Genomic DNA, 144,179 nt, shown 5'->3' on the forward strand with positions numbered 1-144,179 from the left:
TTATATAAGTTTAGCTAGTTCACAAAATAAAAAGTAATAGGAATGTAGCCAAATTTAACACACACACATATATATATATATATATATAATCTAAATATTTAATTTTTCTGTGAGCATTACTAATTTAACACTTGTTGAGGTTGTTTTTCTACATAAAAAAAAAACAAAAACAAAAAACGGCGCAAAACAAAGTGTCAACAAATGAAATTAAAACGTCGAGTAATCGAGCGTATTTATGTGTGCGTTTCTTGAAGAGGAGGCAGCTCGTGGAAATCTAGTTCATGTCAACTTATTCAGAGGACAGAATCAGGTGCCGATTTAGAAATAAATCAATTTTTAAAAACTAAATTGCAGAATAATCTTTATGATTATATATATATATATATATATATATATATATATATATATATATATATATATTCACACACCACTCATGAAGATATTCCAAAAATCATGTAAATTGATCAAGTATTATTTTTTTTATAGAAAAATCATTTTTACAATTTTTAGAGCTTTTAATAGTACATTATATCAATTACAAGCCTGATTTTGATCTCAATAGTTTGAATAAAGTTATCTCTCCCTTATTTATAAAACATGGCAAATCAAAACACTATGGTCTGCTTAGTCAAAAACTTTGATTTTCTTAGTAAAAAAAAAAAAAAAAAGAAAAAGAAATCTACTAGATTAATTCATATGATTTTTGGAATATGACATCTTTCTTCCCTGATGGGTACATATATCAAAGGTTTAAAAAAGATTTTTTCTATATTTTGTTTTGAAAATGTTTAATTCTAAATAAACACCAAGAATCATTTTTTGTCAACACAGATTTTGCATGTTTGTTTCTGTTCTTCTGGCGGAATAGTTACACAAGGTTATTTTTATTTTTTTTTTTTATAAGGCTAATGTCATAGTTGATGTAGTCCTAACTCATGAAGAAGGTCAAAAAAAAAAAAAAAAAAAAAAAAAAAAAAATCCTTTTCTTTTTTTTGTAAACGATGAGAAAGAATTGAAATTAACATCAGTCAAGACATTCAATATTAAACACACGCGATATAGGAAACCTGATTTGCATTATTTGTGATAAGGGTGACGTTTTTAGTTTTGGGCTTAAGGGGACGGATAAAAATACGAGGAGCTGAAGGAGACCAGAGATAATGGAAGAAAGGAAGTGAGAGTTGATGACAGGATTTTTTTTTTCAATAGAATCATATAGAAAAAAAAAAAAAAAAAAAAGGTTGAAATAATAAACACGATTTTTAGAGTGCAGGTAAAATAAGCGCTGAACATAATGGGCTATAAATAATGACAATATGGATAGTTAAAAAAGTATAAAAATGATATCAGCAATAAAAATTGAAATCTTTGCTAAAAAAAAAAAAAAAAGAGGGGGGGATGGTGGTGATCAATGACTTTGAGCAATTTTGCATGTATTTGTTAGTCAGAATTCAGCTCCCACAGAATTTTCATACGGGGAATTTTAATAAAGGGGAAATAAAAAGTAAATCTAGTAGGAATGTTAACACATATTAGTCAGAATATACCCAAATATTACCCTTAATAATACGGAAATAGTAATAGATTATATTTAAGTATTAATACTTTAGCCATAAACTAGCTAGGTTGACTGACTAAAAAAAAAAAAGTTTTAAAAATCTAGTGGGTATAAAATTAAGTCTGAATCTCATTCAAAACTCAAAAAGATAATACACTATTTTAAACAGAAATTCTTTCTCAAATGCTATTAAATGATGAGTGAATTACTAGGTAAAGTATTTAAATTTTGCTTAAGATAGAACTTAACACATTCTCCTCCCCAACAATTCCCGACGACATGACTTATTTGTGTGAAATATTGAAGAAAAAACAAAAAAAAAAAAAAACAAAAAAAAAAAAAAAAAAAAAAAAAAGAAAAAAAAAAAGAAAAGAAGAAAAAAAAATGTTATTTATGAAAATCCATAGCATATTTTTGCCTCTGTTCGCGAATACTTTTTTTCTGAATGTCTATTAGTTGTTGTAGTTGCAATTGCAACTCGTCAAACTGTTCCCGTCCACCGCTGGCAGCAGACGCTGCAGCGGCGGCGGATGCGGACATCCCAGTGGGAAGTGAATTTGTAATTGTCTGAGATGGCCCGCTACCATTGGACTCAAAGTTTGGAGTTAGTATTTTGTCACCGTCCAACCTAAGGTCTGACGAAGGCTGCTGATGGTATGCATTGTACCGCATGGATTGGGAGCTATTCTGGGGAGGGTGTTGTTGTTTGGGGGCGACCTTGTATGGATGTACAGACGGACATGCTCGTTGTCTCTTAATTTTGTATGTAGAGTCATATTGTAAGTCGTTTGTAGAAACAGGATAAGTATTATTTGGATATAAGGAGGACTTACTGGACGTTGACTGGCTCTGGATCGTATGATCTATAGGAGTTGGTATTCGGCGATTCCCTTGTTTTGTTAAATAGTCAGAATGACTTTTCAGATTGGGCATGTGATTGGAGTCTTTTAGCCGATCTGACTGTGTATATTCTTTTATATTGTGTCCTTGTTTAACAGTTAAATTAGTTGAACCTGTATGATTCTCGAGTCTCATGCGATTGGAGCTTTGATGGCTCCATTTTGTAGACATCTGGCCCAAGCCAGACGTCTTAGTATCCACATCAGAAGGAGCCGTTGGAGCTTTTATAGTCAATTTGAGGGGTGCGTTTTGGTGGTGTTGCACCATGTGCGAATGTTTATCTGTGGCTTTTGAAGTTGAAGCCATTTTCACATTGGGGGGTAGAGTTTCCACGCGTGGAACAGAAGAGCTCTTGTGCACTTTCTTGCGTTGATCAGTCTTCTGATAAGGATGTGAACTAGCTGACGACGACGACTGCACGTTGGCAACATCTGCGGCAAAGTTGGTTTTATCAGACACAACTTTCACAGAGTTGTCCAGTTTGAACCTAACTTTTCTGTCAGCCTCAGACATGCTGACACTGGTGCGGTCCTTAGAGGCATCGGTCTTGGTTGTTACAGCAGGACTGGTGATGGCAGGGGTGGAATTAGATGGTGCGCGTACATCGGTCCGGATCTTTTTATCAGGAGGAGGAGCAGGAGCTTCTTTGTCTTTCTCTTCATCCTTATCACGACCAGACTAAAAAAAAGAAAGAAAAATATTAGAAATGCATTCACTTTTTTTTTTTTTTCACCTTTCATAAAAAATCTACATAGGTTTAAATTAATTTTAGATCCTTCAACATCCATAGTATTATGCTATCAAATAAGTTATTTACTATAAAAATTGGGAAAATATCTTACGTTTATATACATACTAGCAGTTCAGTCTGGCTTTACTTGGGCCCTATGTTCATATATATATATATATATATTAAAAAGTTTGACTCATGTCTAGGTAACCTACATCTAAAATTTCAAGTGGCGGAGGAGGTTGATAGTCTGCAAAGGTCAACTCTTTCAACTTTGACCTCTTGGCACCCAAATTGTCGCCCAAAAACTGATTAAAAATCTTGCTGCATGTCTGAATACCCTTTATGTAAAAATTTCAAATGTTCACACTGAAAATTGGCTAAATAGTTTGCTAGAGACTGCAAAGGCCAAATCTTTTGAACTTTGACCTCTTGGCAGGAAAATTTTCGGTCAAAAACCGATTAAAAAACTTGCCCTATGTTTGAATACACTTTATGTAAAATTTCAGATGTTTAAATCAAAAATTAGCTGAGTAATTTGAGAAAGACTGCAGAGGTAAAATTTTTTAAAACTTTGACTCCCTTAACATTTATTGTTTTGGGCTCAAATCAAATTAAAAAGTTTGCTCCATGTCCAAGTAACCTACATCTAAAATTTTAAGTGTTTAGACCCAAAATTGACAGAAGAGTTTAGTAGAGCTTCAAAGGTCAAATCTTTGAACTTTGACCCCCTTTACAGCCAAATTTCTGGTCGAAAACTGGATAAAGATTTTCTCATATCTTGAGTCTGTAGACTGAAAATTGACAGAGTAGTTTGATAGGGAAATGTACACACACAATTTCACTTTGACGACATACAAAACGTGTAAAAAAGATGGTGGAAATCATGCAAGAAAATTAGATATTTAAAAATTTTTTTTGATATTTTAATAGATAATTTAATAATAATAATTCTAATTTAATAATAATTTTAATCGATAATTTAATAATTTTAATAGATAATTAGAAATCAAATAATTTCTCGATTTCAGATAACTAAGAGGCATAATATAGGCACATGCTCCATTCAAAAATTGAAATATACAAGGCTCTACAGACCAATTTATTTTTAGTTGACCTTTGACAACTAAAGATTTTTGTTTACTAGCCAAACCTACATGATTTTTGGAATATATCTTTGTTCCATGACAAGTACGTACAGCAAAGATTCTTCTGTATTTTTTTTTTTTTTTTTTTTAAATAAGTGTAATTCTAAATATGCACCAGATTTTATGTTTGAAAGTATAAACTTTGGAATTTCACGGATTAAAAAAAATTTTTTTTTTTACACAACCCTTATTAAAAAAAAGAAAAGAAAGAAAGATATATATATATTGTTTTAATAAAATTTTATTGTTTAAATAATTTGACTTGGCTCATTTTATTAAAAAAGGTTGAGAAGACATTTTTCAATCAGTAATATGTAAAAAAAAAAAAAAAAAAAATTGCCAAAATTGTTTTATTATTTTTAGTCGCCACTTTGAAAAATCCCTCGCAAATGCAAGCGTTTCATTTGCAACTTAAAGCCCTGATATATCAGATGTGCATTATATACTTATTTTGACTGTTACTCTATAAATTTAAAATAGTACATACCCTCTAATACATTATATATACATATTTAATTTAGAGAAATATATGGTGTTTGTCCAGAATAATGGATTTTGAAGAAAATGCATTCCAGGTGGAAATACAATTAAATTCCAAAAAATGATCCCGAAGAAAAATAAAATTTGTTGATTTGTCGTACATTTTAATGTGGAAGAGTTTTCAAAATCTAGGGAAAGTAACTGCAATTAATCATTTTGACAAAACTGAATTATCTCCCTTGCTTTGAATTAAAACCTGCTATTTCAAAATACAAAATGTTGGACCGTAACTGCAGATGAACTTTATAAAACCAAATGTTTCTTCGGGATCATTTTTTGTAATTTTTTGAATTTATACTAATTCCGACAGGACACATAAGTATGTGATATTGTATTCACCTGAAATGCGTTTGCACATACCAAAGATGTTAACTGTATGAGAAGCCATGAAATAAAAATAACTGCTTTTATCCAATTCCAAAGCTATAAAATTTATATCCCATTTGTTTTGTTAGCAAGTTTTGCAAACGAAAATTGCTTGCTTACCCTCCATGTCATGATCCTTTTCTTTAATTTGGTTGGGCAACCATCAAGAACTTCCAAAAATTCAATTGTAAGTTCTGAAAACAAGGATTATAAAGCTTGAAAAGAAAAATCAAGAGAGCACAATTAAAATACATCAAATAATTTTGTACTTCCTGGAAAACATATTTATCGATTTTGAACGATGTCATGCGTTTCTTTCTGTAGAGTTTTGTGAATAGCGAATTGAAAATGGAGTAACTTTTTATATAAGCACAAAGAATATGATAGATTTTTTTTTGTCTTCTTGCATTTCTAGAAGTTATGAAATTATGTTAGTAGATTTGGAATAAGTTTCTTTAGGTTAGAAGGCTTAAAACAATAGCTGTTTCTTTGGCCTGAAACAATAGCAAAATGTTGAATTGCAGCTCCATAGTCATGAACACCAGAAACGAGTTATAGATTACTAGCGGGGGTGCCCTGCGTTGAACTCATGATGCGAAGGCGGAAAAGAAAGTGAAAGGAAATGTGACATCTTACCGCTACGTTATGAAGTCATAAGAAGGGAAAAGCGTTCAAATTTAACAATGTCAATCAAAAAGTTGACTTGAAGTGAATAAGTTAGGAATCACGCATCCACAGAAATGAAGGTTGGCTACAGGACAGTTTCTGCCGTATTTTGCTTTCCCACGATGTTGGGAAAAACCAGATCCCCTGAAAAAGGGAGAGCTCTCCAAATGAATAGCAATTGTTTTATATGAAGGGTTTCCAACATTGATCAAAGCTAATTGCGTTTCTGGAGGCCCTAGCTGGAAAGCCAGGCAGCCTACTTAGCTCCGATTAGTTTCGCTTTTATACGAAAAAGACGAACAAACACACGAAAGGACAGAATAGAGGGAATTTTATAAATGTAGAGACGACATGCGTTCACAAATCATACATATTATAATCTAGGGAGTATATAAAAGTTATAAAAAATAGTAATGTGCTCAAAAAAGCTTTTCTTGGACATAAAAAAACGCGCGCAACCGTTTTGCATTTTATATACATAGATAACACAAGCCAAATTTTCAAGTAGTAGAAATAGAAGTTGGAGAAAGGCAAGAACGGGCATGATTTTAAACACATACAAATTATCTCAAAACAAATACTCATATTCTACTCATTTTCATACAACTGATAAAAACAAAATAGTATTCATGTGCAAAAAGTATTGCAAAAATAAACATGGCCATAACAAATATTGGTTCTTGTTTAAAATTCAGCTAAAAAACAAAAACAAAAAAAAAAAAAAATCTTTGTGATGTAAATACTCATCACAGAACAAATATGTAATAAAAAAAAAAAATCATGTAAATTGATCACTTTTATTTTAACTAAGAAAAAAAAAAAGGTGGGGAGATAATTTCACAATAATGAAAACTTTTGAGATCAGCCTTATAATGCTACCAATTTCACATTAATCGTTTAAAACTGATTTGCTTTATAAAAATGAAATTGATCAATTTACATAGTTTTTAGGATATGACACTTCCATTCTGTAACATATACATAGATCATAAAGATTTTTTTGTAGTGTTGATTCTTTTAATCAAATTGAATTCTAAAGGACCCAAATATTTTAAAATATTAATTATGTTTGGATATATCTTGTTTTAATCAATAATTTCATATCAACTAAATTTTTTTTTTAAATTAGCGGTGTGTGTATATATATATATATATATATGTGGGCTGCGACGTTTGGCTGTGGAATTTATTATATATATATGAACATACCAATCATTTTCACACACACACACATATATATATATATATATATATATATATATATATATATATATATATATATATAATAGACTACCTGTGACCTGTTTGGGTCAGTATGTTATATTAGCTATGGAATTAATGTATAAGCGTGACACTTGTGACCTAAAGAAAATAGTTTTTTTTTTTACATAACAGAAACATTTCTATGAAAGTATATTAAAATGAAAAAAGAATATAGATAGATTTCTATGAGTGGTTCTGTGTATTATATTTTTTTTTCTCAAAAATAAACAAAGAAACTTACAGCCATTGAATTATAAGTGGTTTGTCATACTTATAGGTAAATGTGCACTGAACAGATACCATAATACTTAAAGTTAAATTCAAATTTTGATATATCTTTTTTAAATGAAATTGTTAGTTGAAAGTACAGAATAGTTAAAAAAAACAACAAAAAAAAACACTCAAACACCCCCATGTTAAGAATGGCTTTTTAAGTAGAAAATGAAAATAAAATGTAACTTTTTTCATTTATTTTAAACAAACATTCATGAACCACTGGGTCAAATATTTCATTTATATGTTAATAATAAGGTCAATAAAACTAATTAAGACAATACGGAAATGAACGATATAAAAAAAAAAAAAGCAGAAAGTATTAACAATTGTTAATTTGGATAATTTAAATGGAAGCTGAAAACGTACACAGTAAAACAATGTTTTACTGTCGCGTTGACTATTTATTTGTAACGCAAATTAAAAAAAACATTTTGGGGTTATTTATGTTAGTAGTGCGGAAGAAAATGTATGAATGTTTTTAAGAAAGGTGGATTAAAAAATGAATAATAAATTAAAAAAAAAAAAAAAAGGCAGCCGGGAAATCGCCGTTGTAAATTGTTCTTAGGGTTGTCAATGGGTCAAAGTTGATTTATTTGTAAGAAAATTGCGATAGAATAGTTGCAAAACATCCCCACCCTTTCCATGTTAAATAATAATTTCTAAATAATAATGTGAATATTTCAGTGTGCAGGTCAAATTCTGCAAAAGTAGCAATTTGTGTTTATTTGTTTACGCTGTTATAAGTTTATGCTTGTGTACGCATGCGCAACCGGAAGTTGTAAACCAGATGTGGGGCTACAGCACCCGTTACAAGGTCATTTGAGTTTTATAATTATATAGAAGATATATATATATATTAGTAGACAGGATTCCCTAAAATGTCCTTATAATTTTAAAAAATATTTTTAAGAGCTATTTTTCACCCAATTAGTGAATTTATTCCAAAAAACATTACCCTTTTAGAATAAAATCTAATTGAGATTTTTGTTCAGAAATCTTGCTAATACAAGGAGAAAAAAAAAACAAAAAAAAACATCAATATTTAGAATTTTTAATTTTGACTTATTCACCACACCCTCCATTCTTCTTTCTAGTAAAATAAGAGTACAATATTTTATAAGCCTGACAGTAATTACTTAGCCAGTAATAAAATATCTGATGATCCAACCTACATTTCTTTTTGTCTTTGATAAATAAAAAAAAAATTTAAATATTGCTTTCAAACCATTAATTAATAACCAGTACATCAATATAGATTTTTAAGCTTAAATTCTAAAAATTAAAAACATTTTGTCCATTGTTGAATTATATATTTACTAGCAGGACCCGTGGAAATTCCACGGTAGTTAAAATCTTTTAAAACACATCAGTAAGAAATTCCTTATAAAAATGAACTTTAGTTTAAACTTTTATTGAAGGTCAATGCGATCGTAACTGATGCTGTTGATATTGTCAGTAAGTGCTGGTGATGATTGAGGCGGTGACAGGGACGTCGATCAGCTGCTTGGAGTGAGAATAGTAGTCAGTCAGCAGGTTCTTGGGAGTCAGATTGTGAATTTAAAAAACTGTGTGACATTGTTGACATCGATTTTGTGAAAGTTCTGATGACCCCAAGTTGTTTAATATTTCAGGACATTTTGGATTACATGTGTAAGTAATGAATAGGTCACAGAAAACTGCCATTGCATTTTGATAAAGCTGTTGTATTCCTAGGACTTCCTGTAAGTGTAGATGGTAGAATAACTGGTACACCAGAATCGCCATCTTCATTCCTTGCTAAATGATCCATTAAGTCAGAATATTGAGCAGCTCTTAGTTGACTTTGATAGCTTTTAATGAAGTTAAATAAGCAACTGTCAACTTTTACATATGCGATAGACTTTTCTATTTATTTTGAATTTTATTCAATGAAGATTTGGAAATTCACAAATATTTTTTAAGTCGAATTATTGATATAGATTTCAATTAATGCATCACAACTTCCTGATAATATAAATAGAACACTTTGAATTTTCTGTACAAAAGTTTTTTCCATAAAAACATTGTAATCTGTTATAATATTCAGATTCTTGTGTATTACATGCATTGAAAATGAAGTGTTTCTGTAAATCTTACGAAGTACAGTTAACTTTTGATTTTTCGATAATCAAAATGATGTGAGGGAGGTTATACCTATCAAATTTATTGTCAATGTTATATAGTTAAGTAAGCTGGCTAATTGGCTATAAAGTAAGTTATTCCGAACTTTGATTGAACATTTTAATTTAAAAAAAAAAAAAAAAAAGCTTAACATTTTCTTGTATCTTTTTTTTTTATATTAAGAAAAATGTAAGCATAATGCTGAAATAATAAAATGCCATTCTTAATAAGGGGAGAGGGTTTGACTATTCTAAACCTTCACCTAAATAACGATTTAACGAAAAAAATGTTTAAAATGTTCTTGTATCTTTTTTATAATTTTTGTTAAATAAGAAAAATCAATAAACTTTGATAACACTATTGTAAGAATCATGCTGAAAGCCATTCTTAATATGAGGAGGGGGGTTAACTATTCTGAAACTTCACCTAACAATGTAAAAAAAAAAATAAGGGAAAAATATATGTATGAACAATAAATATTTCTCCAGTTAAATAAAATATACTGTAAATCTTTAAATAAGGAATAAATATTTATTTAAACCATAATTATTGAAACAAAGTATTTTACTGCATAAAAAACGGTTATGGGGAGAAGGGTTAACTATTTTGAACCTTCACCTAAATAGCGATTTAATGAAAAAAAATTTAATGGTCTTGTATCGTTTTTTTATAATTTGTTTTAAAATAAGAAAAAAAAAAAAAAAAAACGGGTAAATATCCAGTTACGCTACTACAGAACACCGACCACTCTAATTTGTTTTTTTTTATAGGTAATTGAGGTCGCTGACAACGAATCTGATAGTCAAACTTGGGGCAAATTTACCGTTTGCATGGTATTTACCCCTGAACCCACGAACTACTTTCCACCATTTTGCAGCTTCCGTTTATGCTACGCGCATGCACGTTGTAGCATAAATGACGGCTTCACCAAGCAAACTACGTTGGGGTAGGGGATTTTTTTTTCCAGGACATAGAATTTTCTAATTTTCAAAAATACATTATAGCACTTTTTGGGTGGAAAATTTAAAATTAACTGAAAAAGAAATAAAACAAGAAAAGGAAAGCACTCCAAGTTGGAGTAGGAGGGGGGGGGGGCAATTTATCTGTTTTTTTTTTTTTTTTTACCTGGAACATAGAATTTTCAAATTTTCAAAAAGTAACGCACAGACATTTACCAATTAGAACACCATTTAACATTTTCCGAAGATTTTACTGTGTACATTGGCACGCGCGCCCCAACATCACATCCGCTCGCGCCCCCAATGTACACAGTAAAATCTTCGGAAAATATTAAATGGTGTTCTAATTGGTAAATGTCGGTGCGTTACTTACGGAAAAACGTTTAACTAAACTGCAAAAGAACCTATTAAGCCACATAAGTTCTATAATTGAATCCCCCCCCCCCGCAAAAAAAGAATGAAAAACATCAAGATGTTTAGTGCTTATGTTTTTGTAAACCACATTAAAAACTACGCGAGACAAAAAAAAAAAGTCCCTCAATTTGTTGTACTTTTCTATAACTATGTCAGTCCGTAATTTTTTGATTGGTACGCCATGTGAGAAGGCGGTTTGCTAGGTGAAGCAAGCCGTCGTTCATGCTGCAGCGCACGCGCGTAGTGTAAATGGAAGCTGCAAAATGGTGGAAAGTTAATCGTGGGTTCGGGGGTTAATATCATGCAAACAGTAAATTTGCCCCAAGTTTGACTATCAGATTCGTTGTCAGCGACCTCAATTACCTATAAAAAAACAAATTAGAGTGGTCGGTGTTCTGTAGTAGCGTATCTGGATATTCACCAAAAAAAACTTTGATACCGCTATTGTAAGAATCATGCTGAAAGCCATTCTTAATATAGGGAGGGGGGTTAACTATTCTGAAACTTCACCTAACAATGTAATAAAAATAATGGAAAAATTCTTCAGTTAAATAAAATATACTGAAAATCTTTAAATAGGAAATAAATATTTCTTTAAATAAATTAAATCGTAAGTAATGAAACACTGTTTTATTTCATATTAAAAAAAATTGTTGTGCCGGTGGGCATTAGAAGATGAATGCCTGTAAAAGAAGCAAAATAAAATGAACAAAACATAAGTAATAACTATGTAAACAACGTGAAGCTGTATAAATGTTACAAAATTACTCGATTCGGCATCAAATAACACGAAAAAGGATTGATATGCCGTAAAACAAAAACAAAACAGAACAAGACGTAAAATATGTTTTGACTGTGTATTTGCGAATGGTGACTGGTGATTTATTTAATAAAGTCATTCTTGACTTTTGTAACATGTATTTCTAAACATATTTTTTGTTGTGTAAATAAAAAAAACATAAAGTGGCACAGTAAAAAAAAAAAAACGTACTCGTAGCGTTAAATGTAAAAAATATATTTATTACTGAATAAAATAGAATAAGCGTTCCTACAATAATAAACAGAAGACATTGTTAAAAAATGTAAGTAAAATACTATACTATTTAAACTATGGAACGATACCTTCTATGCATAATTGCCTTTAAAATAATCCGGAACCATAAATAGACAGTTATTATTATCTATTTTTTTTGTTCGGGAACTTTTGGGAAATAAAAGGGGTTACTGATTTTTAACTGATAAAGATTGAACAATAAAGGGAGATAATTCACATTAATTAATGTTTGCGATGATGATGACGCGTTTCATTAATTAATGTTTGCGATGATGATGACGTGATACCGTACGTACAAGCAAATTAATATATAGATATCTATAAAATTCTGTCAGTAAGTATGTGTTTTTGTGTTCACTATAGGATAAAATATTAGAAAATGTATAAGAAATCTAAGCGTGGAATTAGTAAGCTGTCCGATATTGCCTGGTCGTAAAATATGCTTAAATATATTTTACTTTATACAGATTTCGTATTTTTTATTATTAAAGAGCCAATTCTCTATTGATTATTATAGTGTACCCAATATATAGCAATGATTTCAAAAGCTTATTACACATCACGTTGAACTATGCCCGCAAAGTCTGAATTCTTAAATTTTGATCCTTTAGCAGCTATTTTTACTGGCTAAAAACCAAATCAATATTGTTCCAAAGGTCTGAATACTTCATATATCAAGTTTCAAGTCTGTAGACCAAACACTGATAGAGTAGTTTAGTAGAGACGGTTCTGCAAATAGACAGGGTCACTTTTATAATATATAGATTTATAGGCAAAGATAATAGAAGTGTTTCTGAATCTCTAAGTGGATTCCCAAGAGGGCTATAAGGTTATAACCCCTGTAAAACTTATTTTTATGAAATTTATATCATATGTATAAATTCAGAGAAAATAATGGAGTGGCCTCGAATATGTTATCCTCTGTGTGCCAAATATGTACATAACCCAAGTGCGTTAGAACCTCCATAGAAGTTCAAATGTGTATTGAATTTTAATGAAACTGAAACCACAAAACACTAATTCAGAGTTTTCCAACCTTTCAGCTTCTGACTATATTTAGGATAGTCAGAAACGGAAGAGAAGAGAGGGTGGCAGTGAAAAGTACATAGTAGTGATCCTAATTCAATCCCAAGCACCACTGAGTCTTCCTGTTAGTGTAACCAACGTATTAATGTTTCTACCTTTGTTCTGCGTCACTAGTGTGTATTATAACGGATTTGTATTAACAACAGTTTTTTTTTTTTTTTACAATCGTTGCTAATCAGGATAGGCAAATTTTGGAAAGCAAATACAGCTTAGCTCATTTTAGATGGGTTAGTAATTCAAAAATCTCAAATGGATTTGGTTAAAATGATCTTGATGATCATTTATTTATTTTTTTTTTAATATAAAGGATTTTAATGGAAAATATTAACTTACCAGTACATGAGGAGTCTTAATTTCTTTCCTTAGAAAAATGCCATTTTCTTTTCTAAACATTCTTAAAAACCTACTGAATTAAGCCTATTAAAATTGTGAAGAAAACACTCCCTCCCTCTTCAATTTCATTTTAATTTAAAGATCTTCAATTTTTCTTATTTTGTTTTAGCTGGGGATGACAAACATCCATCTGCTATCTCATCCATCTCACACGTTTCAAGCAAGGCCATATTAAGAAGAAAAAACACGACAAAGATTTTACTTGAAAATCAACACAAAGTGATTTCAGAAAGTCCTGAAGACTAGGTCTTTAATTAAAAACAAAAAGCTCAGTGATGCTTGAAAGGAATGAACTGATTAGCCTCACACCCACTAAATTTTGAATGTATACTAAACTGAACTGACAATAAGAGAGGAGGGGCTATTTAAGTTTGTAGACAAAAAAGGCCTGATAAAGTTTTTGGATGGTTCTTTAGTAAATTTCAAAATCTAGTTTGAATTTGTCAGCTATCATAAAAAATAATAGGCACTCCAATACATGACCAAATTACAAAACGCACTAACTTATAACTTAAGAAATCAATTCAGTATACTGAATGCCAATTAGTTTCAGCTGTGCATGTACATATCCATAATGTATGGGAGTGCAATAACAGTTAGGGAACTTTACAATATCACTTTGAGCAGCATAATGAGGAGTGGGAGAATATTTCATTCATAGAATATTCTGATATCATCCAAAATGGTTATTATGATATATATATATAAAAAAAAAAAAAGATTGCTAAAGCATGTGAATACATGTCTAAGATGAATTTCATCCCAAATGCTTTCAAAGCAAAAGCGAAATAAAGATGAAAACCATTGTAAAGATGTAAGACTTTAGCAGATTCCAGTGGTAAAAATGGATTTGATTAAATATATATATATATATATATATATTTTTTAAAAAGATCAATATAAGAAAATATCAAATAATAGAACAAAGTAAATTAATAAAGAAAGAGAAATGCAGGCATTTGATAATTTCAGCAGATTTTGGCACAGACGTAAGGAAAGATTGATTCCATGGCGAATAAGTTTACCTTCTAAAAGTTGAGGGTTAACTAATTTATCTACATAGGAATACCAGGGCTTTCCTTCGGCAGAAGATTGGAGCTGAAAAGAAAAAGACAAATCGTTAGAATTTAAATTAATAAGCATTTATTTTTAGTACTGCACAATAACACAATATTGTTTACATTGGTGATTTTTGAAACCAACGTATTTCAAGTGAAAACATTACATATTTACATGCCATGAAAAAAATTAGTATAAATTATTTTTCGAGTTAGCAAGTTTTATTGTATGTTTTAATATGGAAGAGCTGTGTGACTAATTCAGTATGAAAAACAAGGGAGACAATCCTAGACTGAAAATTTATGGATGATTTTTATTAAAAATACATCTAGCCTCTCTTTTCTAATGGATCATTTTTCATAAGTTTTGGAATTTATATTAATTTTGCCATGACATGCAAGCACATAATATTTTCACCTGAAATGTGTTGGTCAAAAAAAAAAAATCACCAATGTAAACAAGCACCTTATGTTTAGATCAAATGGATTTGATCTAAACTTCAGAATGAACAACAACTAAAAGGAGTTTGTTTCTTTTATTTTGACTTACAGTTTTATCACTTGTAAGAAAGAATTTCATAGAAAAATCCAATATTTAGAATAAATTTTGTTGTGGTCCAGAATTACCTTCATTGTTAAAAAAAAGATCTTTATGGTGTACATACCCATGATGAAACAAAACGTTTTTTTAAAAAAAAAATTATGTAAATTGTTTAAGTAGTTTTATTGTTAAATAGGAAAATCAAATCAGTAACCGAAGAACATGCCTTGCACCATATTTTGGAGAGAGAAAAAAATTTGTATACAAATTCCCAATTATCGCTGCAAATGATTTTCTTTATAAAAATAAAACTACTTAATCTTGATCAATTTATGATTTTTGGAATATGTACTTTTTATTTTCGTTTCATCAATATGTGCATCATACAGACGGGGAATACTGGGCAGGAATCATTTTTTAAATACAATCCAATATTTTAAACTTTAAAAAATATTTTTTTTTAAAACATTAAATTTAATTATACACTAATATTTTTCAAACCATTAATTTTAGAATTTGTAAACATCATTTTGATCCCTATCTGACGGAATTCCTGTCGTATGAAAGACAAACAGAAAATAGCTTTTAATTGTAAAATCGTTTGCTTAAATAAAAATTCATATAAATGGCCAAAGTTTGAAAAACAAAATAATTCAACTTTTTTGCAAAATTGCCACAAACTCAATAAAAATGAATTTACACTTTCAGAGCATATATATTGGAAGTAAACAATTTAAAACAAAGATGCATTTACATAACTCATTTTATTGTTTACTTCTGATATATATAATTATTTCAGATTAATATTATTCAAAGATGAACACACCCAATGAGTTTAACGAGGTTTATACAAAAGTGCTCAATACCAAAGTAGAGCAAGATATACTTCATTTTTTACAAAAAACATTTAGGAATTGCTAAGTCATGAATATGTTTCAATCAACTAGGCAATGTTGCTTTTACAAAAATCAAATTCCCAACCTTGAGAATTTATCTTTTGTAAAAGCAACATTACCCGATAATGTATCTAGTTATTTATAACGAGTTAACTGAAACATGACTGTAGCGATAGCTAAATGTTTACGCAAAAAATTAAGTATACATGTTATATAGAAAAATGTAGATAAAAAAAAAAAAATCACTTACTTCCCAGTTGCCCCATTTACTAGCCAAATGAATGCAGACACAAGCAACAACAGTCGGTCGATATTTCAAACACATTGTTGTTAAATGCAAGCTGTAAAAAAACATGAACATTTATAAACAAACAGGTATAAAAAGTAAAAAAATTGACATTCTGCAAAGTATTAATATTGTTTTAAAATAATAGTCTTAATCGAATGATAAAAATCTAGTTAATAGAAAGTGAGGTAAATGAAAAATTACCTCACTTTCATTTATTTGATTAAAAAACCCAAACATTTCTTAATAATTAACCTTCTTTCCTTTGTGATTGTTAATGATATGCACTATTCAATGTTATTGATTTTCAGGCATAGAAGAACCCATTTGGTACAGACCCAAATTAAGGATGTTGACATTTAGCAGATTCTATTTTTTTTTTATTTTGCAAAATTGGCCAAACTAGATATCATTTTAACTCCCTTTGTGTAATAATTATAAGAACTGGACAACCAGTTTTAGGCAAAACAAACAAAAGCGAGGGGCGGGGGGGTACTGGTCCTTCTCCAGAGAAAATAGCACAAAAACTTCATGTACCAACTTTTTAGGTCAAACAAGCCGAGCATGCAAGGTCCCTTTCCATGAGCGAAAAATTTACTTTCACCATGACTAACGTTTGTGCAAATTGTTTTTAAAATCCAAGGCATGATTATTGAGAGTGCAAACAAATAAATGGATGAATGATTTGGGGACAATTTTACCCCTATAAATGACCCCTAGGGAGGCAATCAGATTTATCCCGGAAAATCCATACTGGTAAAAATTTACTTTCACCATGACTAATGTTTGTGCAAATTTTTTTTTAAATTCCAAAGCGTGGTTATTAAAAAAAGTATGAACAAACAAACAGGAGTGAATTACTAGGTCCAATCCCTTCTTTTGCCAGTGGGATCAAAAATGACTATATACCAAAATTTACACACTTTATTATGCAATTTATTTTTTTTTTTTATATTAATTTCATGCAAATTTAAACAGCCATTCTTAACATGGGGAGGGATGGTGGCTTTAACTTTTTCCTTGCTTGAATTAAAGTTTGAGTTGTGTTCCTTGTTCATAATAAGACTGAAAATAGCTGCCAACAGCTTATTTTATCTTATTTTTAAAAACAAAAATACTGGATAATTTGTGTAATTTTTTTTTTTTTTAAAAAGGAAAGTTAAGTCCATGGTACATAATAAAATTCTTGTGCTATTTTCTTTTTACAAGCAATTTTACATATACAGGTTAATCTGGTAAATCACCAGAAAACTTTAGAAGTCCTAAAAATGAGATTTAGAAAATTTTTTTTAAAAAATCTTGCATGATTTAGCATTGAAAAGCTAGAATCTTAATGTTTCTCAGAAAAATAGCCAAGTACAATGTAAACAATTCTCAAATTGTTTGTTGGTTATAATAGTAAAACTTAAAAAAAAGAAAAAAAAAAAAAAAAAAGTATGAGATCGAACCCGAACCCTTGAGGCAAAGTTGTAAATTAAAGTGTGAAAAAAAAAGTGCGACGTTAACCATTGCCCCACCGCGAGATGCTAACGGAAACACGTTTGAATTTATTTAATTACTTAGATTTTGCAGGTGCCCGTTTTAATGAGTTAATGAGGTCAAGTTTGACTGCGGGGTAGTATTTCATTTTATTTTTATTTTCCCAAGATGTTATAGGAAAAACATGCGGCGAGCGACAAATATTGAATATTTATCTTCCCAAATCGGGCAAATTAAATAGACAGGCGAGCTTCGTTGTTAACTGTGAGATATTATGATTTATATGTGATATAAAAAGTGTTAAAAAATTGTGAACCGACCGACCACTTCTCTGAAAAAAGCCTTTTGTAGACATACAGAAAAAGCGAACACACATACATACATTTTCGCTTTTATATATATATAGATAATAAAAAAAACAACAGATATAACAATTTCTTTTTAATTATTATTTTAACCATTATTTATAAAGGTCACAAACTCAATCAAATCTATGGGCTAACAGGCGAAAAAGAATTCAAAATGAAATGGATTATTTAGTTTCTTATAGCTAATTTATGCTTTCTAAGAAAAATGATAATCAACTTCTTACAAAATTTCAAAAATTCCAGAGGGTGTATCATCAAAATTAAAACATCAATGAAGATTTATAAAATAGCTCACATATAAAAAATATTTAAGAAAAATATTTTGCTTACCTATTTGTTGCTAGAAAATAAGATGTCTGTGCAAGATCCTTGCTAGCTAAAATGAAAAATTGATATAAAATTAGATAAAAAGCAACAAAAACAAGAAAGACACCAAGAAGTTTTGACAGATCAATAACAAATGATTTATAATGAACGGATAGGCCCAGTATTTTCCTGGGAATGAATGAGAACTCCGTATCCCATATCATTTTGTTTTCTAATTGTTAATTTCCAAGTTCATACGTGCCCAACAGAAATGTAGATTCCATACTAGTTTTATGCTATTTGAAATTGTGGAATGCTTTTTTTTTTTTACACAGTGATCACCACTTATCAAGGCCCGGAAGTCACTCAGGGATAAGGGTTATTGCAAGTATATTACGTTAGTGTGGAGATTTGATGAAGTGTTTACTTAAGGGGGCGGTTCATTAGGAATTTGTTAACGTTGGACTTGTTTACGATTAAACTAATCTTTTTTTTTTTAATGTCTTTTCAAGTAAAAACAGTATTACTTAATCTTGAAAATGGTAATATATCTCAAAATTATGAAATTTGATCGACGAGAACATCCACTCTTAAAAAAAGAAACAAATGCACAGATAGAATCAAGTTGCTATTAATGTTGGGGACTCCATAAAAACAAGGGAGATAATTCACACTTCCCTTTTTGGCCATATTTCAACTATCAGTATGAAGTTAACAGCAAAATATACAACTTTCGGTAAAAATTACTTTTATGTATAAAAAATTATCTACTTGTTCAAATTTCGTGATTTTTGAATATGCTATTTTTAAGATGACCAGTAATATTGCTTTTGCTTATAAAAGGACACATTTCAAAAAATACCATAAACAAGCACTAATTGATACCTCTCTCTATGCAAGAAGATCTTTGGAGAAGTGAAAAAGTCAGAATGAATGAAATAATTTTATGTATTAAATAAAAATGCACATTTTTCCTTAAACATGCTTTTCAAAGTGGTGACAGTGTCGAACGGAAAATATGCATTTCTGAATTTTGAGATATGGATGGATTGATTTTTGGTATCATTTGGATTCTTTGAACTACTGTTCTCATTGTAGGTGTTCTGTTCATGTTTTGGTCAATATAACACCTGACCTTCAGGTGTATCTTGTCAAACTCATGGCATAGTGGATAAAGTACTTGGTAAAATTCAGCTGTAAAATTACACTCTTCTGGAGGCTGATGGTCTGATTCTCAGTGCAGGTGACACTCAAAAAATACAAATGTGAATTACTTAAGTCTTCTACTCTGTCATGGCTGACGGAATGGAAGCCTGCTACCACCATGGATTAAATAAAAGGTTTCATTAAAATTCTGTGTATATTCCCCAGAGTTCAACAAGATACACATGAAGAAGGTTGGAGATTACATTGGCAGAAACATGAAAATAATATTAAAGATGCGGACAGTAGTCTGAAGAATGTAATACAAGAAAAGATGTACATCTGAAGATTTTAGTTATCTCTCTATAATTGAGAATATAGAGGGAGGAAAAAGCAAAATCATTTTATTTCATATGACCAGTTCCAGATACACTGGCCTGTCAGCTAGAGAACACATTGACTGCATCTCTGCAGAGGGGCAAGATCCATTAATGGGGCCCACTTGTTGGTTGTGGCATGGTGACCTATGATGACTGAGGATTAGATCCTGGTGACTGAGCAGCTGATAACTACAAAACTAAAAGGCCATCAGCTGCAACAGTTCACTCCATCTCTTACTGATACTATACTGGAGGTTGGAGTAGTCAAATCCGATTCGCTGAACACATCAAGCCACAATTTGGAAGACAGCAACCCAACATGGCAAAGTCCAGATATACTTCAATAGCAGAAAGGATGGATTCCATGTGGCTCTGTCAATGGCAGGTGACAGAGTTTCTCCTTTAGCATCCAATTTTGAACTGAGGTCGGAGTTAATCCACCCTCTACATTATTGATACCACTAACACATTCCCAAATATATGATAGAAAGCGGTGAGTAAGGGGCAATCAATTTGAAAGATAGGAACTCGACATGGCTACGTCGAGACAAACTGATATACTTGGATAGTAGAAACGACGGAGCGCGGGTGCAAGAATCTCTACCAATGAGTAATGAACCAAAAAGATCATCATTGTAGTGGAACAACACCCTATTCACCTGGTCTTGCTCCATGTGAGTCTTTTCCTTTTCCTCCAAGTTCAAAGGGATCTGTTTTGATGGCATGGATCTGATGGACATCTCGGAAGACTCCTTCCAACAGTGCATAGTAACATGTCAGAGAAAAAATGGGAAAGTGCATTAGATTTGAGGGAAAAACCATCTAATTTTTTTGTTGTTTAAAAGTGAAATAAAGTGTAACACCAGTCACATTATTATGTTTTTTTGTTTTAGGCACCTCACCCATATTCTTTTTAAATTAGAACACGTTCTAGATAAAAATATTTTTGAAAAACCACTAACCTTTAATCATTTGGCAGGTTTTAACCACATGAGTATGTGGATGATCAACCATCAGGTCAAATCCTGTAAAAGGAAGGTGGAAAAAAAAAAGAAAAAGATGTAACATTCAAATGTATAAAATTGGACCAAATTTTTATACGAATAAATACTTTACTTTTTGACTCTTTATCTAAAATTATACTTGAAACCAGAAACTTTTAAGGAAATATCTAATACTAGACCTTTTGCCCATTAAAAGCAGACAAAAATTAGTCTGTTGACTTAAAATGGCTGCTTTATGCCAAATTGATGGTAAAAAGTGGAATGGACAGAAACATATCAGGGCTCTATGGACAAATTTATCTTTAGTTGACCTTTGACAACTAAATATTTTCGTTTACTCGCCAAATTGAAAAGTTACTAGCCAAACCCACGTGATTTTTGGAATATGATATCTTCGTTCTGTGATGATTATGTACATCAAAGTTTTTTCTGTATTTTTTTAATAAATGTAATTCTAAATATACAACAAATTTTATGTTGATACTTGAAGGTATAAACATTATATTTCTTCAGATGTTTTTTTTAACAGCCTTCATTAAAAAAAAAAAAAAAAAAAAAAAAAAAAAAAAAAAAAAAGAGTATATTGTTCTATTAAACTTTTATTGTTTAAATAATTTAACTATGTTCATTGTTTTAAACAAAAAAAAGTTGAAAAGATATTTTTCACTCAGTAGTGAGCTTTGGAAAATTGTCAGAAAAAAAAAAAAAAAAAAAAAAAAAAAAAAAAATCGCCAAAAGATCACTCGCAATATAGAGCCCTAGATATTGATTAATAAATAAGAATTTACATTATGTTTAGGAATTAAAAAAACATTTTACTCTATCAATTCAAAAAAAAAAAAAAAAAAAAAAAAAAAAAAAAAAAAAGAACATGTATATTTTTTTTATTCTTATATTTTCTTAAATTTAATTTTATGAAGAATTCCACAATAAAACATCCTAGCCCAATGCAACTGATTTTCCATTCCTCCTAAAACAGCTGATTAATCTAATTTTTTATTGTTTGGTGCATTGTTTATGTATATTTCTGCCACGAATTCAATAGATGGCCAGCACGAACAAAGAATCTGTAATAGCATTATACCATCTTTGTTCAAACTGAAACATACTTATATAAGCACATTGATTAGTATAGTTTTAGAATATATCTAACGATGAGAGCCTAATTCCAAAACCCTTGTAGGATTTTGTGACATTTCCATTTTTTTTTTTTTTAACATCTGGCACGGACACATATCCCTACAATATTATTGTACCATCTTAGAGCAGAACATATACTACACTTTAATTTGATCCCAGCCCGAAAGCAAAGAAAGTATATTGTAGTTTTATATTCGCAACAACAACAACATCAGATAAAATTTTAATTACTTATTTGCACTGCATCTTCAGCAATCAGATTTTACGAATAATAAAAGGCGGAGAGTGATAACATATGAAGTTGAAATTGCAGTGCTTCTATATTATAATAACAAAACAATATTGAATTTCAAGTGAAACAAGTGGTACCTACGTAATTATCAGATTTCAAATAGCAACATATCCAAAAATTATGAAAAACAATGTGGTAGAAAAATCATTATTAATGAAAAAATTTGAACTAAAGCAAATTAAAAAAAAAAAAAAAAAAAAAAAAAAAAAAAAAAGTTGACAAGGGAGATAATTTCTTTTGCTTACACCACATAATGATCATAAATTCAAAATGTCGGGACAAATTTTATTCTTTATTTAAACTTCATAGAGAACTTTTTCATTAATAATTATTTTTCTACCTTATCGTTTTTCATAATTTTTGGATATGTTACTATTTGCGACATGACAATTACGTAGGTATCATTTGTGTTACTTGAAATTCAATATTTTTTCGTTATCATATTATAGAAGCATCAAAATTACAGTAGCATGTCATATGCAAAAATTTATTGAATCTTATTTTCAAAATAAAATATGTCAACAAAAGAAAAAAAAAAGAAAAAAAAAGCAATATTTTATACTAATTTAATCAGAAAAGAGAGAAAAAACAAAAATACATACCCAACGTTGGCAGTAGAATATTTTCATTTTTAATTAATTCACTGCTCAAAAATAAATATGTCTGGAAGATAGAAAAGAAATAATACATTAAATTGATAATGAATAATATAAATAAACTATACACCAATAATGGATACATGATAAAAAAAATTTGATGGTAAAACCACGCATAGGGAATGGACATAAATTTGTGTAACATTCAATTATATTTTTATCATTCACTGACACCTAGCCACAATCTGTTAAGAAAATAGTTTTGGAACGACAATTCAATGAGGGAATATATCATATATATATTACACACACACACTGAAATTAGAAATCTCATCTCATTAATGAAAATATTTACAAAAATGAAAACATGCTCTAATAACTATTTATTGTAGGACACCTAAGTTTTATAACTTCTGCTTTAAGAATTTTTGATTGGCTAATGAACCTAATTAAATTTTAGGCTACTTTAATATATTTTAGAAATAGTATCTTTTGAGGTTTTATTTAGCTAATTTGAAATCTAGAACCTAAATACAAAATCTTGGAAATATGTCTAATCTTTTTCAAATCAAATATGGTGGAGTAAGATGGTTTCTTGTGTTTTGAATTCAATTATTTCTTGGAGGGGAGGGTGCCTATAAACACTACAACAAGTGTTTAGTTTTTATTTATTTATGTTTTTGCAGACTTTAAATATCTCCAGTTTTTTCTTCTACAAATCTTTTTTCATTTCATAAAAAAAAAAAAAAAAAAAAAAAAAATCCAAAAGCTTTTTTTTTTTTTTTTTTTTTTTTTTTTGAGGAACATCCATTGAAGTTGTTTAATGGTCTTCTGCTATTTAACAAAACATGTTTAAAACATAATTCACTCTTTTTTTGTTATGAAGTAAGTCCATCTGGTTTTGGAATGGTAAATAATAAATAATAACTAATGCTACATCTGTATAGATAAGAGATTTTCCAAAATCAATATATCTCAAACACACTTTCTTTGTTTTTGTTTTTTTTTGCTATAATTTTTTGAACAGCTCTTGCATATGAGTTATATTAAACTTCCAGATCACAATAGCATACATAAGCTGTTTGAAAGAAAACTATCAGAAATTTGATATTAAAAAAGACAAACTTCACATTTCACACATGCAGAATGCAAGATAAATATTGAAAGCAATTATATATATATATATATTATACACACACACACACACACATATGTATATACCCCCCCCCATAACAGGTAAAATTTCTCAAACAGAAGTTTCACACCATTTTTACATCCCTTTACAAAAATTAAAATCAAGTAATAGTAACATCTAGAATCCCTATTCTAATCAAAATCCATTAAAATTCCGGGAATCTTGTTTATTTAAATGCCTAATAACTATGGATCAAATTGAAGGCAAATTTTAAAATGATCCCTAAAAACCATTTAATAAATACATGAATAAAATACATACACCTTAAGTCCCAAAAACTGAAATTCAGAGAATATTTGTTGTTATAAAAATTTAACAAAAATCAAAGAAATCTGAATTTATAAGACTTTCACCCCTTCCTTTTTTTTTTTTAAAGATAAAAATACATTAAACTGAATGGTTTGTTCAAATTAACGAAAATCAAAAAATTAAATTTCAACGAAAAGCAATGTTATCTACTTAACGGTTACATTGAAAGTAGTAACATATCTAAAAATTATAGAAAGTGATTAAGTAGAAATTTAATTTATTAATGAAAATTGCTTTTGAAAGAATTTAAGTTTTACTTAAATAATAATCCTAAGAGTTTTTATGATAACAAGGGAGGTACCTGCATGAAGTCAGAAGATTTCAAAATTATAATGGATCTGGAAAGTAAATTTGTTTCATGTAATAACTTGGGTGCCCGGCGTTGCCCGGGTATTTGGAAGTGTGTGTTGAGCAAAAAAAGAAAAAGTGGTAGTAGTGATGCGAAAGCGGAAAAGAAAGTGAAAGAAAATCTGACGTTGAACCCATGACACTGACTGGAAGTTCGGATCAGGCAAAGTCAATCCAACCGATACGATGACTTGCAAAAAAGCTGCCCAGTTCAGGGTGAAGGAATTTATGTTTTTGGCCAATCAATATTTTGAGATTTATCGTCCGAAGGGTTGAGCTTCAAAATGATACCGATCTCATGAAAATCCATTGCCTCTGTTGAAAGTTTTAGGCAGACATACAAACATTTAAACAGATAGGTGAAATTTACATTATAGATGTAATTAATGTTACTAATTCTGATAATTCTTGATTATTAAGCAGATAAGATTGCTTTTAATTGAAATTTTGTTATTATTTCAAACACCAATAGAATATTACTCTTATACCAAAAAGTCATATCCCAAAATTTATATTTAGATAATTAGTTTAGATAAACATATATACATTTATATCATTACATTAGTTTCAGTCATTTTTATCAATTTGATTTAATTAAGAGTTGTGATGAATAACTATTTAGAAGCATTTCAATTTTAAAACTATTTTTCATGAACATTCTCAACACCATATAAAAAATAATTAAAATCTTAACTATTTAAAACAAAAGTTAGACGTGTATAAAGATAAAGTGTTAATTAGATCGAGAGGTACATTGATGATCAGTAATGGCGGAACTTGGGTAAGGTTTTCTTATTTAATGAGACTGCTCAACAGGAACTTATTCACATTAGATTTGAAAACCATGTTATAGTCAACTGGGAAGCAGTCCCATGGTATAGTGTTCCACATCCTGGTAGTTTTAAAAAAGAAACTTTGGAATTTTCGTTCAGTTTTATACACTGAAGAGTAAGGGAAATTACTGACAGTTGTTAGATGAATATTTGCTGCGAATGTTTGTATAGATTGAAGCTCAGTTGAGCACTTGTCACAAAAAATAAGGATAGAGCAGAGATAGATTTGCAACGTCTCTTCTGCGAGAAAAATGAAATAGGGAGGTGAAAGGTCTTCCTTCACTGTGGAGTAAACTCCAAATAATGATCATTATGAATTTTGGAATATAATATATACTCGCCTGGGTGCCCAGTGTTGCCCGGGTGTTTGGATGTGTGTGTTGAGTGCAAGAAAAAAAAAATGAAAAAAGTGATAGTCAGCAGGCAGGCTCAAACCCATACCGTGAAGGAGGAAAAAAACATATGAAAAAAAAAACAAACCAACAAAAACAAGTGACGTCTTTGTTGTTGCGCCCATCACCAAACTGGAAGTGGCAAAGGTTTAAATTAAGCCTGGTCAATCGAAAAGAGGGGATGACTTTCGAAAATCTTGGCAAAAAAGCGGCCCCTCCCTGTAGAAAAGCACCCGGTTGAGGGTAAAAGAGTTAATGTTTTTAGCCAATTTTTTTATATTTGTCGTCTGAAGGGTTGAGCTTCAAAACAATACCAATCTCATGAAAATATGTCGCTTCTGTTAAAAGTTTTAGGCAGACATATATTCATTTAAACAGACAGGCGAGATTTATATTATAGATGGATGACAAAGTTATTGAGAAGTTTTGTTATCTTAGTGATTAAAGTGGAGAACTTGAATACCTACAAGACACTCATCGATTGGCTAAGGATTCTCTGTACAGGATAACCTGGCATGAGCATACTACAAGTAAACACTGACTAAACATTCAAAATCAAATAGTATCGTGTCGCTATGGCTAGCCCATATTGGCTTTTACGAGGAATGGTGCACCTTCTGAAAGTGAAGTTACCTTAAGTAATGGAATGGGCCCCCTGATTTCTGAGAACTTCAACTAGAGTAAAATGAACAGGTGCTAGTGCAAAAGTTAACGTGTATGGAGTAAGTTTAGGGAACTTGTCTTAGAGCATTACCACTGTCGACCAGGGGAAGAGTTTCTTAGGTATGTGTAGAGTGTGATGATGTATGGAAGTTAAATGTAGCTGGTGAGAGTTCAGGATGTGTGTTACATGGAGAGAAATATGAAAATGATGTGATGGATGCACATCATATGAGATCTTGATATTATGACAACGTTGAAAGAATGGATGAGAGTTCTGGGTTATTAGATGTAGAACATTTTAAGTTAACAGAGGCCTAGTTTCATTAAAACATGTGAAAAAATGATAAAAATGGAGTAAAGAGAAACAGGAACAAATAAAGATCTGTCCAGTGTTTCCAAGACTAACCAGCATATGAAACGGGTGTTAAATTGAATTTAATGATTAAATGGAATTTGAAACCTCTACTTGAAAATTCCAATTTTGATGAATTTTTAACAGGTATTAAGCATCAATTAATAAATTCCTCTTGGGTTTCTTTGAAATATTTTAAAGAGATTTTAGTTTGGTTGTTTTATAGCACATAAATCCTTTTTGGGTGATTTAATGCTGAATCCAGTTATTTGGAAATAGTATTCATGTTGCATCCAGTTATTTTGTAGAAGTTTTTATTCTTCGAGCTCTTTGTATCTTCAATTGCTAGTTTCTAGTGTTTGGTTTGGTTATTTTATAGTGGATTTTATCGTTTTTGAACCTTGCAGAACATGAATGAGTTTTGCAATGGGAGAGGGAAAAGGATTCCAGTATTAATGTTTGAGACATTTTAAGTTAGGAAACCAGTCCAGAAGGGGGGGGGGAGATAGAAAGGGAAAGGGGAAGAAGGAAAAGAGGGAAAATGTGGGTTGTTGTTTATGTTTTTGGTTTTGCAGAACATAATAAAGTTTTGCAAAAGGAAGTAGAAAAACAAAAAAAGCATCAAGGTTAGGTGCATTTCGTCTCAGGAAGCCAATATCTTCAGACAGCCTGATCTGGTAGCACTAAAGAGATTTTAGAGTGTTGAACAGATGCACACCTTCCTATTTGGAAAGTCAAATATTTCAGATTTACATGATATTTGATTCAGTTATTAGACATTGTTTAAGATTTTTCTTTAAAATCAGATTTTGATATCAAAATAAAATATTAGGTTTAATAGCATATCTTAACTTTAATCTTTATAAAGGGAGAAAAACCATTGTTTGGTGATTTAATTTCATCATCAAATAAAATACCCACTCTCAAATGAATTTGTGTGTATATATATATATATATATATATATATATATATATATATATATATATATATATGTATGTGTGTCTATAAAAAATATAAAAAAAGCAATAAACTTACTTCTCCTTTTGTATCTAGTGTACCATCTCGATGTTGCAACATATAGGCCACTTTTGTTACATGTTCCAATTTTCGAGGCTGTTCTTCAATTTTGGCGGCGAGGTATAAGCAACCAGCACCTATATGCTGTTTGGAGGAAAGATGAAAAGAAATATGCACACATATATAAAATATATACATGGCTATAACATCAGATTTAATAAATGAAAGGATGCAGATGTGAAATGCATAAAAAACAAACTTTTGCAAAGATTAAAAGAGACATGCATAAACACGTCTGTGGAGTTATACAATTAAGAGAGATAAACAGTCATTGCATATGCCATCTGAATCAAAGCCCTGGTCTCAAAGGCAGAAGGTGATGCTGTCCATCAAAGAATGCAAATAGAAAAATAAGATTTTGAAAACTTGATCAAAATCAGGTTTAAATTGCCAATATTGTTGCACACAACTTCATGCTGTGAAAACCTTCAATTAGTGTGGCCTCTCTTAGTAGGATATGCTGCTGTACTGCACATGCAAATTATATGAAAACCCACTTCTCAATTTGAAATTTATTTTAATAGCGAGATGGAATGTAAAACAAAGTTCTAAGCCTAAAAATGTCTCAGAATTTTTGAGATGAGGATATAATTTGTATTGTTCGGAATATAACTCATCTTGATTGTTAAAATGTTTTTATTCAGTGTAATTTCTTTATGTGAAAGCATTTCATTCTTTTATGTATGTGTTTATGTGAAAGCATTTCATTTGTTTATGTATGTGTTTATGTGAAAGCATTTCATTTGTTTATGTATGTGTTTATGTGAAAGCATTTCATTTGTTTATGTATGTGTTTATGTGAAAGCATTTCATTTGTTTATGTATGTGTTTATGTGAAAGCATTTCATTTGTTTATGTATGTGTTTATGTGAAAGCATTTCATTTGTTTATGTATGTGTTTATGTGAAAGCATTTCATTTGTTTATGTATGTGTTTATGTGAAAAGAATTTCATCTTTATGTATGTGTTTATGTGAAAGCATTTCATCTTTATGTATGTGTTTATGTGAAAGCATTTCATCTTTATGTATGTGTTTATGTGAAAGCATTTCATCTTTATGTATGTGTTTATGTGAAAGCATTTCATTTCTTTACGTATGTGTTTATGTGAAAGCATTTCATTTCTTTATGTATGTGTTTATGTGAAACCATTTCATTTTTTTATGTATGTGTTTATGTGAAAGCATTTCATTTTTTTATGTATGTGTTTATGTGAAAGCATTTCATTTTTTTATGTATGTGTTTATGTGAAAGCATTTCATTTTTTATGTATGTGTTTATGTGAAAGCATTTCATTTTTTTATGTATGTGTTTATGTGAAAGCATTTCATTTTTTATGTATGTGTTTATGTGAATCCATTTGATTTTTTAATGTATGTGTTTATGTGAAAGCATTTCATTTTTTATGTATGTGTTTATGTGAAAGCATTTCATTTTTATGTATGTGTTTATGTGAAAGCATTTCATTTTTCTATGTATGTGTTTATGTGAAAGCATTTCATTTTTGTATGTATGTGTTTATGTGAAAGCATTTCGTTTTTTATGTATGTCTTTATGTGAAAGGAATTCAATTTTTTATGTATGTGTTTATGTGAAAGCATGTCATTTTTTTATGTATGTGTTTATGTGAAAGCATTTCATTTTTTTTATGTATGTGTTTATGTGAAAGCATGTCATTTTTTCATGTATGTGTTTATGTGAAAGCATTTCATTTTTTCATGTATGTGTTTATGTGAAAGCATTTCATTTTTTCATATATGTGTTTATGTGAAGCATTTCATTTTTTTATGTATGTGTTTATGTGAAAGCATTTCGTTTTTTATGTATGCCTTTATGTGAAAGAAATTCAATTTTTTATGTATGTGTTTATGTGAAAGCATTTCATTTTTTTTATGTATGTGTTTATGTGAAAGCATTTCATTTTCATGTATGTGTTTATGTGAAAGCATTTCATTTTCATGTATGTGTTTATGTGAAAGCATTTCATTTTTTCATGTATGTGTTTATGTGAAAGCATTTCATTTTTTTATGTATGTGTTTATGTGAAAGCATTTCATTTTTTTATGTATGTGTTTATGTGAAAGCATTTCATTTTTTATGTATGTGCTTATGTGAAAGCATTTCATTTTTATGTATGTGTTTATGTGAAAGCATTTCATTTTTATGTATGTGTTTATGTGAAAGCATTTCATTTTTGTATGTATGTGTTTATGTGAAAGCATTTCATTTTTGTATGTATGTGTTTATGTGAAAGCATTTCGTTTTTTATGTATGTCTTTATGTGAAAGAAATTCAATTTTTTATGTATGTCTTTATGTGAAAGCATTTCATTTGTTTATGTATGTGTTTATGTGAAAGCATTTCATTTTTTTATGTATGTGTTTATGTGAAAGCATTTCATTTGTTTATGTATGTGTTTATGTGAAAGCATTTCATTTCTTTATGTATGTGTTTATGTGAAAGCATTTCATTTCTTTATGTATGTCTTTATGTGAAAGAAATTCAATTTTTTATGTATGTGTTTATGTGAAAGCATTTCATTTCTTTATGTATGTGTTTATGTGAAAGCATTTCATTTTTTTATGTATGTGTTTATGTGAAACCATTTCATTTGTTTATGTATGTGTTTATGTGAAAGCATTTCATTTGTTTATGTATGTGTTTATGTGAAAGCATTTCATTTTTTTATGTATGTGTTTATGTGAAAGCATTTCATTTTTTTATGTATGTGTTTATGTGAAAGCATTTCATTTGTTTATGTATGTGTTTATGTGAAAGGATTTCATCTTTATGTATGTGTTTATGTGAAAGCATTTCATCTTTATGTATGTGTTTATGTGAAAGCATTTCATCTTTATGTATGTGTTTATGTGAAAGCATTTCATTTCTTTATGTATGTGTTTATGTGAAAGCATTTCATTTCTTTATGTATGTGTTTATGTGAAAGCATTTCATCTTTATGTATGTGTTTATGTGAAAGCATTTCATTTCTTTATGTATGTGTTTATGTGAAAGCATTTCATTTTTTTATGTATGTGTTTATGTGAAACCATTTCATTTGTTTATGTATGTGTTTATGTGAAAGGATTTCATCTTTATGTATGTGTTTATGTGAAAGCATTTCATCTTTATGTATGTGTTTATGTGAAAGCATTTCATCTTTATGTATGTGTTTATGTGAAAGCATTTCATCTTTATGTATGTGTTTATGTGAAAGCATTTCATTTTTTATGTGAAAGAAATTCAATTTTTTTATGTATGTGTTTATGTGAAAGAAATTCAATTTTTTTATGTATGTGTTTATGTGAAAGCATTTCATTTTTTTATGTATGTGTTTATGTGAAAGAAATTCAATTTTTTTATGTATGTGTTTATGTGAAAGAAATTCAATTTTTTTATGTATGTGTTTATGTGAAAGAAATTCAATTTTTTTATGTATGTGTTTATGTGAAAGAAATTCAATTTTTTTATGTATGTGTTTATGTGAAAGAAATTCAATTTTTTTATGTATGTGTTTATGTGAAAGCATTTCATTTTTTTATGTATGTGTTTATGTGAAAGCATTTCATTTTTTTATGTATGTGTTTATGTGAAAGCATTTCATTTTTTTATGTATGTGTTTATGTGAAAGCATTTCATTTTTTTATGTATGTGTTTATGTGAAAGCATTTCATTTTTTTATGTATGTGTTTATGTGAAAGCATTTCATTTTTTTATGTATGTGTTTATGTGAAAGCATTTCATTTTTATGTATGTGTTTATGTGAAAGCATTTCATTTTTATGTATGTGTTTATGTGAAAGCATTTCATTTTTATGTATGTGTTTATGTGAAACCATTTCATTTTTCTATGTATGTGTTTATGTGAAAGCATTTCATTTTTGTATGTATGTGTTTATGTGAAAGCATTTCGTTTTTTATGTATGTCTTTATGTGAAAGGAATTCAATTTTTTATGTATGTGTTTATGTGAAAGCATGTCATTTTTTTATGTATGTGTTTATGTGAAAGCATTTCATTTTTTTTATGTATGTGTTTATGTGAAAGCATTTCATTTTTTCATGTATGTGTTTATGTGAAAGCATTTCATTTTTTCATATATGTGTTTATGTGAAGCATTTCATTTTTTTATGTATGTGTTTATGTGAAAGCATTTCGTTTTTTATGTATGCCTTTATGTGAAAGAAATTCAATTTTTTATGTATGTGTTTATGTGAAAGCATTTCATTTTTTTTATGTATGTGTTTATGTGAAAGCATTTCATTTTTATGTATGTGTTTATGTGAAAGCATTTCATTTTTCTATGTATGTGTTTATGTGAAAGCATTTCATTTTTTCATGTATGTGTTTATGTGAAAGCATTTCATTTTTTTATGTATGTGTTTATGTGAAAGCATTTCATTTTTTTATGTATGTGTTTATGTGAAAGCATTTCATTTTTTATGTATGTGCTTATGTGAAAGCATTTCATTTTTATGTATGTGTTTATGTGAAAGCATTTCATTTTTGTATGTATGTGTTTATGTGAAAGCATTTCATTTTTGTATGTATGTGTTTATGTGAAAGCATTTCGTTTTTTATGTATGTCTTTATGTGAAAGAAATTCAATTTTTTATGTATGTGTTTATGTGAAAGCATTTCATTTTTTTATGTATGTGTTTATGTGAAAGCATTTCATTTTTTCATGTATGTGTTTATGTGAAAGCATTTCATTTTTTCATGTATGTGTTTATGTGAAAGCATTTCATTTTTTTATGTATGTGTTTATGTGAAAGCATTTCATTTTTATGTATGTGTTTATGTGAAAGCATTTCATTTGTTTATGTATGTGTTTATGTGAAAGCATTTCATTTGTTTATGTATGTGTTTATGTGAAAGCATTTCATTTGTTTATGTATGTGTTTATGTGAAAGCATTTCATTTGTTTATGTATGTGTTTATGTGAAAGGATTTCATCTTTATGTATGTGTTTATGTGAAAGCATTTCATCTTTATGTATGTGTTTATGTGAAAGCATTTCATCTTTATGTATGTGTTTATGTGAAAGCATTTCATTTCTTTATGTATGTGTTTATGTGAAAGCATTTCATTTCTTTATGTATGTGTTTATGTGAAAGCATTTCATTTTTTTATGTATGTGTTTATGTGAAAGCATTTCATTTTTTTATGTATGTGTTTATGTGAAAGCATTTCATTTTTTTATGTATGTGTTTATGTGAAACCATTTCATTTTTTTATGTATGTGTTTATGTGAAACCATTTCATTTTTTTATGTATGTGTTTATGTGAAAGCATTTCATTTTTTATGTATGTGTTTATGTGAAAGCATTTCATTTTTTTATGTATGTGTTTATGTGAAAGCATGTCATTTTTTATGTATGTGTTTATGTGAAAGACATTTCGTTTTTTATGTATGTGTTTATGTGAATCCATTTCATTTTTTAATGTATGTGTTTATGTGAAAGCATTTCGTTTTTTATGTATGTGTTTATGTGAAAGCATTTCATTTTTTATGTGAAAGAAATTCAATTTTTTTATGTATGTGTTTATGTGAAAGCATTTCATTTTTGTATGTATGTGTTTATGTGAAAGCATTTCGTTTTTTATGTATGTCTTTATGTGAAAGGAATTCAATTTTTTTATGTATGTGTTTATGTGAAAGCATTTCATTTTTTTTATGTATGTGTTTATGTGAAAGCATTTCATTTTTTTATGTATGTGTTTATGTGAAAGCATTTCATTTTTTTATGTATGTGTTTATGTGAAAGCATTTCATTTTTTTATGTATGTGTTTATGTGAAAGCATTTCATTTTTTTATGTATGTGTTTATGTGAAAGCATTTCATTTTTTTATGTATGTGTTTATGTGAAAGCATTTCATTTTTATGTATGTGTTTATGTGAAAGCATTTCATTTTTATGTATGTGTTTATGTGAAAGCATTTCATTTTTTATGTATGTGTTTATGTGAAAGCATGTCATTTTTTATGTATGTGTTTATGTGAAAGCATTTCATTTTTATGTATGTGTTTATGTGAAAGCATTTCATTTTTGTATGTATGTGTTTATGTGAAAGCATTTCGTTTTTTATGTATGTCTTTATGTGAAAGAAATTCAATTTTTTATGTATGTGTTTATGTGAAAGCATTTCATTTTTTTATGTATGTGTTTATGTGAAAGCATTTCATTTTTTTATGTATGTGTTTATGTGAAAGCATTTCGTTTTTTTATGTATGTGTTTATGTGAAAGCATTTCATTTTTGCATGTATGTGTTTATGTGAAAGCATTTCATTTTTTTATGTATGTGTTTATGTGAAAGCATTTCATTTTTTTATGTATGTGTTTATGTGAAAGCATTTCATTTTTTTATGTATGTGTTTATGTGAAAGCATTTCATTTTTTTATGTATGTGTTTATGTGAAAGCATTTCATTTTTTTATGTATGTGTTTATGTGAAAGCATTTCATTTTTATGTATGTGTTTATGTGAAAGCATTTCATTTTTTATGTATGTGTTTATGTGAAAGCATGTCATTTTTTATGTATGTGTTTATGTGAAAGCATTTAATTTTTATGTATGTGTTTATGTGAAAGCATTTCATTTTTGTATGTATGTGTTTATGTGAAAGCATTTCGTTTTTTATGTATGTCTTTATGTGAAAGAAATTCAATTTTTTATGTATGTGTTTATGTGAAAGCATTTCATTTTTTTTATGTATGTGTTTATGTGAAAGCATTTCATTTTTATGTATGTATTTATGTGAAAGCATGTCATTTTTTCATGTATGTGTTTATGTGAAAGCATTTCATTTTTTAATGTATGTGTTTATGTGAAAGCATTTCATTTTTTCATGTATGTGTTTATGTGAAAGCATTTCGTTTTTTTATGTATGTGTTTATGTGAAAGCATTTCATTTTTGCATGTATGTGTTTATGTGAAAGCATTTCATTTTTTTATGTATGTGTTTATGTGAAAGCATTTCATTTTTTTATGTATGTGTTTATGTGAAAGCATTTCATTTTTTTATGTATGTGTTTATGTGAAAGCATTTCATTTTTTTATGTATGTGTTTATGTGAAAGCATTTCATTTTTTTATGTATGTGTTTATGTGAAAGCATTTACATTTTTTCATGTATGTGTTTATGTGAAAGCATTTCATTTTTTCATGTATGTGTTTATGTGAAAGCGTTTCATTTTTTCATGTATGTGTTTATGTGAAAGCATTTCATTTTTTCATGTATGTGTTTATGTGAAAGCATTTCATTTTTTCATGTATGTGTTTATGTGAAAGCATTTCGTTTTTTTATGTATGTGTTTATGTGAAAGCATTTCGTTTTTTCATGTATGTGTTTATGTGAAAGCATTTCATTTGTTTATGTATGTGTTTATGTGAAAGCATTTCGTTTTTTATGTATGTGTTTATGTGAAAGCATGTCATTTTTTCATGTATGTGTTTATGTGAAAGCATTTCATTTTTTTGTGTATGTGTTTATGTGAAAGCATGTCATTTTTTCATGTATGTGTTTGTGAAAGCATTTCATTTTTTCATGTATGTGTTTATGTGAAAGCATTTCATTTTTTTATGTATGTGTTTATGTGAAAGCATTTCATTTTTTTATGTATGTGTTTATGTGAAAGCATTTCATTTTTTTATGTATGTGTTTATGTGAAAGCATTTCGTTTTTTATGTATGTGTTTATGTGAAAGCATTTCGTTTTTTATGTATGTGTTTATGTGAAAGCATTTACATTTTTTTAATGTCGGTTTATTTGAAAGTATTTTTTTCATGTATGTACTTATGTGAAAGCATTTTATTTTATTTTATGCCTATGTTTATGTGAAAACATTTCATTTTTTGATGTCGATGTAAGAGCATTTTTTTTTATTTTATGATAAATATCTTATTTTTATGCATGTGGATAGATGATAAATTTGTTATTTTTATGCATGTGGATAGATGATAAATATTTAGTTTTATGCATGTGGATGGATGATTAATATTTTAGTTTTGTGCATGTGGATAGATGATAAATATTTTAGTTTCGTGCATGTGGATAGATGATAAATATGTTATTTTTATGCATGTGGATAGATGATTAATGTTATTTTTATGCATGTGGATAGATGATAAATATGTTATTTTTATGCATGTGGATAGATGATAAATATGTTATTTTTATGCATGTGGATAGCGTATAAATTTGTTATTTTTATGCATGTGGATAGATGATAAATATGTTATTTTTATGCATGTGGATAGATGATAAATATTTTATTTTTATGCATGTGGATAGATGATAAATATTTTATTTTTATGCATGTGGATAGATGATAAATATTTTATTTTTATGCATGTGGATAGATGATAAATATTTTATTTTTATGCATGTGGATAGATGATAAATATTTTATTTTTATGCATGTGGATAGATGATAAATATGTTATTTTTATGCATGTGGATAGCGTATAAATTTGTTATTTTTATGCATGTGGATAGATGATAAATATGTTATTTTTATGCATGTGGATAGATGATAAATATTTTATTTTTATGCATGTGGATAGATGATAAATATTTTATTTTTATGCATGTGGATAGATGATAAATATTTTATTTTTATGCATGTGGATAGATGATAAATATTTTATTTTTATGCATGTGGATAGATGATAAATATTTTATTTTTATGCATGTGGATAGATGATAAATATTTTATTTTTATGCATGTGGATAGATGATAAATATTTTATTTTTATGCATGTGGATAGATGATAAATATTTTATTTTTATGCATGTGGATAGATGATAAATATTTTATTTTTATGCATGTGGATAGATGATAAATATTTTTATGCATGTGGATTGATGATAAATATTTAGTTTTATGCATGTGGATAGATGATAAATATTTTAGTTTTGTGCATGTGGATAGATGATAAATATTTTAGTTTTGTGCATGTGGATAGATGATAAATATGTTATTTTTATGCATGTGGATAGCGTATAAATTTGTTATTTTTATGCATGTGGATAGATGATAAATATGCTATTTTTATGCATGTGGATAGATGATAAATATTTTATTTTTATGCATGTGGATAGATGATAAATATGCTATTTTTATGCATGTGGATAGATGATAAATATGCTATTTTTATGCATGTGGATAGATGATAAATATGCTATTTTTATGCATGTGGATAGCGTATAAATTTGTTATTTTTATCCATGTGGATAGATGATAAATATGTTATTTTTATGCATGTGGATAGATGATAAATATTTTATTTTTATGCATGTGGATAGATGATAAATATTTTATTTTTATGCATGTGGATAGATGATAAATATTTTATTTTTATGCATGTGGACAGATGATAAATATTTTATTTTTATGCATGTGGATAGATGATAAATATTTTATTTTTATGCATGTGGATAGATGATAAATATTTTATTTTTATGCATGTGGATAGATGATAAATATTTTAGTTTTGTGCATGTGGATAGATGATAAATATTTTAGTTTTGTGCATGTGGATAGATGATAAATATGTTATTTTTATGCATGTGGATAGCGTATAAATTTGTTATTTTTATGCATGTGGTTAGATGAAAAATATTTTATTTTTATGCATGTGGTTAGATGAAAAATATGCTATTTTTATGCATGTGGATAGATGATAAATATGCTATTTTTATGCATGTGGATAGATGATAAATATGCTATTTTTATGCATGTAGATAGATGATAAATATGCTATTTTTATGCATGTTGATAGATGATAAATATGTATTTTTATGTATGTGGATAGATGATACATATGTATTTTTATGCATGTGGATAGATGATAAATATGTTATTTTTATGCATGTGGATAGAGGATTAATATGTTATTTTTATGCATGTGGATAGATGATAAATATTTTATTTTTATGCATGTGGATAGATGATAAATATGTATTTTTATGAATGTGGACAGATGATAAATATTTTATTTTTATGCATGTGGATAGATGATAAATATTTTATTTTTATACATGTGGATAGCGTATGAATATGTTATTTTTATGCATGTGGATAGATGATAAATATGTTATTTTTATGTATGTGGATAGACGATAAATGTTATTTTTATGCATGTTGATAGATGATAAATATGTATTTTTATGTATGTGGATAGATAAAAAATATGTATTTTTATGTATGTGGATAGATGATAAATATTTTAGTTTTATTATTGTGGATAGATGATAAAAATGTTATTTTTATGAATGTGGATAGATGATAAATTTTATTTTTATGCATGTGGATTGATGATAAATATTTTATTTTTATGCATGTGAATAGATGATGAATGTTATTTTTATGCATGTGGATAGATGATAAATATGTATTTTTATGTATGTGGATAGATGATAAATATGTTATTTTTATGCATGTGGATAGATGATAAATATGTTATTTTTATGCATGTGGATAGATGATAAATATGTTATTTTTATGCATGTGGATAGATGATAAATATGTTATTTTTATGCATGTGGATAGATGATAAATATGTTATTTTTATGCATGTGGATAGATGATTAAATGTTCTTTTTATGCATGTGGATAGATGATTAAATGTTCTTTTTATGCATGTGGATAGATGATAAATATGTTATTTTTATGTATGTGGATAGATGATAAATATTTGAGTTTTATTCATGTGGATGGATGATAAATATTTTATTTTTATGCATGTGAATAGATAATAAAAATTTTAGTTTTATTCACGTGGATAGATGATAAATATTTTATTTTTATGCATGTGGATAGATGATAAATATTTTAGTTTCATTCATGTGGAAAGATGATAAATATTTTAGTTTCATTCATGTGGATAGATTGTAAATATTTTATTTTTATGCATGTGGATAGATTGTAAATATTTTATTTTTATGCATGTGGATAAATGAAAAATATTTTATTTTTATGCATGTGGATAGATGATAAATATGTAATTTTTATGCATATGGATAGATGATAAAAATGTTATTTTTATGCACATGGATAGATGATAAAAATGTTATTTTTATGCATGTGGATAGATGAAAATTTTTTATTTTTATGACTGTGGATAGATGAAAAATTTTTATTTTTATGACTGTGGAGAGATGATAAATTTTAATTTTTATGGATGTGGATTGATGATAAATATTTTATTTTTATGTATGTGGATGGATAATAAATATTTTGTTTTTATGCATGTGGATAGATGATAAATATTTTAGTTTTTATGCATGTGGATAGATGATAAATATGTATTTTTATGCATGTGGATAGATGATAAATATGTATTTTTATGCATGTGGATAGATGATAAATATGTATTTTTATGCATGTGGATAGATGATAAATATGTATTTTTATGCATGTGGATAGATGATAAATATTCTATTTTTATGCATGTGGATAGATGATAAATATTCTATTTTTATGCATGTGGATGGACGATACATATTTTATTTTTATGCATGTGGATAGATGATTAATTTTTATTTTTATGCATGTGGATAGATGATAAATTTGTTATTTTTATGCATGTGGATAGATGATAAATTTGTTATTTTTATGCATGTGGATAGATGATAAATTTGTTATTTTTATGCATGTGGATAGATGATAAATTTGTTATTTTTATGCATGTGGATAGATGATAAATATGTTATTTTTATGCATGTGGATAGATGATAAATTTGTTATTTTTATGCATGTAGATAGATGATTAATTTTTATTTTTATGCATGTGGATAGATGATAAATTTTTATTTTTATGCATGTGGATACATGATAAATTTTTATTTTTATGCATATGGAAAGATGATAAATTTTATTTTTATGCATGTGGATAGATGATAAATTTGAATTTTTATGCATATGGATAGATGATAAATTTGAATTTTTATGCATATGGATAGATGATAAATTTGAATTTTTATGCATATGGATAGATGATAAATTTTTATTTTTATGCATATGGATAGATGATAAATTTTTATTTTTATGCATGTGGATAGATGATAAAAATTTTAGTTTTATTCACGTGGATAGATGATAAATATTTTATTTTTATGCATGTGCGTAGATGATAAATATTTTATTTTTATGCATGTGGATAGATGATAAATATTTTAGTTTCATTCATGTGGATAGATTGTAAATATGTTATTTTTATGCATGTGGATAGATTGTAAATATTTTATTTTTATGCATGTGGATAAATGAAAAATATTTTATTTTTATGCATGTGGATAGATGATAAATATGTAATTTTTATGCATATGGATAGATGATAAAAATGTTATTTTTATGCACATGGATAGATGATAAAAATGTTATTTTTATGCATGTGGATAGATGAAAATTTTTTATTTTTATGACTGTGGATAGATGAAAAATTTTTATTTTTATGACTGTGGATAGATGAAAAATTTATATTTTTATGACTGTGGAGAGATGAAAAATTTTTATTTTTATGACTGTGGAGAGATGAAAAATTTTTATTTTTATGACTGTGGAGAGATGATAAATTTTAATTTTTATGGATGTGGATTGATGATAAATATTTTATTTTTATGTATGTGGATGGATAATAAATATTTTGTTTTTATGCATGTGGATAGATGATAAATATTTTAGTTTTTATGCATGTGGATAGATGATAAATATGTATTTTTATGCATGTGGATAGATGATAAATATGTATTTTTATGCATGTGGATAGATGATAAATATGTATTTTTATGCATGTGGATAGATGATAAATATTCTATTTTTATGCATGTGGATAGATGATAAATATTCTATTTTTATGCATGTGGATGGACGATACATATTTTATTTTTATGCATGTGGATAGATGATTAATTTTTATTTTTATGCATGTGGATAGATGATAAATTTGTTATTTTTATGCATGTGGATAGATGATAAATTTGTTATTTTTATGCATGTGGATAGATGATAAATTTGTTATTTTTATGCATGTGGATAGATGATAAATTTGTTATTTTTATGCATGTGGATAGATGATAAATTTGTTATTTTTATGCATGTGGATAGATGATAAATATGTTATTTTTATGCATGTGGATAGATGATAAATTTGTTATTTTTATGCATGTGGATAGATGATTAATTTTTATTTTTATGCATGTGGATAGATGATAAATTTTTATTTTTATGCATGTGGATAGATGATAAATTTTTATTTTTATGCATATGGATAGATGATAAATTTTTATTTTTATGCATGTGGATAGATGATAAATTTTTATTTTTATGCATGTGGATAGATGATAAATTTGAATTTTTATGCATATGGATAGATGATAAATTTGAATTTTTATGCATATGGATAGATGATAAATTTTTATTTTTATGCATATGGATAGATGATAAATTTTTATTTTTATGCATGTGGATACATGATAAATTTTTATTTTTATGCATATGGATAGATGATAAATTTTTATTTTTATGCATGTGGATAGATGATAAATTTGAATTTTTATGCATATGGATAGATGATAAATTTGAATTTTTATGCATATGGATAGATGATAAATTTGAATTTTTATGCATATGGATAGATGATAAATTTTTATTTTTATGCATATGGATAGATGATAAATTTTTATTTTTATGCATGTGGATAGATGATAAAAATTTTAGTTTTATTCACGTGGATAGATGATAAATATTTTATTTTTATGCATGTGGGTAGATGATAAATATTTTATTTTTATGCATGTGGATAGATGATAAATATTTTAGTTTCATTCATGTGGATAGATTGTAAATATTTTATTTTTATGCATGTGGATAGATGATAAATATGTAATTTTTATGCATATGGATAGATGATAAAAATGTTATTTTTATGCACATGGATAGATGATAAAAATGTTATTTTTATGCATGTGGATAGATGAAAATTTTTTATTTTTATGACTGTGGATAGATGAAAATTTTTTATTTTTATGACTGTGGAGAGATGATAAATTTTAATTTTTATGGATGTGGATTGATGATAAATATTTTATTTTTATGTATGTGGATGGATAATAAATAATTTGTTTTTATGCATGTGGATAGATGATAAATATGTATTTTTATGCAAGTGGATAGATGATAAATATTCTATTTTTATGCATGTGGATAGATGATAAATATTCTATTTTTATGCATGTGGATGGACGATACATATTTTATTTTTATGCATGTGGATAGATGATTAATTTTTATTTTTATGCATGTGGATGGACGATACATATTTTATTTTTATGCATGTGGATAGATGATTAATTTTTATTTTTATGCATGTGGATAGATGATAAATGTTATTTTTATGCATGTGGATAGATGATGAATTTTTATTTTTATGCATGTGGATAGATGATAAATGTTCATTTTTATGCATGTGGATAGATGATAAATTTTTTTTGTTATGCATATGGATAGATGATAAATTTTTATTTTTATGCATGTGGATAGATGATAAATTTTTATTTTTATGCATATGGATAGATGATAAATTTTTATTTTTATGCATTTGGATAGATGATAAATTTTTATTTTTATGCATATGGATAGATGATAAATTTTTATTTTTATGCATGTGGATAGATGATAAATTTTTATTTTTATGCATATGGATAGATGATAAATTTTTATTTTTATGCATATGGATAGATGATAAATTTTTATTTTTATGCATATGGATAGATGATAAATTTTTATTTTTATGCATGTGGATAGATGATAAATTTGAATTTTTATGCATATGGATAGATGATAAATATCTATTTTTATGCATATGGATAGATGATAAATTTTTATTTTTATGCATGTGGATACATGATAAATTTTTATTTTTATGCATGTGGATAGATGATAAATTTTTATTTTTATGCATATGGATAGATGATAAATTTTTATTTTTATGCATGTGGATACGTGATAAATTTTTATTTTTATGCATATGGATAGATGATAAATTTTTATTTTTATGCATATGGATAGATGATAAATTTTTATTTTTATGCATATGGATAGATGATAAATTTTAATTTTTTTGCATATGGATAGATGATAAATTTTTATTTTTATGCATATGGATAGATGATAAATTTTTATTTTTATGCATATGGATACATGATAAATTTTTATTTTTATGCATATGGATAGATTATAAATTTTTATTTTTATGCATATGGATAGATGATAAATTTTTATTTTTATGCATATGGATAGATGATAAATTTTTATTTTTATGCATATGGATAGATGATAAATTTTTATTTTTATGCATATGGATAGATGATTAATTTTAATTTTTATGCATGTGGATAGATGATAAATGTTATTTTTATGCATGTGGATAGATGATAAATTTTTATTTCTATGCACATGAATAGATGATTAATATTTTATTTTTATGCATGTGGATAGATGATAAATATGTTATTTTTATGCATGTGGATAGATGATAAATATTTTATTTTTGTGGATGTGGATAGATGATAAATATTTTATTTTTGTGGATGTGGATAGATGATAAATATTTTATTTTTGTGGATGTGGATAGATGATAAATATGTTATTTTTATGCATGTGGATAGATGATAAATATGTTATTTTTGTGGATGTGGATAGATGATAAATATGTTATTTTTATGCATGTGGATAGATGATAAATATGTTATTTTTATGCATGTGGATCGATGATAAATATTTATTTTTATGCATGCGGATAGATGATAAATTTTAATTTTTATGCATGTGGATAGATGATACATGTTTTTTTATGTATGTGGATAGATGATAAATTTTTATTTTTATGCATGTGGATAGATCATAAATATTTAATTTTTATGCATGTGGATAGATCATAAATATTTTATTTTTATGCATGTGGATAGATCATAAATATTTTATTTTTATGCATGTGGATAGATCATAAATATTTTATTTTTATGCATGTGGATAGATCATAAATATTTTATTTTTATGCATGTGGATAGATCATAAATATTTTATTTTTATGCATGTGGATAGATGATAAATATGCTTTATTTTTATGCATGTGGGTAGATGATAAATATGTTATTTTTATGCATGTAGATAGATGATAAATATATTATTTTTATGCATGTGGATAGATGATAAATATTTTATTTTTATGCATGTGGATAGATGATAAATATTTTATTTTTATGCATGTGGATAGATGATAAATATTTTATCTTTATGCATGTAGATAGATCATAAATACTTTATTTTTATACATGTGGATGGATGATAAATATTTTAGTTTTATTCATGTGGGTAGACTATAAATATGCGGTTGGCTAAACATTTTGTTACAAGTGTGAGGAGGAGGAGGAGGAGGAACACATTTTTTTTTTCGACCACGTGTGTATAAACCTATAAACATTTTATTTCTTAGCAATATGTGCGTGTCAATTCATGCATGTGAAAAATGTAATTGATGCAAATTAAAACGTTTTATAAAATAAATTTCATACTTACATTTTTATTAAACCTCTGAAAACGCTGGAACATGTAGAATCGATGCATGTACACGATCGCCGTGTTGATACAAAGTTGTGTTCTAGTTGTATGTTAAGGCAAATAAAACTCAAATACAAATACACGAATGTACAAAACAAAAGACACTAAAAAAAAAAACAAAAAAAAAAATGCAAATCAACAGAGCGGGACGGGGAGGACTGGAAGAGATGATGATGCTGATCATAAAGCAGTCAAATTTTATGTTGTAAAAGTTTTGAACACATGTCGACCACTTTTAAATTTATACTAAAGGATTTATTTAAAACCTACATATAATTCTAACACCCAATGAAGGAATTCTACTTCCGGAAATATTAGGATGAATCTGTTTACTGCGCTGTTTTGTTACGGTTTTCCATAGTTGCTATTTTTCTTTTTTTTTTTCTTTTATGTTTATTAATCAGCAAAATCATGGTCACACCATTTAATGTCAATATTCGATAATAGATTAAAAGAGACATTTTTTATGATCTCTAAAGTTGGAAAGACATTTCTACATTCAACTTAAATACAACCATTAAAGTTCATTTAGTCTCCAAAACGAAAAGAAGACAGTAAATAACCGAAATTAAATTACTTTTATGTCTACCAAAATATCAGCTATGCTAACATATAACTTACTTTGCCAGGGTAGGGACTTGGATTAGTGTGGTGAGAAAAATCGGGTGAAAGCCTGGGGTCAGTTATGTTACTACTGCTTCTCCTACAAACTTGGGTAGTGTTGACTGTTGACCATCCCATTTCTATTGTAAAAGCTTTGGTCGGCTAAACTACCAGTTTTTTTTTTTTTTTTTTTTTTTATTCCTCCAGGCCAGTAACAATCATGGCTCGGTTATACTATTGAAATATCTAGAATGGTTTTGCCTAGATGTTAGAGAAAATTTATTAAGTTGTAAAATTTAATGTTTATGCGAAACTTATTTTCTTTTCGATAATTACTAATTCTTAAATCATATCGTTACCTATTCATCGCTTTTAAATCCGTTAGATTTCGTTAAAATCAGTATAAATATTCGGCGAATAAATAAAATAAAAAATGACCGCCAGCGATTAAAATGTGGAATTCAAGTTATATTCTCAAAAAATGTCAAAAATCAGAATTAAACTAAAATTATATTATAGAATAATAGAATCAAGAATGATTTTTATATAAAACTTTGTGAAAACGGGCGATCTATATCAACTGTTTTTTTTTTATAGTAGAATAAGAAAACATCTTAAAACACGGACAGTTTCGTGAACGTAGTTTATATAAAATAAAAAATAACTTTTAAATTTTAAACATTTCGAACACTCTGAAAATTTTGCCATCACAGCGACAGCCAAACATATCACGTTAAAGGCACGTGCTCGAAAATAGGAAATGAAAAAAGAAATAAAAATATTGTTTGTTGCAAGAAAAAAAAATGTTACAATTTCGATGAAGCTATAAAATAACTTAATTGGAAAAACGGGGTTGCAAAATTAATTTAGAAGGTGTTCATTTTAAAGAGGAGAAAGTAGAAAATCACTACTGATAAACTTCGCCTATTTTTCCCTCGCAACGAGTACTTTTTTTTTCTCTCAGTCTAGTTGTTACTTTGCCAGCAATATACGCACAAAAAAAATCCATGTAAAACGTAAAAATTTAGGTTAAATGAATATATTTCAATGTAAGAAAAATAAGAATAATTATTTATACTGTGCTAAAGTCATTTAGAAAACTATTCTTAACATAGAGAAGGGAGGGTATTTTCTAACTAGTCTCTATTTTCACTTAATTTAATATAAAAGATATCGTAAAACTTGAATTTAACTTGAAAATACTATTGAAAAATAGCGGCAAAAAAAAAAAAAAAAAAAGATTTAGGTTCTTGTTTTTGCCCTTAAAGGACTTTATCATTCGTTAAAAATTACAAGAAAAAAAACAAACTTTTAGTCAAAGTAAATAGCTAAAATACTCTGAATAACTAAAATATCAATAACAAAAAAAAACAAAAAACATGTGCATTTCGGGTGATTTGAAGGGGTGTCAGTGTTCCTTAACTACGATTGCTCGGTTTAAGTTCATGTCTCTTCCCAGAAAATCTTATACAATAACAAAGAATAGTCGGCAAATAACTAAACAAATCTATTAAAAACTAAAAGATATGTTTCGATATTGCACATTACATAGAAATAAATGAAAAATTAAATCACAAGCACATGATTTTTTTTTTTTAAATAAATCTTACAACCAAACAAAAAAACGCGTATTATAGAAAAAAAATATATTACAATAAAACTGGGTCACAACAACTACTTTTCACAAGCAAGGTATCTACTACTGTTTAAGATAATTCGCACATGGTATGCATTTAATGGTAGAGTTTTGATCGTAGGGGAAGATATAGGAACAGATTTTAGATCAGTTTAAATCTATAGCATTTTATCACACAGGTAAAATAATTTGCTGAAGAAAAAGTAATATATCGCCATATTAAAAGTTAAACGTTCTCAAGCATGTATTAAGTTCGACTAAAACGCTTTATCGGAATAAACATGGCCGGGATTTGAGAACTTATTTCTACAGGGAAATGCATAGATTTAAGAAACATGAAAATGGTTTAAATTCACAAACATTAATAACGTAAAACATGAATTATAAACAAACAAAAAATAAAAAAAACATACTAAGAAAAGGATACACCTGAAGCTTTTGGCCCAGTTCTTGGATAAAATTCGCCGTTAACTGGCGGTAGTGCAGTTCTGTTTTATGATCTATCGCGTTCGGTTCTTGGGTACTCGGGGCATTGGCGATAGCTTCCCTATCAAATCGCCATCGGTCAGTAGTTGCCATGTTCCAAAGATGCTTCTCCGCCAAGAGTTAAAAAAGAAAATGAAGCATTTGTAGGGGGTCACCCTACACTTCCGGTCAGTGAACTAGTGTGAAAAGAAAAAAAAAAAATCAAAATCACGCGAGATCGGTTTGAAATCTCGCGAGAGGAGGAGGAGGAGGGTTAAAAAAAAAAAAAAAAAAAAGACAAATCTCGTGAGTCACGTGACTTGAGAAAAAAAATGAATCAGAGGGGAAGGGGGCATCTAATGTTTTTATTTTTATTTATTTCCAACTAAACTAAATCATTATAAAACTTACTTTCAGGAAATAAAACATAACATAACCATCCATCCCGTATACGCATACATTATAAACGTGTGTATACATACACACATACGTATATATGTATCTCTATGAGAAGTGTGCCGGGAACAACCAAGATGGTGAATACTTAAAAAAAAATAATAAATAAATAAAATAATAATAACAATAATGTTTAGATATATAAAATTATTTCCGAATTAAATTATATAAAATCCCAACTTTAAGGAAAGGAAATGAAGCTAGCGTAGTCATGCCATATATAATAAATATATATGTATATTACCAAACGTGTGTGTGTGTTTATATAATGCGGGAATTACCGGGAACAACCAATATGGCGTCGACTTAGGAAAGAGATTAGCATATAGAAACCAAAATGGACGGAACGGAAGTAAATTAGCTTTTTGCCATGAAAACGAGGCTGGGTAGTATTAACAATATGGCGGGTGTTGATAAAAAAAAACAAAAGTAATAAACGACAGTTTGTTTATGTTATTAACCAATATTGGTTAAATAATAAAACTAGTAAATGATATATTTATTCATATAGATATTACAATAAAGTCTACACGATATAGATTATAATTATAAGCCAATATTAAAGAAGAATTTATTGAGAAAGCTGAATGACCTTGGCATGTAGTAACAGACAAACATCAGGTGTACGACGACGAGTACGACTTTTAAACTATCACGATCAGACACGATGTGTTTCTCGCCTATATGTAACTTGGATGAATGCACATGGAATGGTTTATTATTTACTATGAATCAAATATTTATTTAATAAAATAAGGGAAAGCTTAAACAATTTAAGAAAAAAACCCAAAAATAATTGCAAGAATGATTTTATTTTTTTAATTGTTCTATAATCCCTCCAGTCCACCTGATCAATGCCGGATGAATACGGCTAATATTAATTTAAGTGTAAGATTTATTCCACGGAAAAGATGAAAGCACGGTTGCAAATACGTAGTTATGCCTAAATTCTTTAGATATATATTTTGGAATAAAATACCGGGGATACATTGTATACGTACAAAACTTATTTCTAAAAAGTTAGATTTTTTTTTTTTTTTTTTTTTTTTTTTTAAATATTTTTTAATTAAAATATTAGCAAACCTGGATTTTTAAAAAAGAATTATAATAATCTAAAAATTCAATATTTGCAATTGTTCAGTATAAATTTAATTCCAGGAGTGTCAATTTCTATTATTTCTTCGTTATATTTTTTATGTATTTATTTCAAATTGTATACATTAAAAATATATTTAAGAGAAAAAAAAAAAAAATGTTAGTTCTGATTTTATCCCCAAGAACAAAAATATTTCTATACTTTATTTAAGTAAAGGCATTCACATTTTGTATTGTCTCCAGTCAGCTGGAAACTAGCTTTCATTTACTTAAATTCCTTTTAGACATGGCTAGCATTTTTTTTTTATTATTATTTTCCGAATGTTTCCATTGTTGTATAAATCCATGAATATTTGAAGCGATTTCCAATATTTTAGCTGGAAAAAAAAAAATGCCGATTTGTTTGGTGTTAAAGAAATTGTAAATGCTTTAAACTTACGATGCCTTTAACGGGTGAGATTTGTTCCCTCAAAGGACTGAAATTAGTTTTTTCTTTTTTGTTCACCTCTCCAGCTAATTTGATAAGGAGGCTCATCAACCCGGTACTGTTGGAATAAATAATATTAAATATGTTGGTTATTATTAGAAATTAAAGACCGAAGGAAGAATTTGTCTTGTAGTCTAAAAATTGAGTAAAAGGAAATTGATTATATAACCGGAAGTGACGCAATTACGTCATTTTTTTTTATTTTATATAAAATGCTCTGATCGTAGCGGAGTCATTCAAAAGAGAGCTTACAGTAAACCACATTGGGATTATAGCTGAAAGGAGAGAGACAATATAGCACAGTGCAACAATTTTTAATTTTTTAACAAAGCATGTGAGTACTTATGATAGAAGTATAAATTTTCATAAGGTATTACTCTTTGTTAAAAAAAGAAAAAAAAAAAAAAAAAAAGTTTAAGAATTGAAAATTTTTTTTTCAACAATTCACATTTCCAACCATGAGTCTGTTTACAGGTTGTTGCTAGTTCTTTAAGATGTTTTCATTTTAATTACCTAAAATTTACTTACAACACTATCTTTTTTTTTTTTTTTTTTTTTTTTTTTTTTTTTAACTTTTTCTGGAAGTTTTTCTCGTACTTCTGAAGTTCACAGATCGTGTTATTTTTAGATATGATTTAAATGTTAAATTCAATTTTTACAGTATCTTAACAAAAGCCTTCCCCCACCCCATGTTAAGAATGGCTCTCTAAATAACGTTATTTCAGCAGTCTGTAAATTGCACAAGCATTAGTGTTTTTTTTTTTTTTTTTTTTTAAATTAATTTTTCTGGAATTAAAAATGATCAATGGAAAAAGTTTTAAAATGTTTACTTACATAATGGCAACAATGGTATTCTTGGTTTTAACTATTTTATTCGAAGTCTCGATTTGCTCCCCATGAGAGTAAAATATTTAAGGGAGATCCAGCCAGCTCTCAAGTCAGGAAGTTCCTGAAAGCGTTCCTGACTCAGGAACGCTTTCAGATTAAACATTCAGAAACTTTTGTTTGAAGTTTTTTGATGAGGATTGATTATTGGATCACTATTCTGATCTCAGTTGTTATTTTCAGAACGTTTCGGCCGATGTAATCTCCAACCATCTTCAGGTTTACCTTTAGAGAACAACTTACCTTAATGTATTAAATAAAGGATCCAGTTCCAAAATTGATGTTTATTGCACTTGCGTTTTTTACTGTGCTATTTTTAAAAATCGTATTTTCAAGTTAAATTCTAGTTTTCCGATATCTTTTAAATTGTTAGATGAAAGTACAAAATAGTTACAAATCTCCTTTCCCATGTTAAGGATGGTTTTCTAAATAATGTTATTTTGGCACGGTAACATAAGTGCCCCAAAATTTCGTACATATATATTTTGTTTTTAGTTTGGCAGGAATGTTTCTGAAGAAGGTCGGAGCTTGCATCGGCCGAAACGTTGTGAATAACAACCAAGCTGACATTAGTTCGTATAATCCAAATATTTTGTTGGTACTCCTGCAGATTTTTAACCGAAATAAACCGACTTTTGCCGAACTAAAAATAAGGTTAGTGTTTGGGGTGGGGGCGCTTCAAATGCTCTAGAAGTACTTTTTTTTTTTTTTTTTTTGCTACACACGTGTTAAAAAAAGATGGATAACATTTTTTTTTATATTGTAATTATCCCCCTCCAATTATATTCCCCAGAACGTTCAAATCCTAATTTATTAAAATTTTAAAGCCTTTAGTAGTAAACCGAAAATCCAGACATCCTTTTATAAATCGATCAATATATTATTGATCGATCTCTTTAATTTGTTCTATTTTAAATATGCAGTTTTAGTTTTGCGCTCTGTTTCTGTTTGTTTACAATTAAAATGTCTTAATTCATTTATTAAACATACTTTGCTTTGAAAGTCTAATTACTATCATTTAAAAACGCCAAGTCAGCGAGAAACATCTTTTTATTTAATGTTGACATGTTTGGTTTCACTTAGAATGGCTGATGGCGACATCTTTTCTTCTCTGACTCTTTGCAATCTTTCTTTCTCGTCTCTCTCCTATTCTCCTCTCTCTCTCTCTCTCTCTCTCTCTCTCTCTCTCTCTCTCTCTCTCATATTTTTATATATATGAAAAGTTGTTTTGAAAACCTTAATTTAAATTTTGAAAAATGAGCAATTCATGCGATGAAAAAATTATTTTTTATCTTTACTTTGGTCGGAAGTTTTTTGTGAATAAATCCCATCTTAAGAGAGTGGAGGTGGTTTTTTTTTTACCACTTTTTTTTATCTAGTAATTTTTTTTTCTTCGCACTGTGTCCATCTGTCATGGAGATGAGTCCTCTCTCTCTCTGTATGCCTGTGTGTGTGTATGAGAGAGTAGTGTGCAATTTTTTCCAACTAGCATTTAGGCAAAGAAGACTACTTTCATATAAATAATTGAATTCGTTCAAAAGTATCGCAAAGAAATATAATAAAATAAATGGCATAAACGAAAAGCCTATTTATTAATCTTGAAACAAGCTTAAGCAGTTTCAGATGAATTGAGCTGGAGCAATTTTGTTGTCCCGTCATCCCACCCAAGGTTCTACTTTTAGAATATATATTTGTGTCAGATTTGATCCTCTGAAGGATTTGTGATGGTGGTGCACTGGTGCAGGCAGGAGTTAGAAAAAAAAAAGCGTCACCTGTTAAACTTCTAGAATAATATCTAAAAAGAACGAAAGAAAAAATATTTACTTGGAAAAAAAAAAATGAATGTCAAAGAAATGGCGTCATTCAAAGAAACGGCGTCATTCAAAGAAACAGGTGGAAGCCATCAGGGAGATCTTGTATGACGTCACAAAGGAATCTTTTATGACGGTATCCATCCAGCACGAGACGTCTTCGCGGACCTGAAGAAGCTTGCCTCCCATTTTATTTTTATTTTAGTACTTTTTTTTTTTTTTTTTTTTTTTTAACAAATTTTTAAGCAGATTATTATCGAATTATGAAAAAAAGTCAATATTCGAATAATTATGCGGGTGCTCAGTTTCTAATGCAACGTTCTAGTAAATCACCCATTTTAGAACACGATGTTTTTAGACCAAATTTCGCGAATTTAACCTTTTTTTTTTTTTTCAAATAATTTTTAAAAAGGACCAAACTAAAATTCGAAAGTGATCTTGACCTAAAAACATAGTTGTTAAAACGTTGCAGTAGAGCAAGAGCACCCTCTACGAATATTGATTTTTGTTTTGTTCTTTTGATCATCTGTTAGAATTCGATAATAATCCGGCCGAATCCGCTGAAAAAAATTAAAAGATGAAAATAATTATCAAAAAAAAAAAAAAAAAAATTAGAGAGCGAGTAGGACAAGCTTTTTCAGGTCCGCTGACGTATTTTATGGCGACTCCTGACCTCTGTTAGCTTCTTTGCATCGTGTCACCGTGCACACCGGATTATGTTATAAAAAAACTACTATTCATCACGTATTAATCGCCCCCCCTTTTTTTTTCAAATGATACCGGGTAATTTAAAAAAGATTTTGTCCAATCCAAAATAAGGTACCCTTTCTGTGGGTCTAGATATCCATCCGTTCCATCCCCTCACATTCAAACCGACCCTTTGTCACGTCAGATCCTTGTGGGACAGCAATATAAAAAGAGGGAAAAATTGATATTTATGCAAAATACAGATCGCGCTATTTTTTAAAGTTCAATTTTCACAGTATTTTTTGTTCAGTAAAAAAAAGTACAGAATATTTTCAAAGCCTTCTCGTCCCTGACCCTACACATTAAGAATGGGTTTCTAATTAATGTTATTTCAGCATTGTCCATATTATGCATAAATACCGAGATATTTGATAATCAATGGCCCAACGAGTCACATTTTAGTGTGTGTGGTGTGCACGCGCATTATTTATTGTCGCTATATTAATATAGCTCAATCCAATAGGATATCGAGCCCTTTTTATTTGGTCAAGATCTGCCATATCTATTTGTTTTTTCCTTTTCAATTGTTCCAATTTTGCGCACGCGCGCGCGTGTGTGCATAACTTCCTATTTAACTGTTTTTTTCTTTCTAAATCTAATAAATGCCTTTTCCTCATGAAATACCAAAACGCCTTTCTTCCCATTTTCCTTAATACCGTTTTCTTTCCTTTTTATTTGTTAAGGGAGTGAAATAAATGATCACTTGGTTTAAAGATTGCTAACACGGACTGATCTTATGCCGGAATAAAAACGACCAAACATGAGTTTCCATAGGTAAATATATTTTTCTATTATATATATTATTATTTTTTTCTTTCAAATTCTGTTTCTTTCTCGGTTGCTCTAATTAAAATCAACCGCTCGTTTCTAGTTCCAATTTCGGTCCATTAGTAGTAGTAGTATTTATATATATATATATATATATATATATATAAAAAAAGTTCCATACATGGATCTGCAAACATTATTCGTAATTAACACTTTTTTTTTTTTTTTTGTTTTAATAAAAAGTGAAACTACTGATTCTAAAATTTCAAAATAATTAGCATTTTAAAAGCTATTAAAAAATGTAAGATATATTTATATATTACATGTTTTCGGGTCAATGGAAAGAAAGAAGAAAAAAAGGACATTGCAACGTACGAACCACTATTTTTATATATAACTTCGAAATTAAAAGATTATTAATTAATTTATTCATATTTATTGTAATTTTTGTTTCAAATCTGCAAATTTCATTAAATTATAAGATTTTACTCAATTCGTGAATTTTTAAAAACTTTCAAGAATTAAAGTTTCCTACCCTTTCCTGTCACACGTTAAACTTTGTCGTAAATAATTTTTTTGTTTTAATCTCCAAAACGATTATATTGCATTGATTTCTTTCTAAAATGAAATCCTTTAATTATCCATTAAAAAAAAAATGAAAAATTATTTTTCGGCTTCTTGTTAAAATTGCTAAAACAAAAAAAGATTGCTAAAAAAAAAAAAAAAAAAAAATGTCCATCTTGCCTAATTGCTAGTGTAGTGCGTGACGGCGGTGCCCTGAAATCGTTCACAACATATGCGGATATATCAAATGTCTTTTCTTTTCGAAAAACAACTTTGTGACAAATATATAAATTTTTCTAAAAATCTTTACAAAAAGTAAATTATTTTATACTTTACTTTTTTTTTTTTAGGAAAAGCATTGACACTTCTGGTTTATTTATTTTTATTTATCTATTTTTGATTTTTCGCACCTTTCATATTTTTATTGAAATAGTTATAATATAATGCTTCTTTGTTATTAAACATTTCTGATTACTTGTCGTGTTTTGTGACAACGTAATTTTGATAATTATACATTTTAATGATTTTTTAAAATTTATCAATCGGATAGTTATCGAAAAAAAAAATGCTAGCATAAGCTAATTACGAAGTTAAATCGACTAGAATGCATTTCGGCTTATTCGTAAACAAGCCAGCCATTTTAATTTTGGAAAAAGAACGAATTATTACTTGACCCTTGAAGTTTGAAAAGAATTTTGGGGTTCAAAAAAGTTGTCAAAAAACAAATATATAGCAAATAAATGTTATCAAAGGCAAGTTACTTTTCTACTTGATATATTTTTCGTGTTTTTATTCAATGTAACATGCTTATTCAGCTCGAAAAGCATACAGTGTTTACACCGATGTATTGGAAAATTCAAAATGGCGCCCGACACTCTATTAAACACGGTAAGTTCAGGAAAAGATGTTATAAATAATAAACTAGACAAAATACTGTTAGAAATTCGCTCATTATATGTTACCGTGCCTAAGTTGACATATATTCGGTGTTTTTTTAATAGTATTTTGTCTAGTTTATTATTTATAACACCTTTTCCCAAACTTACCATGTTAAAGAGAGTGTCGGGCGCCATTTTGAATTTTCCAATACATATCGGTAAACACTGCATGTTTTTCGAGCTGAATAAACATGTTACAATGTAACATTGAATAAAAACAAAAAAAATGTATCCAGTTAGGTAGAAAAGTAACTTATCTTGCCTTTGATAATATTTATTTGTTATATATTTGTTTTTTGACAACTTTTTCGAATCTATGTGTACAGTAATACAAACCCCATTTATTTTATTTTATTTTTTTTACATTTTCACCCCAAACAAGGCACATTTCCACTTTGGTGTAGGAGGGGGCAACAACTACTGGGGTACTATGTAGGGATTTGGGCAGCAAGATGTCGGTTCACGTTGCGCTTGAACTTCTGCACGTCAGGACAGTTGGGGAAGCAAGGACCTGGAATGGAATTCCAAAATCTAGCGGTTCTGGGGAAGAAACTACTGGAGTAGAAAGATCTTTTACATCTAGGGATCTCTACAGTGTCGGGTTTGTCGAGGGTGTTCACGTCGTGGGGACACAAGTGCTTGCAGTTCGTTAGAGCATTCACCATTAAAATACTTGTAGAACAGGCAGAGGGATGCAACGTTTCGTCGATGAGACAGAAGCTAAGCTTAGATGCCAGTTCAGGGCCTATCAGATTTGCGACTCTTTTGAACCTTGTCAAGGAGCGAGAGACTAGCAGCAGATGCACCAGCCCAAATATGACAGCAATACTCCATACATGGGCGAATGGTGGCCTTATAGAGGTACAGGATACTTTCGGGTGTTAGTAGTTTTCTAGCACGGTAGAGAGAGCCCACCTTCCTTGCAGCGGCCCTGGCAATGCCTTCAATGTAATTGTTCCAACTCCTGTTTCCTGTGAACGTTAGGCCAAGGAGTTTGAAAGATGTACTCCCAGATAAAGAGTCGTTGGCCATTGCTATAGGTGGTAGAGAAGGTTTCTTGTAATTATTGAATGAAACTAGTTTAGTCTTGGCAGCATTGAATGTGACCATCCATTTTTGTCCCCATTCCACTACAGATTGGAGATCATCCTCTAGTGTTTCTGCCATTTCTTTAGATATGTGTTCATTTGTTTTCCTGTCGTGCCTGTTATAGAGTGTGGTGTCATCAGCATATATACCCATCTCAGAGGCAATTTTGTCAGGGAGGTCATTTATGAATATCAGGAACAGTAGATGTCCAAGGATAGACCCCTGGGGCACCTCCGCATTTATATCATTGTTTAGATGTGTGACCGTCGAGGACAACCTGGAGTTTTCTCTTATCTTCAGGAGGCCTCAAGTTTTGACAAACTTCTTGGCTTGACCATTACTCCTGATCTTAAATGGAACACGTACATCAAATCTGTTGCCAAGGCCGCTGGAAAAATGGTGGGATCTTTCTATCGATCCGGTAGATATCTCACTGCTGATGCTATTCTCTATCTATATAAGAGCCAGGTACGTCCAAGGATGGAATACTGTTGCCACATCTGGGCAGGAGCTGCTAGAAAGGACTTGGCCTGCCTTGATAGAGTTCAAAATAGACTTCGTAGCCTCGTAGGAGATGTCCTTTTCTCTTCCTTGCAACCTTTATCTCACAGAAGAGATGTTGCGAGTTTGTCTCTGATGTATCGTTATTTTCATGGAAAGTGTTCGAATGAGCTTCAATCTATGGTCCCCTCTCGCCAAACTTTCACAAGAAACACTCGTCTAGCTGTAAACACTATCAATAATCCCCCCCCCTTTTTTATCTGTGCCTAAACCTAAACGTAGATTCCATGAACAAAGCTTTTTTCTTAGAACTGCACGCCTGTGGAATTGTCTTCCGTTTTCCTGCTTTCCGGCTGACTACAATATGGTTGTCTTCAAGTCTAATGTAAATAAGTTCTTGATGAGCCGTTCCATATAAGTTATCAACTTTACAAAATTTTCATTACTAATGATTACTATAATGTCCAATTTCTACTGTACACTCTTTAACCCTTATCCTTGAGTGGCCTCTTGGCCTTGATAATGTGGTGATGCCTATGTAAAAAAAAAAAAAAAAAAATCTAAGAAGGATTTAATTATGTTAACTATTCTACTAGTGATACCATAGGATCTAATTTTCCTGAGGAGACCCTGATGCCATACCCTTTCAAAAGCCTTAGATATATCTAGAGCTTCCGCTCTGCCCTCCCCCACTTTGTCCAGTGAATGGTATATATGTTCAGAGATTACAGTTAGGATGTCTGCTGTGGAACGGGCTTGTCTACATTGATGTACGTACTCGTTACAGAACGAAGATGTCATATTCCGAAAACCACGTAAATCGATCAAATAGTTTTATTTACAATTAAGAAAATCAAAATTCGCGATTTTAATAAGCTGTATTATTTTTGACCTGTAAACTTAGATTTGTATTGTCCCCCCCCTTTTTTATTTCATCGAATTTAATCAAGGCTGACGAAAATACGACTCGCCTAGTCGTAAAATTTTATTTGCTTAAATAATAATAATAATAAAAACACTACTTGATCAAATTACATAATTTTTGGAATACTTCATCTTTGTTCCGTGACTGGTTACCTATATCATACAGACTTTCTGTATTATCTTAAGTGCTACCATAAGCACGAGAAAAAAAACTGAAGTCTTTTTTAGACTCATGGAGACAGCCTGAGACATAATGTTGCAATATTTTGGAGTGATAATGGGGTATGATCCCACACAGTCGGACGATTCTATTTATAAACGATGCTGCTAAGAACTGACGAATCAAATAAATACACGTTCTGCTACCAACCAATCAGAAACCAGCATTGCTTCATAAATATTAAACCTTTTCTGGAGCAATTTCACATGTTCTTTTCCCGGATTTCGACACGGTAAGAATATTTTGTTCTGTGGAACTGCCTACTACAAACAAGTCACCTCCCAGGACTTGTGTGTAACAGCGAACCATCTGAAACTGTTCTGAAACTCAAAATGGCTTACACTTCTAGACATAATTAGCTAAGACACTGATAAATGAATCAGGGAGATCGTTTATTGACATCTGGACTGGCGATCGAGTCTATGAAGTGCACCAATTTAGGTGTATCGGAAATTTGGAGGAATTTTTGACACCCCTAACCGAAAACTGCAAATAAAATATAGACTCGTAATTTCTCTTTTTAAAGTGGGTTGTTTATTTTCTGTATGGAATATACTTTCAAAATAAACTATTAAAGTTGTTTAAAAAATAATAGAAATATTATTTTTTTTTAAAAACAGTGTTTACAAAATGCCGGCGTGCCTTCATGCAGCCATTTTTTTTTTTACGTAATAAAATCAATTGAATTTTACGAGTTAAATATTTTTCAATTTTTAGACTTAATTTTTATATTTTCAGGATCAATGTGAAATTTTATGCTCTTTCCAATAAACCAAATATGATATTTTAGACAAACTTTTTTCTTTTAGTGGAAAAACTTATGAGTGAATGTGCGTTTCTTTTTAACTACGGAGGACAAAAAATACTAATTTTGGTTAACACGCGCAATAAAAAAAGGTACATTATTTATGTCACTTGGACGAATCCATATTTGATAAATTTCATATTAGCAGCAGCAGCTCTTTAAGCACGTTACGAAAATGCGATTTTCTATGACCCTCACTTTAAAAAATCCTTTTATTTAAAAAATACATGGAATTTAAAATATAAGTATGGATAAATTCTTAACAATGAAGAATGGAATTACCCATTTAATAGTATATTTTTTTTTTAAGTGATTTTTTTTGGCATTTATATATATACATATATTTATAAGCAAGTCAAAATATGTTGATTTTCTTTATATTTTTTTTTTTTTTTTTTTTTTTAAAGAAAACCACTTTAAAAACCAAATATTGCATAATTTGCTATTAAAGCTGTTATTTTTTAAAAATTTGGTCTTTGCTTCTTTAATTGAAAAAAAAATTAGGGTTTGAATTACATTTTTCAAGTAGTTATAAGCTTCGAAAAATAGTAAGTTGAATTATTAAAGTTCTTATCATTTTTAATGACCACTTTCTGATACACCTAGTGCACCATTCCATCCCCTCCTTTATTAGAGGGAGGATTATTGCAGGACGCCTGAGGCACTCCGACGGCTCCTGTTTTCTCTTTTTTTTTTTCTTTTTTTATTTTTGCTTTCATAATACCTTATTGTTCAATAAGGTTTTATGCAAGAAGAAAAGGATAAATCGAATCTGAAGCCCCCCCCCCCGACTGTGTGTGTGAATGAATATATATATAATTGATTGCCCAGCCTTAAATGGCAGAAGATGTTTATTTTAGCTCTTGATTATATAAAAGTTTTCAGCTTTAAGATGGCTGCCAGTGAAATAACGATATTTTAACTAAATTAGTTTTATGACAATCTGGTTCAAATAATTTAATGACTAAACAATATGGTAATAAATGTTTCTGTGGTAGCCATCTTATAGCTGAAAACTTTTTGCTGATAACACTACCATATGGCAGCACATCAAAGGCCATGTTCTCTCTTCTCTGATCTTGAGCATGTGGTACAATGGGGAAAAAAGTGTCTGGTTATTTTTATTGCATCTAAAACCAAGCTTCTATCTTTACATCATCAACATTCTGATCCCCATCTGGCATCAATTGAAATGAATGGCTCTTGTCTTGGGGAGGCTCTGTGTTTTAACAAGCTCCTGGTTTGACCTTTATTCCTGATCTAAAATGGAATATGTACATCAAATCTGTTGCCAAGGTTGCTGCAAAAATGATGGGATCCTTTTATCGATCCAGTAACTATCTCACTGCTGATGCAATACTCTATCTATATAAGAGCCTGGTACGTATAAGGGTGGAATATTTCTGTCACGCCTGGGCAGGAGCTGCTAGGAAGACCTTATCTTGCTTTGACAGAGTTCAGAATAGACTTCGTAACCTAGTGGGGGATACCCTTTTCTCTTCCCTGCAACCTTTTTCTTACAGAAGAGACGTTGCGAGCCTGTTTCTGTTTTATCATTATTTTCATGGCAAGTGCTTGTCTGGGCGCCAATCTATGCCCCCCGCTCTCGCCAAACTTACACGAGAAACACTCATTTGCCTAAAAGCACTATCAATAATTTTCCCACTCTTTATCTGTGCCTAAACCTAAACATGAACAAAGCTTTCTTAAAACTGCACACCTGTGGAACTCTCTTCCGTTTACCTGCTTTCCAGCTGACTGCAATATAGCCGTCTTCAAGTTCAATGCGAACAAGTTCTTGATGAGCCGTTCCCCTTAAGTAATCCAATTTTACCATATTTACACTTCTAATGATTACTATGGTATTGTCCTTTTGGCCATTATACACTCTTTAACCCTTAACCTCGAGTGGTCTTCGGGCCTTGATAAGTGGTGATTCCCTTGTTGGAAAAAAAAAAAAAAATTTTAATTTTATTTTTTGAAAACAAAAGGGAAACTGAATGAGGAGCATGTAATTGAAAACAAAGCCTTTTTACAAGACAAAAAAATTTCTGAATTAAAACTAAACATCTGCATTCGTACTGGACTTAGCAGCAACACTTGTACCAGGTATCTCTGATGTGCCCTACTCCGAACACCTCGCTTGTCTTGACCTTCCTACTCTTGAATTCCGCAGACAATGTGCCGATTATAATAAAGGCATACAAGATAAGGGGTTTCAATAATGTCCACCATAAAACTTTGTAGCAATTGCTTGTTTGCTCCTGTCCTCAACCTATCTACCAGGGGGCACAGCCTGAGGATGTAGATTGAGCGTCATCCTGATTCCCGTGACCAGTTCTTCTCTGACAGTTACTTCTGTTTCTTGTTGTGAAGCGGTATTCACCCTGGATCGGTTAAGCCAACTCCTTCCAATAAATTCATCGCATCTCGCATGAAAGCTGACCAAGCACAGCGATACAGCCAGTCTCAGTTCACACTGTGGAATGGTTAACCCTAACCCCAACCCACTCAAACAAGACAGATGATGAAGGGAGACTCTGTCATGATTTCTCCATTGCTTATGACCTCTCTTAGATTGTTCTCGAACCCACCCGTGTGCCCGACACTGATAGCCAGTATGCAAGTCTCCTTTTCTCACAATTTGCCCTGAGCTATGTTCATCTTCCGTTTTTGTCTCCACCGGGATTTTCCGACCACTCAGCTGTATCAGTTAAGATAAAAATGAAATGTAAAAGTCCTCAGACGTACCTTTCTATCGTACGGTATATCGATACACTATGGCTGACTGGGATAGCTTCTGTATATTTATATCAGATCTACCTCTGCGTTCCATGTGTAAAAAGGATGTGTCCTCTATAGTATCAGACTTGATGGAATCGTTAATTGTAGGTATAGACCGTTTCATTCCCTCGAAAAAATTTCAGCAAAAACCTAACAGCCAGACGTGGTTCTCTCCAGAATGTTTTGCTGCCATTGCACACAAAAATCACTCTTTCCATTGCTTCCAACGTAATAGATGTACTGAGACTAAAGCTGCTTTCAGGATTGCCAGCAATCACTGTAAAAGAGTAATAAAGAACACAAGAGAGTTGTATGCTCAGTCTGTCAAGTCCAAAGTAGCTGAGCAGCAGTTTAGTACCCACCAGTTTTGGCAAATAACGAACAGGATTCTGAACAGAAGTGTGTGCTCTATCCCAACTATCATCAATGCACCTGAGGTAATCTCATCAGCATCAGACAAAGCCAAACTCTTTGCCAAGAACTTTGCAGCAAATTCTACCCTATGCAACCAAGGCCCTGTATTTCCTCCTGTATCAGAAAACACTTTGTAACATACAAATATTTGTGCGTGATGTTGCCAAGCTAATCAAAAAACCTTGATTCCAGTAAAGCAACTGGCCCTAACGGCATTCCTATTATAGTGCTAAAAAAGCTTCAACCAGAACTAGCTCCCATACTTACAAAGCTGTTTAAGCGTTGTCTTAAGGAAAATTGCTTTCCAACACCCTGGAAAATCTTGTCGGTATGCCCTGTATTTAAGAATTCAGGTGATTGATCATCTCTCTCCCAGTACAGACTAATAAGTCTCTTGTCTGTTATGAGTAAGCTGCTGGAATCCATATTAAATAGAAAAGTAGTCAACCATCTCAGCAGAAATAACCTTCTTAGTGACATGCAATATAGTTTCCATTCTGCTAGATCTACAGCAGATGTGCTTACAGTTATATCTCATAGGATTAGCAAATCTCTTGACGGAGGTTTCCTTTCTAGGGCAGTTGCTCTTGACATATCAAAGGCCTTTGATAGTTTGGCATAAAGGTCTACTTCACAAGATCTCCAGTTACGGTATTACTGGAAATGTTTTTTTAATTATTAAATCATTTCTCTCTGATAGGTTCATAAGAGTAGTGGTTGATGGGCAGAAATCAGAAACTCGCAGTATTAATGCTGGAGTCCCTCAGGGGTCCATCCTGGGCCCAACTCTTCTCAGTCTACATCAATGATCTCCCAAATCACATCCTAAGCTCATTTGTAGATATCTATGGCAATACTTCAAAGGCCGTAGACGACCAAGTTCTCTCTGATTCTCTCTCTCCAATCTTCATCACGTGGTACAATGAAGAAAGAGATGAATGGTTACTTTTCATGCATTGAAAACCAAGCTTCTGTCTTTACATTATTAATGCTCTGATCCCCATCTGGCATCAACTGAAATGAATGGCTCTCATCTGGGGGAGGCTCCATGTTTTTACAAGTTCCTGGACGACCATTACTCCTGATCTGAAATGGAACACGTACATCAAATCTGTTGCCAAGGTCGCTGGGAAAATGGTGGGATCTTTCTATTAATCCAATAGATATCTCACTGCTAATGCAATTCTCTACCTATATAAGAGCCAAGTACGTCCAAAGATGGAGTACTGTTGACACATCTGGGCAGGAGCTGCTAGAAAAATCTTATCCTGCCTTGACAGAGTTCAAAATAGACTTTGTAGCCTAGTGGGGGATGCCGTTTTCTCTTCCCTGTAACTGCTTTCTCAAAGAAGATATGTTGCGAGCCTATCTCTGCTTTATCGTTATTTTCATGGTAAGTGCTCGTCTGAACTTCAATCTATGCCCCCCCCTCGTCAAACTTGCACGAGATACACTCATTTCGCTGAAAACACTATCAATAATTTCCTCCACTCTTTATCTGTACCTAAACATAAATTCTATGAACAAAGCTTCTTAGAACTGCACACCTGTGGAACTCTCTTCCATTTGCCTGCTTTCCAGCTGGCTACAATATGGTCGTCTTCAAGTCCAACGTAAACAAGTTCTTGATGAGCTGTTCCCCTTAAGTAATCCAGTTTACCAAATTTCCACTTTCAATTACTACTATATTGTCCCATTGATCACTGTGCACTTATTAACCCTTATCCTCGAGTGGCCTTTGGCCTTGATAAGTGATGACTCCTTTGTAAAAAAAAGAAGAAAAAAAAGTAGATTGTTGGAACAGTCGGTTCAGTATGTTGCTTAACTGTTCTGAGCCACATTTTTAGCTGGCCACTGCATCGCTTCTTGTGAGAAGAGCATGATGAAGGAAGATGATGTGGCACTGCATTTGGACCACGGCATTTGGCAGGTGTTCCCAGGGAATGCAATGCATGTACCCTGGCAACTCTTGTTTGAAATGGAATAAGTTCCCACACCATTTGATTAATGCCCCTCAGTAAATGCCTTCAAGTCATGCTTGGCTGCAGAATGAAAGGACTACAAAGACCAATTTTCTTATGGAGCCAGTGACCCTACCGTCATGTATTTTTCATATGCATTACATCTAGTGATTCTTGACAGAAGAGGATCAAAACCTTGACATATGGCCTTAATACCGTAGTAAAGTAACCACTGATCTATATACTTAAGATGAATGAAGATGAATATTTTCCAAAACAAGAATGACATTTTATGATATAAATAATACAAAAAACATATAGAGTGGCAATCTTTTATCCCGTGTAGTAATATTCCAATATGTCCACACGCCAGCATGCATTTGTGTGCCTATCTTTTATAAAAAATTTTATTCAATGTGAAATAATTACACTTACCTCTTGTCAAAGCAAAGTGGGTGCTCGTAGTCAGACGAGGTCCCAAATTCTAGCCTGGCTTTCAGTTTGGAAAAAGTAAGGTCATGTGGTGCTCGGCAAATAACATTGAATTAATATGAACATTAACAACATGGGCCAATTCTGAAAAACAGGACGTTTTGAGAAAATTTGTTATATTTGTCTCTTTACCGCTGTTTTGGTTTGATGTATAATGTAAAATATGCCCCCTCCTTTTATTTATTCATTTTTCGAATACTAAAATCAATAAACGTACACAATTATAAAAAACAAAACAAAAAACAACTATTGTTTTTTTGTAAATACAAATAAATTGGAGTAGGGGCATGGATCAAAACAGAGGAGACTGTTTGCTGCGACACCGTTGGTTGAGTACCATGTGACCTAACTTTTTCCAAACTGAAAGTGAGGCTAGAATTTGGGATTCTGTCCGCCAGAAAGCACTACAAAGTGTAGTATCTGTTCTAATTCTGTTTCTTCGTGAGTGGAGAAATTTTTCTAGACTGAGGTAATTTTTATAGCTATCCTAATCCCAAAGTGCATTTTTTGGGGTGGGAGGTGTCGGGATATCCTGTACGTAGAGGAAACTAAGTCTGCTCTCATGGGGAGTAAAATAAATAGAAACTAGTAAAATTAAAAAAGATGTTAAAAAAAAAAAAAAAAAAAAATGTCACCATGACATTTGTTTGAGTTTCTATCACTATTCTCGAGGCTCCTCAGATGACTTACCTGTCAACCATTTTTTTTTTTTTATTATTATTCTAACGTAAGATTTGATATTACTTATATTTAAAAGTAAATAAACACTTTAAAATAAGTTAAATACAAAAAAAAACTTATATAAGTAGAAGAGTAACATATCTTGCCTTTGGTAACATTTATTTATGTATTTTTTTTTTTTTTTTTATTACCATTTTTTGTTTTGTTTATACTGCAAAATGTCCAAAAAGCCAGTTTTATAAAGGCACAAATTGTTTTGATTTTGTGAACAAGTTGATGTTGGGTTGCTACCTTACAAAGACAATTGGTGATTGTGGAAGATAGCTATCAAGAAAAAAATGTAGTAAAAAAAAATAAAAAATAACTGTTACCAAATGCAAGCAAATTTGCTTTTCTACTTATCTGCATAATTTTTATGTGTGTCTACTGGTTGTAAGATTATCATCTCTGCATTTGTTTCCATCACTTCTACTGAGCCAAACCAGCATGGTTTCTGTTATGGCTGTCAACTTTGCTGGGGATATTGGTGCAAAGGCTTAAAAGATAGTAAAGCAATTTTTAAAAAGGGTGGGGATAGTGGAACCATAAACCTAATTTCTTAGAACTGCCTGTGAAACTCTTCCATTTGCCAGCTTTCCAACTAACTACAATATGGTCATCTTCAAATCCAATGTGAATAAGTTCTTGAGCTGTCCCCTTAAGTAATCCAATTTACCAAATTCCCACTACTAACGATTACTACGATATCTTTGTCCTTGAGTAGTCTCTACGCCTCGATAAGTGGTAACATCTTTGTAGTAAAAAAAACAAAAAAAAAACTGTCCGAGGGTAGTTGTCGATTTGATTTTCATTACCGACATTAGTACAGTTTATCATCCACAAGCTAATTATTTTCATTTTAGGAGTTTTGTCCCTGTAACGTAAGAGTTAACAACTTCCACCCTCTCCTCTCTTCAAATTAAGAATAACTTTCTAAATTTACTTAGGAATCTTAAACTACAAAAGTGCTTTATCTTTTACACTTGAAATGTAGCACAATCGCCATACAATTGAATTAAAAATAAATCAAAATATTTACTTTGTAATTTACACTAAGTGCACATGTACTAATGAAAACTAAAATTTAAGTCTTGGTAAACTCCTAGAAAAGTCATATTTGATTTTATGTACCTGAAATGAAAGCTTGCTAAAATAATAATGTAGGGTTAAGGACTGGGGAGCAAGCAGATATGGAAAAAATTGACATTTTACATAAATTACATTATATAATTAGTTTAGTTTTTTTTTTTTTTTTTTTTTTTTTTTTGCTAATGATTTTTAAAATTTGTATACTTTTGCTCATAAAACTTAAGATACTGTTGCCACATCTGGGCAGGAGCTGCTAGAAAGGACTTGTCCTGCCTTGATAGAGTTCAAAATAGATTTTGTAGCCTCGTAGGAGATGTCCTTTTCTCTTCCCTGCAACCTCTATCTCACAGGAGAGATGTTGCGAGTTTGTCTCTGCTTTATCGTTATTTTCATGGCAAATGCTCGACTGATCTTCAATCTATGGTTCCCCCTTACCAAACTTTCACAAGAAACATTCGTTTAGCTGAAAACACTATCAATAATTCTCCCCACTTTTTATCCGTGCCTAAACCTAAACGTAGATTCCATGAACAAAGCTTCTTTCTTAGAACTGCACACCTGTGGAATTGTCTTCCGTTTACCTGCTTTTCAGCTGACTACAATATGATTGTCTTCAAGTCCAAAGTAAACAAGTTCTTGATGAGCGATGATGCCTCTGTAAAAAAAAAATACATATATATATACATATATATTTTTTAGAGGCATCATCACTCAAGTAAAAATTCAAAATATATATATATATATATATATATATATTGAATTTTTACTTATTGTAACCGAATCTAAGAAAAAAAACAAACTGGTCATATTGAAGTTTTTGCTTCAAGATGAGCGTCAATGAAACCTTATCTTAATAAAATTAGTTATAGTTTTATAACGATTTAGTTCCTATTAAATGATTAAGCAATACTATGATAATATTGCTTAATTATCAATTGAACCAAATTATTATAAAACTATAACTGATTTGCTCAAAACAATGTTGTTTCAATGGCAACCATCTTAAAGCTAAAAATTTCACTACCCCCACCCCACCCACCCAAAAGAAAAGATTTTCAGAATTTTTTAAAGATTGATTTGATAGTTTGGATTGCTCTTCTTGCATATTCTCATAACGTTTCGGTTGATGTAAGCTTAGACTTTCTTCAAACGGATCTGATCAAACTCTGTATTCCATACAGAATTTCGAAGTCCACCATCTAATCCAGAGATAGATTGTTCTTGTTGTGTCAACCATAATCTTGTTTAGACATTTTTCAATCAAAAACTTGGATTTTAGTAGTTTAGCAGGTCTGTTATTATTCTGAGTTATTATTTTTAGATAGGATTTTCAAGCTACAAAGTGGAACGATAAAATTGCTGCCCTAAAGAAAACAACACTACAGCTTTATTTTAAAACTTTTATGAAAAAAAATTAATTCAAGTAACTTATGTAGTAGAGCTGACATCTATTCAATGTAGCCGTCTCCAGCCTCAATCACAGCCTCGATATGGGTCCGAAACTGGGAGCATACCTTTTTCACAAGTGCCGACAGGAGCTCGGCAAATACTTGGTGGATGGCTGTGATTAGGCTGGCTTTGGTGTTGTGGGAGGTCATGTTGGTGATGTTCTCGATGTATGACCAAATGAAGTAGTCTAGCACGTTGAGGGAGGAGGGGGGTTGATAAGAGAGGGGTACAAAGTCGTAGCACTTCTTCTGAAGCCAAGTCTGGGTCTCTTTGGACTTGTGAGCTGGCGCAGACTCCTGCTGTCACACCCAAGGTCTGCCAGCGGCTACCTGATTGCATCAGGGGAATCATCACGCTCTACAGCGCATCCAGTTGACTTTCAAGCAGACTTCGAAGATGTGAGGTGGCATGATGTGGCCCTCACTTGAAACCACACTAAAAGCCATAACCATAGCCGGAAACTTTTTCATCACTCTATGCATGTTCCTGTTATTTATGGCAATCCAGCGATGCATTTTGGGGATGCAACGGTCCTATTCTCGTAACTTGGATCGGTAGAGCATAAGTTGTACAGAAGCACATCTCTGATTTCACTCGTTGAATATTGCGTCATTTTCAGACATGATAGAAGGCTCCTATCACTCTTGGGATTTGTACACAACTGGCCAACTAGTAGATGGTCTGCAAAAAAAAAAAAAAAAACAGTTTTCATCAAATGCAAATGGAATCACATCCTCTTTTCTTGAGTGACAACTTTATCATTTTATCCTGTAAATTCAATTTTTATGGTATATTTTATTGAAATTATTAGGTGTAAATACAGAATAGTTAAAACCTTCTTTTGCCATGTTAAGAATGGGTTTCTAAATAATGTTATTTCAGCACAGTTGTAAACTGCATAAGTAATATATATTTGTGTATGTGTGTATATTTAACAAGTTTGCTATTTAATAATACTAACCATACACTAAACCAAAATAATTCAGTGTATTTATATATTCAAACCACTATATAAACTCAGAAAACGCATACATAGGCCACACCAGAACAACACTTTCTCGATGACTAACCTATCATTTAGCTGACAATAGCGCTGTGAAACAACACCTAACATTCCACAATAAAAACCTACAGTCGTCCAATATTAGAAATATGTCAACTAACAATACTAAAATTCGATACCTTAACAATTGCACACAAAGACTTAAATTACAAGAAGCCATAATAATTAAAAAACTACAGCCCCTTATTAACCAGATTTCATTTAATATTGGGACAAATATACTAACTAAATAACTAGCAATAAACTAAATAAAATATAAAATAAAAAAAAAATAATTTGCCTCTACCTATCCTGTACCCACCTTTTTATTACCCCCCCCCCCCAAAAAAAAAACTATAAATACACCAAGCCTCAATAAAGAAAATGATGACAACAACAATCGCTCTTGACGACGATCGGATGCACTGATAGAAAGTGCTTAAGAAGACTATGGCTGAACAATTTTTGGACGCCATAATATACAATACGCCAGTTGAAATAAAAGACCACTCGGCGAATTGAAGAGATTTCAACAAAATCGGAAAAAAGAACTGTCGTATTCAATCAAACGTGCTTGAACATTATATATATATATCTATATATTTAAATACATTATATATATATATATATATATATATATATATATATATATATATATATATATATATATATTTAAATAAGGGAGTAGTCACCAACAATGTGTATTTTTTTAACATTATTTTATTATTCTATGTCTTGGTTTTTCATTGAGAATTATGTTTGGATCATTGTAATAATGTTTTTAAGTCATTGAAATCGTTTACGTACGTTTCAGACGGTCTGATGCGTCCTCGTCAGAAATTATTTTCAAAATTATACAATAATTTTGAAAATAATTTCTTATACAATAATTTTAAAAATAATTTCTGACGAGGACGCATCAGACCGTCTGAAACGTACGTAAACGATTTCAATGACTTAAAAACATTATTACAATGATCCAAACATAATTCTCAATGAAAAACCAAGACACGGAATAATAAAATAATGTTAAAAAATACGCATTGTTGGTGACTACTCCCTTATTTAAATATACATCTTTCTTTCGTTGGAATTTATTAACCCATTTTATATATATATATATATATATATATATATATATATATATATATATTATTTATTTAGTTAATAGTTTATGCAACTTGATATATCTCTTATTAAAATTTGGTATATATCTATCTGAAGCCAAAAATATAAGATTACTTCTATATCTGAAACTATAATATGACTATCTTTTAGTTTTACTGATCAATTCAGGTTACTGTATTTTCTGACTAATGTACTATATTTTAGTACCGTCTTCCTAAGCATTACTTCCCCTTTGAAGGGTGTGCAAGGTAGTATGTTTGTCATATATTAGCAGAAATATGTGACTGGAGGGAACATATCGTTGCTTCAAACAAGACGTGATTATCTCCCTTCCATGATGGAAAGATGTGATGCAAAGTTAGAAATGTGGGATTTGAAAAGCCAGCACCCTAGAGGAAGAGCATTGTGGCCTACAAAAAATGTCTGGGCAACCTTATTAGCTTTTCCTAGTAGGGATCCCTCAGGCGATTAGCAATAGACTAACCCCTTTTCAAAGAGTGAAAAGGCTAGGCTTTAGAAAGTGGATTTCTTAGAACTGCACAGAACATATTCATACACCTCGGCTAACAGAGCAGGGGGGGGGGGTTAACAAGCCATTGCAATAATGGCCTAGCCTTTGGGGCTCAAGGGGCCCCCCACCCTCCCCTGCTAAAGACATATTTCGCCCATTAATGGTCTGACAAGTTTTGAAGTGTACAAGTATTGAGTTTATTCTCTTAAAAGCATCAGGTGCTTTAGCAATAGCATCACATGGTCATGGTAGATTCATGCACTTTTGTGTGTGTACCTATATAATTTTATACAACATAATCACATTGGCATGCCGGTTCTCCCTAGATCAATAAAGTTAAGTAATGTTGAGCATGGCCAGTACCAGATGGGTAACCATTTGGGAATACCAAGCAGTGTATGTAGTTATCTTGACCCTGTCCTGTCACTGAATTAGACTGGTTGAAACAACAGAATGATGAAAAATAAAAAAGGGTTTGTTTTACAATTCAGAGATTCAAAAAAGTGGTAAAAAAATCACATATATAATGAATAAATGTTACACAAGGTAAGAGGAGTTACTCTTTTACCTAGTTGGGTAAGTTTTTAGTGTTTTTACATAATGTAAAATGTTTATTTGACTAAAAAAAAAAACAAGTAATGTCAACTGGTATACGAGAACAAGGGGAAATGACCGCAATGTATTTATTTATTATGCGGCCATTTTTTTTTTCTTGTGCTCGCATACAGGTTGACATTTCTTGTTTTTAAAGCTAAATAAACATTTTTACGTTAAATAAAAACACTAAAAACCTACCCAACTAGGTAGAAATGTATATTATCTTGCCTTTGGTAACATTTATTTGTTGCATATTCGATTTTCTTCTTACCACTTTTTGAAATCTGTGGATTGTACCCCCCCCCCCCCAAAAAAAAAAACAAAAAAAACTATCTGCAGTGCATTAGTCATTTATATCAGGAATATCAGAGAAACCAACCTTTTCTAGTCAGTCAGTCCAAGAACCTATCTGATCGTGACTTATTTGTTCAGTGATTACAAAGGTATTCTTCAGTTGTTACTAATAATACAAACATTTTTATTTGCTATTATTGAGATAACTGATTCTCTTTATATTGGCTAGTATTCTATGAAGAAAATAAGAGGCAAAAATTATGGATATCTCCTCATATCATATGAATCTGAAGATTCTGCTGTTGGAATTGGTTTCCCAATGACACTAGGTACTTATGGAAGGGACCATGTGAAGGTTGCTAAATGGAAATGATTTTTGTGGAATGAACTGGATTCAAACTTGGGAGACCAAGGTCGTCAATTTGTGTCATTAACAACTTGCCCATTGTCATCTCCCTACGGATAGCTGATTCAGAAATGCAAAGTCAAGCCACCTGCTGCTATTCAAAACATAATCAAGGACTATGCTGTTATTATCAACAATTGTAGATCTACTAGTCTTCCTCCTGCTTGACAGGGTCCAAAAAAAAAAAGTCTCCAACCTAATAGGTCCTGCACTATCAACTAAGCTCCAACCCCTGTCCCAGTGGTGTTGGTTTGCATTTCTGTCTGTTTTACAAATACTTTAATGGAATGTGCTCCGACGAACTATCAGCACTTGTCCCTTAATCCGACAAGCAACAAAATGCCATTCTCTTCACTTTAGAGGTCCCTAGATACCGGAAAACCTATTCTAATAGTTTCTTTGGAATTCCTTCCCATGTTTTTGCTTTCCTGATCGTACTAGAAATTTAAATGTAATATAAAACAAACATTTCACTGCTCAACTTCTTACATAGTGTCTCTGTAGATATGGTTCCGAAGAGTAGTCCCTTTACATTCAAGTAACAATATATGCCTGGTTTGGAATGAATAAGAATATAATAAAAACAACTTTCTCAAAGATGACTTTGTTTCATTAATGTACTTTTCAAATCGTACTGAAATCCATGGTTGAATTTCGTAGTACAATGAAAAGAATGCCTGTTTTGATATGGAATGGAGTGTGCAATACTTTCTCTGAACAGAACCATTTTGCATCATTTTTATGTCCTTTACAGATTAAAATCAATAGATGACACTAAACCTTATGTTTAGAATCCTTATTCTAATTTTAATCAAAATCCATTACATGATTTTGATTGTAGAAAATGACTCCAATTTAACGTTTAAGATTAAGAGGTCCTAAAAAGAATTGAAATTCAGGGAACCTTGTTTAATTGGTGCTTAATGGCTGTAGATCAAACTATGTAAATCTGAAATATTTGACTTTTTAAGTAGATGGTGCCAATATTATGGGCAAATTAACAAAACAAAAAATATTCTAAAGAAACTGAAATTTAAAGAATATTTATTAATTGATGTCTAATACCTATTGTTGAAATTTTGCAAAAATCTTGAGCAATCTGAACTTTTACAAATTCCATTCTTATCCTCTTTGCATAAAACTAAAATATAGTTTACATTTAAAACCCTTTTATGCCTAAAAGTTCTATTCCAAAATTTATAATGATCGGTTAATTAGTTTAGGAATGAATCCTGTACATACAAATATATAAACCTAAGTAACATTTATGAAGATAGATTGGTAGAAAAAGTTTAGCTTGCCTGGAATCGAATAAGAGACCCTATTTTTCCCTGCTTCCAAACTTGCGTATTTGTAATGCCATCTTGATTGGGTTGAGCTGAATTTTTGTGGCATGCATCATAGCTTCAATGGAAAGCAGTACATGTGTGGCAACTGGGTAAGGTTAGTGGGCTGAAGTTGCTAGCCACTCATGATTCCACCCTCAGAGGTCAACACTTGATTGGCCAGAGAGTGTTACATTTGCTATGAAAAATTTTTTTTTTCATATTTTTTGACATGAAGATTGATAGTTCATCTTTGGATTATTTGGACTATTGTTCTCATCTTGTGTTATTTTTAAAACTTTTCGGATGATATAATCTCTAACCTTCTTTGGATGTAGCTTGTTAAACTACCAATAGCAATGGCCAAAGATTCATTAACTGAAAGTACTCCTTTTAAACTCCTTGGCCTAACGTTCACAGGAAACATGAGTTGGAACAATTACATTGAGAGCATTGCCAGGACCGCTGCAAGGAAGGTAGGCTCTCTCTACCATGCTAGAAAGCTACTAACGCCCGAAAGTATCCTGTACCTCTATAAAGCCACCATTCGTCCATGTATGGAGTATTGTTGTCATATTTGGGCTGGTGCATCTGCTACTAGTCTCTCGCTCCTAGACAAGGTCCAAAAGAGTCTCCAACCTGATAGGTCCTGAACTGTCATCTAAGCTTCAGCCTCTCTCCCACCAATGAAATGTTGCATGCCTCTGCCTGTTCTACAAGTATTTTAATGGTTAATGCTCTGACGAACTGCAAGCACTTGTGCCCCATGACGTAAATAATACCCTCAACAAACCTGACAAGCAGCTAAATGCCACCCCTTCAGAGTAGAGATCCCTAGATGTAAGAGAGCTTTCTACTACAGTAGTTTCTTCCCCAGAACCGCTAGACTTTGGAATTCCCTTCCGGGTCCCTGCTTCCCCAACTGCACTCACATGCAGAAGTTCAAGTGTAACGTGAACCGACATTTTGCTGCCCAACTCCCTACATAGTACCCCTGTAGCTCATGTCCCTGATAGTATCCTCTTACACCAAAGTGGCAATGTGCCTTGTTTGTGGTGAAAATGTAATTAAAAAAAATAAGAAAAAAACTCTGGGAATCTTTGTTAAACTTGGGAATCTGCATGGAATTTTGAATGAAACCCTTTACTTAATCTATGGAGGTAGCATGCTCTTGTTCCGTTAGACATGACCGAGTAGAAGTAATTTGCAATTGTATTTTAAATGTCGCCTGCACTGAGAATTGAATCTTCAGCCGCCAGAAGAATGTAATTTCACCAGGTACTTTATCCACTACACGATGGGTCCTTGCGCCAGAACTCATGGCGTAGTGAATAACGTAATGAATTCATTTACATTTTATAAAATTTTATTTCCAGTTCTAATCATTTTATTCAACATTTAAGCGAATATATAGCAAAATCGAAAATATTATAATTGTTCCTTTATTATTATAATGGAGCAGTATTCTATATAATAAAAATGAACGGCAAATTTGTTATGAACAAAGGAGAGACTTAATCTTAATTGATTATAATGATAAAAATAAGAAAATAATTTCACTTTTAATATAGACACAAAAATAATTCCTTATCAAAGTGAAAGAGAAAGTTTGTCTTTTTGATTAATTTTCTCTTATTGAAAGAGGTGAGCTTTTTTGTATTAGTTTCAGTTCAAGTAATAAATTTATTTGTGATGTAACACTTATCAAGAATGTTGATACCGGCAAAGCAACTGGTCTTGACAATATTCCAGTCAAGAACAGGTGCTAATTCTGGCCGAAGGTTTTTTTTTTTTTTTTTTTTTTTTTTACACAGTGGTCACCACTTATCAAGGCCCGGAAGCCACTCAGGGATAAGGGTTATTGCAAGTACATTACGTTAGTGTGGAGATTTGATGAAGTGTTTACTTAAGTGGGCGGTTCATTAGGAATTTGTTAACGTTGGACTTGAAGACATCCAAGTTGTAGTCAGGTGGGAAGCAGGCAGATGGAGCAGTTCCACAGGCGTGCAGTTCTAAGAAAGAAGCTTTGTTCATGGAATCCATGTTTTGATTTAGGCACAGATAAAGAGTGGGGGAAATTTCTCACAGTGGATTCAGCTAGACGGGTGTTTTTCGTGAAAGATTGACGAGGGGGGGGACCAGAGATTGGAGTTCAGACGAGCACCTGCCATGGAAATAATGATAAAACAAGGATAGGCTCGCAATGTCTCTTCTGTGAGAGAGAGGTTGCAGGGTAGAGAAAAGGGCATTCCCCACTAAGCCATGAAGTCTATTTTGTACTCTGTCAAGGCAGGATAGGCTGTTTTTAGCAGCTCCTGCCCAGATATGGCAGCAGTATTCCATCCTTGGACGTACTTGGCTTTTATATAGATAGAGAATTGCATCAGTAGTGAGATATCTTCTGGAGCGGTAGAAGGATCCCACCATCTTTCCAGTGACCTTGGCAACAAACTTGATGTACGTGTTCCATTTCAGATCAGGAGTAAAGGTCAAACCCAGAAGCTTGTCAAAACACGGGGCATCTCCCAGACGAGAGCCATCCATCCCAATTGATGCCAGATGGGGATCAGAGCGTTGATGACTATCACAAAGTTGCAGCCAGAACTAGCACCCGTTCTTGCAAAGCTGTTCAATCAATGCCTAAAGGAGAAATTCTTCTCAATACCTTGGAAAACCGTATTAGTTTGCCCAGTATTTAAAAATAGTGAAATGCAACTGGGCCTGACTGCATTCCTATTATAGTGCTCAAAAAGCTTCAACCAGAACTAGCTCCCATACTTGCAAAACTATTTAAGTGTTGTCTTAAGGAGAAATGTTCCCAACACTCTGGAAAAGCCTTATCAGTATGTCGCATATTTAAAAATTCAGGTGATCGCTCATCTCCTTCTCAATACAGACCAATTAGTCTCCTCTGCGTCATAAGTTGCTAGAATCTGTTAAATGGAAGTAACGAACCATCTCAGCAAAAATAACCTCCTCAGTGACATGCAATATGGTTTCCATTCTGCTAGATCTACACCTAATGTGCTAACAGTTATCTCATAGGATTAGTGAATCTCTTACGGAGGCTTCCTTTCTAGAGCAATTGCCCTTGACATATCAAAGGCCTTAGATAGCGTATGGCATAAAGGCCTACTCCACAAAATCTCCAGCTACAGTTTAGCTGGAAATGTCTTTTCAATTATTAAATCATTTCTCTCTGATAGGTTCATAAGAGTAGTGGTTGGTGGGCAGAAATCGGAAGCTCACAGTATTAATGTGCTGGAGTCCTTCAGGGGTCCATCCTGGGCCCAACTCTCTTCCCGATCTACATCAATGATCTCCCAAATCACATCCTAAGCTCATTTGTAGATATTTTTGATGACGACTACTATCTATGGCAATACTTCAAAGGCCATAAATGACTAAGCTCTCTGATACTCTCTCCTCCAATTTTCATCACGTGGTACAATGGGGAAAGAGGTGGCTAGTTAATTTTGATGCATCTAAGACCAAGCTTCTATCTTTCCATCATCAATGGTCTGATCCCTGTCTGGCATCAATTGAAATGAATGGCTCTCATTTTGGGGAGGCTCCATGTTTTGACAAACTTTTAGATCTGACCTTTACTCCTGATCTGAGATGAAACACACCAAATCTGTTGCCAGGGCTGATGGGAAAATGGTGGGATCATCCTATGGCTCCAGTAGATATCTTGCTGCTGATGCAATTCTCTACCTGTATAAGAGCCAAGTATGTCCAAGGATGGAGTACTGTTGTCATGTCTAGGCAGGAGCTATTAGAAATACCTTCTCCTGCCTAGACAAAGTTCAAAATGGACATTGTAGCCTAGTGGGGGATGCCCTTTTCTCTTCCCTGCAACTTCTTTCCCACAAAAGAGACATTGCGAGCCTATCTCTGCTTTGTTATTTTCATGGTAGGTGCTCGTCTGAGCTCCAATCTATGGTCCTGCCTGTCCTGACTTTCACAAAAACACTTGTTTATCTAAAACCACTATCAATAATTTCCCCGACTCTTTATCTGTGCCTAAACCAAAACGTAGATTCCATGAACAAAGCTTTCTTAGAACTACACACCTGTGGAACTCGTTTCTGTTTTCCTGCTTTCCAACTGACTACAATATGGCCATCTTCAAATCCAACGTGAACAAATTCTTGATAAGCCATCCACTTAAGTAATCCAATTTACCAAATTTCCACTACTAGAGATGACTACTACATTTTGATAACCACTGTACACTCATTATTCTCGAGTGGCCTCCTGGCCTTGATAAGTGGTGACTCCTTTGTAAAAAAAAAAAAAAAAATTAGCTTTCTGCATCTCAATAAAAACCAATTAGTCTTCTGTGTGTCATCAGTAAGTTTACTTTAGTCAGTGTTAAATAGAAAAATTGTCAATCCCCTTGGCAAAAACAACCTACTCTGACAAGCAATATGGCTTCCATCCTGCGACATCTATAGCTCATGTAGTGACTGTAATTTCACATAGGAACTATTAATTTAGCACAAAGCACTTATTCTAAGTAAACGTGTTACAACTTTTGTCAGTTATTTTGCTGAAAAATCTAGTCTATTTATACAAAGGAAAGTCTCATGTATCTAGTTAAAACTAAGAAATGACACAAGATACAATTGCAAACCTTACATGTTTGGATTCAATGTTAACCTGAGGTCACCAGGGACAAATTCAATAGTTTTGTATTTTCTTTACAGCTGTTTCAAAACCTGCTGAAATTAGATCAATGTTAATTTTATTTCCGTATTAATTTCCATGCCAAAAAAAAAAGTTGTTCACCCATAAAAAACTGATTGTAGTTGAAAAGCTAATTTTTTATTTTGTAAATAAAAGTTAAGTGGGACGTTCTCTTTTCAAAAAGACACACATCTCGGATTTAAGCGAATCGGTGTCTCTTTCTCTTTCTTGTTGTAGTCGAAGTTCTCAGAAATCAAGGGACCCCCTTTCTAAGTCTACCACTTGATTTCTATATGAGATACATAGATATTCAAATATTCCATTAAAGTTATTTACCTTTCAAACACTGAGTTAGTAAAAAAGTTGAGAACGTAATTTTCCTCTCCCCAATTGACAATTTAAATATGTTATAGGATAATTTTCTTGTGGTCTCTTGGTCTTATTGAATTCCAGGACAATAATTCATCTAGTCTGGTGGAGTATCCATCTTTGTGCTGTTACTTTTATTTTGTTAAGAGTATGTACAGGATAGATTTTTTTATTTTCGTTTTATTTTTTTTATATATAGGGAGAAGAGCCAATTGTAAATTTTGACTTGAAACCTTTTTTTTTTTTTTTTTTTTATAAGATGGACTTAAGATTTATGTGCTTTTAAGCAGACACTTAACATGTTCAGATTTCTAAAACGAAATTCGTGAAATTCTATTTTTCAAGAATAAATTCCTTTTTATATTAAACTGTTCAGACTGCTGTTCTCATCTTTAGTGCTATTCTCACAATGTTTCAGCTGATACAACTTCCTAGCTTCTTCAGGTGTATTTTGACAGTGGCACATATTGGTGAAAAGAATGTTTTTGTTCCTTTTCCGATGAACCATAGTCGTTAGAATTCCAAATGTGTGATTGGTGATTGGAAAGAGCGTTTGTTACCATTTTTGCATTAAATTGGGTCCATATCGATTTGTCAAGATAAACCTGACTATGATTGGAAAGTTACATTGGCTGATGTATTGTAATCCTAACATCTAAGATGGGATCCATAATCTAAACACAATCCAAATAATACGTATTATATCGATCCTCATCTCAATGCTTTAGAAAAATTCCCAATTTTGAAGATTATAAAGTAAGAGATGGGAAATGGCTTTGGATATAACCAATATTTACTACAATAAAAATAAATGGAGAAAAGAATTATTACAAATATAGTTTAGAGATTTACCTTTCTCATAAATTCCTAAATTGTTTTTCAGAAGTTTACGAACTCCAATAAATTAATAGTAGAATTGTGCAACAATGATTTTATTATTTAACGTAACATACTTAGGAGCTGTAAAATTTGTACCAAATTGTTTCACCTCCCCACCCTCTTCTCTCTTGGGTTTTCTGAGCCTATGATGATGAATAAATTCATTTTCCTAAGCTCTGTATATCCACAAAGAATCTGCTCTCTGTAATGAACGATGATGACTTTGGCTTGGAATAATGTCATCGTTAATTTTTAGTAATTTCCATCATTCGAATGCAGGTTATTGGTCTTCCATTGTAATTTAACTGAATTCGACTTTATTATTTACTTTAAAGGTTTTTTTTTATCATTGCTTTTTTTTTTATCATTGCTTTTTTTTTTTTAACCTTTATCTATGCTTGTCATATCTAAATGAATGCAAAAGTTCTTTCCTTCATCACTCCTGTATTACTGTAAAAACGGCTTATTTAAATCAATAATACATCATAGCATTTTGAAATATTATATATATTGTAAAGCCTAAAGGCACAAAATCAGATATAAATTAATATTTGTTATTTATTTGTAGTTTTCTTTTTTCCTTTTTTATATATATATATCTTCAATAGTTTTGCTGCTATTCACAGTAATGAATTAAACTGATTTAATAATAAAAAAAAATACACAGAAATTATTACATTTTTCTTAAAATATTGACTATATGAATTCGAGGGAATTCCATGTAATGAGAAATGTTTAATCAGAAAATATTTTGATAAAGCTGATATTTTTCTGGATATTGCAAAAAAATTAGTTTTCTGGATAAAAAAAACTACGTGCAATGAATATGAGTTTAATTTTCCTATGAAAATAATATCCATTATATTTAAAAAAAAAAAAAAAAAAACTGACTCAACTTAAATAAATTAATAAGTATTAATAAATACTTAGAAAGTAATATTTGTGCTACATAGTTCAATACAAATAATAAAATCACAATTGTACGAGACAATCTTTAATTTACTCCTTCACAGTCCAGCACTTATTGGTAGACAGTGTTTTAGCTTTTTGTTTCTTTATCTTAATTTTTTTTTTTTTTTTTTTTTTTTTTTTTTTTGCTCTGCTTCTTTTGGCTGTTCTTCTCCCCCCCTTGTTTTTTTTCTCCCTTTTCCTCATCTTTTTTCCTCTTTTCCGCTTTTTTCTTTTTTTTTCGCTTTTTTTTCCCGCTCTTTTTTTTTTCCCGCTCTTTTTTTTTTTTTTTTCCGCTCTTTTTTTTTTTTTTTTTTTCCGCTCTTTTTTTTTTTTTTTTTCCGCTCTTTTTTTTTTTTTTTTTCCGCTCTTTTTTTTTTTTTTTTTTTCCGCTCTTTTTTTTTTTTTTTTTTTTCCGCTCTTTTTTTTTTTTTTTTTTTTCCGCTCTTTTTTTTTTTTTTTTTTCCGCTCTTTTTCTTTTTAACATAATGTTTCACTGACTTTCTTCGGTGAAGAACCGTTGTATATCGCTTACACTATTACAACAATAATATATTATAATGATATTCAAAAACAAGGCAACATTAAAGGGAGGTTACTCTCGTGTTCTTGTATATGTTTGCTGGATTGGCCTTTCTAAAGCCAAATTTCACTAATTTGCGTTTTTTTTTTATTTAGAAAAATTATATTTATGCTTTTTCAAAGTATAACCTACTGACTAATTAAAAAAGGAACAAGCAGAATATAACCTGGATTAATTTTCATGGGATTTGATTTAAATTCAAGTAAATGGAAAGATTGATATGAGGATTATGTAAGAGTTATGAAAACTTCCATCATTATTATTCTGAAAACTATTTCTTTACCATGTTAGTGACACATTTGATGTGCTTATGTGATTTATTTAATTCAACAAATTGAGCCTAGATTTTTGTTTTTCTTTGAATCTCCTGCTGAGCTTAGATGTTTTGACTTTCAACTTCTCGTGCCTGTTTGCCATTTTGCTTATGTTGCCCCGTTAGGAGCAGATTGTCATCGATTGATCTCCTCTATGGGTTAAACAGCCTGCTATGATTGGCATTGGTGTGAAGTACACTTTGCAGCAATGAATGATTAATTTGCCAATATTGTCCAATAAGCTATAAGGTCACAAAAGACTGAGGAATACAGGGATTTGTTTTCAGCTAATTTACTTAATTTTTTGTGCCATCATTTAAAAACATATTTTGTTACATTCAAACTTCCATCAAAACTCCAAGGAATACACCACCACCATTATATTGTACCTATTTACAATGCCTTCCTACGGGACAGTTAGACACCAGGGTCGTTTTTAACGTGGAGAAAAGGTACAAAAATATAAAAAATTGTCTCTGTCATGAAGGAGATCTCCTCCACTGAAAGAGAACAAGAAATTGAAGTGCAGCATCTGAAGAACATATAGTACACTTATCTTGGCCAAGTATGTCAAGTATATTGTATGTCAATCTTTTTTTTCATAAATCTTAGCTTATTTATAGGCTGGATCAACTAGGTAACCTCCTCATAATCTTTGTCTCTAAAATATCCTGTTAATAACATAATTTATGTTAGCAAACATATCAACAAATATTTAATGCAATCTATTCGAATTGTGATTTTATCAGCAATGTCCAAAAGAACATGACTTTTTATTCAATTAAATGAAAATGGTAAAATGTTTTTGGTTTTGGAATTTACTTGATTATAATATAGCACATCAGACATATGAAAGGACGCCTTTTGACTCGGTGCTGGTAACCTCAACAATGAGGCTCTTCCAGCACCGACAAGAGCCCTCCTTGCAGGCTCTGAATTCTCCAGGAAAGAGTGGGTAACACTCGGAGTGAAAGTAGCTAAAACGTGGAACAACCTGTACAAATGGGGTTATGTATAGGACGCTCACAGACTGTCCCCTAAGCGAGGCATGTTCAGATGTGGACCTGGGATGGGGCGGGGGGTGCCTTTGACACTGTCTGACGATGAATCTAAGAGACTGAGTGAAAGGCTATGATGATGATCTCTCAACAATAATGGACTAACAACATCGCTTTAAATAAGAGTTAAATGAAACCAATATAAAATTGTCATGTGAGACTAGAATACTTTACACTCATCAACTTTGACACTTTACAATGATGATGCGAACATAACTCTAGAAAAGTGCTTAAAAATACTGGTTGAAAATCCTAGATTTGACATTACATTGTGTATACAGAGATGAGTTGAGGATTTCATTGGTAACAAAAAAAAAAAATACAAACTAATTTTTTTTTTTTTTGGTTACTCATCTTTTCAATGATTGTGCCGGAGTTGATTGTTCAACGTTGAATTTAAATGGAAATTCAACCTTCCTTATTCGTTAAAATAATAATTTTTTCCCAACTAATCTTAATATTTTTTCATAATTAGTTATCGTTTAAAAAAAAAAAATCAGATAGACTCGTATAGAGTAAACACTAGAAATTAATCATTTTCTTGTTTTAACAAAATATTAAAACCGAGTTTTAATGTAAAAAAAAAAAAAAAAAAAAAAAAATCTAAAATAAAAAAATAAGTGAAATGATCGTTTGGTTTGCATTTTAATTTTTTAAATTTGTTTTTCAAATCTTGTAAATAAAATATACAAAAAAAATTTTGACAAATATAAATCACAAGAATTAATTTTTATTTATCCAACATTTTTTTAAGCTTTCACTTGAGCATCTGTAAAGACTCGAGGGAAGTAATTCGTGTGTTGTCTTTTTAGGGCAGTTACCCTTGACATATCAAAGGCATTTGATAAGGTATGGCATAAAGGTCAACTTCACAAGATCTCCAGCTATGGTATAGCTGGAAATGTCTTCTCAAATATTAAATCGTTTCTTTCTGATAGGTTCATAATAGTAATAGCTGATGGGCAGAAATCAATTTAAAGAAATTTTGGAATATATTTTCATTTCGTTGCGTACATGAGTTTTTATTATGTTTGACTTTTTGATATAGGAAGAATTCTGGATAATAAACTAAATTTCAATTAGTTTCTTTCGAAACTTTATTTTTTTCTCTATTGTATAATTGTGAATTATTTTCTCCATTTTTCAGAATGAACCGAACTAAGAACAATGTGATGAAAAGACAAATGAAGATTCCCGTTGAAGGCCTCTTTTGCAACTATAGCCACAGAGTGTGTATGCAAAGTAGACTGGAAGGTTCTGATTATTGCCTCAAACACATTTTAGAAGATAAAAACAGTCATTATAAACAGTGTAGTTATGTTGCCAATAAAACTGGAAAAAGATGCCCAAATGCAGCCCCCAAATCTGATCGGAAAGAAGAGTAAGTAAATCTTTCATTTTTATAAATTTTTAATTACAATTTGAATTTTAAATTTTGACTTGAAAGTATTCTCTTTGTTGGAAAAAGTTAGACTGTTTTAGTGAGGGCTATGGGAGATAATAGCCAGAAAGGTCCAGCGGGGGGATGTCCAAACTTTTAAACTTTTGTAGTAAAAATGTTATGAAAAGTTTCTTTCGTTTTTTATTTTTATTTTTTATTATAATTAGGGCGACATTAAAAATAGCAATTAATACTCATTGAATGTTCTTATAACGTGAAATTTAAATATTTTGATTGATTTAATGAAATTTTTTTTTGTATAATTACTTTGTCAGATTACTCAAACCGATTTAATAAATTCAATTTTTAGGTTGCCCTAATTATAACTTTTCATTGTTAAGCCTTTGTACCTTTTGTCACATTCTGGTTGTAATGAACAAAACAATCCGAAAAGTTTTTCGATTTCATACAAAAAAAAAAAAAATGAAATTAGTAAATATTTTGAATGAAATAAATCCAACTTTGCAAAAGGTAGGTAAATTTTGAGGTGCTATTGTGAAATGGCAGGCAAAATCGATTCACAAGCAGTAAATGATTTTCACATTAGCAGGCGAATTATTTACAAGGCAAATGCCTGCTTTCTATTTCTGGCTACCCTACTGGCACTTTAAATTAGGGAAAAAGAATTTCTGTTGACTTATCTGGGGGGGGGGGGCAAAAAGCACGGAAAGAACGGCTGGTTACTCCCTTGGATTTTCTGCATTTTAAGGTGGGGATTACTTTTTTGGATAGTTATGTTTTTACAAGATTTTTTTATCAATAAAATTGACCAAACATTGATATTGTTTTTTCCTTTATCTTTGCAAAACTCAATCATGTTCTGCAAAGCCAAAAACAATTTTGCTCTCCAAAACAACTGAGTTGACATGCCATAACATAAAACAACTAAACCAAATACCATGAATAAATATTTGAACATACACTTACACTTTTACAGGGTATATTTGCTAATGGAGAAAACTGGAAAGAAAAAAATAAGTTACAGATTTTCAGCTCTCCCTATCCAAATAAGAACTGAAAATCTATCTATGCTATCATTTTTCCACTTTTTTTTTTTTTTTTTTTTTTTTTTTTTTTTTATAAATATGTTCAAGTCACATCCATAATTTTCAGTTCAAAACAGAATCCTTACTCGTCACCAAACTCTTAAAGATGTAAGGTTTTCAATCCATGCAGTAACTAATGTTAAAATATTGATATAGTAAAAGTGGACATATATATATATATATATATATATATGGTCTGTTTTGCTTCAATAATCGTGTATGTAGATATAATTTTTATTAATAAAGGGGAAGCTTAATCTTAATTACTGACAATAATATAAAAGGAAGGAAAGAATAATGAGTGCAAGGTTATTTTATTTTTTTTTTATTTAAAAAAAAAATTTTCAGAGAGAAAAAGTGGACGCTTAATCATAATATCTGATGATAATAAAGGAAATAATTTGTTTATTTTTTAATAGATATAAAAATATTTGCTCGTTATTAAACCAGAATGGAGAGAGATTTCTTGATTTTCTTATCAAGTAGTTTTGTTTTTAATCAATAGAGGAAGTTTTGTTCTTTTTATCAATTAGTTTTGTTTCAATAACTTTCAAGGAATAAATAGGAATTAAATTGCAACATGATAATGAGTCGACAGAACCTGCTAGTTGATGAATACAAGTTTGAGATGATCGCTTCTGTTTTCTACAGCCCCTTTCTTGGAGAAGAGATGTGACTTGTCTTTCTCTACTCTATCATTATTTCTCTGGAAAGTGCTCGACTCGGCTACAGTCTCTGATTTCTCCTTGTAAAACTTTCGCAGCAAGAACTTTTTTGCAACTACTACAAAGAACTTTGGTACTTATGTACTTTTGTTACCGTGTTGAAATATTATTATTTAGAAAGTTATTCTTAACATGGGGAGGGGAGGGTGTTTTCTAACTATTCTCTACTTTTACTTAACAATCTATATATATGAAAGGCAAATGCGTGCACATTTTTCGTATGTCTCTAAGGCTTTTTTCGCCGGCGGTCCCGGTGGGGTTACTATCACTTAGAAGTGTTTATATACCGGCTAGATAATAATATCTACGATTTGGGAATGCGCGTTGCCTCTAGATTTATTTATGTCGACTTTTATGAGATTCGTGCTATTTCGCTCTGTCCCCTGTTTGTCCTGCTTTTTAGTATAAATACAGTGAAACTAAATTCAAACGGGTCGTGTTCTCGGCTTTCATGCCGAAACGTCCAGAAAGCAATCAGCTTTTGATCAATGTGGAGTTTCACCTTATATCAGACAACTGCTATTCGATTTGGACAATGGGGAGCTGCTTTCCCCCCTTCTGGGGGAAGCAAAAACTAAAAATACTGCCACGTTATCGTAACGATCCTGCGATGACCTCATTTAGCGTCTTCCTGTCGATCAAACCTCTTTCACTCGCTTTATAAGCCTTAACTTAACACACTAATCAATTGCTCTCATTTGTGGTCGAGACGGTTAAGTAGTTGGCTTTTGTTTCCACCTCCGCGTCAAGGTTTCCTGGTTCAATCCCACCTACCAACCAACCAACCAAAACTTTTTTTCCCTTTTACACCTTTAAACACCTTTTTATTTCGCTTTTTCTTTAGTTTACCCCCCCCCCCCATAAACACAGGTTCGATCTGACATGTTTATTTATGCCATTTTTTTTCCGTTTTTTTTATAATATTTAAGCAGGGTTATTACTTACACCCCTCTCCCTCCACATACACACACACACACCTACAAACACCCGGGCAACACCGTGTACCCCCCCCCCCCTCCTCGCTAGTCTATAATATAAATCTCACCTATCTGTTTAAATGTATGTTTGTATGTCTGCCTAAAACTTTCGACCAAGACAACTGATTTTCACGGGATCGGTATTGTTTTGAAGCTCGACCCTTTGGATGACAAATATCGAAAAATTGGCTAAAAACTTTAATTTCTTCACCCTCGACTGAGCACTTTAGTGGGGTCGCTTTTTTTCGCTGATATTTTCGAAAATCATCCCCTCTTTTCGATTGACTGGCCTTAATTTAAACCTGCGCCACTTCCAGTTTGACGATGGATGCAACGGCAAAGGCGTCACTTTTTTTTTTTTTTTTTTTTTTTTTTCTTCATGTTTTTTCCTCCTCCGCAGTATGGGTTTGAGCCTACTACAATTTATTTATTTATTTTTTAGTTATTTTATTTTTTAAATTTTATTATTTTTTTTTTGCTCAACCAACACCCTTACACACACCTCCACTTTCTTTTCTATCTTCACGTCACATGTTCGAGCCTGCCTGCTTAATTCAATTGCTTTTTTTTTTTTTTTTTTTTTTCCCCCCCAACACACACCTGCAAACACCCGGGCAACGCCAGGCACCCAAGCTAATTTTATATAAAAGATATTGTAAAACTTGAATTCATCTTTAAAATACTATTTATAAAAACATAGTAATAAAAGTGCATAAGCACCAGAACTTTTCTCTTAAAACCTAATGTCGGTGAACACTTGTCATAAATTTGTCTGTGGCATAAGCATGTTGATACACCGGTTCTTGTTAGATCACCAAAGTTAAGCAATGTTGAGCCTGGTCAGTACCAGATGGGTGACTATTTGGGAATACCAGGCGCTGTATATAGGAAGATGTCAACGCCTCTCTTGCAAGAACTGCAAAAACCTAACACCTTCCTTGATGGGGTGAAGTGGGGTATACATGAAACTGGGGACTGCTTGCGAACTTGATATTCCCTTGAGACTTCTTCCTTCGGAGAAAGCTGGTTCCATCTAGAGTGAGTACCGCTAGTTTACTTATATCTGACTAACAATATTTGTTTCAGTAACTGCCATCCTTGAGTGGCTTTTAGTTTTGATAACTGATTTATTAGTAAATTAGAAAAACAGCATTGAACAATAATCTAAATTTGCAAGTTGTAGTAAGCCGTTTCTTTATTTTTCGTCTCCCTAGGTTTTTGAATATTATTATACCGACTTCATTTATTTTGAGATTGAAAAAAATTTTTTATTATTATTTTTACAATTTTTCTTTTCTTTTCCAGTGAACCTAAAAAAAGAGACCAGTTTATAAAAAGGTAAGTTATTGGCAATGGTTTAGAACAGGGGGTCCTAAATTATATGTGTGTATTTATGTGTGTTTATATCTATTTTAATAAATCCATATTCCTGTTTTTTCACAATGACATCATAGCAGATAACGGCATGTATGGGTGGGGGCAAAATAAAAGTATTTGCCAGGCAGCCTGCTAGTACACACACACACAAGTATCGCAATGAAGTGATTCTCATGTGGTTTCCCCATGACATGCAAAAAGCTGTCGTGTACCAAACATCTTCATATTTTCATGGCTCCACATGGTTATCAGTCTTCTACAAACTGAAGTATAGTTTAACTTTTAAATATATATCAAGTCATTTTCTATTTTCTTAATGAAATTTAAAAAAGTTATCTGCAGATTAGTAAACAAACGCTTATATAAATGCGAACTGTTGTTTAGAAAAATCTCTACTATATATTTATATTTTCTTTCTCATCTTTTTAAACTTCTCTTTATTTACTAATAGTTCACCATTTTAAAAGGTTAGAGAGATTATCAGTTGAAGAAAAAGGTTATCGGAGGCTGAAAATAGTGAATGGAACAAAGAAAAATAAATCTTCTGGTTAATACTCAACTTCTCGGCAACATTTTGTGAACAATAGGCATTGTCAGTCCACCCCCCCCTTTGATAAAACAAAAATAAAGTTTTTATGGTGTATGTAGCTTGATGCCATTTGCATATTTCTGTCGTTTACATTTATTTCATTAATATATGCAACAAACAAAAGCGGACCGAGAAGATTTCTCTGGCACATTACATGATGGCTACTAGACATGATCCTCTATTGTCTAAGGTCTCTATAGGGGTTTGTCAAAACAACCTTGCATTAGGATACTCTTCCGTACAAGTACACCCTGACTAAATATTCAAAATCAAATAGTATTCGTGGCCCAAATAAGGTCTCCTCGGTATGACTAACCAACAGTCTTATACTGAAAAATGCTGCATCTTCAAGTGAAGTTGCTTATAGTAACACCGCTAACCCTAACGCCACTAAACTAGATGATCCACCAGATTAAATGTATTCTTGTCATGCAATCCACTTAAACCAAGAGACTACAAGAAACATGATGTAATAAATGGTAACTCATATTATTTATTTTTTAATTTTCTTATTTACCTCTGAAGAAGGTTCGACCAAGGTCAGGTGTTGCTTTTGATGAAAGCAAGAGACTACAAGAAACAACGTAGTTAACTGATCAATTGGGGAGAGGAAAATCGATATTAACTTCTTTATTAACCAAACATTCGAGATGTAAAAGAGATTTAATGCAATATTCGAATATCTCGATCTCATATAGATTGAGTGCTGAGTCATAGGAAGTAGCTGCTTTATTTTTTTATTTTTTAAACTTCGGCTGAAGTAAAATGAAACAAGGTGAAGAACACTCTTAGAAATGTGATCGGTTTTCATTTGGCTGAGAATTGTTTTAACCAGTTAAAAAAAAAAAAAAAAAATGGAAATAAATAAAAAATGGAAAAGAAAAATATAAAAATAAAAACTCTTATGGTGTATTTACCTGTGATAGAAAAAAAAATGTACACCAAAACTCATGTCAGCTGATAATTTCCTTATTTTTTTTATTAGAACATCAAATTTTATGTCTTATCAACCAATCTCTCAACACCATTTTACAGTTTGAAGGACAAGGGAGATAATTCCAAATAATTCCAACTTGAGATTTTAGAAAGCCATTCTCAACATGTGGAGAGGGAGGTCATTAGAAAAAAAACTCCATTTTATCACTGGTGAACTCCCTTTTAAAATTGCTTGTCAGAAATTAAAAATCTACCTTGTACACCATTGTAATGCCTATGAATTCCCATTAATTGCTTAAGAATGATTTTCTTTATAAAAATAAAACTACTTGGTCAAATTACATGACTTTTGGTGTATGCTATTTTTTTGTCATGGGTATGTACATTATAAAGATTTTTCTTTATTTATTTTTGTCTTTTCTTGAAGGTGGGGTTATGGACTTACACCGCATTTAGAAATAAATTAAAAGGTTTAAATTTATTTTCCTTTTTATAGCAAAAGATTTTTGGACATTTATCAAATTATATTTTGCAATGAATTGCTATTAATATATATATATATATATATATATATATATATATATACAGGGTGGGCCAAAATAAGGGTCCTATTTTTAAAAATTCATAACTTTTTTATTTATTGATTTTTTTTTTAATTTTATTTTTTTCAGAATAAGTAAAGGACCCCTTCCGAAGCAAGCATGAGTCATATTAGCCCTAAGGAACCTACCCTCATAATAGAGTGGTACTTTAAATCCAATGAGTCGATTTCGGAGACTCAACTCATCTATCGGTGTCATTACAACACCAGAAACTCTCCTTCGGCAAAAGCAATCTGAGGAATAATTGCTTGTTTTAGGGACCAACAAGGAATATCCGACATGGCGAGAAGTGGTAGGCCTCGTACTGTACAAACAGCTCAAAATTTCGAGGAATTGGAGAGAAGTTTGAAGGAGGATGCATCCACAAGCAGATCAAAAGAACTTGGCATTTCTCGAACCTCACTTCGGAGAATGCTAAGAGAAAGAGGATATTTTCCAATAAAGTGCAGCTAGTTCAAGAACTTCAACCTCGAGATAATGAAAAAAGACTTGAGTACGCTATGCGACTCCAGGATTTGGCCAATGATGATCCCGATTTTCTCAAAAAACTAATAATGTCGGATGAAGCCCATTTTCATCTTGATGGGTTCATCAATAAACAAAATTGCCGAATATGGGGTACGGAGAACCCAAGGATAATTAACCAGCACACATTACATCCACTCAAGTGCACGGTGTGGTGTGGCGTTACTGCTGAAGAGATAATTGGCCCCTATTTCTTTGAAGACGATGCCGGAAATCAGGTAACAGTAACGGGTGACCGCTACCGAGAAATGCTGCAAAATTTCTTGCAACTGTGGGTTGCCACCAAACCTGACAGGATGTGGTTCCAACAGGATGGAGCCACAGCACACACTGCGAGAGATACCCTTACACTTTTACAGGGTATATTTGGAAATCAGATTATCTCTCACAGTTGCGAAATTCAATGGCCCTCACGATCACCCGAACTTACAGCTCCTGACTTCTTTTTATGGGGTTACCTCAAAGAAAAGGTTTATGCCAATAAACCAAACAATATTGAGGAACTGAAAGCAAATATTGAAGCAGAAATAAAAGCCATAAGTCCTCAGATGTTGCAAACTGTTATGGAAAATGTTTTAAAAAGAGCCGAAGAGTGTGAAGCCGCCAACGGCGCCCATTTAGAAAACATTATTTTTGCTTAAAAAACTCAAAACAGTGTAAAAAAACAATACTTTAGTTTTTGTAAGTTTTAAGAAGTGTTTTTCGGCCAAAATTTGTTTTTGTTTATTTCAAAAAATCTCGGAAGGGTCAGTCTACACACACATAAAGTTTGGTGAGTTTAACTTTTATTTTGTGGAAGTTATTCAAATTTAAAGATAGGACCCTTATTTTGGCCCACCCTGTATAATCTAAGGCCGTAAATGGCAAAGTTCTCTCTGATTCTCTCTCCTCTGATCTAGAGCGCATGATACAGTGGGGGAAAAGGTGGCTGGTTACTTTTAATGCATCTAAAACCAAGCTCCTATTTTTACATCAACGCTCTGATCCTTATCTGGCATCAATGAAATGGATGGCTCTCGTCTAGGGGAAGCTCCATGTTTTGATAAACTTCTGGGCTTGACCTTTACTCCTGACCTGAAATGGAACATGTACATAAAGTCAGTTGCCAAGGTCGCTGGAAAAATGGTAGGATCCTTCTACCGCTCCAGAAGATATTTCACTGCAATTCTCTATTTATATAAAAGCCAAGTACGTCCAAGGATGGAGTACTGCTGCCACAGCTGGGCAGGAGCTGCTAAAAATGGCCTATCCTGCCTTGACAGAGTACAAAATAGACTTCGTAGCCTTGTGGGAGATGTCCTTTTCTCTTCCCTGCAACCTCTCTCCCACAGGAGAGACATTGTAAGCCTGTCTTTGTTGTATCGTTACTTCCATGGCAAGTGCTCGTCTGAACTCCAATCTCTGGCCCCTCCCCTCGTCAATCTTTCACGATAAACACTTGTCAAGCTGAAACCACTGTCAAAAATTTTCCCCACTCTTTATCTGTGCCAAAACCAAAACGTAGATTCCATGAACAAAGCTTCTTTCTTAGAAGTGCACGCCTGTGGAACTCTCTTCCGTTTGCCTGTTTCCCACCTGACTACAACCTGGATGTCTTCAAGTCCAACATAAACAAATTCGTAATGGACCGCCCCCTTAAGAAAGGCACTTTATCAAATCTCCAATACTAACGATTACTACAATACTATCCAATTGATTACTGTACACGCAGTAACCCTTATCCCCGAGTGGCTTCTGGGCCTTGATAAGTGGTGGCTACCTTGTAAAAAATATATATATATAATCTTCTCAACCTTTAAATGAGATGCACTTTGATCTCTTCATGTGAATTTCTTTTTTCATTTTATTTGCAAGAACGAACAGAAACTCGCCAAAACAGGATGACATTTTGACAGCAAGAAACTAAATATTATGACAGCTTCACAGCAATTTATGGAATTGATTGATTTTGTCTTTCATCAAACCATAAAATGTTTTTGTAAATGCTTGAAGGTCTGTCATCTGTGATGAACTGATTACTTTATTTTTGTTTTATTTTAAATATTTTTTTTTTTCAAATTCTCCCTTTCTCTTCTATAGTTTAGCTAAAATCTCTTGGCAGTTTTGTTTATCTTCATTGACAAAATGATTTTTTTACTTTTAAGATTCCTATTCATATTGATATTTGACCTCGTTTATTATAACTTGTTTCAAATTTTTTTTCTTTTTTTTTTTTCATCCTGTTAATAAGAAAAATGTTTGGATATGTGATATTGATTGTATGGATGCTATTTTTTTTATAAGAAATGAAGGATGATTCAAAGTTAAATAAACCTTTATTAAATAATCAAATCAATAAGGAAAAAAATCTCTTTAGGCCATGATATTTTGAAGCTTAATGTTTTTCATCAAAAGAGGAGACAGTTATATATATATATATATACATACAAAAAAGCTGGCATAAGTATATAGAAACGGAAAAGATAGCAAAAATAGAAATAGAGAAAAAAAAAAGCTATATGGAGACCTATACACACTAATAGACATAAAAAAATACAAAGAACGGTAAAAAAATAGCAGTAAGAGCATTTTAAAAGAATACAGCAAAGATGTATATAATAAAATAGTATTTTGATAGGTTTTTGTATAAAGATTAAATGATTTTATTTATATTATTTTTATAGCAAATTCTTATGAAACTGCAGCGTTTTTTTAATGCATGGATAACACGCGTTAGCAGTACAATATTATAATTGCCACTCTTCATAAGATTGGTATTACTAGGAATGTCCACTAGAAACTGCAATACCTGATTAGATTAAGATATGTTACTATTTTTATATTTAACGAAGAAATAACTTTTACTCCTTCCTCTAAAGCAGTGGTTCTATTTTTTTTTTTTTTTTTTTTTTTAATGATGAATTATTTGATCTTCCATAGTTTTTGTGACCTCACACCCGAATACTAATTCAATTATTTGGATTACTGATCTCATCTTTGGATATTAGTCTCAAAATGTTTCAAACATAGCTTCCGACCTTATTCAGGTGTGCATATATAAAGAACTCTGTTCTTATTATTGAGCACTCTAAATTGAAGTTAAGATGGTCACTTAAGCTTACACGCACAGATCATGTCATAATTAGATCACTATCATCTTCTTGACATTTAAAAATAAATGTTTAAATTTTGAACTGTATTTCTTGCGGTTAACGTTTGCTGTTTGGGTTTATTCCTTGCTAATGGAGTCAGATGACTTCGTTGCTGAGTTCTAATCTCCTGACTGACGGTGATCATGACACCCTACACTGATGATTCCTGAAAGGATGAAACACTAGTGTTTGTAGGTATTAAAAAAAAAATTATAGGGATATATATATATATATATATATATAAGCAATTATACTATACATCTAAAACAAGATTGTTTAAAGTTCCTAAAATTCATATTAGAAGTGGACATGTATCACAACAGATAAAACTTATACATTAATTAGTGAGACTTTTTGAAATTAAAAATTTAATCCTAATTACAATCAATACTAAGAATAAAATAAAAATGACTTATTTTGGTCATGGCTGACAAAACAAGAACAATAAGTGAAGGGTTCAGTCTGAAATTCCATATAGATTCCAAGTTCCACAAGATGCACTTGAAGAATGTCAGCGGTTACATCATCCAAAATATTGTGAGAATAACACCCAAGATGAGAACATTCGTCTGAATAATTCAAAGAATTCAAATATCAAACCTCATCTCAAGAACTACAACGCATAATAGACTGTTCTTGGTTTAATAGTTTTAATAGTTTATTTTTAATAGATATGTTAATTTCATTATAGTATATGTTCATCATGAAATAAAAATACAATTTGAACAAAGTGATGTTTTCTACTCGTTGCTGTCCTGAAAAAGTGATCTACAGCGTTTGAGTCTGCGTCTCCATTTTGATTTTTATAAATAAGATCCTCGTTGCTTCTATATAATAACAAAAATATTGGATTTCAAGTAAAACAAATGGTACCTACACAATTGTCATGTCACAAATAGTAACATATCCAAAAATTATGGAAAACTAAGGTAGAAAAATAATTATTCATGAAGAACAGTTCTGATAAGGTTACATGCTGGGTCAGACATATTGGGTCATGTGACATAAACAAAAGGGGAAGTAACTCTGTGTAGTAGACATTTATTCAGAAAACAAAAATAAACATAACATATAGACATAATTTGAATTTTTTAAAAAACAATTTTTTAACTGAATTTTTTTTTTATAAAAATAACTGAATTTTTGAGAAATTGAAGACTTAATTATCTCCTGTTAACTCTCCAATTCAAATCGGTAGATTCTGAAGCCAAATTGCTTAATTTTTTTTACCTTATCATTTTCTGTAATTTTTGGATATGTTACTATTTGCGACATTAACAATTACATAGGTATTATTTGCTTTACTTGAAATTTGATATTTTTTCGTTATTATAATATAGAAGCATCAGATCCTCTTTTTGTGTCTTTCAAGCATGTGATCATATGTCAGTTTGCCATTTCTTTACACAGTTCTTTGCATTAACAATGAACTTTGTGTAATCTTGTCAGCAGCAGTGGTTGGTTAGTCCAGGATAGACATGGCACTGCTGCCTGACATAATTAGTTCGCTTTTCTAGCCTATTTTGTAATCGCATTCATCTTAAGGATTAAGTTGCTTCATGCACATTTGTCAAGGAAAATGAGTGATGGATGGGAAATAACTCTTATATACTTTTATTTTAAGTAATTTTTGTTTTAAATTCATTGTCCTCATAATAGGATGATTCTTTACTTAGATGATTATCATTATAGTTTCAAAACAACAGGAGAAATTGTTGGTGTAACTCAATACTTCCCCCTTCTATAAAAAAATACTCAAAAATCTTTATGTACCCATGACACAAATAAACTGATTAAGTTTATTTTAATAAAAGAAAATCAAATTTTACGGTTCTATAATATAGGTATGCAATCTTTTGATTCTGTTTTGCAGGTTAAGAGAAATAATTCTAAATAATTCAAACTTTTGCGAGATTTTAGAAAGCCATTCTTAACATGGGGAGGGGGGGTGTGACATCACAAAAACCCAGATCCACTTAAAAATGATTTTCTTGATAAAAATAAAATTGCTTGATCAATTTCCAGTTTTTGGTGTACGATATTTTCTTTCTATCCTGGGTACATGTATCAAAGACTTTTTTTGGGGGGGGGGGGGGATTGTGATCAAGTGCCAAATTGTTTTTGTTTGCCGACATTTAAAGTTGGGAACTTTTTCTAAAGCTTTTAATTGTTTATTTTAAATTTGAAAAAACATTCTTAAATTATTTATTTTTATATATATTTATTATATATATATATATATATATTTATTTAAATGTGTGTGTGCATTATCTTTTTCTTAATGTTTCTGAATTTTAGAGATGAAGATCGGTTATTCATATTATTTGGATTCATCAGGCTACTGTTCTCATCTTGAGTGATTTGTACAGCGTTTCGGTTGATATAACTTTTGACCTTCTTCAGGTGTATCTTGTTGAACTAGGGAATTTGAACGGAATTTCGAGTGGGACCTTTTATTTACTTCATAGGAGTAGTATGCTCTTGTTCCGTCAGCCATGACTGGATATAGGTCCTAAGTAATTCGCAATTGTATTTTTTTTTTTTTTTTTTTTTTTTTTTTTTTTTTTTGCCCACACTGAGGATTCAACCTTCAACTTTTTAGGAGAACATCGCTTTTTACAATTGATCTTTCCAAGTATTCTAACCACTGCACCACGGATCCTTGCAAACTGCAAGGACCCGTGGTGCAGTGGTTACATCGACCGAAACATTGTGAAAATCACACTCAAGAACAGTAGTCCAATGAATTTAAATAATGCAAATGTTTTTTTTTTTTTTTTTTTTTCCCAGATATTGTTTGCAGCATGCTCGAAAGGCTGCGTTACTCCGACAACGGTCTACTCGGAAGAGACGGCCAAAAGAAAATCCAGAAACTTTGTTGGGACAACTTGATCGTTATGCCCTATCCGAGTGTGAAGCTGATGTTCGAAAGTATCGCCATAATAATGACAGCCTTGCCAGTAAGATTATAGGTTAGCAGCTTTGTATGCATGCGTATGTCTGTCCATTATCATATTTCGTTTACTGTTTGTTCAAAAAATTTTAGAGATTGACTTCCAAACTAAGCTATCTCTGGCCAGGTCTTTATTTATATTTTTCTTTCATTCCTAGTATAAGGTATAAATGTTTAATTTTTGTTTCACTTTTTCTTCCATTAGAAAATTGTTTTTCTCAGACCTCCACAAATAAACCCTCATTAAAAAAATTTTTTTTGCCCTCTTCCCTCCCCAAGAAACAATTTTTTATACTCCTCTCTTCATCCTAAACTTAAAGGTAATTTAAAGATTGGAAACGGAAGTTTCTTGGGTTCAGTTTTTGCACGGACAATGCCAGAGCACTACTAATATATATAAATACTGAACCAATAGTTATAGGTGGTCTAGTGTAACTGTGTCAACCAAAGAACAGAATTTTTAAATTCTGTATTTTATCCAGTAACATGCATCCATTCAAATTATTTAGAATCTGATTTGGCATGTTGAGGTATTGGAACAAATGATTCTTTTGATTTAAATAAGAAAGATTTAAAAAAAAAAAAAGTATTTTTTATATATATATATACACACACAAATTATAAAGCCTCGTCTAAAAGGGTTCCATATATATATATATATATATATATATACAGTGATGATCATATTTATTGGCACGGTAAAATAAAAGTTAAATTTTGTCTAATAAATTCTAAAAAAGGGATTAAATTAAAGAAAATAACAAAGTATATTATGTATTTTTAACTGGCCTTTCCGATGCAGCAATCGGATTTTAGAAAAAATAAATAACAAAGGAACAACAAACATAATTGCAAAAAACCCTTGTTCAAAATTATTGGCACGGCTTTGTTTTTCTTTTAGTATCAGTATAATATCAATCAATTTCCGGTTTACGTGCTTTCTGAACTTTTTTATAGCCATATTATGCTTGTTTAACGCTAATTCAGTGAATAATTTTTTTCAGATAATTTTTAGATAGCGATTTATTTAAACTATTATAAGTGACTAAATTATAATTTTCAAACGCCATGGTTAAAACTAAGGAACACAGCGAAGACGTCAGGAAGCTTGTTGTAGCATGCCATACCAATGGGGAGGGCTATGATAAGATTTCAAAGAAGCTAAACCTTCCCAAATCCACTGTTAGAGCCATAATAAACAAGTTCAAATCGCAAGGCCACGTTATGAGTTTAGAGGGTAGAGGGAGAAAAAGGATTCTTTCCCCAAGAGATGAACGGAAAATTGTTCGACAAGTAAAACAAAATCCAAGGATCTCTGTTGGGGAGATTGTTGATGAACAGAGCACTTCTGGAGTGAATGTATCTAGACATACAGTTGGTAGAGTTTTGAAGAGAGCTGGTTTAAAAGCATGTCGTCCGAGAAAGACTCCCTTATTGAAGCCTATGCACCTGAAAGCAAGGCTAGCCTTTGCAAAACGTCATATTGATAAAGATGTTGCATTCTGGAAACGTGTTCTATGGACTGACGAAGCGAAAATAGTTATTTGGCCATAATAAAGTGTCTTATATTTACAGAAAATCTGGCGAAGCTTTCCTGCCTAAGAACACCATACCCACAGTGAAGCACGGTGGAGGCAGTTTGATGTTTTGGGGATCCTTTGCTGCCTCTGGACCAGGGCGACTTGTTAAGGTCACAGGTAGCATAAAAAAGGAAGATTATGGATGAAAACCTGAAAGACTCTGCTAAAGAGCTCTCACTTGGTCGTCGTTGGTGGTTCATGCAAGATAATGACCCAAAGCATTCGGCTAAACTGACTAAGAAATGGCTTGAGGACAATCATATTAATGTTTTGGAGTGGCCATCACAAAGCCCAGACCTTAATCCGATTGAAAATTTATGGAGAACATTAAAATTGAGGGTAATGCAAAGGAAGCCTAAGAATCTTATTCAATTGGAGGATTATTGTCAGGAAGAGTGGGCTAAAATTACTACTGAAGAGTGCAACAACTTGGTTGTAAACTATGAAAAGCGACTGAGGAAGGTAATCAAGGCCAAAGGCTATACAATTGATTATTAAATAAATCGTGCCAATAATTTTGAACAAGGGTTTTTTGCAATTATGTTTGTTGTTCCTTTGTTATTTATTTTTTCTAAAATCCGATTGCTGCATCGGAAAGGCCAGTTAAAAATACATAATATACTTTGTTATTTTCTTTAATTTAATCCCTTTTTTAGAATTTATTAGACAAAATTTAACTTTTATTTTACCGTGCCAATAAATATGATCATCACTGTATATATATATATATATATAAAGAGAGAGAGAGATATGGAAGCCTTTGGGATGAGGTTTCATAATGTTGTGTATTCATTCTTTTGCGGACTGTTATCCCCATCTTCATAGTTTTGCTGTTTCACCACATTTCGGCCAACTCATCCTCTGACCTTCTTCAGGTGATTAACTTATCCCGTTGCAGTTAATCACCTGATGAAGGCCAGAGTATGAGTTGGCTGAAACGTAGTGAAGCAACAAAACCTATGAAAATGAGGATAACAGTCTGCAAAAAAAAAAATGTTTGTTCAATAAAATGTTTGTATATTTTCAGATTATGCCAGCTCGAGTGATTCTGATGTGGAGCCACCTCTCGTAGGTCAAGCTTGGCGTGGAGAAGGAGAAAGTGATGCAGAGAGTATTGACAGTGAACAAGATGATCCTCTGAAGTAATTAAACAAATATTTCACACTTTTAACTGATAATTTGCATAGTTTGTTTCGACACCCAAAATACCTTTGTATATATTGAAGCTCGTTTAATGAAAAGACTGGCATTTTCTTTTTAATGACTTTAACTTAAGATTGTGATTTATTGCTTTTAAATATTATAGAGCTTTTAAAATTGAATTATATTTCAAATTTGATTGGTTGATTTAAAATGTTTTTGTTTTTTTTCATTGTTATGCACTCCAAACAGGGTATATTGCTATTTCGACATAAGGACTCCTGTTTGGGATCATATCTATATGGGACTGTGAGGAGTTGAGCAGCAGGATATCTGTTGACATTACATTTAAATTTTTTCAAGTTCATACAATCAGGGAAACAAGTAGGGAATTCCAAAGTCTAGTCTGAAGGAAGAAGCTATTAAAGTAGAAAGCTTTCTGCCGTCTAAGGACTTTAACAGGGAGTTAGTGGAATTTTACTGCATGATGGGTTAGTTTAGGCTATGTATGTTAAGGGAGCACAAGTGCTATGAGTTCATCAGAACACATTCCATTAAAATACTTGTAAAATAGGCACACGAATGTGGAATTATGGTTACGAGACAGAGGTTAACACTTGTCTGATTGAGCTGGACCTATTAGATTGCAGACTCTTCTTTGGACTCTTGTCTAAGAGCAAGAAACCCCTGGTAGATGCATTATCCAAAATGTGGCAATAATACTCCATGCATGGGCGAATGGTGACTTTGTAGAGATATAGGATACTCTCAAGATCAGTATCGTTTTGAAGCTCGACCTTTCAGACGACAAATACTGAAAAATTGACTAAAAATACTAATTTCTTCACCCTCAACTGGGCACTTTTCTACAGGGAGGGGTTGCTTTTTTGAAAGCCATCCCCTTTTTTTCGATTGTCTAGCCTTAATTTAAACCTACGTCACTTCCGGTTTGGCGGTGGTCGTAACAGCAAAGATGTCACATTTTTTTCCCATTCTTTTCCTCCTTCGCGGTACTGGTTCGAGCCTGCCTTCCCACTACCACTTTTTTTCTCAACACACACCTCTCCAAATTCTCGGGCAATGCCGGTCATCCATGCTAGTTTTCTAGAAAACTGACAATCTTTGGCCAGTTTAGCAAAATTTAATTTTCACTAATTGTCTTCAAAAACTATTTTCATTAACAGTTCATTTTCTATCTTATTGTTTTTTTTTGATATAATTTTGGCATATGTTCATGACTGTGAAATGGCAATTAAGTAGATACCATTTCATTACTTATAATTCAATATTTTGAATTTTGCTATTATACTGAAGAACCAAAAGATGTACCAGCCTTGATATGGCAGCAGTACTCCATGTATAGGCAAATGGTGACTTTGTAGAAAAGTGGGAATAAATTTCCCAGAACGGTAGATAGATTCCACCTTTGCAGCAGTCTTTGCAATATCTTCAATGCATTTTAAAAAATTCTGGATATATTTATCAACTTTTCAGTTTCATTGCTTATATTTTTGTGGGAATAATTAAAAATTAACTTAATCTTCACTCAACAAATATGGATACATTGTAATAACAGATTTCTATATTAAACATATAACCATTTCTTGTGACAAGATAACTTCGATAATAGCACATTGATTTTTATTTTTTTTTTTACTTTTACTCAAATATTTGTAAAAAATTTAAGAATATAAAATAACAAAAACAAATTAAAAATTCTATTAAAAAAATAGATTTAATCATGTAATCAAATTATCAGAATGCATTTTGGTTTATTTTTAATCAACTCAGCCATCGTAATCTTTTAATAGTTGCAAAAAAAAGTGAGATGCTTATGATCCTTCAAAGTTTTAAAAGAATTTGTAAGCATTTAAACTGGAAAATAGAAATTAAGATTGAAAGTTTTGTAAGTTATTTCTTTAATAATTTATGAACATGTTAAAACAATATTACCTTAACAAAATTAGTTATACTTTTGTTAAAATTAATAATTTAATGGACAAACAATATAGTAATAATTAAATTTAACTTTCAAAGTCCTTGTTTGGAAAAAAAAATTGGTTAAAAAAATCAAAACACGAAGAAAAACAGGTATAGTCAAAGGAGGAAAAAATGGGGAGGGGGTTAAAAAAAAAACATTCCCAGGTAACTCTGTGTTGACAAAGCTAATTTTCTATATTAAATGTTAAAATAATGGAAATCACTCATAAATATTGCCACACAATTTAAATAATTTTCATTAAATCTAAGATATAAATGAATAAGCAAAGAATATTTTCTGCTTTTAAGTTTAAAATATTTCTCCTTAACAAATTTAATATTATGCTGGAAGTTTGGAAGATAAAATCCATTTGTTCATTTTATTAAAAAAAATTTTTTTGTTTTTGTTTTTTTTCTTTAATTAAATTTTTTTCTATGGTTGAATAGCCTGGAGGATGAAATCCATTTATTTAAAATTTTATTTTATTTTTATTTTTTAGTTAATTTAAAATTATAGAAAACTAAATAATAAGAATATTTTAAATGATTAAAAAAAATTTTTTGAGACTTTTAGTGTAATGTTTTTTCATAGTTTTTCCATTTCACTGATAGTATTACCCTCGAAAGGTCATCCCCTTCTGGAAAGAGAAAAAGAATGCTCGATGTTATTGACAATTGTCTGAAATGGATGTGTGTGCTTGCGTGGTGGCACAAATTTTAAATAAGTTTTAATTGTTTTATCGTTATTTCCATGGCAGATGCTCGTCTGAACTCCAATCTCTGGTCCTCCCTCGCCAATCTTTCACGAAAAACACCCGTCTAGCTGAATCCACTGTGAAAAATTTCCCCCACTCTATATCTGTGCCTAAATCAAAATGCAGATTCCATGAACAAAGCTTCTTTCTTAGAACTGCACGCCTGTGGAACTCTGTTCCGTCTGCCTGCTTCCCTCCGGACTACAACTTGGTTGTCTTCAAGTCCAATGTTAACAAATTCCTAATGAACCGCCCCCTTAAGTAAACATATCAGCAAATCTCCTCACTAATGTAATGTACTTGCAATAACCCTTATCCCTGAGTGGCTTCCGGGCCTTGATAAGTGGTGATCACTGTGTAAAAAAAAAAGAGTTTGGTCACATCTTACGAAATATTTTCAAAGATGTGACCAAACTCCTATTTAATTTCTTTTTCTATTTTTTATTAATTTAAAATTTTTTTATTTTTTTATTTTTATAGACATGCTGGAGTGTACACAGCAGAAGAGGTGGCCTTGATTTTAAGGGATAAATTAATCCGTTTGCAATCGCTCTATATTGATCAGTTCAAGAGATTGCAACATGTAATGAAAGAACGCCGCCGAAAATATTTACATACTTACAAACAGGAGAGAGAAACAATGGGTAAGCGTTTTGTGCCTATTTTTAAATTTTCTCTTTTGCAGCACTTAAGATGGCTATGTCAAATTGAAAGAAAATACAAATATTAAGACACTGCATCCTGTTCGCAGCATTCATGATAAACTTGAAGTTTTGTTAATAGATGGAGATTGCTTGTGTATGAATATTTGGATATTAATGTATGAAAAACAATATTTCACGTGATGGTTAGATTATTAGAAAAGCTGTAAATTCCATTAGAAATCTAAAAGTAGGAATTTAAGTTAACGTGTTCAGGAAGTTGCATCATGGTATGAAGTTGATGTGATCAAATAAGTTGCTTGATCTTTCACTTAGTTTGTCTCTATAAGAAGGAACAGGTGTGTTTTTAATGTCCTCCCAATGACCGGGGTGAATATGAAAGATTACTGTATGCTAAGAGCTACTTGAAGAAAAAGTAAGTTTAAAAAGATATTAAACTGCAGAAATTTTCCTCTGCTGTATTAATTGCAGGCTTAGATCTGATGGTCTGAAAGGAAGATTAAATCTGGATAGTATAGGAAGATGTGTGCAGAATCACAGATTTTGACGGTATTGGCCATGTTAAAAAAATGGGATGAGAGTTCTTGAGTTGGTAGATATAGAACAATTGCGGAACATGTTTGGTTCACAGGGAAAGGAAAACGTGTAAGGAAGTGATAATTTTAGAAAAAGCAGGAAGTGATAAACACGCGACCAAGAATAGATTAGTTTTGAAGTCCATTTAGAAAAGTCGTCCAGCACATGCCAGCAAGTAAATGGATGCTAAACTGATTATGATGACGATGTATCAGGTTGACAAAAGTTCTTGCGGTTTTTAACATTTAAATTCAAATGAACATATCTTGGCTCAAACAAAAATTTATTGATCAAAATAAGCATCAACAAAATCAATACACTTTTGCCAGCGCAAAACAAGTGTATTTACGTTAGTAACGTTAGCATAAAAAGTTTTGCATTCTAGTAGCAATGAAGTTGCTGAAGGCGTTTTTGATAGCGCTTAGATTTTTTTTAAGCATTTTTCCTGCAGAAAGTTAAGATGTTTGAAAAAGTGGTAGTCGGTTGGCGAGAGATTTGGAGAGTATGGCGGATGAGGCAGTTTTATAACCTAATTCATTCAGCTTCTGCAGGGTCAGTTTAGCAACGTGCGGTCGGGTATTGTCATGGAGGAAAATTGGCCATTTTCTGTGGACTAATGCTGGATGTTCAAGTTTTTGATGCATTTCATCCATTTGTTGACAGTACTTGTCTGCTGTAATGGTTGCGCCTGCATTCAAAAAATTGTAATGGATGAGACTGGTTGCATACCACCAAACAGTCAGCATGACCTTTTTTTGGTACAGGAAGTGTCGTGGAGCTTCATTGGCGTCTTACCATGATGATGCATTTTGTCAAAGGAATAGAGGAACAAAACTATGATTATTACAACACGACAAAAAGAGAAAATGTCTATTTCTGCTACTAAATCACCATTATGGCAATGCCAACTATTGTAAGAGAAATATCACAATTGATTGAGCCGGCTACCTATGACGTGTGAACAAACCATAGTCTGTTGGGGTTGAAAAGATTCCCCATTTAATCGTACAAACCATTTATTAGTTCCATGTAACGTTAAACTTGGCCACATCTTTTCTTGCTTTGTCAGTTTTGACAGTAAAAGTGATGATTATTGTTTTCCAAAAGACTTTCACTTAGGTATGTAACGCATTGATTCATAATCAATTCTATCAGCCGAAACAAAAACCATTGAAGATAATAGTAATTCAAAAATTACAAATTATCAATCCTTATAAAAAGTCTCAAAACTTAAAATCAATTCCTTTTGAATTTTAAATTCTGATAAATGATCATTTTTGGAAATGTGATTTAAATATTATAATTTTTATTTAGTGTTTGTATTAATTTTGATATTTCCTATTTCAGGTAGCATTGAAGCTTATAAAAATTTACCTGAACATAGAGATAAATATGCCAAGTTAGTCGCCATGAAACGTCATCATCGACGCTTTTGTAAAGTAAGTAAAAAAAAAAAAATGAAATGGTCTCTTGATTTATTAAAAAAAAAAAAAAAAAAAGTGTTATGTACCTTTTTTTTATTTATTTTTTTTCTGTTGAGTTAAATTAACAAATTATAAATTGCTGCAAACAAAAAATTCTCAATCAAATTCTGAACCGCATGAACTGGAAGCGTTAATGATAACTAAAGGCAAGGTCTTCTCAGCCTGTGTTCACTTCACCATCTTGCATGACAGAAATATGTTCAGCCATGCTTGGTATTTTAGCGATCTTTGGATGCTGTATGTATGTGGTGCCTGGTGGTTTGGCTATGTACAGCATACTACCTCTTTTCTCAACACGCATGTCTACCCCCAGGCAAGAGGAAGACTTGGCTTCAATGCATTCAAAGTGACTTTGAATGCTTGCAACATCATGAATCCTTTTGATTGGACCTCATGAGGAGCAGATGGGACATTACCTGGTATTGTCCACATCGGAATCCAGGGCAATTGCAGTACCTTAAAACCAAAACCTGACGTTAATATTATTTAATTAATATTAATTAATATTATTTAATTAATATTAATATTATTCAATTAATTGGATTTCTTTTTGAGATGAGTAACTCGCATCATTTATCCATTTTATTTATTGCGGACGATTATCCTCCTCTTCTAGTTGTTTCACAATGTTTCGGCCAACTATTACTCTGGCCTTCGTCAGGTGGTTAAATGCGACGGGATAGGAAGGCAATAATTACTGTGGATGCAGTTAAGAGATTCAGCGTTCCTATCTCGTCGCTGTTAACCACTTGATGAAGGCTAGAGTAATAGTTGGCTAAAGTGTTATGAAACATCTAAGAAAGATGAGGATAATAACAGTCCACAATAAATAAATGGATAGCTGATATTAATAGTTCAATATTTCCTCATAGTCTACTCTTTCATCTATTTTTATGACTAATATTTATCGATAAAACAAACTTATCTGTAATTAAATAGTCCAATCTACTACTTTCTCATGAAAAGTTACCATGGTTTGCCAACTAAAATAAATGCTGTTCTGTGAATCTCAAATATACGGAGTGGTCGCTAGGAAAGTGGGAAACTTGAGGTTGTAAATTTTATTTAATTTAAATTTTATTGTGTGTGGCGTATTCATTCGATTTTCATACCCACATTATGGATAGAAGCAGCCAAAAACTACTTTAGCATTTCAAATGCAGTTGATTATTCTTTTCAAAAGTGAAGCTCTAACTTGTGGACTGACAAAATATTACTTTTTTTTTTTTAATATTACAAAGTATAATTTGATGTTGTTGCCAATTTGAAACTAGAAAGTCCTGAAGAAGCTTCTACTCACCAAAACCAAACAATTCCAAAAATAAGACCACATTTCTTGTTTTTGTAAAAATAAATTACTGTTTGACAAACTTCTAGCTTTTCCAGTGACCACCATGTATTTTTTATAGATTGATTTTCTTATGACACTAAAGTTATGAGGTGATGCCCATCTCCCCTTCAAATGATAAAATTCACAATCCTTTCTGTGATTCAGCCATGGTTGGTACAGGTAAACTTTAAGATGTATGTTAATTCTGTCTTGTCGCACCCCAATTATCAGTTCTGTATTGATATTCACTTCATCACTGCTACCTCCTGGATTTTGCTAAATATTGGGATATTGAATATAAACTATTAATTTTTTTTTTTTTTTCTAGAATTGTAGCATTCAATAATAGTTATATCAAAAGCTAAGAAATGCATCAGATTTTACTTGCAACGTTTAAATCTGTCCAAATATGGTTGTGATTTCGATTCTTGTCTAAAATTTCCCTTATATTAACAATTAAAAATAAAAATCTGATCTATGTACCTATAATGAAACAAAACTATATCTAAAAATTCATATAAATTGATCAAGTAGTTTTTATTTTTTTATATATATGAAAATCATTTTAAACAATTATTGGAAAATGGTATGCATTACAACACAAATCTTACAAGAGTCGAATTGAGTTATCTCCCCTGTTAATTAATTTTTTGTTCAATATGTTAGGCAAGATTGGCTTCTAATACTCATAAAATTTGATTTTCTTATTTAAAAATAAAACTGCTTTATCAATTACATGATTTTTTAAATAAATTTTTTTTCATCATGGGCACGTAAATCATACAGGTTTTTTCTTGTTTTTTTTTTTAATGTCGTGGGAATTTTGGACCAGAATTCTCAATTTTACAAAGTTTAATGAAATGTTTACTCTTTTCAGGAAACGATACTTTATCAGCAGTCAAAACGACGGAGGATCGCCATGACAGAAGGTCCGAACTACCGCCCACCAGGTTATCCGAAGTGTATTCACTTGGAAAGTAATGTAAAGTGTAATTCTAGAGCCATGCCGCTTTCAAAATTCTGCAATGAACGTATCCTTTCAAATTCTTTTGCATTCACATTTAATCATGTTTCTCTTCAAATATAAATCTTTACTTTTAATCTATTGATTTTAAGATAGAAAATTAGTTGTTACTTTATCTGTTTAATTTGCCTTGTTTTCTAAATAAATGTTTTTACTTTATTTATAATCTATTTATTTTAAGATAGAAAATTAGTTGTTACTTTATCTGTTTAATTTGCCTTGTTTTCTAAATAATTTTTTTTTTCTTCTCAACACAGTTCCCATACAGTTATTACCACGTTAATACCAGTTCTCGTCAGATCGGTGAAGTTAAGCAATGTTAAGCCTGACTAGTACTAAATGGGCGACCAATTGGTAAGTCTAGGTATTTTATGTATCAAAAGCCACTAACAAAGGTAGGCAGGTAATTCCAAGACGTTGTCGATCCTCTTGACAATTTTAATCATGTTTATCCAATGACAATCACTGCTGATGGTAATACCCAGGTCACATTCTGGATATTAGTGTTGCGGCATGTCTTATTCAAGACTCCTAAAATAGCTCCTTTATGGTGAGTTAGCCAAAGTCAAGAACAATGGAAGTATACGGAACCGATTCAAGGAAAGTTTGAAGATGTCCCTTAAATAGTTTGGTTTGTATTCCAACTCTTAGGAAAACCCTAGTTCAAAACGGATGTTTCTGGTATACTGCAAGCAACAAATAGGTTACGTTTGCAGAAATCTGCATACATTCAGGAACGTGAGAAACAATGAAAAGACTGAGCTGTTGGCAACTCTGCTACAAAATCATCCCATAGCTGTTCAACATACAGGAGATACTTCAGAGCTCAGATTGAACTGACGAGCCATCTCTGAACTTGTGGAACAACTACATGGTCATCTTTGCAGATGATGGATGTGCCTCGTCATTTTGTGATTTAATAAAAAAAAAAAAAAAAAAAAAAAAAGTTTTTACTTTTTGTCCTTCCAAAATGCATTCTGCCTACAACTAAATTCATTTACCAATCTGTGATCCATTGTTGCATAATGTCCAGGTTTGATTGCAAGAAAGATTTATTGAGTTCTCAATCTGTCATTTTTAAACATTTTTTTTTCTCTGTAGGGTTTTGATGTGATCTGCATATTTCATTTGTGTGGCCTTCTTTAAATTGACATCTATTTCATTAATATATGCAACAAACAAAAAAAAATGAACCAAGATTTCTGTCATACATGAGATAAGAACCATAGTGAAGAATTCTCTCTTTGAAACATGATTAATTTTTATTTAATTGGAATTCATCACTGAGATGAGTATTATTTATTAGTTTTATTTATTGCTCTAGAAGTGTAAGCCATTTTGAGTTTCAGAACAGTTTCAGATGGTTCGCTGTTACACACAAGTCCTGGGAGGTGACTTGTTTGTAGTAGACAGTTCCACAGAACAAAATATTCTTACCGTGTCGAAACCCGGGAAAAGAACATGTGAAATTGCTCCAGAAATGGTTTAATATTTATGAAGCAATTCTGGTTTCTGATTATTTGGTAGCAGAATGTGAATTAATTTGATTCGTCAGTTCTTAGCAGCATCGTTTATAAATAGAATCGTCCGACTGTGTGGGATCATACCCCATTAGCAGTCCAAAATATCGCAACATCCTCCCTATTTTTTATAATGGGGAAGTCCCTTGTGTTTGTTCTGCTCAAAAATAAATATATATTTTTATATTCACTTAGACATAACAAAAATTAGAAATCATTTGGATCTTCGAATTTTAGCATTTAAAAAGACGCCATTTTTAATTGTATTATTCTCATCTTTTTCTTAGTTGTTTCAGGACGTTTCGGTCAACTAGTCCTCTGGCCTTCGTAGATAGTGGTTTCAATCCTACCCAAAATCGGCCAGAGGCATACTTGGCCAAAACGTGGTGAGATGACAACAACTATGGAAGGCAGTAATTGCAATGGATGCAGTCAGGAGATTTGGAGTTTCTATCCCGTCGCGGTTACCACCTGACGAAGGCCGGAGGAATAGTTGGCCGAAACGTGAAACAACTAAGAAAAAGATGAGGATAATAGTCTGCAATAAATAAAATAAATAACTTTTATTTGGCTGAGAATTATTGCAACCAGTTAAAAAGCTCATTGTAAGTTCATACCCCCTCCCTCCCTTGAAAAAACAAAATAAAGAAAACTAATGTACATACACCAAAAATCGTGTAAATTGATAAACTAGTTTTATTTTACCAAAAAAAGAAAATCGAATTTTATGGCTGATAGATGTTTGATTTCTTGATGCCATTTTGCAGACAAGGGAGATAATTTAAAAATAAGCCAAACTTTTGTGAGGTTTTAGAAAGTTATTGGAAAAACTCAAATTTGTTTAAAAAAAATTACATAAGGCGATTTCTTTCTATCATGGATACATCATAACATTTTTTTTTTTTTTTTTTTTTTTTCTTGAAGTGAAAGGTGATCATGAACAAAAGATTATCCTTTATGGCCACTGCGGAATTTTTCCATAAACATTTTGTGTGGGACAAATTAAAAGTCTAGATAAGGTGAACTTCACTTTGGAAGAGGAATGCTGCAATAATACGATGATTTGAAGTATTTTTTTTGTTTTCATTCATTTGTTGATTGGATATCGGAGATATCTACAGTCATCATTTATTGACCAATGAAATTGATTCTTTGCATTTTGTTTAACATTGAATTTTTTCACTTAACTTTTCCTTAACATGCGTCCAGATATCTTGTATGATCCTCACCAGGTGCTTTACCAGCCCTGTCCATTTGCTGATGGTGCTTGTGCTAAACCCGTGGCTGTGATAACAGACAACTATTATTGTCAACAGCACATACATTTGCAAGAATACCAGCTGAAAGTACCTCCTCCCATTAAACTTGAAACCAAAACAAATGATCCTTGGATGATTTCATTATCTCATTCTTGACAAACCATCACAGGAATGTTATGATTTTTTTTTTTTTTTTTTTTTTTTTTTTTTTTTTTTTAAACAATTGACAATTGTTCAAAAATGAGAATCAAGTCATTTTATAGGCTATTCATATACACCCCATGCAGTCTCTCCTGAACTTTGAGGATTTGCTAGCCTGAAACTGACATCATTCGCATTGTTTGTTTTGTTGTTTTTTTTTTTTATTTAGATTTATTATAATTATCATTGCACAACAACTGAATAAAAGTACATTGCATCCAGGAAAGTCTTTACTTTATATTTGTTCATCTCAAAGACATTTTACTGCATGCCTAGGAAAGTGCTCTGGTGTGAAGAGTGGGCTGTCTCAGAGTCTCAGACGTGTATGCAAATGGTTGTTTGTTTCAATGACCTCTACACTCGGCACACTGTATCATGGTTCTGGAGTCCTTATCAAGTAAATTGTAGGTGTTCTATGAAAGCTTTTGTATACAGATGGTTGGTTTTATAGATTCCCTGGAGGAGTACAACTCCAATTTGCTGACATGGAAGACTGGCACTGACAAGAACTAAGTTGTCATGAAAAAGGCAAAATTTTATATCTCCGATGTTGTACTGATGCTGGTATGTTTCCTGTGCTGTCTGTCATAGAGGCATATGTGTAAAGTCCATCGAATGTTTCCAGTGCAGATGTTGGGTCCACAAGAAATGTCTGGATATTCCAAGAATGTTTGTAGTTGATCAGAATTGTTTGTTGCAGATGTTTGCATGTTGCTTGCCCAATTGATGGTCGAACAGTGACACTTGTGGATGTAGATGGCACCCCACTTGATGTTGAAACTACCTTACGTAACCTAGGCGACATTGAATGCTGGTGACATTTGCAAAAGTGCTATTACTGTTATGTTGCTTGGGAAAAGTTAAGGAAGCTGCTGCCAATTCTTCTTACATCTAGGCACCTTTTTTTCAGGTCACGAGGTCACAGCTTGGGTACTTTCTGCCATCTTAATTGGCAACGAGACTTGATGTCCTAAATGCTTCTAATTTGGAACAAATTTGGTGTAATGACCATGCTATGATCAGGTGGGTGGGGCAGCAAACTAAAGAAAAGAATCTGTTATAGTCAGCAAATATACTTCCTAACTTCTGGTGTAGCTGCTACAGGAAGCGATGTCAAGGCAAATCGGTTCCTTTGCTTTTTTTTTTTTTTTTTTTTTTTTTTCATGCCTATATCTCCATTGTGCATGTACCTTTTTTTTTAAATTTTTTTATTACGAATTTCGATTTTTTTCTTATTTAATAATCATTGAAAAGTTTTTCAGTCTTATTTTAATTAAAAATTATTGAAATTTTTTTTATTTTTTAAGAATTATTGAAAACACTTTAAAAAATCTTTTTGAAACTATTTTGGGAATATTATGTATTGAATAAGTTTTTTTTTTTGTTTTGTTTTTTTTTAAATTGTTATTTTGATTTCACTAATTTTATTTTATACTTAAACATTTCTTATACAAATTTAAATTAAAAAAAAACAAACTTATTTTTAAAATAAAAAACTTATTTTTATAATTTCATAAATATTTCTTATAAAATTTCAAATAAAATATAAACTTATTTTTTAATTTTGTTATTAAAAGTACAAATGAAATCTAATTATTTTTATCTGCATAATTTTAACTTTTATTTTATATTTCTCAATAGTGCCCTTTTCTTAAATTTTATTTCAATAAATTGCTTCACAATAGAAATACTGAAGAACAATAAAAGTGAAGGAACTGATTTGCCTTGTCACTGCTTCCAGTAGCAGCCATGCCGGTAGTTAGGAAGTATGTTAGCCGACTATAACTGCTTGGAATTGGTGAGATTTTAGATGCCTTAGATGTTTGGTGTCTTGGCTGGTTTGTTTATGTACAGCATGCCACGTCCTACATCCATGCCATGACACGCTTGGATGTGTGAGTGATCAGAGTGCATGGTAAACCTGGTTTGGGTGCATAAAAAAGGTAATTTGACTGCATACTCTATATCAACCCTTTGGGATTTATGGAAAGCATGAGATGTTACCTATGCCAAAGTCATGCACACTTGCAGCATCTTGAATATCAAAACATGATGATATTAATAAATCTTGTATGATACGTTTTTTTATCATTAAATAAAAAAAAAAAATGGCTTAAAAATCTTTCTATATTTTGTTTCCCTCCAACACATACTTTAGTGATCAACTATGAATTTAAGGGTAGGTAATATAATAATTTTATTTCTTTCTAGTGGACATGCGTTCAACATTAAAAAACAAAAAAAAACACTTGAAACTATTCTGGCTTTTATTCTTAGCTCTGACTTCTCTCTAGCAGCTTTTTATCTGAAATGTCCTTATAATGGTTGATAGGTTGTTAAACACAAACTTTACCAGTATTATGACTACTTCCAAAGAATGTGCTTCTGTACCTTGTTTACCCTGGTAACGTCCTCAACTTTCACTGTTCCTTGGTTCCTGGTTGTCACTTGGTACCTGCTTGCAAAAGGGTTGCCACTCTGAAGATTTTAAATTTTGGAGGGTCTCAGTTCATCAGATTATCGTGCATCCCACGTTGTTAAAGATTATGAGTTAAAGATTGTCTGGTCATCGGTTGTACTGCTGAGGAGCAGATTATTTTTAAGCACAAAAATAATAATTTGTCAGTTTATTTTTGTATAAAAAATAATTATTCTGAGTGATAATTACAATGTTGTCTATAAAAAAAAAATTAATTTATTTAATGCGGACTATTATCCTCATCTTTCAGTTTCACGTTTCAGTCAACTATTCCTCTGGCCTTCCTCAGGTGGTAACCTGATAAATAAGCATTCCAATTAATGATAAAATAAATAATTCCAGTCAATAAGCATTCCAAATGATAAAATAATTCCAGTCAATAAGCATTCCAATTAATGATAAAATAAATAATTTCAGTCAATAAGCATTCCAATTAATTAAATAAGAAAAAAAAATCCAAAAGCACTTCTTAGTTTTTTTTTTTGAAATAGAATTTGTTTTTTCTCAAATTCTGGAGAGAAAAAAAAAAAAAAAAAAAAAAAAAAAAAAAATTTCAATTGTCAGCATCTACTCACCCCAGTGACCTGCATCAAAGTTAGCACATGATGAGAATTTTTTTTTTGTTCTCTTGATTTTGCGTTTCAATAATCAAATTGCAAATTACTTTTTTCTTTCAAAAAACTAAAGTTTCACATCACCCCCCCCCCACACACACACACACACATTTTTCAATATTGTCACACTCTGAACTTACTGCACTTGTAAACCTTAAATGAAAATACCTCCAAGCACTGGTAATTTATGTTTAACTGTACATGCCTAGAAGTCTTTTAAATCCTTGTTTTGATTTGTTGGTGTCCACCCCAAAAAATCTTGCCTCAACTAAGGAAGTAACTTCAAAGAAAATTAACTTCTATTTTGCTGAGAATAATTTCGACCAATTAAAATGATTGGGGCAAGTTCATACCTCCTCCTTCTCCCCATGAATGAAACAAAAATAAAGAAAACTCTTTATGATGTACTTATCCGTGATGAAAAGAAAATATCATACACACACAAATAAATAAAATAAAGTCTATGAGCTCTTTTAGGACAAGGGAGATAATTCAAAATTAAAACTTATGTAAAATTTTAAAGTCATTAGAAAAACTCAAATCCGTTGAAAAAATTTCTTTAAAAAAAAACTTCTTGATCAATTTACGTGATTTTTGGTGTGCGCTATTTTCTTTCTATCACGGATATGCACATGATAAAGATCATTTGTTTTGGTTTCAGAAGAGACATTGCTAGCCTGTCTCTGCTTTTTTCATACCAAGTGCTTGTCTGATCTGTAATTTATGGTCTCCCACTTGTCAAACTTTCTCCCCAAAATACTCGTCTAGCTGAAACCACTGTCAATAATTTCCCTCCCTCACTATCTGTGCCTAAACCTAAACGTGGATTCCATGAACAAAACTTCTGTCGTAGAACTACTCGCTTATGGAACTCTGTTCTGCTGGCCTGTTTTCCAGCTCATTGCAATATGGTTGTCTTCAAGTCCAATGCAAACAAGTTCTTGTTGAACCGTCCCTTTAAATAATCCAATTATTCTAAATTTCCACTAAAGATTACTATGCTATTATCCCAATGACTACCATACACTCATCTTTATCTGTGAGTGGCTCCTTTGTTTTTTTTAAAAAAAAAAAGAAAGAAGAAAGTTGAACCTGATTAACAGCATTAAATTTTGTAAGGAATCACCAGAGGTACTCCTTGAGATATATCTCTGCTGGCTATAGTAAATGCAATTCTAATTTTGTTTGTGGCAACAAAAACATTTAAAAAATCACAAATTAATAACGTAGTTTTATTTTTATAAAGAAAATTATTTTTAAGCGATTAATGAGAATTTGTAGGCATTACAACATAAATCTAGTATTAGTTATTAAGTTACCCCCCCCTCTTTTTTTATTTTTTATATAGCCATTTTTCAAATGACAGGTGAGACAGTCACTCCTTTGATGCTCATAAAATGTTATTGTCTTACTAGTAGTGAGACCCTGCGTTGTCTGGGATTGAATTAGAATCAACAAATGCTCCATCTTCCCATACTTTATATCTTTTCCCCCACTCTTTATCTGTGTAAATCAAAACGCGGATTCCATGAACAAAGCTTCTTTCTTAGAACTGCACGCCTGTGGAACTCTGTTCCGTCTGCCTGCTTCCCTCCTGACTACAACTTGGATGTCTTCAAGTCCAATGTTAACAAATTCCTAATGAACCGCCCCCTTAAGTAAACACTTCATCAAATCTCCACACTAACGTAATGTACTTGCAATAACCCTTATCCCTGAGTGGCTTCCGGGTCTTGATAAGTGGTGATCACTGTGTAAAAAAAAAAAAAAAAAAAAAAAAAAAAAAATACTTTTGTCAGCAAAATAGCTAATTTTGTAATTCTTTTAATCAAATCAATTGATTGCCTGCTCTATTTAGGGACTTCTCCTCCGCATTATATGAGGAGGAGGCTTCATATACCTCTCTTCAGTGACTTTGTCCACAATACATTGTAGTCTATATTGCACTGTAGAGAATCTACTCAATTTTATAAAATTATCTGTAAATAGTGGCTTTATTTTTAAAAGTTTCAGTTTAAAATGTCAAGTATCATGGTTCAATTGTGTTCTAAAAAGAAATGTTCATTTTGAACGTACCCCTATCTTATAAAATAATCTACAGTTGATTTTATAGGTTGGGCCATTCTGCTTGTACGGTGATAAAACTTCTCAAATGCACTTTTGATGTTAGGTTGTATAAAAGTTGATTTTGGTCAAAATTAGACTTCCTTCTGATTTTTTTTTGATTATCGATTTTCGATACTCATCAGATGCATTCAGATAAAAAAAAAAATCTTACATAAGAACATTCTCAGACAAATCAAGTATCTTTGTGAAATTTCAAAAAAAGTATCAGCCCAGCCGTTCCAGAGCCTTTAGGGAATATACACACACACGCACGCACGCACACAGTTCCTTTTATATATAAAGATTTAAAAATAAAACTACTTGATCAATTTTTGTTTCGTTATAAGTACAAATTATTTATTTTCGTTTTTAATATAGGGAAAATCTGGACAAAAACGAAGTTTTACAAAAATTTCCTTTTTTTTTTTTCTTAGTTGATAGTTCAACGGTCAAGTTCAACTGACCTTTTTTTTTTTAAATTAAATTTATCTAAAACCGAAAAAAAAAAAAAAGTAAATCATTTTTTAGTTGATTATTTTCCATAAAAATGAAAATTTTTTTTATAAAAACATGTTAAAAATTTTATATTCTTTCAAGAACGCAAAATTACATTCTTTTATAATGGGTTGATTATTACCCCCTCCCCCCGCCTCCTGGAGATCAAGATTTAGTCCAATATAAAGGGAAATAATTCAAAAATTTATTATGAAGCTACTGAGAAAATTTTATTTATGAAAATGTTTAAGCTTTTATAAAATCATTTTTTCAACCCACTGAAGTGTTTTATAACAGTATGGCTGGCTACATATGGAGGAAAAAAAGGAAACCATCTATTGTTGGACAGTGAAATAAATTTATAGAGAACAGTTAGGAAATGTTATTTTTTATTTATTTTTTTTCTAAAATTAGGAATGTTTTTGAAAATTGAAAAAATAAGTTGACTATTTCTAACTGGTTGGTTAACCAACAAGAGATGAACACCCGTCTAGCTGAATCCACTGTCAAAAACTTTCCCCACTCTTTATCTATGCCGAAATCAAAACGTAGATTCCATGAACAAAGCTTCTTTCTTAGAACTGCACGCCTGTGGAACTCTGTTCCGTCTGCCTGCTTCCCTCCTGACTACAACTTGGATGTCTTCAAGTCCAACGTAAACAAATTCCTGATGAACCGCCCCCTTAAGTAGACACTTTAAATATCCACATTAACGTACTGTACTTACAATAACCCTTATCCCTGAGTGGCTACCGGGCCTTGATAAGTGGCGACCACCTTGTTTAAAAAAAAAAAAAAAAAATTATGATTATTCTGAAATACACTAGTTTTTGGAAGGTAAGGAAATTTGAAAAATCCTTAAAAAAAAGTTAGAGGATTTGTGACAGAGAGGGTTATATCTCCTGACTCAGATATCACATATCTATTGACTGGCGTTAATAGTAACACCCTGCACTGATGATTCCCAAAAGAATGAAACACTAGTGTTTAATAATTATTCTAGTAAATAACTAGCATCTCAGCCTGGCGTTGCCTGGGTGTTTGAAGGTGTATGTTGAGCAAAAAAAAAAAAAAAAAAATGGTAGTAGGAAAGCAGGCTTGAACCCGTACCGTGAAGGAGGAAAAGAACTGGGAAAAAAGTGACGTCTTTACTGTTATGACCATTGTCAAACCAGAAGTGACGTAGGTTTAAATTAAGGCTAGACAATCGAAAAGAGGGGATGTCTTTCGAAAATATCGGCAAAAAAAGCGACCCCTCCCTGTAGAAAAGTGTCCAGTTGAGGGTGAAGGAATTAATGTTTTTAGCCAATTTTTTGATATTTGTCGTCAGAAGGGTCGAGCTTCAAAACGATACTGATTTTGTGAAAATCCTTCGCCTCTGCCGAAAATTTTAGGCAGATATGCAAACATACATACATAGATTTATATATTGGTAGCTCAAATTTTCGACCCAAAACGATTGCCCTATCTCTGAATACCCTTTATGTAAAATTTTAAATGTTTAGATCAGAAATTGTCTGAGTAATTTGGTAGACCGCAGAGGTCAAATTTTTTAAAACCTTGGCCCCTATTATGACCCATTAACATTTATTGTTTGGGCTCAAATCAAGTAAAGTTAGATCCATATCCAAGGAACCCATATCTAAAATTTCAATTGTTTATACCCAAAATTGTTGGAGGAGTTTGGTAGAGTTCTCAAAGGTTAAATCATTGAAATTTGGCCCCTTAACAGCTAAATTTCTGTCCGAAAACAGATTACGAAGATTTTCCCAAATCTCAGTATCCTGTCTTCCGTTTTCCTGCTTCCCAGCTGACTATAATATGGTTGTCTTCAAGTCTAACGTAAACAAGTTCTTGATGAGCCATTCCGCTTGTTAACAAATTTACCGAATTTCCATTACTAACGTTTACTATATTGTCCAATTTCTACTGTACACTCTTTAACCCTTATCCTCGAGTGGCCTCTTGGCCTTGATAAGTTCCCCCTGCAGTTTTCTCAGTGTCTACACATTTAAGGCTGAAAATTCGGCGAGAAGTTGTCGTGTCTTCAAAGTGTCATTGTGTTACGTTGGACTGTTTCGTCACCTACGCCATCCAGGGTGAGTTTTTGCTATCAAAACATTCTTAATATGCATTTGAAAGTTATGTGTATAAAATTAGATAAAAATGCTGTGATTTGAAATTGGTTTTGAGCGTGGAATGTATGTTCTGTATACAGATAGGTAGTCAAACAGGTTTACGTCTCTGTGAAAGCGTGAAGAAAAGTGAGTGGAAAAAAAGCTATATCGTAAAAATTTGCCTTGTTTTAGTCAAAATTTTGTTCGTAGTAAAGTTGTAGAATAATCAAGTAATCTTCAAACCGATTTTTGCTGTGAAATTTATAGGAGTTTCCGAAAAAAATGGAATTGTTTAAATATTCCTGTTATGTAACAAGACACCCGGCAAATCAATCGGGCTCCTGACTGTTGGTGTCTTGTTGCAGAGCTGAAAGAACTCCGTTTCCTTACTGGACACCTTTTCTGTGCCACCAAAAGCCTTTCCCTCACCGCAAGATTGTGATTGTGCTTGACTTTGCAGAAAATTATGTCTGCAAGTATCAAAATGAGGTGCAGGCTGCTCACTGGTACTACGAACAAGCAACAGTGCACCCGATTGTTTGTTACTATGCCTGCCCTCGGTGCACCTAAACAGTAACGGAGTCACTTGTATGCATGAGCGACGATAAAACTCACGACTATCATGCTGTGCATAGATTCTCCCAACAAGCTGTTCAGCATTTGAAAACCACAAGAGGGCTACATATTGACCACATTGTTCAATGGACAGATGGCTGTGCAGCACAGTATAAGTCGAAGGGTCTCTTTGCTGATGTGTCGTGTGCATTCAAGGATCTTGATTGCGCACCGAAACGAAACTTTTGGCTCCTGTCACTGCAAAAATCCATCAAACGGTGAAAGAGCTATCGTGAAAAGTGGGGCAGAAAGGGCTGTGCGCATGAGGGACGATTTGGTCATTTCAAATGCTAGAGAACTTTATAAATATTGTGATGAAAGCCATCACAAAAAACAACCACAGGACAGCAGTTGCAGCAAAGATGAACACTACTTCAGATCGTTCCTTTTTGTCACATCTGAAGATATAGACCGCAAGAGGAATAGGCCAGCAAAAACAATTAAAGGCACACAAAAAGTGCATAGTATTAGATGTGAAGGAAATAAGGGGATGACTAGAGAACTTGTTTTTGTGAGCTTTGTGTCAGTGGCACTGGGTTATGTTTGAATATTTCCATTGCAGGTCTTTGGACAGAGGGAGATCTGCACCCAAACCGCATTCAGCGAAGGTTCAAAACTGAAAAGTAACCTGTAATGAGCAATATAAATTCATAATGCTAAAGTAAAAAATAACCTGGTTAAGATAACTGCCTTTTGTCTATTTTGTTAATAATTTGGTGTCCATGTTACACGGGGCAGTTGTGTCCTTGGTAAACTTTGGCATCATATATAACAAGCACACTCTTTTATTTTATAAAATTTCCAATAACATACCATGCAATAGATGTGTCTATCAGAAAACACCACTAAAAACATTTTATCCACATTTTAATTTTTTTGGTATGCATGTCAACCAACTTTGGAGAGTTACCCATATATTTTTTATTCACCAATAATGAATGACGAAGCAGTTTTTTTGTGCAGATTTTGTTTATTAGTTGTTTTTTTTTTTTTTTTTTTAAGGAATGGAAATACAAGAAGACAAATGAAAATATGGGAAGAAGTGAATGAGCTTAAAAGAAAGGGGGATCATTAAAGACATGAGCAGAGATAGATTATTGGTGTCTAACGCATGTCAGTGTGTGGAATGAACGCTAAATTGAATTGATAACGACAAAAGCATTGTTTTTACAATAAATTAAAATAAAATTCCAGGATTTGCTTAAGTAGAAAATAAATAAAAAAAATTAAGATCATTTTTTGTAAAATTCCCATCTATCCGACTTCATAAAACCGATTTCATTTTGTAAGGGATTTTCATTAAGTCCAGGGGAGGCGACTCTTACTAGACATCTCGACCAAGATAAAAAAAAAAAAAAAATCTAAATTTTGGATTTCAGTTTTTATTACCTCAAAGACTAGTTGGTAGAATTTGGCACTTGTGTTTCAAACTAAATGAATGCTTTAAAATAAGTTAAATCATAAGTTATCTAAATAGGAGAGTAATTTATCTTGCCTTTGGTAACATTTGTTATAGATTTGTGTTTTGACCATTTTTTTTTTTTCGTTTTGTCTATAATGCAAAATTACCCAAATGTTTTTAAAATGGATTTTTCATAAAATATGTTTGAGAAATATATTTTACCCTCTGCATTTTATCTTAGACAAAAAAAAATCAATCTGATGGTGAACAAATGACTGAATGTTTTAAAATTAAGCTTGAGAAAAATATCCCCATTTTTATTTATTTTTTTTACTAATGAATCACTATTAATCAAGACACAAAGGCCATTTGAGGGTAAGAGTTAATAAGTTCGTCAGGTGAATGATGAGATAAATACCTTGAATTGAAACTGAGCAAAAGAGGATGACTTGACAAGAATTTTTAACATTGGACTTGAAAACGACCATGTTGGAGTCATTTGGGAAGCAGCCCTGTGGTATTGTTCCACAGATGGGTCATATATCTTAGGACCATGAAAAGGTGAATCAAACAGTAGTTTATAAACAGAATGTAAATAGAAATAGAATCTAATACTAAAATAATTTTATTTTCTCGCGTCGGAAATCTGTTGAAATGGAATATTCACAATCTTGTAATATTAGATAATATTTTTGAAAAAATGATATTTTATTTTCAGGTTTTTATCCTTATTGTTTCGACCACTGTATTCTTTGGCCTTCTTCGGGTGTTTTTTGTTGTAACCTTTTGCAGGAATTTTGATCAAATCCTTTAATTTGTTTCATTAAACTGGTCTGGATCAAACCCTTTTTAGGTGTCTCATATTGTATTTCTATATAATATATATTGTTTTTAATCCTGCCATTCCAGTCTTTTTCTTTTAAGATATTCACAAGAACTCGAAAAACTTGCCTGATGAGGCAGAATAATCATAAACCAAGCTTCTTTGCAGATTAAAACATGGTCATCAAATCCAATGTTAACAAATACTTGTCATAAACCGTCCTCATAAATAATTAAACTTGGATCATTTCAGGAACCAATTTTAATACCCCCATAGCATTCTTTATCTTTTGACTGACAATTATTCCATATCATTAATCAATGCCAAGAACCACTTGAAGACAAGTAGTGACATAATGTACAAAAGATTTAAAAAAAAAGAAAAAAGCAACTCCCAAAATGTTATTATAATGCTTAATTTTTAAGCAACCAGATTGTTCACTATTCTACACTTTCAATTAACAATATCCGGGGTTAAATTTGACATACTGCTGTCGAAGCTTGTTACTTCAAAATCCGAATTGGATCAGTGTCTAAAACCAGGCTTTTTATTCAAATAAGCATCTCATTTGCATATATAATCGAGAAATCATATTCTGCACAAACATTGAAGATACAATTGTGATGTTTAGTTAATTTTATTATTATTCATCAGTTGAACTCTTTAAGACACACAGACATGTAGGTGTTTTTCAGAGTAATTTTTGCATTCACTACAATTTTGTCTACAGGCAGCCTCACAATTCATGTTTCATTGTCTGCCCAAATGTTTTTAAAATGAATTTTTCATAAAATATGCTAAGAGAAAATATATTTTACTGGCTGCAGTTTATCTTAAAGACAAAAAACAATCTTATTTCTCACATTCCATGAGTGTTGTTTCTGACAAAGGGGGAATAATTGATGTTTTCTGGGTTGGAATCTGTATCAAACATTTATCATTGGCTAGTTTTTGAATTTGAAGTATTATTTTTCCTAACAATGAAGTGGCTTCATGCCTTGTCTGGAGCGATTTCCATTTAAAAAAAAAAAAAAAATAGAATTAAAATTTTTATTAGACACCATTCTTGAGTGCCTTCGGTCTCTCTGGACAGAAGTTTGTTAGGACAACCTGACAGGAGATTAATTACCCTACAAAAAAAATCTGATCAAATATTCAAAATAATGGGGTCTTCAAAGATCAAATACGATTCCTTCGCATAGCTATACATTATTTAATGTGAGGAATGATCCACCTTCTCCTAGTGATGCAAGGTCTAGCAAAAGCATTTAACTGGGTACTCTACCAGACAAGATGAATTTTGGTTCTGAAATCCAGTAAGGCCAAAGAAAAGACCACAATAAAGATGAACTATAAACCTAGTCAGTTGAGTAGAGGAAAATGAATGTCCTTCCTTGTTCAACGTTTGAGAGATAGAGAACTATAACTGTACACTCGGATATCTATATATATTATAGAAATCAAATGTTAGTGTCAGGAAGAGGCCCTTTGATTTCTGAGGAGGGATTTTAAATTAAAATAAAAATGCGGAATTATCAGGACTGATCTCCCTTTGATTATACGAAGGTTATCTCCCCTGAAACGTTACACACCTATTCTAATTTTTTTCATATGCTTGATTTAAGATTTTGGGTATTTTTACAATCGCCAACAGGAAAAAAAAAAAAAAAAAAAGTGAAAAATAAATATACAACAAATATGTTACCAAATGCAGGATGAGTTCCTCTTCTATCTACATGGATAATTTTTTTTTTTAAAACTATTTTTGCTTCAAAGTGAATAAACGCTTTAAAATCAGTATCAAGACTGAGTGAGAACGAAAAAAGAAGTTTTTCATAGTCATTTGGACCCTCGATAATCGCTTAAAAATCGAAAATTAAACAAATACTGGTAGAAACATATTCAATAAATGTTACCAATTGTGCAAAAAAAATGTAATGTTTTACCTGGAGTTTGTCGTTAGAGCTACATAGTTTTCTTTTTGTTTTATGTTTAGATGCTATTTACAGAAAATGGCACTTTCATTTTATAGTTAAAAAAAAAAAAAAATTATGATAGTTTATGAACTAAAAGAAGAAAAAAAAACTGGATAAAACTAAGCGGAATTTGAAAAAAAATTCACTTCACTATTTCAAAACATTACTTCATAAAATTATTATACAGGATGTCAGCTGACTGATTTGTAAAGTTGAATGCAACGGAAAGCGCCACTCTATAAATATCCACTCCTCGGTGGCGTAACAACTATTGATGACTTTGGTTGGGTTACTCTTGATGCTGTGAAAAAATAAAAGCAAAATATTAGAAATTAAGGAACTTATGATTTATTTTATCCATCAGCTCCTTTTGGAACACCCTGTATTTAAAATTTAATGCCTCCCCTCCCAAAAGTAACAAGTTAAATTGTACACGATGAAAAAAAAAAAAAAAATCTTGTAATGATAGATTTTCACTTGTTACAATGATAAGCAGTTGATTGAAGTAGTTACAGAGGCATAAAAATTGCTGGAGCAGCTCTTGAAAGTGATTGAGAAAATAATTGAGCAAAAAATAAGAAATCAGATAAACATAGATAAAATGCAGTTTGGTTTTATGCTTGGGCAAAGTACTACTGGTGCTATATTTATTCTGAGACAAATGCAAGGGAAGTACCTTGGTAAGAAAAAGAACCTGTGTTTTACTTTTTGTGAATCAAGTGAAAATTTTTAACAGAGTGCCAAAAGAGGTTGTCTTGTAGGCTTTGTGTAAACCAGAGACAAATAAGTGGTTAAGATTGTTTCACACGGTGTACAGAAATGCTCAAAGTAGTGTTAGAATTAGCAGCACGTTTAGTGACAGCTTTAATATTAAAGTAGGAATCTATTGGGGGTTTTTAACGAGTGATGGGACGATTCCAATATTCTTCCTGATTCTGTACTAAATTTCCAATACAATTTCTGATTCTTTATAAATCTCCATATATTTAACTATGAAATTGTTATTTTCTTTTCTGATTGCCATAAAAACATACGTTAAATGTGCAAATATTTTTTTCTCAAACGTAAAACACACTTGTTCGAAATGATCTATAGATTTTAGTTTTACTAGTAACAAAAATATCATTACTACCAGCAGTAGAAAAATGTTTTACACGGAATCAAATAATTGAAGGAATCGTTTTTGGCATCAGAAAATAGGCACAAAGTTTTCTGATTCCCAATTCTCCCCTCGATTCCCAATTCCGATGAATCATCCCAGCACTAATTTTTACTGAGTCTGCTATTCATTTGTTTCGAAGCATTATCAAAGAAGTTCCATACGCATTGTCCAGAAGAGATGCTGATGATTTAGTGCTTCCCTGTGAAATAATACAAAGTCTACTTGTTAAGGTAAAAATTTGAAGAAATGCTATGGAAAGTAAAAGGTTTGAGAAAGTGATGATCAGTTGTTGTAGTGTTGGAAAGTTGCTCAAAAGAGGAAAGTTGCTCAGTTTATGTAAAAGAGAATCAGATACAATTCAATCTTTTTGTGGTACTTGTTAACATTAGGTATAAAGACTAATTGTGTTATTTTTATCTGTACATTTGTTAACTTTTATTGTATACTTTTCAATAATGTCCTTTTCTTATATTTAATTTCAATAAATCGCTTCAAAATACAAAAAAAAAAAAAAGGTGAAAGTACTGTTTTGTCTTGTCACCTAGGAGATGCTAGGAAAACTTTATCCTGCCTTGATAGAGTTCAAAATAGATTTTGTTGCCTCATAGGAGATGCTCTTTTCTCTTCCCTGCAACCTCTTTCTCGCAGAAGAGATGTTCCGAGCCTGTCTCTGCTTTATCATTATTTTCATGGCAAGTGCTCGTCTAAGCTCTAATCTATGGTCCCATCTTGCCAAACTTTCATGAGAAACGCTCGTTTAGCTGAGAACACTTAATAAATTCCCCTACTCTTTATCCTTTTTTTTTTTTTTACATAGGCATCACCACATTATCAAGGCCCAGAGGCCACTCAAGGATAAGGGTTAAAGAGTGTACAGTAGAAATTGGACAATATAATAATCATTAGTAATGAAAATTTGGTAAATTTGATAACTTATATGAAACGGCTCATCAAGAACTTATTTACGTTAGACTTGAACACAACCATATTGTAGTCAGCCGGAAAGCAGGAAAACGGAAGACAATTCCACAGGCGTGCAGTTCTAAGAAAGAAGCTTTGTTCATGGAATCTACGTTTAGGTTTAGGCACAGATAAAGAGTGAGGGGAATTATTGATAGTGTTTACAGCTAGACGAGTGTTTCTTGTGAAAGTTTGGCGAGGGGGGACCATAAATTGAAGCTCAGTCGAACACTTTCCATGAAAATAATGATAAAGCAGAGACAAACTCGCAACATCTCTTCTGTGAGATAGAGGTTGCAAGGAAGAGAAAAGGACATCTCCTACGAGGCTACGAAGTCTATTTTGAACTCTATCAAGGCAGGACAAGTCCTTTCTAGCAGCTCCTACCCAGATGTGGCAACAGTATTCCATCCTTGGGCGTACCTGGCTCTTATATAGATAGAGAATAGCATCAGCAGTGAGATATCTACCGGATCGATAGAAAGATCCCACCATTTTTCCAGCGGTTTTGACAACAGATTTGATGTACGTGTTCCATTTAAGATCAGGAGTAATGGTCAAGCCAAGAAGCTTGTCAAAACTTGAGGCCTCCTGAAGACGAGAGCCATTCATTTCAATTGATGCCAGATGTGGATCAGAATGTTGATGATGTAAAGAGAGAAGCTTGGTTTTAGATGCATTAAAAGTAACCAGCCACTCCTTACCCCATTGTACTACGTGCTCAAGATCAGAGGAGAGAGAATTGGAGAGAACTTGGTCGTTTACTGTCTTAGATGTGCTACCATAAATGGTAGTGTCGTCAGCATAAATGTCTACAAATGATGTAAGGATGCGATTTGGAAGATCATTAATGTAGATCAGGAAAAGAGTTGGACCCAGGATGGACCCCTGAGGGATTCCAGCATTAATACTGTGAGCTTCTGATTTTTGCCCCTCAACTACTACTCTTATGAACCCATCAGAAAGAAATGATTTAATAATTGAGAAGACATTTCCAGCTATACCATAGCTAGAGATCTTATGAAGTAAACCTTTATGCCATACCCTATCAAAGGCCTTAGATATGTCAAGAGCAATTGCCCTAGAAAGGTTGCCTCCGTCGAGAGATTTGCTAATCCTATGAGATATAATTGTAAGCACATCTGTTGTAGATCTAGCAGAACGGAAACGCCTAAACCTAAACGTAGATTTCATGAACAAAGTTTCGTTCTTAATACGGCATGCCTGTGGAACTATCTTCAGTTTGCCTGCTTTCCAGCTGACTACAATATGGTTGTCTTCAAGTCCAATGCAAACAAGTTCTTGATGAGCCGTTCCACTTAAGTTAACAAATTTACCGAATCTCCACTACTAATGATTACTATGACTGATACTGTACACTCTGTAACCCTTATCCTCGAATGGCCTCTGGGCCTTGATAAGTGAGGACTCCTATAAAAAAAAAAAAAATACAGAAAATTAAGGAAGACACTAGCTAACTATAACCAATTCAATCTTTTGCGTTACTTGTATACATTGGGTGCACAAAAAGTGCAGTAGAATTACTGGTAGGTTGAGACGGCCTAGCACGTTCATGTGCAAGTAATGTTAGACAATACAGACGTACAAGAATTCAGATGTGGGCAAAGTATATTTGGATATCAAAGCTATTAAGGTTGCTAAGGAGTTTTGTTAACTTAGTGATACCGTTGGAGCATAGGGTGGAGCAGGTGCGAATGTGATTGTAAAAGTTAGGAGTGGATAGAGTAATTTCAGTTAACTTGTCATTACTAACCAGCAGAGCATTACCAATGTTGAGTAAGGGAAGCATCTACCAGAAATGTGTATGCAGTGTGGTGCCGTATGGGAGAAACCATAGAAAATGAGGGTTGAGGATATGTGTTGCATGGTGAGAATCGTATTATGGATGTCTTCAAGAAAGATTTAGTTCTGATGACCTCAGAGGAAGATTAAATCTGGACAGCATAGGGAGATATGTGCAGAACAGGAGACTTTGATGGTATGGACACGTTAAACAATGGATGAGAGTTTTTGGATCGTTGAACGTAGAACAGTTGAGGTATCAAGTTCAGTTTATAGACAAAGGCTAAGGAAAATATGGAAAAACTAATAAGAATGGATTTGAGAAAAAGAGGGATAAATAAATACCTGGTCAAAGATAACTCAAAATCATACAACACATGCTAGCATATAAAATAAATGTTAAACCAAATACGATGATGATGGGAAAGATATGACCCCCCAAAAAATGTCCCTAGCTATAAAAATAGCAACTTGTGTTCAATTAACTACATAAAATGACTCATTTATGCTATGGGTGCTTGTCTAGAATTCTGGTTTATATTAAAAACAAAAATAAAGAAAAATCTGTATGATGTACGTACCAGTGATTGGAAAAAAAAAAAAAAAAAAAGTCGTATTCCTAAAGTCATCTAAATTGAAATTTAAAAAAAAAAAAAGAAAAAAAAAAGTCAAATTTTGTGGATAAACAAATAGAGACAATGACCCAGTATCTCGTATAACAGGCTGAAAACAAGGGAGAGAAATCCAAATAATTAAAATTCGCAAGATGTTAGAAAGTCGTTCTTAACATGGGGACATTGGAAAAAAATGAAATTTGCTTGAAAATGATTTTCTTTTATAAAAATAAAACTACTAAATTGATTTCTGATTTTTGAAGTGCAATATTTATGTCATGGGTACGTACACCGTACAAATTTTTCTTCATTTTTATTTTTTAATGTAGGGTGAATAATACTCAACAAGTATCATGCTACGTATTGTTTTAGCATTAAATGACATCTAAAAAGCTGAATCAATATTAGTACAACACAAACTAAATGAAATTAGTTCTTTCGCTTTTTTTCTCATGCCTATATCTCCCTTGTGCATACCTATACTCTTTTTTATTAGATTTTTTTGATCGATCTTCTTTTATTTAATAATCATCGAAAAGTCTTTTTTTAATTCAGAATCATTGATATTGTTTTTTTTTGTTTTTTTTTTTAAAAGAATTATTGAAAACACTTTAAAATTTGTTAAAATTATTTTGGGAATATTATGTATTGGATATGTTTTTTATGATGTTTGAGATTCTTATTTGGATTTCAATGGTTTCAAATATATTAAAAAATATTTATTATATATATTCAAATAAAAAACAACTTTTATTTTTAAAATTAAAAACTAATAAATTTTATTTTTTAAAATTTTGTTAATAAAAGTGCAAATAAAGACTAATTGCGTTATTTTTTATCTTTTTATAATTTTGTTAATTTTTATTGTATACTTTTCAATAATGTCCTGTTTCTTATCCTTTATTTCAATGAATCGCTTCACAATAGAAATTCTGAAGAATAATAAAAGTGAAGGAACTGATTTGCCTTGTTACCGCTTCCGGTAGTAGCTCTATTCCGGAAGTTAGGAAGCACATTAGATGCTTATAACCAAGTAATATGTAAACATGATAATATCAAAGATTTCTCAGATTATAAAAGGGAGGGGGGGATGTTGGAATGTGCATCATATGCAATAGAGAATGCATAATGATAGCGTTTTCTACATCAAATATGATACAGAGGATAAACAAAGACGTTTAATGCTGTTTTTTAAATTATTTTTTATTTTATCTGTTTTATTAAATGCAAGTTTTTAAATTTCATCATCATACTATGAGTTACTTCCCTTGGTTCGAATTCCACAGTTCTGTTTTTTTTTGTTCGTTTGTTTTCGTTTGCTCACTTTAACTGATTCAGTTTTTGCAAAGTGAAAAATAGGAAAGATTTATAAAAATTTTGTATGTGTTTGACATATAAATAAATATACGATGAATGAAAATAATAAAAACCAAACAGAGCCAGAATATGTATCATACGATTGGCTGACATTCTGTGTATTAAATGTAGGAGGCAATGGGTTAATCAAAGTAGACAGATTAAATATACATGCTTGCTCTTCTATGAATGTGTGTGTGTGTGTGTGTGTGTGTGTAATGAAAATGTACTTAACAGCAATTTAATTTACTGCAGTTTTGTGGTATCACCAATCATCAGAAATGTACCCGGCTGGCAGCAATAGGAAAGTGAACCCAAACTTCAATTGATATCAGTCAGGGTACATTTTTCATGATACCCTGAAACTGCAGTAAAGTATATTTTATAAGATATCAAGGTCTTTATTTCTCCAGATTTGATGTCTTGATCTGGTTCTGTTCAGATTTTGAGTGGATTGTTTTCCTATTATACGATTATATAAAGATTGTGAGGAGCCTATATGGATCAACCAATATATTTATATAAAAGCTCTACAGATGTATGGTGCAGTTTTGGAGAAATATTGATTTTAGTTCATGTTAGCAATATACCTGAACTTAATCAAAATATATTACTATTTGATCCTTCTGGGAATCATCAGTGCAGGGAGTTATGATTATAGCCAGTTGGGAGATTCAAACCTGGCCACAAAGCCATCTCTGACTCCATTAGCATACAATAAACCACACAGGCAACGTTAACCATGAGAAATACAGTTGAAATTAGTATTTATATAAATCGTAAATGTCAAGACAGCCAAGAGTGATCTTATGATTATATCAACATCAGCTGTGCACGTGAGTTTAAGTGACCGACTTATTACATTTCAACTTATAGTGCTCAACAATAAAAACCGAGTTTTAAAGGAGCTGACAATTTTTTATTAGGATGAAATGTGGAAAATTCTGTGTAGCTTACTTGTCATATATGTTTTCAAACCTTACCACACACACATTGAAAGGATCTTAGATTTTATTATAGTTGTATTTTTTCATCAACTTTTCCAAGGATTTAATTTTTATTTTCAATTCTTGAGACAAGGAATAAAGTAAGAAATTTATTAAGAGATTAATGTAGTTTATTTGAAGCATTGTTTAGTATATATATATATACACACAAGGCTTCCTCGCATGTTCTTTAATCCTTTTACCGTGATTACTGCCAGTTCAAAAGGTGCATTTAGTTTCAGAACATCTGTTACTTTTGAAACAATTGAAGTAGTGGATTCTATGAGCTAAGGTGGCAGCAAATTCAAGGATGTAGCATGGTTGGTTGTTATGTTTCTGTTGGAATTTCTTGGTGGGCATGTAAGTGTCTATGCTGATGGTTAACCAATAAGTAAGGTGGGATACTATAGCGGACACATTTTCTAAAGCAAAGAGCATATGTGTAGTTCCGATATGAAATTTCGGAATCTGTCCTAGTCAGCCATTGAGTATCGATACTGCGTGATAGAGAGGGATATTTGGGGTTTTATTATACTTTGTCGTCATGACAACCGAAGAATCAGACGATCCTAATGGAGACAGAACTGATGATGAACACAATTCAGAGAATGTTGTCAAAAAGAAGAGCTAGAAGACGTGAAAATTATTCATTAGTATTGGACCACATTGCTAGGATCGTTGACTGTGTTAGGTAATAAGCAAAAATACATACATTAAAAAAAAAGAAAAGGCTTCCTTCAGTCTTGACAGACTGTGGATACCCACTATAAAAGTGCCTGCGCGTGAAATTTTTGTGGCAAAAGTTGCGCAATCTCCAACCACACTTCTCCTGAGTCAACATTGTTGAATACCAGTGGCAAGTGGAGGTTCATAACGACTGGAAACAATGCCGAGATAAGCGGAAAGCACATACAGTACCTAGAATTCCCAAATGGTCACCCATCTGGTACTAGCCAGGCTCAACGTTGCTTAACCTCGGTGATCTGACGAGAACCGGTGTGTCAACGTGATTATGCTATATATATATATAAAAACTAGCATTTCAGCCCGGGTGTTTGGAGGTGTATGTTGAGAAAAGAAAAAAAAAAGCGGTCAATTTTTTAAAACTTTGACCCCTTAATATTTATTGTTTTGAACTCAAATCAAGTTATTAAGTTAGATCCATGTACAGGGAACCTATATCTAAAATTTCAAGTGTTTAGACCCCAAATTGTCGGAGGAGTTTGGTAGAGTTCTCAAAGGTCAAATTGTTGAACATTGACCCCTTAACAGCCAAATTTCTGACCGAAAACGGATTACAAAAATTTTCCCAAATCTCAGTACCCTGTATATCAAATCTCGAGTCAGACTTAAAATTGACAGAGTTATTGTGTAGGGAAATGTACAGAGACAGACACACACACAGACACGTTTACTTTTGTATAAGTAATTTACGAAAAGCAATACAAGGCAGAGATGTAACACATACAAACTAAATCAAATTAGGACAAATAATGACAAAACAAGCTATGCAGATTCACTTTTTATTAATACAATAATAAAAATTCATTGTTCATTGATTTTTTCCCTCTTATTATTGCAGTTTCGATTTACATAAGTTATCATCAAGCTAAAGATATTGTCGGCAGAGCTATACAACTTGAAAGTATAAAAGTGTATTTTTAAGTTTGGATAATAAATAATTCGGACGTTTCATTCTTTGTCCCAAAAACTTTGGAAAATTGCTTGATCCCTTGGAAAGTTAATGAAACACTGCAATGCGATGCCTCTGTTCAGTCTCGAAAGACAATGGATATCCCCTGTAAGGGTAACTGTGTATGACATTTTGTGGCAAAGGTTGCGCAATCTCCAACCACACCTCTCCTGAATTGGCACTGCTTGAGTCCAGTGGTAAGGAGACATACAGGACAACTGGAAACAATGCTGAGATAAGCGGAGAGTGCGTACAGCACCTGGAATTTCCAAATGGTCGCCCATTTTAGTATTGATCAGGCTCACTGCAATCATTATAAAATGTCCGTTTATTTCAACAGCGTTCGTTTAGATGAAGATTTGCTGTCAACATACGCAGTAATTATCGTGAGTTAGAGTTTTGTTTAGTTTTTCGTTGTAGATTGATTTCTCACTCAGCCATTTTATTTTTAACTGTAAAAAGTTTTAATTTAAAAAAAAATAATTCCTCAAAAAAAATGCAAAAAATCCAATTGACAGTCAAATGTTTTTTGTTTTTAATAAGTTACTTTGCTGATATAGTACAATCAAAGAATTATACACGTCTGTGTGTGTGTGTGTGTGTGTGTGTGTGTGTGTGTGTGTGTGTGTGTGTGTATTATATATATAAATACATGCAAGTCATTCCAAAAGTAAAGCCCCCACCTTTTTTTTTTTTTTTTTTTAATTCAAAAAGTTAAAGAGCTATGAAGACTGGAGTGGAAACATAAAACGAGCAACCTTTTGTGTTCCATAATTTATTTTTCTACATAGTCACCACCATTCTCAATGCACTTTTTGCGAGGAATTCAATGACACATCTCTGCTTCTGATGCACGTCCATGACAGGGATTGCTTTCTTAGTCTCACACCATCAATGTCTGCAACAGAGAGGAAACTTTCAGGATTATGAATGCATAAGTTGAGTCATCATAACAATGCAATTTGCAATCTCCTCTGATCGATTTGGGCAGAACAAAAATAAGAGGCATTACTTTTGAAATATATATATATGTGTGTGTTACTACAGGAAATTTTTTTCCAATAGCATGTTATTTATTATGCTGTAATTTTTTTGTTGTTGCTGATGATGATCTTTGCATCAATAAGAATTATTAAACAAATGAGTTATAGTTATTTAGTCTGCAAGAATGGGAATAAACAAAAAGAAAAATATAAGTTTAAACAAAAAGACTTGTACGGAATTTTAACCTGTGTTAGGCGTTCGCTCTTCTGAGACATAGTTGCAAATCTTGTATGAATCTTATTTTTGACTTTGGGGTATTTCTTCCTTTATTCCCAATTCTGCTAACTAAATAAATCATTTACGAGGTGTCTTCAATAAGTTTCTAGACTTTTTCATACAGGCACTTTTATTGGTAATACACACATGAAACTCTAGTCCCCTTTGAAGTAATCTGCTCTGGCTGCAATGCACTTGTTATACCGTTTCAACAACTTCTGGAAGGCCCCATGGAAATCCTATTGTGTGAGTGTGTCAGTGACCCTCGTCACAGCCTCTTTCATCTCCTCTAACGACAGCCTCTAAGGGTTTCCTTAGTGAATAGCCAAAAGTCACAGGGAGCAAGATCTGAACTATAGAGAGGGTGAGGAACTGTGTTGATGCCCATCTTGGTCAAATCTTCTGCATCTTCAGTTCCTCATGAATAATTGTGTGTACATTTTCCACACTTAATCAAACTGTCAGTCCTTATACATGAAATTCTTTATTTGGCCAATCAACTCCGGTGTTCTGACTTTCTTTCTCCCACACCTCTCTCACAGACTCCCTGCCTTCCTTAAATCTCTTATGCCACTCAAAAACTGATGCTCAATTTATGCAAGATGGTTCAAAAGCAGTCTGAAGCATTCCATAGTTTCTGTGTCATCTTTTTCTAAGTTTAAAACAGAATTTTATTGCATATCATTATTTTGAATTGTCCTCACGTCCAGATTGCATTTTTGAAATTCACCAGCTGTAACAATCAGGCTTTAATAGGGTGTATTCCAATTCCTGCTGCAGCTGTTCATTTGAACTTGAAGTCATAAAAATTGGTCAGTCATCTCATAAGATGTATAGCAATAACATACTGAATTTTCAAGAGTTTATGATAATTTTAAATGTCTGTACAAAAATAGTTTTGAAACTTATTTAAGGTACTTTGCATTTAGCAATATTATCCATGCAAACAACAGCATCAACAAAAAAAAAACACACACACACACACACACACACACACACACATATATATGCAGCATTATTTCCTTTCGGCATATTTCATGAGATAATTCCTGTCTACTTGTTTTGGTTCTAATTTTCTTATTAATTTTTGTTGTTTCTTGCAAAAACTAGCTGATATAACTACCATAGTCACTTTTAACTCAAGTACTTCCAGATCTATCCAAATTCATTGTCAGTGATGATTAACAAGATATATTTTAGGATATTTATAGAGTTTTGTTTTTTGTTGTTTTTTTTTTCTACCAGTAAATCACATGTTATTAACTTTATTAATTTTTTCTACGTCACTTTTAAAGGCATTTAAAAATGTTATTTCTGTTATTGAAATTTGTTTTTGTTAATATTTGTTTTTTCTTAGTTTTAATTAATACTTCTACTATATGATGAGTGATTTGTTCAAGATTAGATGCGTTGCCTACTAAAAGTTTTCTCCACAAATATCCTAAATTCTTTATCGTTAATCATCCTTGACAATGAATATGGATGGGTCTGAAAATGCTCGGGTCAAAAGTGACTATGGCAATTACATCAGTCAGTTTTTGCCAGAAGCAAAAAAAAAATTAATAAGAAAATTAGAAAGAATCAAAGCAAAAATATGTAGACAGGAATTGTCTATATTATTTAATGAAACATAATTTTGATGATGTTTTTCAGTGCTTGTGTAGTTTAGCAAAGACATTAAAAAACAGAAATAAAGAAAACGTGCCCGTTATGAGCTGAAATTCTCATAAGAAAAAAAAAAAAAATTGCTTCATTTGATCACATAGTTTTTTTTTTTCAAAGGAAAATCAAATTTTAGTGAGATAGATTGCGACGGGGCCATCTTGACAATTTCCAGCTATGAGAAGAAGGGTACCAGGGGAGATAACTCCACTTAATTCTTGAAGTTTGCTAAAATGCACATGAAGTTCTAAGAATTTTATTATTAAATTTCAAAACGATTCTTTGTGAGAATAAAAAAAAACAAAGAAAAAAAAAAGGAATCCCTAAAATTATTAAAAACTGTAAAAATAATCCTGTCAAATTTTGACAAAATTCAAGAATTATATGGAATTATCTCCCCTCCCCTCTCCTCATAGCTGGAAATGACCAAGATTGCTCCATCGTGCTTGGTCTCACTAAAATTTGATTTTCCTCTGTAAAAAAAAAAGAATACTTGAATAAATTGTTTTTTTTTTTAATGAAAACTTCATTCCATAATGATCACGTACATCATAGAAATTTTTCCTTATCTTCATTTTTGTGTTTGCTAAACTGCACAAGCACCTTTTTTCATGGGAGTTCATCCAGTGAATCCTAACTGTGTTTATATAATAGTGCTCAATAGCAAGTAGAGCTATATATTTATTAGCTATAACATTTTTTTTTGTATGAATAAAAATTCATACTAAATAAATATATGTACGAGATGTGGGTATGTTGGTCAGTAGAATCCTGGGTTTGTGTGTTCAATGATACAATGTCTGCAGAATCTCTTTACGGTGCGGTATGCTTCCACAGACAAATGGCAATCCTGGATATTTAGCTGCTGCATTTGCAGACAGTGCTGGGCAAGCAATTTAATTCCGCGATCGGTGATACCGAGGCAAGACTTCACGCTGAGCCTCTTTAAGTTTGGAGAGTATCGGGCCAACATGAAGAGCCCCTTATCAGTAACATCACATTTGCCGAGGTCCAACGAACGCAGACGGTGACACTTCCGAGCAAGGAGCTCAATGGAATCATCTGAAATGGCCTCGCAGCCACGGCAGTTTAAATAGCGCAGCTTTGAACAGTATTGACTAATGTATCTGATTCCGACATCGGAGATCTTATCACATTTGGCTATGCTCAGGTAACGTAAGTCTGGTTCCATGCGAGAGAGTTCCATGATTCCGAAATCTGTTATGTTGTAGCAATCACTGATGCTGAGATCTTTCAGTTCAGAACAATTGTTTGCCACATATTGTATGCCGATGTCTGTGATGAGGTTACAACGTCGCAGGTATAAAAACTGCAGCCTGGTGCAGTGCATCGAGAGAATCTGCAATCCATCATCGTCCAGCATGTTGCAGTCCGACATGTCTAGGTAGAGAAGATAAATTTGCCGAAGGTAATTCACTGATGCTCGTGCTAGGATAGAATCTGCCAAACTGATGCAGGTTATATTAGAGCACCCTGAAAAAAAAATAGTAAAATAAGAATTCATTTAAAGTAGAACAAAAATATTAAAAATTAATTTTAAGCAAAAAAAAAAAAAAAGTCCAAAAAAAAAAGAAACAGTTGAAAATAATACTTTTAAGTAATTCTTTAACTAATTTCTTAAAAAAAAAAAGAATTGAACAAATAGTCAGAAATTGAGATCAACGTTTACTTTTCTTATTTTTTTGAGATGATGCAACTGAATTTGATAAAAAATAAAACAAGCATGCTCCAGTTGACTCTTGAGATTTTATGCTAAAGTAAACTAGAAAATGTTATATAGTTAATAAATATAAATACTATTATGGCATGTGTTCTTCAGGATTGTCTGATCTATTTCCTGCTTCATTTGTTCCAGCTCATTTTACTCATTGGTCCAGTGGTCTTCACCAATTCAGTTTTAATACCTCATTGTAATACAGCTTCTTGTCCCAGTAGCTTTTCTCCAAGAATTGCAAGCTTGAGGAACTCTCTTCCTACTGACTGTTTTCCTCCCACTTGCTATGGTCTTTTAAAGACCAGGCTCATAGGCATCTCCTATCTTTGCGATAATCATCTTTCGTCCATGTCTTGTCTGGAGCAACTTCTATTAAAAAGTGGTCAATTAAGGAATAAAAAAAAAAAAAAAAAAAAAAAAAAAATGAATGCTCTTCACTGCTTTATGAATTCAAAGTTTGCAAAGGAACTATTATGTCTCACTATCTTCGGTGATACCAGATTGTTCACTGACGTCAACATTCTCATGACAGTTTTCTAAGCCTTACAACTTCCATGCTAATTCATGACAAATTGAAAGTGGGTATTTTGTTTTTATGACACCATCACTAGAAGATTGCCGTACAGGGTCAACGGGCTCCCTCTATCCAGTTTTGTTTTTTCAATAAAGCCTGCCTTTTATAAATTGATTGCCTCCATCACTATGGTTGAAGAACTCCGACTACTAACTTCAACATGTATCCATGAACTCTCTTTCAACAAGTCCATCTAATCATTTATTTATGTTCATGCTAATTAACTCTTATACATATTAACTCTTTCCCCGTTTCTAAAAGTCATACTAACGAAAATAACCAATAAAGTCATTATTAAATCTTAGAATGAGGCTCTTATCTTTAAATTCTACATTTTGGCGATCCATATATATATATATATACACACATACACAGTAGAACTCTGGGATACAGTACTAATCCATTCCAGGGTTGGGATCATAAGGTGAAATTGCTATATGGTGGGGCCTAAGCAAAATTTTATACAGTACATATTAAAAATTAGTAACAAAATACAGTACAGTATATAATACACATGTATATAATCAAATAACATTATAAGTAACACCATAAGGCGGGGCAAATACCATAACCAGGGTCCGGAAAAACATTGTATTACACATCGTGACCTGAAAAAAACGTATCCCAGGCCCATCATATCCCGAGATCCTACTGTATATATGCATACCTTATTAATAATTTGTATCCAAAATTTTAATATATTAAAATTTTAGTAATGTTTGTATACCAATAAAATCAAAGTAAAAATTAATTGACTCAATTAATTAAGCTTCGGTTTTTATAATCGAGCAGGCATATAATAATTTCGCAAAAATCAAGACAACAAAGTATAAAATGAGAACATCATATTGTGTATTTTCTTATGCGTTACAATTGTTTTATAAAAATTTGGACAATTTTAAATATTATATCATTCAAAAATATTCTAAAAGAGCTCCTTTTCATACGGCAAAATACACTATTTATACATATATGAATATATCCAGAATCTCTATTTTAAGAGAACAAGCATTTAAACCTACCTCCACCCCACTCTCATATTTTCTTTTTGTTTTTTATTTTCCGATAGTCTTGGAATTTAGTAATCATCTCATTTACGTATTTCTACTTTTTAAATGATATTTCAACCAATTACCTATTTTGATATTAATTAATCCTCTGCATATATTTTTTTTTAATTTAGTAATTATTTTTCTTCCCCAAATTATTTAATTGATTTATTCCTTACTATTTTTCTATTTTCTACCATTTTTTCCCCCCTTTTACTGTTTATTCACTCCAAACAAGACAGAGTGTCACTAAGTTATGAGGGGACTACTAATACGGACCAGATTTGCCGGGATACTATGTAAGAGGTTGGGCAGCATACATTCACATTACATTTGAACTTCTGCATGTCAGTACAGTCAGGGAAGTAGGGGTCTGTGAGGGAATTCCAAAGTCTAGCAGTACGAGGGAAGAAGCTATTTTGACTTATGATATCTAAGGATCTCAACAGTGAAGGGGTGGGATTTTGCTGCTTGTCGAGTCTGTTGGGAGTATTTATGTCGAGGGGGTACTAGTGCTTTGAGTTTTTCTGAGCACTTACCATTCAAAGACAAGTATCAAGGGGAGAGAACTCTTGTGCGACATTGTGAAGATGCCATTTATCATATTCTGTGTGCTAAGCTGGTTTAAGACAAGCTGTTCAAAATAGTAACACAAAGAGTGGATTATTAAATCCAGTGTCAAAACAAGCGTTTGGTTTTAGATGCTATTTATTACATTTTAGTAGTTCAGGGTGACCCCCCCCCCAAAAAAAAAAACCCCAAAAAACAAAAGCTAAATGGAGGCCATCTTGAACATATGCTGTAGAACGGAGAAAAAAAAGGCCAAAGACCCTAGTGTTTTGAATATAATAAACTAATCATGACCAAAGTTTCATTTAATTCGGACAAAACACTAAGAAACAGGGCCTGATTAGAGTTGGGGCCCGTTTTTTTTTTAGTCACCCTGTATGTTAAAATCTGTTTTTTGTGTATAAAAAGGAATGCCACAATGTGAACAGGGTGTCAAATTTTGATTAGATGCCATTTATTATATTTTAGTTGTATGTTAAACTGATTTCAGAAAATATGAGCACGCCAGAAACACAAATAAGTATTTGAGTTTTGAGCTAATATTTTAGTATTAGAGCAGTACAAATTTGAAAGACAAATTTGGGAGGCTAAGATCTACACAATGAAAAAAATGGTCTCAAATCCACAGTGTTTTTGCTTTCTTTATGCACATTGATTATTAATTCTAATTAATTTTAAGAAGACAATGTTTTCAACTCTCCAGATGTATTCTTCAAAATTAATTAGAATTATTTTTTAAGCATATAATTGGACATGTATATGCAAAAAAAAAAAAAAAAAAAAAAAAGTTGATTTCAAACCATTTTTCTATTGATTGTGTTTTTTTTTTTTTTTTACATGGGGGTCCCGGGGTTACTACTTATCAAGGCCCGGAGGCCACTCAGGGATAAGGGTTATTGCGTGTACAGTAATCAATGAGATAGTATTGTAGTAATCATTAGTATTAGAGATTTGATAGAGTGTCTTACTTAAGGGGGTGGTTTGTCAGGAATTTGTTTATGTTGGATTTGAAGACATCCAAGTTGTAGTCAGGTGGGAAACAGGCGAAGTCTGAAAATCATCTTTCAAGTTAGTACTAACTACTCTAATACATTAACAAGAATATTTCTTTTGGGATAATTTTTTTTCTTCTTAGTTGGAGAAGGTTAAAGAAAATGTTTGGAGCATTGAAGTGAGGAAAAAAGGGGTGGAGAAAGAGGTAGAAAAAAATATAAAAAAAGAGAGTAGGTTATAAAAAAAGAGAGTATAGGGAGGAGAAAGGGAAATAAATATTGGAATAGGACACAAGGAGGGAGGGAGAGAGAGAGAGAGAGACGAGGGGCGCATAATAATTTACAAGTCTGGAATAGCATAAAGTCAACAAAAAAAGGGGTGGTAGGTGGAGATGAAATAAAAATAAATAGAGAGGCTTTTTTTTTATGTTGACCAAAATCTGAGAGTCTCTCTCAGTGTCTTGACATAATAATGATTAATGTGTTAAGAGAAATTCAAGCTGTCAAGTCAATTAGGCATGAAAGAAAATATCTACATAGATCTACAAGGATCTAAAAGGGGTTTCATTCCCAGCTTTCACCCCCTCCCCTTTTTCTTTTCATAGTTATTTTCATGCCTGGGTGATATTTTCAAAGATAAACGTTTTGATTCACCAAACCTTATCAATTTGTTCTGACTGAAAAATTGTCTGGTAAATTCGAATTTATTAAATCTATTCACATTAAGCAATGACGTTCAACCCTTTTCATCCCATGAAGCAGAAACTCTAAGGGAATGTTCAGTGGACCATTTCCTTTAATTACTGAGCAAAAAACATTTTGCAAAATCATTTATTCATTAACTGTGTGATCAAATCAGTTTTTAAATTTTGAAAAAAAAAAAAAAAACAACAACAAAAAAAAAAACAACAACACTGTTTAAAAAAAAAAGTTGTATTTAATGCAATCCCTGCTCTTAGTCCTTTTTTAATCCATTCTTGATATCCATTAACAGACGTTTTATTTAGTTTCAATCTTAGCGTTCCTCTTTCATAACAATCTAATTTATTTCTCTTTTTTTTGTAAAGATGTTAGCAACACCTGAAAAGCCTGCTTCTACTAGCTAGGTTATTAAAAAGGATAATATGCTGGGCTCAAGTCATAAATTTGTGGATTTGTTAATTTTATTTCATTATTAGCATGGGTGCTCGGCGTTGCCCGGGTGTTTGGAGGTGTGTGTTGAGCAAAAAAAAAAAATGTGGTAGTAGGAAGGCAGGCTCGAACCCGTACCACGAAGGAGGAAAAGAATGGGAAAAAAACGTGACGTCTTTGCTGTTACGACTACCGGCAAACCGGAAGTGACGTAGGCTTAAATTAAGGCTAGACAATCGAAAAGAGGGGATAACTTTCGAAAATATCGGCAAAAAAAAGCGACACTCCCTGTTGAAAAGTGCCCAATTGAGGCTGGAGAAATTAATGTTTTTAGCCAATTTTTCGGTATTTGTCGTATGAAGGGTCGAGCTTCAAAACGATACCAATCTTGTGAAAATCCGTCGCCTCTGTCGAAAGTTTTAGGCAGACATTCAAACATACATACATACATTTATATATTGGCAGCTCAAATATTCGACACAAACCGATTAAAAAGCTTGCCCTATCTCTGAATACCCTTTATGTAAAATTTCAAATGTTTAGACCAGAAATTGTCTGAGTAATTTGGTAGAAACCGCAGAGGTCAATTTTTTTTTAACTTTGACCCCTTAACATTTATTGTTTTAGACTCAAATCAAGTTATTAAGTTAGATCCATGTCCAAGGAACTTATATCTAAAATTTCAAGCGTTTATATCCAAAATTGGCGGAGGAGTTGTGTAGAGTTCTCAAAAGTCAAATCGTTGAACTTTGACCTCCTAACAGCCAAATTTTTGGCCAAAAACGGATTACAAATATTTTCCCAAATCTCAGTACCCTGTATATCAAATTTAGAGTCTGTAAACTGAAAATTGACAGAGTTATTGCGTAGGGAAATATATACAGACAGACACACACACACACACACACACACACACACACACACACACTTTCACAGATATATAGATATCCAGAACTATATCCTGAACTTTTCTGGACAACTTTGAATTTTCTTTTAAATCCAAAAGTTCTTGAACTACTTCAGGTTCCATATTATCTTCAGGTTCAAAGTTTGTTAAATCTTGAAACCACAGTAAATAAGTTGTGTTGATGAGTTCCTCATATCTTCTCTCGAAATCTTTCTTCAGGCCTTTCAGATGTTCAGCACATTCTATGACACATTCTGGACTTAAGTTGATGCTATTTAAAATTTTAAACAATGATAGTTGTGTTTTCCAGTATTTCAACTTATTTATAAAATCTTTAATATTTTTTAGCAATTGACAAGGTCATATTTCTTTCCTTTGAATTGCAAATTTAGTTCATTTACAAAGTTAAAATGCCACTGAGATAAAATATATTGGATTTAATTGCATTCTTATTAAGATTATCCAAAATTTTCTGAGCTTCTGTCTTTTATTTTTGAGTAGACTCAGTAGATTGAAATTTTTATTTTAAGAAATTCAGTACAGCTTGCCACATACTAACAAATCTATCAAGACTGTTACCTTTGAAGAACCAACGAACTTCTATATATATATTATTTATAATTTTTTTAATTGTTCATTTTCACAAAATTTTTCAAAAAACCTGTCATTCAAGAAATTTTATTTACTGAAATGTATTCCTGATATATACAGCTTCCACCATACTGCAACCCAGATTATTGCTGCCAAGTGTTGTCTGTGAATAATGCGGTGTACACGCATTATATGGCAAGACCCCGGGCGACACCAGATGGTCTTGCTTGTCAAATAGAGGAAAAGAGGGCAGAAGAGGGGGTGTTGATGTCTGATTGGGACAAAACAGAAATGTCTATGGGATTTTGTCAGAAAGAGAAAAAACAAATAATTGTTTTTATCTCATTGTCATTATATATCTATTAACATGAAAGGTTGTTTTTAAAACCTCTGTTGAGAGGTTTGAAGAGATCCTGACACAATATAACTAGGATTTAATGTTTTAACATGAAAAGCATTTACTTTCATAAAGAAGTCAACTAATTTTACAGGTTGAGCTTTCAATTTTAACTCCAAATATTTTTCCCTCTACCAACGGATAATGGATGCTTTGTTTTCTGGCGAATCTCTAACTTTCCTTTCTTCATGGAATTATTACTCATAACAAGACCACATTCAATAAAAATGATTTAATGATTTATTTCCATCAACTTGTTGGATAGATCCTTATAAAATAAATGTATTTATGTATTAATTTTAAAATCTTAATGGTCCATCTTCTAAAAATGACTTCATTTTTCTTACAATTATGGTGGCGTTCGGGGAAAGAGAAATTAGTTCATATATGTTGCACGATACTCGTCGAGAGTATGTTAAATTGTTTCATATATGTATTTGCATTACCCGTTCTTGCGTAGGTAAAATTATTTTAAGTATGTGTTGTATATTACCCGTTCTTGCGTAGGTAAAATTATTTTAAATATGTGTTGTATATTACCCGTTCTTGCGTAGGTAAAATTATTTTAAGTATGTGTTGTATATTACCCGTCCTTGCGTAGGTAAAATTATTTTAAGCATGTGTTGTATATTACCCGTCCTTGCGTAGGTAAAATTATTTTAAATATGTGTTGTATATTACCCGTTCTTGCGTAGGTAAAATTATTTTAAATATGTGTTGTATATTACCCGTTCTTGCGTAGATAAAATTATTTTAAGCATGTGTTGTATATTACCCGTCCTTGCGTAGGTAAAATTATTTTAAATATGTGTTGTATATTACCCGTTCTTGCGTAGGTAAAATTATTTTAAGTATGTGTTGTATATTACACGTTCTAGGAAAGGAAACATGTTTTTTTTTTTTTTTTTTTTAATATGTTCATTAATCTGAGAAGCATTCATTTCGTTAAGAAGTTAACACACTTTACGGGCCGAGCTTTCAAATTTAAATCAAAATATTTTTCCTCCAACAATGGATGCTTTGTTTTCTGGTGAATCTCTGACTTTGCTTTCTTCGTGGAATTATTACTCATAACAAGACCACATTCAATACAAACTGGTTTATTGCCAACAACTTGTTTGACAAATCCTAATGAAAAGAAGTCATCATTGTATTGTCTCACTTTTTTCCCCTATTTTGTTTTGCAGAAGGACCTTTTTCTGCTGCCATTTTCTAAAATCAAATTGCATAATTAAATTATAAAATTAAAAAAATTATGAAATAAAACATTAATAAATAATGAAAATTCTTCCACAGAAATATATTTTATTTCCTTATAATATATACCGATCCTTATTTAAGAAGCTCAATGTAATTACAGAGCAATATAGTGAATGAATGGCAAAAGTCTATATTCCAAAGTTCAAGATATTGACCATCTTATAATTTGACATTTACAATTCTTGACAGTATCTATTTTGTAGCGCAAAATCAATCACTTAATTAAGTGATTGATTTTGCGCTACAAAATAGATACTGTATAGAATTGTAAATATCAACTGAATACATTTTATTGGACTTAAAGCATTTTAAATTAAAGATATAAAAAAACGTATTTTAGATAACCAAATCAAGCTGTGGACCACCAAAATTCTTCTATGGTTCACATAGACCACGTTGAACATCACTAACATAAAGAACAGATATTCTGGAAGAATTTTCGGTGCTTCTTAAGATAATCGATTTTTCAAAAAAATATATTGTTTAATGCAAAAATAATATTACGTACTTAATTGTCATGTCGAAAATAGTAATATATCCAAAACTTCATTCAATCATTCGTTTTTATCTTAGAATATTATTAACCTGGAATAATATATATATATATATATATATATATATATATATATATATATATATATATATATATATATATATATATATATATATATATATAATTAGCAAAAATAAATGGTAATAATCATAATATTAAAAATGTATTTATAGTAATCAGACTCCAAATATTGATCTAAAAATAAAATGTATATGCAACAAGTGATTATTAATTGATTGATAAGTAGTTTCAAATGTATGGGTCAAATGGTTTAATTGTTAGAATGTATAAATCAATGTTATAGTTATAATAAGATATATCTATTGTAAATCTATTAAGATAAACTATATATTTTTTAATATATATAACGTCTATAAATTAATTTCGGAATTATTAGTTAAATTTAATAAAAAAAAAAAATTAAAGGACATAGGGGAGGGGTTTAAAGTTTAAGGAAAACTTGGGTTGGATATGGTCTATAATTTTTAGGTCTAAACAATATTTATAAATCTTATTAACTTGAATTAAAATTAGAATTAGTTTCAACTTAAATATACATTTATTTAATTATAATTAAAATAACATGTTATCAGAGGAAGAAACTAACTCTGAAACATACTTATTAGAGAATTAGAATATATACAATCATAACAAAAATTATGC

The 144,179-nt window shown here is 31.5% G+C and overlaps 3 protein-coding genes and 1 pseudogene across 8 annotated transcripts in view; 1 reads left to right on the forward strand and 3 right to left on the reverse strand.

Annotated features, from left to right (window-relative positions):
- Positions 1–1,873: 1,873 nt before the first annotated feature.
- LOC145284820 (uncharacterized) lies at positions 1,874–49,676 on the reverse strand. The gene is made up of 11 exons (XM_080133783.1): positions 49,467–49,676; positions 47,439–47,673; positions 44,731–44,812; positions 28,110–28,235; positions 22,988–23,048; positions 20,912–20,974; positions 18,451–18,496; positions 16,238–16,328; positions 14,518–14,590; positions 5,363–5,436; positions 1,874–3,136 (listed from the first exon to the last, which is right to left on the reverse strand). Exons 2-11 carry the CDS (start codon positions 47,588–47,590, stop codon positions 1,946–1,948), a joined length of 1,959 nt encoding a protein of 652 aa, XP_079989909.1. The 5' UTR covers positions 47,591–47,673; positions 49,467–49,676; the 3' UTR covers positions 1,874–1,945.
- Positions 49,677–49,707: 31 nt separating this feature from the next.
- Positions 49,708–109,860, forward strand: LOC145284821 (KAT8 regulatory NSL complex subunit 2-like). 5 transcript variants are annotated; one of them, XM_080133784.1, is made up of 10 exons: positions 49,708–49,848; positions 53,641–53,731; positions 82,969–83,202; positions 87,316–87,348; positions 95,961–96,142; positions 98,731–98,845; positions 102,059–102,222; positions 104,164–104,255; positions 106,508–106,661; positions 109,384–109,860. In XM_080133784.1, exons 2-10 carry the CDS (start codon positions 53,718–53,720, stop codon positions 109,587–109,589), a joined length of 1,194 nt encoding a protein of 397 aa, XP_079989910.1. In that variant the 5' UTR covers positions 49,708–49,848; positions 53,641–53,717; the 3' UTR covers positions 109,590–109,860. The 5 variants fall into 5 exon arrangements, with proteins under 5 accessions (XP_079989910.1, XP_079989913.1, XP_079989912.1 ...); XM_080133787.1 differs by having other exon boundaries at positions 95,961–96,130; XM_080133786.1 differs by lacking the exon at positions 49,708–49,848 and adding an exon at positions 51,852–52,068.
- A 20,188-nt stretch (positions 109,861–130,048) lies between these two features.
- Positions 130,049–130,165, reverse strand: LOC145285442 (5S ribosomal RNA; annotated as a pseudogene).
- Positions 130,166–130,651: 486 nt separating this feature from the next.
- The window catches only part of LOC145284822 (uncharacterized), a 229,152-nt gene continuing 215,624 nt past the window's right edge, over positions 130,652–144,179 (reverse strand). For both annotated transcript variants that reach the window (XM_080133791.1, XM_080133789.1), the window contains one exon: positions 130,652–135,251. In XM_080133791.1, coding sequence (XP_079989917.1) covers positions 134,518–135,251 — 734 coding nt within the window. In that variant the 3' untranslated portion in view covers positions 130,652–134,517. The remainder of the gene's footprint in view (positions 135,252–144,179) is intronic.

Source organism: Euprymna scolopes, chromosome 9 (assembly GCF_053919585.1).
Source record: "Euprymna scolopes isolate OS-2025 chromosome 9, ASM5391958v1, whole genome shotgun sequence".
Classification (NCBI taxonomy): domain Eukaryota; kingdom Metazoa; phylum Mollusca; class Cephalopoda; order Sepiida; family Sepiolidae; genus Euprymna; species Euprymna scolopes.

What these genes read in the sequence shown, in the direction of transcription:
- LOC145284820 (XM_080133783.1), bottom strand. Translation starts at nt 47,590, where the DNA reads ATGGCAACTACTGACCGATGGCGATTTGATAGGGAAGCTATCGCCAAT. An exon ending in CTGGGCCAAAAGCTTCAGGT is followed by an intron (nt 44,813 to 47,438) that starts GTATCCTTTTCT and finishes ACATACAACTAG; the next exon opens with AACACAACTTTGTATCAACA. An exon ending in AAAGGATCATGACATGGAGG is followed by an intron (nt 3,137 to 5,362) that starts GTAAGCAAGCAA and finishes TCTTTTTTTTAG; the next exon opens with TCTGGTCGTGATAAGGATGA.
- LOC145284821 (XM_080133784.1), top strand. An exon ending in CCTTGCCAGTAAGATTATAG is followed by an intron (nt 96,143 to 98,730) that starts GTTAGCAGCTTT and finishes GTATATTTTCAG; the next exon opens with ATTATGCCAGCTCGAGTGAT. An exon ending in ATCATCGACGCTTTTGTAAA is followed by an intron (nt 104,256 to 106,507) that starts GTAAGTAAAAAA and finishes TACTCTTTTCAG; the next exon opens with GAAACGATACTTTATCAGCA.